The following is a 144,179-nucleotide window of genomic DNA, read 5'->3' on the forward strand; positions in this document are numbered from 1 at the left end:
ATATTCTATTGTTCAAAGTAAATTTATGAGACATAAATGTTATATTAAAATCTTTCAGTGCAATTGGTGATTAAGCTATTCTCTGAAAATAGCCTGTAAATGCCAGCCATTAGGCTAAATTTTCACCTCCAAATCATCATGTGTCTTTGGTCCAGTGACAACAGTGGCATAATTCTGACTTGATACTCAAGAACAATACCAGAATCTAACTCTAAATTGCACTGGATTTGAGGTTCATAATTTAGTTTATTCTAGGGCAGCCCACAAGAATGGTCTCAATGAATAATGTCCACAGCTTATAAACACTAACCTGTATATCTTTGGAATGTGCGAGGGATATATTGCTCCCCTTTCAGATCTTTCTATTCCAGAGTCAGTTCAGAATATTTATATTGATAAAATTAACAAGCCACTCAGTCGATAGAGGAGACTCAATTTATCAAAATCTCAATAATTAGATTTTATTAACAGTTAATATTCTAACTACTTTAAAATTATTTGATTACATATTCAATCAATCGGGCTGTTGATGCATTATATTGATTTGAAATGTGTCTCAGCTCTGTGTAATGGAACTCCCCAATCAACAACAGCAAATGGATAAATCAATGTCTCAAGATGTGCTCAATTTTATATATGCCCATTATAATTTTATATAACTATAAGAACACTCCTTTGCTTCAGGGAAAGTAAACAGGACCAAACTACCCAATGTCTTCCCATAATTAAAGTATTTTATTTCAGGCAATACCTTGGTGATTTTTTGCTGCAACCTCTCCAGTACAGCTACATCCACCCAAAGGCATTATCAACAATCTTGCAGGCTGGGAAGCTCATGAGGACATAACTGAAGGAACAGACAAATCTCATGACCACTGCAAGGCTGGATGAGTTTTTGATAACAGGGAGAGGTTACCCCTTGGAAAGATTTGGGAAAAGAAAAGGATCCAATGTAAAATTGTGATGTTGCTTACCTGGAAGCCATCATACATTGATACACTTTGAAGTGATGTGTGAAAATGAATGGAGGTGACTTAGAACATGAGCAACACATGTTTAGTGTCCCTATTTTCTGTAACATTTGAGTTTCTTCCTATTTGCCTTCCAGGCAGTCTGTCTGTCCAGCCAACTGCAGAGGTGGGAGGTCCAACTACAATAGGTTCATGAGGTCCCACTGCTAACATCAGCAAACTTTAGTGTTTGCAGCTTTACCATGTACTTGGCCCATTCTTATCCTCATTTGCTCCTTCCCACTCATAGCACTGCTACTCACCAAGATGTTCATCAGTCTTTGGATATTAGCCTAATGCAAATCTGAATCATGCTTCTGTTAATAGACGAATGCCTCATCGAAAATTCCAAAATGCACAATAAATGTTAGTGTTGTCTGCAAATAGGTTCAACGTCTGCAATGTTCATACCCTTTTCAGGAATGCACTATAATACATTTTTGACTTGCTCTATACAACAGTCTTTCAAATACTTTTATGGCATGAATGTCCTTGGCATTGTTACGTACTCATGACACATGACAGTGGTACCCTTGTCACATCACTGGGATTGAAGCTATACTAGACTTGAGGTAATGGTCTTGTGATGGTGGAGTGATGTCATTTTCCCACCAGTAGAGATCATGTGACAGGTTTTTTTTACGTTATAAAAGGAAGACCCCACCCTGTGAGAAGGGGCAGTTCGTGGCTGGATTTGCCAAGTTGACTTCATGCCACTGCGTGATTTAATGTGATGACGCAGCTTAGTTGAAAGATGAAGTTTTTATCTAATGCCTAAAGTTTAAAAGGTCATTGCCAGCAGGTTCTTTACAACACTGCTAGTTTGAGAATCAGTGGAGAGTGAAGATCGGAGTTCGCCAGTTAAAGATCAAGGAGGATCGATTTACGACGGTGAAACTGGTTATTCCTTATTCGAAAGGAATTCATGGACTGTTCTCATGTTTATCTCTGCGGGATAGCAGGAGATTGAGGACAATGTGATAAAGGAAAGCTCAGTGACTTTAAGCTGTTTTGTTTCGTTTTGTAAATTCTTCGTGGGAAGTTCGATGCCGGGGATCGAAACAAAACAATGTGAAATTGAATTTAAAATCGTCTTATAAAGTCTCCCCTTTTAAATGGACTGTGAGCATTTTTGAACTTTTGGCAATATTACTTTAAAGAACTGTTTTTGAGCTACATCGCTTTAAGAACTGTTTAAGCTGCAGCGCAGCAGCTGTTTCCGGTTACATTAGTGTTTGTTTACTTTTGGGGGGTTTGTTTTCAGTGTTTAATAAACGTGTTGTTTGTTATAAAAACCCTTGCCTAACTCATATATTTATTGTTGCCTGAATATGTAACAGGCATGCTTGAGTATAATTACTGGAATTCAGTTTAAGTTGTAACCTGAAAGTTCAGATCCCAAAACCTTGTACTAAAATAGGAATTTAACAGACTAAGTTACAATTAATGGAATTGGTAGTTCTGTTTGGGGCCATTTATTAAGATTTCACTACTTTGCTGAGTTCTCAGCTTCTCCGACATTCAGTCAGCTTTTCAGAAACTTCCTGTTAACTTAATCAGATTTTACAGTTTACCATGTGTGAATTGAAAAAGAAATACATTTGCATCCTGTGGAATTCAGGGGAAAAATAGTTAATATCAATTGGAAATGAGCACACAAGCTAAATTGTGGCAACACATGGATGAGGAAATGTCATCATTATCTACTTCCTCATTTATATTAACAGACTGTGGCAGTTTGAAATGGGAAAATAATATGTCAAGTTTCTAAATATGGAAGCAAGTGTGTAACTAGATCAAAGTTACAGAGTTCTTACCACTGTTGCAGCTTTGACACATGAATCTTAGTTGTTTAAGGAGTCAGCTCACCTGGTAGTTGACAATGACTATTGGCTTTGCCAATGATACCAGCATGCTGTGGTTAACAGAGCAACACATTTTGTCATAATTTCCAGTAGAGAATACAGAGATAGAATTATTTTGTGTTAAAGAAAAACTATGAACTCACGTTTTATTGATATAAGACCCAAAAAAAATATTATCAGTATAATATTCTGTATTGTTTTGTATGGATAAATGTTGTATGTATCTGTCTATCTTAACACATTTTTAAATATCAGCTGTTCATTCTTCAATGAAATATTCATATTTGATTGTTTTTCAAATATAAACAAGGTCAGCTTTTAAAATCAGGAACTTGTTCTTTCGTAATCTGACTTGATCGTTGTTTCATGCATTTCCAACTTTACTCAACCACTGGTTTACAACGGTTGTGTAATCTCCTGTTCTGTGGTGGGATGTTTTTCTTTTATTTGAACACTGCCTAATGCCACTCATTAGGTTTGCAGTACACTGCACCTTAAAAACAAAGCAACTGGCTTCTTTTCAACCAACACCACTGAAGTTCAAAGTACAAAGTAATTTATAATCAAAGTATGCATTCCATACACAACCTTGAAATTTATTGTCTTGTAGACACCCACAGCAAAACAAATAAATCTACAAAAAACACATATAGCAAAGAGCAATTCACATCCAATGTACAACAGAGGACAAGTTGTTCAGATAATAAAAAAGTAAAGAAATAATACATAGAATACTAACTGCAGAGTCCCTGAAAGTGAGCCCACAGGCTACACTCCCCGCTCCAAATCTTAACTGATTTTTATAGGAGTACCATTGAAAGTTTCCTGACAAGTTTCATCTCCATCTGGTATGGGAGCAGCCGAGCATCAGACTGGAAGACTTAACGAAATACAGTGAGATTCATGTGATCTCCTTAGTATCCATTGGGGACATTTATCAGGAATGCTGAGTAAACAGGGCTTTTAGTATTATCAGGGATCTCACCCACCCATACAGCATTCTCCTTGACTTTGAACCATCAGGCAAGTGACTCTAATGCAGAAAAACAAGAATGATCAGGATGGGAAACAGTTTCTTCCCTCAGGTCATCAGGCAGGTCACATTCGAAGTGTCACTGGTTAATCTGTTCTGTACCTTATAATATTTAATTTATGCACTTAACTTTGTTTACTTATGTGTAATTCGTCTGTAGGTTTTGTCTTTACTCTGCTGAAATATAATGTGTTACAGTGCCTACAAGAAATATTCATCCCTCTTTGAAGTTTTCATGTTTTATTGTTTTGCAACATTGAATCACAATGGATTTAATCTGACTTTTTTGACACTGATCAACAGAAAAAAAGTTTCTGTTAAAGTGAAAACAGATCACCACAAAGTGATCTATATCAATCACCAATATAAAACACAAAATAATTGATTGCATTATTATTCACCCTCCCTTTTAATATGACACACCAAGTCATCACTGGTGCAGCCAATTGGTTTTAGAAGTCACATAATTGCAAACGTAGTTAATTGGAGATCTGTTTTTGGAGGCCTGTGTGCAGACAAGGTGTTTCAATTTACTGTAGTAAAAATACATCTGTATCGGGAAGGTCCAGCTGCTGGTGAGTCAGTATCCTGGCAAAAACTACATCATGAAGACAAAAGAACACTCCAAGCAACTCCGCGAAAAGGTTATTGAAAAGCACAAAATCAAGAGATGGATACATGAACATTTCCGAGTCACTGAATATCCCTCGGAGTACAGTTAAGTCAATCATCAAGAAATGTGAAGAATGTTACACAGCTGCAAATCTACCTTCAGCAGGCCATCCTCAAAACCTGACTGACTATGCAAGAAGGGGACTTGTGAGGGAGGCCACCAAGAGACCTATGATAACTCTGGAGGTGTTAGAAGCCTGCGTGGCTGAGATGGATTAGAATGCCCATACAACAACTGTTCCCCAGGTGTTTTATGGGAGAGTGGCAAAGAGAAAGCCACTGTTGAAAAAAGACTCACATGAAATCTCGGCTGGACTTTGCCAGAAGGCCTGTGGGAGACTCTGAATTCAGCTGGAAGAAGGTTCTTTGGGCTGATAAACCAAAATTGTGCTTCTTGGCCATCAGAGAAAACTACATGTTTGGCATAAGCCAAACCATGCACATCATTAAAAACACACCATCCCTACTGTGAAGCATGCTGGAGGCTGCATCGTACTGTGGGGATGCTTCACTGCAGCAGGCCTTGGAAGGCTTGTGAAGGTAGAGGGTAAAATGAATGCAGCAAAATACAGGAAAATCCTGGAAGAAAACCTGATGCAGTCCGAAAGAGAACTGTGACTTGGGATAAGGTTTGTTTTTCAGCAAGACAATGACCCAAGCTCAAAGTCAAAGCTACACAGGAATGGCTTAAAAAAGACAACAAAGTTAATGTCCTACAGTGGCCAATTCAGACACCAGACCTCAATCCAATTGAGAATTTGTGGCTGAAGTTGAAAAGGGCTGTTCACTCAGGATCCCCATGCAATCTGACAGAGCTTGAGCAGTTTTGTAAAGAAGAATGGAGAAAATTTGAGAGTCCAGATGTGCAAGATCTACTGACATGAAGGGGGTGAATACATATGCTATCAATTACTTTCTGTTTTATACTTATAATTAATTTAGATCACTTTGTAGAGATTTGTTTTCATTCTGACATAAAAGAGTCTGTTTCTGTTGATTAGTGTCGAAATTAACAAAATAAATCCAATGCAAAACAATATTACGTGGGGGGGATGAATACTTTTTATAGACACTGAACGGGTGTGTTATGTGTAATACTGCATCTTGCACCTTTGTTCAGAGAAACATTGTCTTTTTTAATGGTATACATGTATATAGTTAAATATCAAACAACTTGACAGTATTTGTTCAGCACTGAGGCAAGTGAAGCCGGTTCAGAAACTCGTGGCTGCAGGGCATGAACTGTTCCAAACCTGGCAGCATGGGCACCTTTACTCCTGCACCTCCCACACAAAGGTAGTGGTGAGAAGAGAGCGAGGCAGGTAGAATGGACTTTTCAAGATGTTGCTGGATTTGTACAGAAGTGTTTTGTGGGAAGCTCAGTAAGCTAAGTGATTCATAGAGCAATGGGAGCATACTTTCCTGCCTGAACTGCTTTTTCTGTTATTTGAGATCATGTGAGCTAGAGACGGTGTTCTATTTATTTGGCGTCAATTGTTAAGAATGAAGTTATGGAGTACTTGGTGATACAGGACAAGATAGGACAAAATCAGCATGTTTTTCTTAAGGGAAAATCTTGCTTGACAAACCTGTAGGAATTCTTTGAAGAGATTACAAGGAGGATAGATAAAGGGGATACAGAGGATGTTGTATATTTCGACTATCAGAAGACCTTTGACAAAGTGCCACACATGAGACCAGTTACCAAGTTAAGACCCAATGGTATTACAAGAAATTTACTGGCATAGTTAGAGCATTGATTGATTGGTAGGAGGCAGTGAGTGGGATTAAAAGGATCCTTCGTTTCTGTTTGGCTGCCAGTAACTTGTGGTGTTGGGACCACTTATTTTTATGCTGTGTATCAATGATTTAGATGATGGAATAGATGGCTTTGTTGCCAAGTCTGCAGATGATAAAATGATTGGTGGAGGGGCAGGTATGATTGATGAAACTGGTTGGCTGCAGAAGGACTTAGACAGATTAGAAGAATAGGTAAGAAGGTGACAAATGAAATACAATCTTGGAAAATGCATGGTCATGCACTTTGGTAATAGAAGTAAATATGCAAATTATTTTCTAAACGGGGAGAAAATCTAAAAATCTGGAATGCAAAGGGACTTGGGAGTCCTTGTGCAGAAGAACTCCAAAGGATAACTTGTAGGTAGAGTTGATGGTGAGGAAGGCAAATGTAATGTTGACATTCATTTCAAAAAGTCTAGGATACAAGAGCAGGGATGTGATGCTAAGGCTTAATAAGGCACTGGTGAGATCTCATCTTGAATATTGTGAACAGGTTTGGGCTCCTCATTGAAGAAAAGATGTGCTGGCATTGTAGAAGGTTCAGAGGAGGTTCACAAGGATGATTCCGCGAATTAAAGGATTAGAAGATTGGAAACGTTTGGTGGTTCTATATCTGTATTCACTGAAATTTAGAAGGATGAAGGGGGGGGGGGATCTCATTGAAAACATTTTGAATTTTGAAAGCCCTTGACAGAGTAGATGTAGATAGCATGTTTCCCATTTTGGGAGAGTCTAGGACAAGAGGGCACAACCTCAGGATAAAGGGACATCCATTCACAACAGAGATGCAGAGAAATTTCTGGAAGTTATTACCACAGGCAGCTGCAGATGCCATCTTGTTGGGTATATTTAAGATAGAGTTTGGATGGTTATTGATTGGACATGGCGTCAGATGTTACTAGGAGAAGGCCCGGTAATGAGGTTGAGTTAAAAATGATCAGCCAAAATTGAAATATAGAAACATTGAAAACCTACAGCACAATACAGGCCCTTCAGCCCACAAAGTTGTGCCAAACATGTCCTTAGCTTAGAAACTACTAGGCTTACCTATAGTCTATTTTTCTAAGCTCCATGTACCTATCCAGAAGTCTCTTAAAAGACCCTATCATATCCGCTGCCACCACCCTTGCCGGCAGCCCATTCCACGCACTGACCACTCTCTGCATTAAAAACTTACCCCTGATATCTCCTCTGTACCCACTCCCGAGCACCTTAAACCTGTGTCCTATTGTGGCAACCATTTCCGCACTTGGGAAAAGCTTCTGACTATCCACACAATCAATGCCTCAATGGTGTAGTAGACTCTATGGGCCAAATGGCCTACTTCTGCTCCTCTATCTTCTGGTCTTATGGACTTATTTCTTTCATTTAAATTACTAATTTAGTGAACAAAAACAAAAAAAAATCTGCAGGTGCTAGAAATCAAAATGCTGGAGGAACTCAGCAGACTAGGTAGCATGTATGGATGTGAGTGAACAGTCGACATTTCAGGCTGAGACCTTCCATCCGCAATGGTGAAGGTCCGAATGAAGGGTCTGGGCCCAACACGTCAACTGTTTACTCTTTTTCATAGATGCAGCCTGACCTGCTGAGTTCTTCCAGCACTCTGTGTGTGTTACTAATATAGTGAACAGTTATGTGTACAAGAGAAGAATCCTGTGATATTTCACAGGTCACTATTTTCCACTTGTAAAAAGTGGTAAAACCACTTACTCCATCTTTTTTCTTCCTGGCTGCCAATCAGCTATCTTTGTATGACAATACGTTAACCCTAATCCCATACACTATAATTTCAAACACTAATCTGACATATAAGACCTTGTCAGAAGTAAGCCTTCTGGAAATCCAAATACACCACCTACACTGGATTTCTCCACTCACTCTACTGTTACTTCTTTAATGAGTTTTCATAAATTTGTCAAACATAATCAGCCTGCAATGCCCAATTTTCTATGTTAGTCATTTTTGTAATTATTTGACATTTTTTTCAAATTATTTGAGGGTTTGCAGGCAGGTTAGATAAAGGAGAATCAGTGGATGTTATTCATTTGGATTTTCAGAAGGCCTTTATCAAGGTGCTGCACACAGGGCTGCTGAACAACATGGTAATTAGAGGCAAGGTACCAGAATGGAGAGAAGATTGACTGTCTGGCAGACGTCAGAGAATGGTGAGAAAATGGTCCTCTTCAGGATGGTTGCCGGTGACAAATGGTGTACCAAAGTTTCATGTTGGGATTGCATCATTTCCCTTTACACATTAATGAACTTGATGAAGGAACTGATGTTAAATCTTCAGAAGATAGCAAAATAAGCAGAGAACAATAGTGTCACATGTCAGTGAATCTGCAGAATTATTTTAATAAGTTAGAAAAGTGGGCAAAGAAGTGGTGGACAGTATACCACATATGGAAGTAAAAGCTTATGCATTTTGGTAGGTAGAGTCAAGGAGTAGACTATTTTCTAAATGGGAAGAAGATCCAGAAATCAGAAGTGCAAAAGGACCTAGGTTAGGATTCCTTTACAATTAGCTTCCTGGTTCTGTCAGTAGTACAGAAGGCAAATGAAATGTTAGCCTTTATTTCTAGAGGAGTAGAATATAAAAACAAAGATGTACTGTACTCCTTGGGCTTTACAAGGTATTGTACTGTATTTGGAATATTTAAGCAATTTGGGACCCTGTATCTAAGGAAGGATGCACTGTCCTTGGAGAGAGTTCAGAGGAGGTTCACAAGAATTAACATGTGAGGGCTTTTGATATTTCTGGGACTACACTCGACAGAATTCAGGAGGCTGGGGGCCTACGAGATACTGAAAGGCCTAGAAAAAGTGGATGCAGCAAGGATATTTCTATTGGTAGGTGGGTCTTGGATTTTAGGGCAGAGCCTCATAAAGAAGAAACTTCCCTTTAAAAGGAATTTCTTCAGCCAGTGAATGGTGAATCGATAGAATACATTACCACATAGAGCTGTGCAGTCCAGTCACAGGGTGTATCTATGGTAGAAATTGATAGGTTCTTCATTGATAAAGTGTTAAGGTTACATACAGGGAGAATGCAGGGCAATGGAGCTAAAAATAATATCAGCCATGATTGATATACTCCATAGCAACTGATGCAGTATCAAAAAAAAATTGTTGGAAAATGATGGTCAATTTATCCGCTGCTTCTGGTCATTTCCTGAAGTATTATGAAGTGTAGATTATCAGAACCTAGGTACACATCCAGCGGCCACTTTATTGTGTACAGGATGTTCCTAATGAAGTGGTCATTGAATATATGTTTGTGATTTTCTGCTGGATTTTTTTTTGTTTCTTGCATTATTAACTATAAACTCTATAACAATTAGATGCACATTTGTACCTAATAAAGTGGCTACTGAGTGTATATTGGCTTCCCATGAATATCCCTAATTCTTATTTCTTTCTATTCCTCCCTCTTTCTAGATCCTCAATTCCAAACATTTTTCTTGGCTCTGGTTATGGATTTCAAACTTGAACTTTTCTGAAAGGTTGAAAGGATTGTCTCTATTGGTTTATTGAAGTGAGCATTAATTGACCGATAACAGGAAGGTAAATTACTAAATTACATATGTCTTCTTCACATATCCATATGTAGTTCAGTTTTGAACATTCTCATCTATGTCAATAATTCTATTCAATATGCAAGGGCTATGTCAAAGCCACTAGGTTTTCCTCCAGTTTAGGACTGACCTGCTCTACTGGATTATGTACACTAGGACAATCACCAGATTTGTCTCTAACTACAATTAATTTTGCACACAGTGCATTTTTTCTCCCCCTTTCTTCCCTCTTAAGTCCATTGCTTAGACCTGATTTATTGTGATCTTCACTGACTCACTGTCAATATGGCCAAATGTTCAAAAGATAACCAGATATTGCTGCTTTGTCACTTGTGTTTGTAATCATTCTTTGTCAGGCTATATAACTTGACAGTGCCACTGCAGATTATAAAGTTATCAAGTCGTAGAGCAGTACAGCACAGAAAAAGGCCCTTTAACCCATATAGTCTGCCTAGTGACATCAAACAAACCTGGATCATAGCTCTCGGTAACCCTCCCATCCATTTACCTATCCAAATTTTACTTTAGTGCTGAAATCAACCTTGCATCCATTATTTGCATGTGAAGCATGTTTCACATCTTCAGCACCGTTTGAGTGAAGAAGTTCCCATTCATGTTCCCCTTAAATACTTCACCTTTCACCTTTAAGCGATGGCCTCTTGTTGCAGTCCCATCCAAACTCAGTGGGACTGCTTGTATTTACCCTATCTATACTCCTCAGAATTTTGTATACCACTATCAAATCTCCACTCATTCTTGTATGTTCTAGGGAATAAAGCCCTAACCTATTCAGCCTTTCCCTATAACTCTGGTCCTCAAGTACCAGCAGCAGCCTTGTAAATTTTCTCTTCATTCTTTCAATTTTATTTACATCTTTCCTGTAGGCAGGTGACCAAAACTGTGCACAATTTTTAAAATTATGCCTCATCAACTTCTTATACAATTTGAACTCAACCCCCTGTACTTAACACATTGATTTTTGAAGGCCAATATGCAAATTTTCTTTTTTATGATCCTATCTGACGCCACTTTCAAAAAATTATAGATCTCTTTTCTCAGATCCTTTTGTTCTACCACACTCCTCAGTGCCCTACAACTCACTATGTAAGACCTACCTTGGTTGGTCCTCCCAAAGTGCAACATCTAATGCTTGTCTACATTAAATTCCATTGACCATTTTTTAGCTGGTCCAAATCCCACTGCAAGCTTTGATAGTCTTCTTTGCTATTCACCATACCCCCAATCTTGGTGTCTTCAGCAAATTTGCTGATCTAGTTTACCAGAAAACACCTACTCATCAGACCCGTCAGAAGATCAATTTTGTCCCTTGCTGTCTATTTACTCTGGATATATCCATAGAAGCCCTTGGAATTTCTTGCATCTTGTGTGCTAGAGCAATCTCATGACCTCTTTTAAACTTCTTGATTTCCTTCTTAAGTTTTCTCTTGCATGTATTATACTCCTGAACTACCTCATTTGTTTCTACTTGCTATAACTGTTATCTACTTCCTCTTTTTCATAACCAAGCCCACAACAGCTCTTGAAAGACAATTTTACATTAAACTGTTATCCTTGCCTTTTATTCGGACAGGAACATACAAGCTCTGACTCTCAAAATTTCAATTTTGTAGCCTTCTATTTATCATGGACACCTTTGACACATCCTTTCTGATACCATCAAAACTGGCCTTTTGCCAATTTACAATCTCAGTCCAAGGACCAGACCCATCTTTTCCAGAATTAACTTGAAACCAATGACATTATGATCACTAGGTGCAATGTATTCCTCTACACAAGTGCCTGACACCTGCCCTGTGTCATTCCCTAATAGGAGATCTAGTATCACACTCTCTAGTGGAACTTGTGTACTGATTAAGGAAACTTTCTTGAACACATGACAAACTCCTTCCCATCCATTGCAGTTTTGGAGTCTCAGTCAATATGTGGAAAGATAAAGTCACCTACAGTCATAACATTGTGTTTTTTGCAACAGTCTGTGATCTCTCTGCAAATTTATTTCTTTAAATCCCGTGGACTGTGGGTGGTCTATAATATAATCCCATTAATGTGATCATTTCCTTTTTATTCCTCAGTTCTACCCATAAAGCCTCACTAGGAGTGGTCTCCAGTCTGTCCTGACTGAGCACTACCATGATGTATATTCCCTAACTATTAATGCCATCCCTGCCCCCTTAATCCCTTCAACTCTTATCGCGTCTAAAATAATGGTACCCCAGAACACAGAGCTGCCAGTCCTCACTACACCAAGTCTCACTAATGGCTTCAATGTCATAATTCCACATTTTGATCCATACTCTAAGCTCATCTGCCTTTCCTAAAATATTCCTTGCATTGACATTAGTCAACTCTCTGAACTGACCTTGCATGCGGGCTTAACGTCATCTTTCTCCTCAGTCACTCAACCACTCCACTACCTGTTCTGGTGTTCTGGTTTCCTTCCCCCTGAAATCTAGTTTAGCAACTTCCACCCTCCATACCTCAACAGCAAACCTTTGCACAAATTTGATACATGCGGAGACACAAGGAACACAAATACATTTATTAAAGGTTTAATTCCTTTAAAATTTTACATACATTTTGTTGCAACCCAAAGAGCACTCTGTCCTATGACTCCCACAGGGGTAAGAGTCTTAAAGAAACAAATACTGTTCACATCTAATAATGCTTTTACCATATTACATGCAACACCCCTCGAATGTTTATGAGAAACCTTGAATTCACATCAACTTCTGCATTCTGTTTTTTTTTATTTTAACATATACTCCCTACATTTGGAATAATCTGATTGTACAGCATGCAAACAAAATGTTTTTCAGCATCTTGGTATATGTGACAATAAAAAAAACAATCACCAACCCTGATGCTTGATATTTCCTCATTTCCCTTTAATTTTCTCTTGTCCCTCTCTAGCAGATATTCTGTTGTAGTCAAGCCTTTGAGCATCTCCTACTTATAAATTTCCTTTATAATTTCACTATTTTATAATTATCAAAAACATGGTAACTGACAGTATGTTTTGCAGCTTCAAAAATGTGAAAAAGCACCCATTCAAAGTTATTACCTTGTAAAGTAAAAAAGAAAATGCATCATTCTTTTAGTGAGGTAATATTTTAGAAACTTTATTTTCTCTCTTTAATTTCTCTCTTTCTCTCTTAAACAGAAAAGAAACTCCTTTCTCTCCAAGAAATTAAATGGAAATTGCCTTATTCACATTTAAATAGTGCCAATATGTGATTATTTTTATTTCAGCGACTGACACTTAAATATCTGGTTGCCTTTCACCTGCTGCCAGTTGCCCTTTTGAGTTGGTATCCATGGAAATCTAGAAATTGCTCTGACATTTTAGGTAGCAACAACCCTGTGCTGTTCAAATAGTTGATAATTCTTGGCAGCTGTGCTATTTCTTTGTTTTTTACCTTGCAAATTACACATCACAAGCTGACCAATTGGAACCACTTTGAAGGTAGGTCAGAGGAATAATCTGCAGGTGATTTGACATTATTGACACACCATTGTGGACAACATAAACAGTACATTGTTCCAGAATGTACCGCACTCCCTTATCACTCACAACTTGTGTTTTTCATGCAGTGTTCCACCAGCATTTTGTGTGTGTTGTTATTTGAATTTCCAGCATCTGCAGATTTCCTGGAGTGTTTTTCATGCTCATTGTAAATCATTAAATGCCGCAATTTTGAAATATTTGTTGAGTCAATTGTAAAGTCACCACAAATGTTGAATATAGTTTGCATAATGGAGTTGCATTTTAGATAGCATCTTCAGAAATTGTGAAAACATCTTCAAACTCAAAAAAACAATTCTTACTTCCAAGAAATTTTTCATAAGTTGAGGCTTTTCTTTGAATAATGTTATATCAGAACAGATTCCCATGAAAAACATGTACAGAACAGTTTCAAGGGAAAGATTTCATATCCCAAAGACATACAATTACAAAATTTTGGTTTATATTTCAAACAGTTCGCTCATATCACCATACACAAAATGTTGGATGAACTCAGCAGGTCAGGCAGCATCCATGGAAATGAACAGTAGGTGTTTTGAGCCAAGACCTTTCTTCAGGATTGGAATGAAATTGGGGGAAGATGCAGGCATAAAACAAAATGGAGGGAGGGGAAAGAGGATAGTTAGAAGGTGATAGGTGAAGCCAAGTGGGTAGGAAAAGTAAAGGGCTGGAGTTGGAAGAGTCTGATAGAAGTAAAGAGTGGTAAAAAAAAATTCCCCCTTCCCCTCTTCTTCAATTTCCCAATCTGACCTCTTATATCTCCTCACCTGTTTATCACATTCCACTGGTGCTCCTCCTCCCTTCTTTTCTCCTATGGTCCACTCTCTTCTCCTGTCCGATTCCTTCATCTCCAACCCTTTCCCTTCCCCCCCCCCCCCAACCTGGCTTCATCTATCACCTTCCAACTAGCCATCTACCCCTCCCCCACATTTTCATGTCAGCATCTTCCACCTTCTTTTCCAGTCCTGAGGAAGAGTCTTTGCTCAAAACATTGACTGTTCATTTCTGTGGATGCTGTTTGATCTGCTGAGTTCCTCCAGCATTTTGTTTACGTTGCTTTGAATTTCCAGCATCTGCGGAATTCCTTGTTTTTATGAATTTATTCATATGCTACTTGTGCTATTTGTGTATAGATGACAACATGGTCATCATCACCAACATTCTGAAAGAGAAGACAGAATAAACATTTGTAAAGTTATTTTATCTTTAGACCTTTTTCATTAAAGAACAATTTATAAATATGTAGCATCAAGTAAAAATTAGTTCAAGATTTGATCAATAGGAATTGATTTACTTACAACAATTGATGATTTGTTACTGCCCTGCATTTCATGCCTGCTACCTGTGATAATTGTAAACACCACATTAAAGATAATATTAATTAATAACATTTATGAAATACAACTATCTTTTCTTGTGTAGCTATTGCCTTATACAGACTACAAAGTCATAGTTCAACAAAGGCAAAAAATTGACAGTGACTTAGTTGCTATTTCTGAGAGTCCAATCCAAACTAACTATAGTATTTTCACAGGGAAGAAAGTGGGGGGTGGGCTGTGTGTTTTTCCAAGTGAATTCTAGGAGCAGTTAATTTTCTAGGAAATGATAATTCACAAAATATTGATGATGGAATATTTTGCAAAGGTCATCATTCTTCCCTTATTTGCATCCACTTATCTTACTCTTTATTGATCATATTCCAGATCTTAAGTACCTTTGATTTCTCCAATTATCACCTCCCACCTCCCAGCCTCTGTCTCTGCTTTTACATTTCCCAACTGGTTCCATTTGTTCATCAACCTCTCTTGATGGTGATAGTGGTAAAGCACTGGTATTTTCTGATTAAGATATTCCCATGGTTGCGGGGGGGGGGGGGGGGGCGGGGAATGGTTGCCTCTCTGATCTGAGGCCTAATACTAGTAGTGTATCATAAGGATTGGTCCTGGGTCTGTTTGTTGTTTGTCATCTATGTCAATGATCTGGAGGATAACTTGGTAAACTGGATCAGCAACTTTGCTGATGACAGCAAGGTTGGGGGTGTAGTGGTTAGCTGGGAAGACTATCAAAGCTTGCAGTAGGATCTGGACCAGCTGGAACAATAGGCTGACAAAGTGAGGTGTTGCACTTTGTGAGGAATAACTGGGTAGGTATTACACAGTGAGTGGTAGGGAACTGAGAAATGTGGTAGAACAGAGAAATATGGAAAAAAAAGATCCATAATTTCTTGAAAGTGGCACCACAGGCAGAAAGAGTTGTAAGAAGGTTTTTGGCCTGTTGGCCTTCAGACATCAATGTACTGAGTACAGGATTTGGGATGTTGTGTTGAAATTGCATAAGACTTTGTTGAGGCCCAATTTAGATTATTCTGTGCAGTTTTGGTCACCCAACTATAGGAAAGTTGTGATTGAAATTGAAAGAGTGCAGAAAAAATTTACAAGGTAGTTGCTGGGGACTTGGGGAGCTCCATTATTGGGATAGGTTAAATAGGTTAGGACTTCATTCCCTAGGACATAAAAGACTAAGGAGAGAATTGAAAAGGTAGACAAAACTATGAGAGGTATTGATAGGGTAAATGTCATATACATTAATGATCTGGATGATGGGGTGGTAAATTGGATTAGTAAGTATGCAGATGATACTAAGGTAGGTGGTGTTGTGGATAAGGAAGTAGGTTTTCAAAGCTTTCAGAGAGATTTAGGCCGGTTAGAAGAGTGGGCTGAGCGATGGCAGATGGAGTTTAATGCTGATAAGTGTGAGGTGCTACATTTTGGTAGGAATAATCCAAATAGGACATACATGGTAAATGGTAGGACATTGAAGAATGCAGTAGAATAGAGTTATCTAGGAATAATAGTGCATAGTTCCCTGAAGATGGAATCTCATGTGGATAGGGTGGTGAAGAAAGCTTTTGGTATGTTGGCCTTTATAAATCAGAGCATTGAATATAGGAGTTCGGATGTAATGCTAAAATTGTACAAGGCATTGGTGAGTCCAAATTTGGGGTATTGTATACAGTTCTGGTCACCGAATTATAGGAAAGATGTCAACAAAATTGAGAGAGTACAGAGAAAATTTACTAGAATGTTACCTGGGTTTCAGCACCTAAGTTACAAGGAAAGATTGAACAAATTGGGTCTTTATTCTTTGGAGCGTAGAAGCTTGAGGGGGACTTGATAGAGGTATTTAAAATTATGAGTGGTTAGAGTTGATGTGGATAGGCTTTTTCTATTGAGAGTAGGGGAGATTCAAACAAGAGGACATAAGTTGAGACTCAGGGGGCAAAAGTTTAAGGGTAACATGAGAGGGAATTTCTTTACTCAGAGAGTGGTGGCTGTGTGGAATGAGCTTCCAGTAGAAGTGGTAGAGGCAGGTTCGGTATTATCATTTAAAGCAAAATTGGATAGGTATATGGACAGGAAAGGAATAGTGGGTTATGGGCTGAGTGCGGGTCAATGGGATTAGGTGAGAGTAAGCATTCGGCATGGACTAGAAGGGCCGAGATGGCCTCTTTCCGTGCTGTAATTGTTATATGGTTATATGGTTAAATGCAAGCAAGCTTTTTCCACTGAGGTAGGGTCAGAATACAACTAACAGTCATGGGGGATCAGAATCAGAATCAGGTTCATCATTAGTGGTATACATAGTGATATTTGTTAACATAGCAGCAGTATATATATAATAGTTAAATTAAAAATGGTACAAAAACAGAAATGATAAAGAAGTGTGGTAGTGTTCATGGGTTCAATGTCCATTTAGATATCAGATGGCAGAGGGAAAGAAGCTGTTCCTAAATCACTCAGTGTGTGCCCTCAGGCTCCTGTATCTCCTTTCTGATTGTAACAGTGAAAAGAAGGCATGTTCTGGGTGACGGGGGTCCTTAAAATTGGATGCCATCTTTCTGAGGCACCACCCCTTGAAGTTGTCTTTTGGTAGGACCAACTAAGGTAGCTCTTACAGAGAGAACAGTAGGGCACTGAGGAGTGTGGTGGAATAAAGGGATCTGGGAATCCAGGTCTATTAATTCATTGAAAGTGGTCACAGGCAGATGGGAACACTAAGAAACCTTTTTGCACATTGGCATTCATTAGTTCATGGAATGGGCTTCCGGCGATGGTGGAGGTGGAAGCAATAGGGTATTTTACGAGACTCCTGGATGGCTACATGGGCCTTAGAAAAATAGAGGGCTATGGGTTAAGCCTAGGTAGTTCTAAGTTAGGGACATGTTCGGCATAGCTTTGTGGCCAAAGTGCCTGTATTGTGATGTAGGTTTTCGATGTTTCTATAAAACAAAATATTGAGTACAATAAATGGATGCTATGTTGAAGCTGTATAAGTCATTGGTGTGGCCTAATTTGAAGTTTTGTATGCTGCTTTTGTCACCCACCTACAGGAAAGATGGAAATAAGATTGATAAAGTAGAGAGAAAATTTGCAAGGATATTGCTGGATCTGGAGGATCTGATTTATAAGGCAAGATTGAATAGGTTAGGACTTTACTCCTTGGAAAGTAGAAGAATGAGAGGAGATTTAATGGATGTATACAAAATTATGAGGGATATCGATAAGGTTAAATGCAAACAGGCTTTTTCCACTGAGGTCAGGTGGGACTACAACCAGGGATCATGGGTCAAGGGTGAAAGGTGAACAGTTTAAGGGGCATATGAGGGGAAGATTCTTCTCTCAGAGAGTCGTGAGAGTGTGGAATGAGCTGCTAGCATAAGTACCGCATGCAAGCTTGATTTCAATGTTTAAGAAAAGTTTAGCTAGGTATATAGATGGTAGGGGTATGGGGGGTTGCTCTAATCCTGGAGCAGATCAATAGGAGAAGGCAGTTTAAATGGTTTGGCATGTACTAGATGGACCAAAGGGCCTGGTTCTGGACTATAATTTTCTATAATGCTATGAATCTATGAGTTGTGATGGAAAACTTCCTTGAAGTGTTCCTTCAAATGTGTATGGATGGCCTCTCTGTCCTTGATGAAATCAGCCCCATTCCTGGCTCTTAGTGCATTAGAGTCTTCGATATTTGATCTGTAAATTGTCTTTTAACCTGTTGACATCCACTTGTGACATGGCTGCCATTGATTTACTGATTTAAAGCATTGGCTTTAGGTTCCTGTCTTTCTGTTGGAATTCTGTTTTCAAGTGAATGCAAATCTGTTTATTTCTCCTCGAGAGTTTCCAGTTCAACTACCAACAGCATTTAGGCTTAATTATTTTTTCAATAGTCAGGTCATTCTCATCGAGTCAGTGCTAAACTTCTTGTTAGCCCCAAATGGCAGAATTTACAAATAACCTTGGTATTCCACATCTTGAGATTTTAGACCTTAAGACACAGGAATAGATTTGGCCTTTTGTCCCAAGAACCTACCCACCTCCAATTTAAATATACTTAAAGACTTGGCCTTCTCAGCTGCCTGTGGCAATGGATTCCACAGATTAACTACCCTTTGGCTAAAGGAATTCCTCCTCATCTCTGTTCTAAATTGACATCCCTCTCATCTGAGGCTGCATCTTCTGGTTCTAGACTCACCCACTATAGGAAACACATCGACTGGGCTCATCCACTCTATCCAAACCTGTCAATATTCCACAGGATTCAATGAGATCTCCACTCATTTTTCTAAACCGCAGGGAGTACAGGCCTAGTGCCATCAAATGCTCCTCTTCTTTTCACCCTTTCATTCCCAGAATCATTCTCATGAACTTCTTCTAGACATTCCCCAATGCCAATACATCTTTTCTTAGATAAGGAGTTCAAAATTGCTCAAAATGCTCTACATGTGATTTGACCAATACCTTATAAAGTCTCACTATTACATCTTTGCTCTTACATTCTCATCCTTTCAAAATGAATGGGAATATTGCAGTCATCTTCCTTACTACCCACTTACTCCACAAGTTAATCTTTACGGAATCCTGCACAAGGACTCCCAAATCCCTTTTCACCTGGAATTTGTAAACTTTTGCACAGTTTAGAAAATAGGCTACACCCTTATTCCTTCTACCAAAGTTCATGAGCATACGTTTCCCAACACTATTCCATTGGCCACGTCTTTGCCTATTATCTCAATCAGACTCAGTCCTTCTGTAGACTCCCTGCTTCTCAACTCTACTTGTCCCTCCACCTCTCCTCATATAGTCCACAAACTTTGCCATGAAGCCATCAATTCTGTCATCCAAATCATTCACATATAACGTGAAAAGAAGCTGTTTCCTGTGAAACACCACTAGTCTTCGGCAGCCAGCTGTAAAAGACCCCTTTTTTTCTCACTGTTTTCCTCTTGCCAGTCAAGGACCAGCTTGTATCTTTCCTGTAATAATGTAGGGATCTAGCTTGTTAAGTGACCTTAAATACAGAACCTTGTCAAAGACCTTCTGAAAATCTGGGTAACTTACACTGACTCTTCGTTCTCTTCCCAACCACTGAAGTCAAGTTAACTGGTCTATAATTTCCTTTCTTCTGCCTTTTTCCATTCTTAAACAATGGAGTGGCATTGCAATTCTCCAGTCCTCCAGAACAATTCTGGAATCTAGTGAAACTTGAAAGATTGTTATTAATGCCTTCACAATCTCTTCACCCACTGCTTTCAGAATGCTGGGATTTAGTCCATCTGGTCCAGATGATTTATCCACCTTCAGACTTTTCATCTTCCCAAGAAGCTGCTCCTTAGTAAAAGCAATAACACTCACTTCTGCCCCCTAACACTCTTGAATTTCTGGCAAATTGCTAGTGGCTTCCATAGTGAAGGCTGATGAAAAGTACTTTTTAAGTCCTCTCCTATTTCTTTGTCCCCTATTATGACATCTCCATTGTTATTTTTAAGCGGTTGGATATGTACTCTCATCTATCTTTTACTCCTTATGCAGTGCATTTGAAAAAAATGATATGGTATACTTTTTTGATATTATTAGCTTACTTCCATTCATATTTCATCTTTTTTCTTCTTATGGCTTTTTTAAATGCCTTCTGTTTGTTTTTAAAAGCTTCACAATTCTCTGATTTCCTGTATATACGTTTGCATATATTCAATGCCCTCTCTTTTGCTTTTATGCTGTCCCTTCTCAGCCACTGTTGCCTCATACTTCCTTTCCGAATGCTTCTCATCTTTGGGAAGTATCTGTCCTACACCTTCTGAATTGCTCAGAGAAACTCCACCCATTGCGGATCTGCTGTCATCTGTGCTAGAGTCCCCTTCCAATCAACATTGGCCAGCTCTGGCATGAGAGACGTACCGCTGTAATTCCATTTATTCCACTGTAACACTGATTCATTTGATTTTAGCTTCTCACTTTCAAATTGCAGAGTGAATTCTGTTGTATTATGATCACTGTCTCCTAAGGTTTCTTTTACATTAAGCTCTCTAATCAACTCCAGTTCATTATCCAACTTCCACTCCAGAATAGCTGATCCCCTAGTGGGATCAATCATAAACTGCTGTGAAAAGCAAACTTGTAGGAATTCTACAAATTCCATCTCTAGGGATCCAGCGTCAACTTTTTTCAATCTGTCTGCATCTTGCAATCCCCTATTATTATCATAACATTGCCTTTTTTACATTCTTTATCTATCTCCCATTGCAATTTGAATCCCATATCCTGTCCACTATTTGGAAGCCTACTCATAACTCCCATCAGGATCTTTTTACCCTTGCAGTTTCATAACTCCACCCAGAAGGATCCTGCATCTTCCAATCTGATGTCACCTCTTTCGAAGGATTTGATTTTATTTTTTACGAACAGAGCATTCTCACTCCCTCTTCTTACCTGCCTGTCCTTTAGATACAAGATGTATTCTTGGATGTTCAGCTCCTAACTATAAGCTTTCAGCCAGGATTCAGTGATGTCCACAACATCATACCTACTAATCTCCAATTGTGGTACAACTTGGTCTAACTTATTCTGTATACAGTTTGTATTCAAATATAACACCTTCAATCTGGCCTTCATCACCTTTTTCACTTTTGCCCCCATGATAATTTGGTTATTGAGGTACTGCAATATTGTAGAGTCATAGGGCAGCACCAAACAGAAACAGGCCCTTCTGCCCATCCAGTCCATGTCAAGCTGATATTGATCCTAGTCCATAGCCCTCTAATTTTCTCACCGGCAGGTTTGTTAGAGTACAAACACAATTCTGGAAGAACACAGCAGGTTGTTGGGAAGGGTTCAAACTCATATGCCAGGGGTCTGAGAACTGTAGTGAAGGCACTCAGGAGAGGGTGGATAGTAAAAGAACAAAGACAGTGTGCAGTTAAAATTTCAGGAAGGGCAGGCAGATGACAGGTCAATTGCAGCCAGCAGGGTGAATATCATTGCATTAGGGAAACAAAAAAAAAGGATAGAAAATGCACTTCTCAAAGTGTCATATCTCAATACATGGAGTATAGGAAAAAAGGTGGTTGATCTTGTTGCGCTTTTACAGATTGTCGAGTATCAAATTGTGATCATCACTGAACCATGGCTGAAGGATGATTGTAGCTGAGAGTTGAATGTCCAAGGTTACACACTGTATCGGAGGTATAGGAAAGTGTGGCTCTTCTGGTAAAGAATGGCATCAAATCATCAGAAAGATGTGATATAGAATCAGAAGATGTGGAATCCTTGTGGGTTGAGTTAAGAAACTACAATGGTAAAAGGACTCTGATAGCAGTTATATACAGGCCTCCAAACAGTAGCTGGGATGTGGACAACAGATGGCAACAGGAAATAGAAAGGGTGAGTAAAAAGGGAAACGTAATGAATGTCATGGGAGATTTTAACATGCAGGTCAATTGGGGAAATAAGATTGTTAATGGATCTTAAGATGAGTGAATTTGTTGAATGCTTATGAAATGGCTTTTAGAGCAGTTTGTCAATGAGCCTACTATACTGGCTTGGATGTTATGTAATGAACTGGAGGCGATTGTGGAGCTTGAAGTAAAAGAACCCTTAGGAGCAGTGATCACAATATGATTGAGGTCAACTTGAAATGTGACTGGGAGAAAGTAAAATCTGACATAGCAGTATTTCGCTGGAGTATAGGAAACTGCACTCTTAGGAAAGAGATGTTGTCTGAAGTAATTTGGAAGGAGAAGCTGGCAGAGATGACAGCAGAACTGAAATGGCTTGAGTTTCTGGGAAAAATGAGGAAGGTGCAAGATAGGTGTAATCCAAAAAAAAAATCAAATGACAAAATAGTTCAACCATGGCTGACAAGGGACGTCAATGTCAATGTAAAACAATGGAGAGGGCATGCAACAAAGCAAAAATTAGCCAGAAGATAGAGGATTGGAAAGCTTTTAAAAACCTACAGAAAGCAACTGAAAGAATTATTAAGAGGGAAAAAAATGAAGCCAGCAAATAATATCACGATGGTTAGAAAAATCATTTTCAAGTATATAAAAATAAAAGAGAGATGAGAGTAGATATAGGGCTACAAGAAAATAAGGCCAGAAAAATGATACAGGGGAACAAAGAGATGACAGATGAATTAAGTAAGTATTTTGTATCAGCCCTCACTGTGGAAGACACTAGGAGTGTGACATGTGTTAAAGGATATGAGGGGAGAAGGGTGAGTGCAATTACTATTTCAAGAGAGGTGCTCAAAAATCTGAAAGACCTAAGGTACTTAAGTCACCGGGATCAGATGAACTGCATCTTAGGGCTCTGACAGAGGTAGCAGTAGAGATTGTGAAAGCATGAGTTATGATCTTCCAAGAATCATTGGACTTTGGCATGATTCTGGAAGACTAGAAAATAGCACATGTCACTCCACACTTTAAGAAAGGAGGGAAGCAGCAGATAAGAAATTATAGACCAGTTTGCTTGACTTCAGTGGTTGGGAAGATGTTGGAGTCAATGTTAAGGATGGAGTACTTCGTGACACAGGACAAGATAGTACAAGGTCAATATGGACAAGATAGTACAAAGTCAACATGGTTTCCTTCAGGGAAACTCTAGCCTGATGAACCTGTAGGAATTTATGAGGAGACTACAAGTAGTATAGATAAAGGGGATGCAGTGGATGTTGTATATTTGGATATTCAGGCTTTTGACAAAGATGCTACACATGAAGCTCCTTTCTAAGTTATAACCCCATGGTATTACAGGAATGCAACTAGCATGGTTAGAACATTGACTGATTGGTAGGAGGCAGTGAGTGGGAGTAAAAGGATCCTTTTCTGGTTCACTGCCAGTGACTAGTGGTGTTCCACAAGTGTCAGTATTGGGACTGCATCTTTTTATGCTTATGCTGTACATCAATGATTAGATTATGGAATAGGTGGCTTTGTTACCAAGTTTGCAGATGATATGAAGATTGGTGGAGGGGCAGTTAGTGTTGAGGAAGCAAGAAGACTAGAGAAGGATTTAGACAGATTAGGAGAATGGGCAAGAAAGTAGCAAACAAAATATAGTGCTGGAAAGTGCATGGTTATGCACCTTGGTAGAAAAAATAAATGTACAAATGATCTTCTAAATGGGGAGAAAATCCAAAATATATGCGATGCAAAGGGACTTGGGAGTTCAAGTGCAGAACACATGAACTTGCGGGTAGAGTCACTCGCGAGGAAGGTAAATGCAATGTTAGCATTCATTTCAAGAGGTCTAGGATATATAGAGCAAAGAAGTGATGCTGAGACTTTATAAGGCACTGGTGAGACCTTACCTTGATTATTGTGAACAGATGTGGGCTCCTCATCCAGGAAAGTATGTGCTGGCATTGGAGAAGCTCCAGAGGAGTTTCACAAAGACAATTCTGGGACTCAAAGTTTTATCATATGAGGTACTTTTGATTGCTCTGGGCCTGAACTCATTGGAATTTAGAAGAATGAGGGGGATTTCATTGAAACTGTTCAAATGTTGAAAGGCCTAGAGAGAGTAGATGTAGAAAGGATGTTTCCCATGGTGGGGTGTCCAGGACAAGAGGGCACAGCCTTAGGATGGAGGGGTATCCATTTAAAACAGAGATGTGGAGAAATTTCTTTAGCCAGAGGGTGATGAATTTATGGAATTTGTTACCATAGGCAGCTGTGAAGGTCTTAATTGCCACAGGATCAAAGGATATGGGGAGTAGGCCAGGGAGTGGGGCTGAGGAGGGGAGAAAAAAAGGTTCAGCCATGATTGAACGGCACAGGAGACTGGATGGGCAAATAGCCTAATTCTGCTGCTATATCTTATTGTCTAAACCCCTTGCATAAATGTACTTGCCCAAGCTTATTTTAAATTTTGCAATGGGAACTGCAAGTACCACTTCTGCAGGCAGGTCATTCCATATTTGTGTCACTCTCTGTGTAAAGAGCTTTCCCCTTAGCTTCCCCTTTAATATTTAACTTTCCAACCAGAACTTATGACATCCATTTCTAGTCTCACAGAAGCTCAATGGTAAAAGCATACATTAACCTATTCTGTACTCCTCATAATCTTTTATACCTCTATCTAATCTCCCCTTATTTTCCTACTTTCCAGGGAATAGAGAACTAACCTTTCAACTTTTCCCTATAATTCATGTCCTTAAGTCCCAGCAGCTTTCATGTAAATTGCCCCGTGAAGCCCTTGGCATTATCATGGTAGGGAAAAACAAATTCAATTTAGCTTTGTCGTATTCAATATCAATTGAATGCTTGGTCTGGCCTTTATGTTTTCATGTTATTTGTTTCAAGTTCTGCAAACTCAATAAAATTTCTAATAATTTGGGACCACATGTAGAATTTTTTTTTTCAAAATTCCATATAGTGTTCCTATTTGATATGTAAATGAATGTACTTATCAAAAGGAACATTGAACTAAAGAGTTTTGTGATCACCTGTGTACGCAAACAATGCATTGGTGTAACATTTTATCTGAAAAGCAGCACTTTTAGCCATTATTATAGTTTCCTGCATTTTAAAAGTCTTACAATACTGGTGTCAAATTCGTTGTTGTGATAGGCCTAGTGTGGTGGTGTAGCGGGTAGCGCTTGTTGCTCTCACTTCAGCTTACATCCCTGGCGAGCAGTTTCGCAAAAAAGTGAGCTGAATGTGTAAGTCTCTGCTGCCAGTACATAACCTCTCCAGCAGCAAGCCTCATGTAAAGCCCCCTTGCTAACGACATATGAAATTGAACTTATTTGGACTCAGGCTGAAATATAGAGAATGGGGAGGAGGTCTGGCCCCTGCAGATGTAGCATATAAGCCCACCGGTGTGTGGACACACCCTGGTGCTCATGAACCAGATACCCAGCTATGAGTAAATAGCCCCACTGCCTTGTGGGGCAGCCTCAGAAAAGACATAGGCTATGAAAGTAAATCTAGACAGGCAAATCTAGACTGGAGCCCCTAAGGTGGCTGGATGTCATTGAACATCTTCCTGGCAGCTCTTGCAACAAAGTTGATGCCAAACATATTGCTTCATATGCTTTCCTTTGGACTACACTGGTTAAGCCAAGAGAGGGATCTTGACAACCAGGCATCTCAGGATCTTCATACCTGCCACCCAAGCCCGGAATGATGATCATCCTCACACATTGTCCTTTGAGACAGATGGATACCAGTCAACCAATATTCTTAAAACGATTAAACCACTGATCTGACTCAGAGATGCATGTGAAACTGATTGTGACTCTGCTGCTAATTTCCTGATAAGGTACATAGTGAGGAATTTTACACCAACATCTTCTGAGCTGTTCAAAGGAGACTAACAGCAATGAATTTTATTACCCAGTACTAACTGCCTGAAAAGATAAAGCAAAATTGAAAAAGAAAATTGAAGAAGTGTTTTCATTACCTGATGATTCATTTTTAAAGTATATATCCCCATAATGAATAGATTCCTTTGTGTCTGCAGAAACAAGTAACGTAAAACTTACATAATGCATACATTGGACTTAAAAATGGAAATGTTAAATGTCAGATAAACAACAGTATTCATGCTTTTAAAAATAGAAAAATAAAAAAAATGAATAAATAGTTAATCTGTAGTTGTCTTAACAGTTTAGGGAAGAGTTTTCACCTGTCTACTCCTCTGGTTTCCCTCAATCAATACAATCATAGCATTAATTTGAACATTAATTTTATTGTGTTCCATTCTGGTCACCTCACTATGGAAGGGATGTGGATATTATAGGGAGAGTGCAGAGGAGATTTACAAGGATGTTGGAGGGCCTGTAATGTGCTATAAATTTCTATGTTATACATTCTTTAGGAAGGTCTCATCTGAAAGGAGGCACTTTTCCAAATTTAGTTCTCCAACTGTTTTGTTAATAGAAAGAACACAATGAAGGCCAAAGTGGGCCTTGAACCCAGAGTTCTCTTTTCAAAATTATACTAACTTAGAATAAAAAAATCCTATTAATCACATTTTCTTTTCCAACGTATTTATCTTTACTTCCATCTCTGCAATGTGTCATTATGCTGTATTTCTACAAATAACAAGAGTTTTCTGGCTTGCAAACCAATGTGCTTTATTCCTTCAGCCTGAATAGTGATAGGAAGCTAAATGATTATGTGAAGTCTCAAAATCAAGTGTGCTCCTGACATCCATGTTTACTTCTTCAGGTATACTTTATTCATTTTCACATCTACAAATGACTGGAGAATGTGAAATATCAAGATTGTGAAGTATCAAGGATTTTTCACTGTTGCAGCAGAGTAGCAGCAGTTTGACAATGTAGAGTAAAACAAACATGGAATAAATTTACAACAATCTGACCTTGGGAGAGTAGAGGAACATCTGAAAGGCCATCTAATTCAGGCCTTTGATGCAGGTGAATGAACTGTCATGACAGAGGAAGTTAGCAGGAAGTTTCAAGAAACTTCAGAATAGAATTATCAGTGTTAGCATTTAGCTGTCAATTATAAAGATAATTTTTTACTGTTTGGTAAGAAAAAATATGTGATGGATTAAAAAATAATCAAACTTAAGCAAAGGAGTCCAGGAACTAAATACGTAACTCATTAAAGGTAGGGTCACAACCTAATAAGGACAATGAAAATATTGTTGAGAGGAAGTGAACTTTCATCAAATGTTAGTTTGACCACATTGAGGAATTGTACTAGAAAAGCAAATGGAGAAAGTACAACATTTCATCAGGATGATTTCAGAAATATGGGGTGATATTTTTTAATAAATGATGCAAATACTGGAATGTGTAAAGTGAACAATAAGTAGTGAGAGGCCAATAAAGATTACTAACATTCTGTGAGGTTTGCTTGAATAATATACTTCTGAAAAAAAATCAAAACTCAGGACCATCATTATAACAGCTTTACAAAATCAAACATTACCTAAGATTGTTCAGATTTCTGATAAATATATAGGGCTTCCAGTACGAAACATGAAATTACCTACAAAAACTTTAGGTCTGTGAAATCTGGCAGTGTCTTTATTTAAAGAATGCTGAGATACATCCTAGGAAGACCTGGGACACATCATCTGTTATGTAACCTAGGGTCATCGGGTGTTCCAGGTCTTTCAACATCAGACACTCTCACCCAGGCAACCTGGCCAGGGTTGATCAGGCCGTGGCTTGATTCCTAGCAGCATTAGTCCACGAGTTACACCTCTTGATCCAGAGCAATCTTGAGGCTTCTTTAGCAGCCTCTGTTATAGTCTTGATAGCTCTTTGCAACCCCTGTAATGCCAAGGAGAGAGTAGATTCGACACAGTGAACAGCCAGCAAAACCTCAACACTCCACCTCTATAAGCTTGTATTGTGTGCTCCACCATGTCTTTGGCACAGCTCTACCTGCTGTTGCTGGTGTGTGATTTTCTTACACTCAAACTCATCCTCAATCCATTCTTCCTAAGGAACTTTCAGTTCTATCGTGACAACCTGCTTTGAAGTTTCTGACAGAATGCCTCCGGAATAATGATGCATGAAGTCCAGGAACTTTAACCGCTTGCCAAGAACAATTTTTTGCCAGTCAGAAACAGTAACATGCAAGCAAAAAAAAAAAACTTGTATTGAGAGGTGTATAACTGGGTTCATCCCCTTACCTTCTTGCTTTGACTGGTTATCGACAGACATATATTCAGCAACATGACTGGTCTCAGTTACAGGTGTCAGATCTCCTGGAAAATATACATATTTTTCTAATTCAGATTAACTTTAAAACATTTTTCCCAGATATATATACACAAAAAGTACTCAATTGCTATAGAGAGCAACAAGAATGAGTAGGAATGTGTACCACCCATCAGATAAAGCTATCCTATGTAAAAGCAATACTCATTGTAGAGAGAATCTATAACTTAATCTCTGAAGATAATTTGTGAAATACATTCAATGGCCACTTTATTCGGTATCTCCAGTACCTAATAAAATGGCCACTGAGTGTATGTTCATGGTCTTCTACAGCTGTAGCCCATCCATTTCAAGGTTTAATGTGTTGTTTATTCAGAGATGCTCTTCTGCACACCACCACTGTAATGTATGGTTATTTGAGTTACTGTTACCTTTCTGTTAGCTTAAACCACTGTGACCATTCTCTTCTGAGCTCTCTCATTAACAAGGCATTTTCAGAACTGCTGCTCACTGGGTGTTCTTTGTTTTTCACGATGGGTGTGCGTGAAAATCCCAGTAGTTTCTAAGATACACAAACCACCCCATCTGGCACCAACAATCGTTCCACAGTCAAACTTACTTAGATTGCATTTTTTTCCCATTCCGATGTTTGGATTGAACAACAATTGAATCTCTTGATCATGCCTGCATGTGTTTATGCATTGAGTTTCTGACACATGATTGGCTGATTAGATATTTTCTTTAATGAGCAGGTATGTAGGTATACCTAATAAAGTACACTGGGTGTATGTTGGATTAATTTAATGGCAGAAAGATGATTTCACAAGAAATGCAGGATCACTCCTGGAAGTAAACGATTATCCAGTCAGTATGGCATTGTTATTTTCAGGATTAATCAAGGTGCAAGTTAATCATCAGTAAGATTTAATTTTATGCAAGTGATTGTTGCATGCTATGTTTTCCCAGTGTTTACAGGGAATGAAGAATAAAATTAGAATATGATACATTGTCTTGCATGTAAAATTTGACAATTATTGGTATCCAGATCACATCATTAATTAATAATGTACTCAACTGTAAATATTCCAGATCATTTCCACTGCTTTGAATGAATGAACTTCATTGGGTTTTGGGTGGCTGATTGTAGCAACTTGAACAATTGTTCAGGATCTTTATAGAGAAAATGTATTATGCAGAATCTGTAAATCATAAATGTGAGAAAGTCTGCAGATGCTGGAAGAAGTTGTCTGTCTATTCATTTCCATAGATGCTGCCTGGACATGCTGAGCTGTTTATGTGTGTCTTGTGTATGTGTGAGACAAAGCAACAAGTGAGACTGTGAAGAATTATCAAATTCTCTCAAGTCCTCTGAGGTTTTGAGTGAAGCTAAATAAATACACAGCTTGTGCCATGAAGAGTTCCTAATCTGAAAATGGCAAAAGTGACTGAACCATTGCCAATAGCATTAGAACACTCAGTGAGTAAAAGCCCAGTTTTGGTTCAAATGTTTTCATGTTACCTTGCATTTGCTGGATTTCAACAGCATTTGAATAAAGATGAGATGTTTCTTCTTTATTTCCACCTGTTTGCAGAGGCTTTTGATTTTGATTTCCTGAATCTGTTTACATAGATGACACCGATTAAAATGCATTCATTTTTTTCTTATGATTTCCTTGTATTCCCCCAAACAAACTCTATAAAATGCTTGATTTGCTGCAATGCTTCATTATATGAAATATAATAACATATAATGAAACTGGATGCAGATATGAAGATACAGTACAATGCAGTTTGTTTCCAAGTGTTTTGGGATCAGGACCTCTTCAGGGGCACATGATAAGGTCTCGTCATCCATATAATACTAAGGGAGAGCTCTGTTGTCAGTTTGTGAACACCGAAATAAATAGTCAAATGCATACTATAACCACAACTCACAACCCTATCAATGTAAGTAGTCGTAGCAAGAACAGTCACTTGACCACTTGAACTTGCAGTGCCAGTCAGTTTAATCGTGATTGAATAACACCACTTCCCCCTCTCTCTACACCCTTTAACTCCACTATAATTTAGACAAATGTCAATTTCTGCCTTTGATGGTCCTCACCTTCACAGTGCTCTAGAATTAGAGAATTACAAAGCATCAGGAGCTCATAGAAGAAATTCCATTTTAAAAGAACAATCCCTTGTTCCGAACCATTTCCCCACACTCCAATTCTAAATATCTGCACATGGGACACTTTACCATAAATTCTAAAGCCCTTCATTTCAGAAATCAATGTTATCCACGTATCCTTCCTTATGTATGCAAACCAAGACTATCACAAACACTCCAGGTATGATTTCAGCATGCCCTATAAAGTTGCATAAAAACTTCTTAACTGCCATTCTCGATAAATATTCTATCACACTTCCTAATTACCAATGGTATCTGCATGCAATTTCTTTGTATTTCACACTATAGGGCACTTATATCCTTTTTTCTCACAAAATCTAGTAGTATCACACATATCAATAATAAGTTGTTTTTTTCATTCTCCACTCAAAGTCTCTGTTTCCCTATATTATGCTCCATACGTCGATTACCTTGGTCCCTGAGGAATGTTGTTTTGTTTAGCTGTATACATGTGTATGGTTGAATGACAGTAAGTTTGAACTTAATCATTATTGCACATCAACAGAATCAAATTATCAGCAAATTGACCATTCATCACATATACTATTGTCCAAACTTTGAGTGGAGGTGATTGCTCTAACTATTGGTAGAACTGCAGCTACCTTATTTCTCACCACAATTGAATACTAAACCCTTCTAAACCCTTACCAGAACCCTCACTACCAATGCTAAGTTTTAAAGCAAAATCAATTACTTAAAGAATCAGGCATTGGCATGCACTCAATATTTAACAGATTGCATGTAAATGCATCTAAGATAAAATCCTCAACGGTAATCTTGTTTTGGATTTGTGATTTAATTTAGATTTCTGTCATGCCTCTCACCTTTTCTTTTGTACTTCTTGAAGCACAACACCAGTCCCAGGATAACAATGAGCAGAAGAACCAGACTTCCAATAATAGCAATTTTACTAGTGTTGTTATCTGGGAGAAGAGTAAGCACAAATTTCACCTTCAGATTTTGCATGTACAGTAATTAATCACTATTTAAAAGGTCTCTGAAAAACCAAATGCTTTTGCATTAGATTCCTAATCCAAATTAATCAATCAAGAAGACTGGAGTATTACAAATGACCCTTCTGACGAAGATAGAGCAAAAGAACACACAGGGATTTCATTTGTGGTATCAACTCAGAGATTCCATCTGGTAATATTTTTAGAGTTGACTGATCAATAAAGGATCTGATTCAGCTTTACCTTTTGATGTACAACAGCCATAAGTTCAGTGGAGTCTTTACTGTACCAAATAAATTGGTCACTGAGAGTATGCTTGTGATCTTCCACTGCTTGAAAGTTCAAGTTGTTATGTGTTTGAGGTGCTCTTCTGCACATCACTGCTGTAATGTGTGGTTATTTGAGTTCTTTCGCCTTTCTGTCAGCTTGAACATTTCTGCCCATTCTCTTCTGACTTATCTCATTAACAAGGCATTTTCAGAACTGATTCTCACTGGATTTTTTCCTCTCTCACACAATTCTCTGTAAACTCTAGAGACCGTTCTGTGTGAATATCACAGATCAGCTGCTTCTGAAATACTAAAACTACTCCATCTGCCACTAACAATTAATCCATGATCAAAGTCACTTAGATTTCATTTCTTCCCCATTCAGATGTTTGATCTCAACAACAAATGAACACTTGGCCGTATCAAATTTTATATACATAATATTCCTGCTATAGGATGGGCTAATTATATATTTTCATTAAGGAGCAGGTGCATATAATAAAAGGACTCTAGGTGTATATTACTCATTGTCCAGACCAGGGGCTCCCAACATATGGTCCATGGACCCCTCTGTTAATGGTAGGGGTCAATGTCATAAAAAAAAATGTTGGGAACACCTGTTCCTAGACTGACACTGAGATAATTAATATTTCAGAGGAAAACTAAACAATGTAAGGAAGATATTACCTTTGTGTAATATTATGTATTTCATGGGCTGATATAAAATTTGCTACACAGGAGGGCATTGAGCCATTGTGCTTGTGCTTGTTGAAAGAAGTTACCTACTTCACACACATTCCATCACTTGACCACATCCTAAAGATGCACATATCTAATTTTAAAAATATATATTTTGCAGAATGTGGTGTCATTGCAAGGCAAACATTCATTGTTCCTTGCTTATTGTCCATGACAAAGTGGTGGGAGTCCTCACACTGACATTCTGGTAAAGTACTCCCACGGTGCTGTTGGGTGGGGAGGTCCAGGTTTTGGATCTTATAATTAATAAGCATTAAAAGATACATTCCAAAATAAGGACAACATGCAACTTAGAGGAGAAACATGCTGGTGGAGCTGCTCCCATGCACCCTTGTCATTCCTAGTGATACAGACATTGCTGGAGTAATCTGGCTGAATAAATGAAAGGGGGAAAAAAGCTTATCATCTAAATGGTAAAAAATAGTAGAGCCTTGAGATCCAGAGGAATCTGGAGATCCTAAGACATGAAGTACTGCCAGAGCATATAAATGGGGAAGTTAATATGTTTCATTTACTGCAAAGATAGTTGTACACAAAAGTAGGCTCTCGTACTTTAATGATACTTATACTTCAATGATATTGAGTAGTGGTATGGTAGCATAGTGGTTAGCACAATGCTTTACAGTACAGGTGACCCAAGTTGAATTCCCACTGCTGCCTCTAAGGAGCTGTGACCATGTGGATTTCCCTCCCACAGTCCAAAGACCTATCGGTTGGTGGGCTAATTGGTCATTGTAAATTATCCTGTGGTTAATTAAGGATGAACTTGGGATTGCTAGCCTGCATGGCTTAAAGGGATGGAAGGGTTGAATCTGCACTATATCCCAATAAATAAATACATACATACATGCATACATAGAAGTACTTATGACACCATATCTGGAGTATTGTGAGGACTATTGATCTCATTGACTTAGATCTGGCTGATATCTGTATACTGTATTTGCACCAATGAGGGAAAACTGGGTAGGTTAGACATGTATCTGCTAGAGTTTTGAAGATAGGTTGTGTCACACATACACAAACCTGGTTTCAATACCAACCAGAGTACTGTGCAAAAGTCTTAGGCACATATATGCAGCTGAAGTGTCCAAGACTTTGGAAGAATGTAGTAATTTTATATATTGCACTGTACTGCTGCTGCAAAAAATAACTTATTTCATGACAAATGTGAGTAAAGATTAATCAGATTCTGATAAAGTTTTCTATTGTGGACTGAGACTGGGAAAGAGCAGGGAGAGGGAAATCATTTTTTGGGAAAAGGAACAGGGAGAGAGGAAGGAGCATGAAGCAACAGAAGAACATTTCATAATGATCAAGAAACCAATTGTTAGGAAGCAAATGCCCTTGCCTGGTGTCTCATGCACCCACACATTCCCCCACCTCAGCACCCCCCTGTCACATGACCCACACCTCTGCTGCGGCACCCAACCAAATGCATTCCCAAAATCCTTTGCTCCACACCAGGTTTACAAACTCGATCTCCTCTCACATCGACAGTACTGTGCAAAGGTCTGAGGCATCCGAGCTGTATGTGCCTAAGATTTTTGCACAGTACTGTAACTCTAAGCTCATATCCATGGGATTCTTTCACATGGCATGGAAATAAAAAAAATCACTGAGGAGTATTGATCTCATTAACTTTCACGGGGCTGATATCTGGATACCTAGTTTGCATCAATGAGGAAAGACTGGGTAGGTTAGACATGTATCCACTAGAGTTTAGAAGATAGGGTGATGATGAATTGATGACATAGGACATGCAGAATGACACAGATGAAGAAGCAGGTAATTTATTTGGAGTCAATACAATATGTTATGTTTTCTCGGAACACAGGGTTTGAATTAATGGAATTTTCTGGGATGTCTGGAAGAATATGGAACATATTGAAGCAGGCGTATGGGAGAATATAACAGTGATAATAAAACTGATTCTGATTCTGAATCGATAACTTGGATTGGTTAAGAGATGTTCCACATCTCTCACAACAGGAAGGAAGTCATTTAATCCCATGAATGTGTGGTAACTCTCAGAGCAATCCCATTCCCCACTTATTCCCCAGTACCCGATCCTACCTCACCTGCCCACAAGCATGTCCTGATAATACGCCCAACAGTCATCAATAAAAATTGTCACTTCCAGAGGCAAATCAGCCTGACGTCTCGCATACCATTGAGATGCCAAAAGCCCTCACAGTCACAGGGAGAACTGTAGGATTGACCCACAGCATGGAAATAGACGGTCACTGCTGCAGAAAGAATGCAGCCTCATTGTGAAATTCAGTACATTGGGAAAAACTCGAGATGCTTACCTCTGACTTCCAGGTTATATGGTACTGAAAGTTGAAGCGTTTTCTGATCAAAAACACCACATGTCCATTTCCCTCTGCCTCTGTCAGCTTTTTGTATGATCAGACTCAGTGATTTATCTTCCCCACTCAGTGTCTTTTCTCCAAAAGTTTCACCATCACCATTGATCCAAACCAGTCTCATTGATGCAGTGACGTCAGACACAGAGCAGTTCAGGGTAACGGTGTCTCCCTCAGTCACTGTATCAGACGGTTCAGCTGTGACTGTGGAAGCAAGAAAAACATTATTGATCTCCTTAAAAACAGGAGTGACATTTTGCACAAAAGAAAAATGCAGTGAATTTGGGAAATCTGTTGTCACACGTTCTCTCTCCTACCTTTAACCGTGCTTAGTGTGATAGTCATAAATGTAATAGTTTCCAGTCTACAGGTGTACTCTCCTGCATCCTCAAACACCACAGGAAAAACCCTCATACTGAAATTCCAGCCGTTAAAAGGTGTCTTTGTGAGCATCAGTCGATTCACAAAGTGACTCTCACTGACATTCATGGGCTGAGATTTAAATGCTGTTGCAATTGTTTTCCATGAACTTTGATGAAGATCTGACAGCCAAGTCCAGGCAGCATTGTTGTAATTTTCAGTATTGCTGTAACACATGAGGTGAAATTCACTGTGATCCATAACTGAGCGATACAGTGTGTAATGTTTATTATGTGGACCTGCATGAAAGAGAGGAGAACTCATTAAAATGTTATAATGCCATTCGGGAGTGAGTAATGAGAAGCCACCATCAAACCATCAGATATAGCAGCAATGTTAGGCCATTCAGCCCATCGAGTCTGCTCTGTTACTACACCATGGCTGATTCATTATCCATCTCAACTCCATTCTTCTGCCTTCCCCTGTTAACCTTGGATGCCCTGACTAACTGTGAACCCATCAAACACCACTTTAAATTAACTTTACAGATCCCTCACCCTCTGGCTAAGGATTCATCACACTCTTCATCTCTAAATGGATGACCTTCTATTCTGAGCTGTGCTCTCTGATATTAGACTCTCCCACTATTAGAAACATCCTCTCTGCATCCACTTTGTTCAGCCCTTACAAACTTCAATAGGCTTCAATGAGACCTCCCTCATTGTTCTAAACTCCAGAGAGGAAAGGCCTCGAGCCATCAGTTATGCCTCATTCTTAACCCTTTCATTCCCAGAGTCATTCTCATGACATTCCTCTGGACCCGCTCCAAAGCCAGAACATTCTTTCTGAGATAAGAAGCCCAAAGCTGCTCACCATTCTCCAAATCCAGTCTGAATAATGTCTTATAAAGCCTTGACATCCTTGCATTTATACTCCTTTCAAAATGATTACTAACATTGCATTTATTTTCCTTACCACTTAATCAACCTGAAAGCTAACCTTTAGGGAATCCTGCACGAGGAATACTGAGCCTCTTTTTACTGATAATTTTTGAATTTTGTCCCTATTTAGAAAATAGCCCATTCTCCAAATTTGTTTAAGACACATATTCAGCTGCAGCTTCTGAATGGACCTCACGTGCTTTCAACATCTTATTAGTCCACCCATGGGATTTGATTCCTGCTGCAGCCGAGTCTGCGGCGAAAGCTGGATTCACATCAAATATGATAGAGCCTTGGTGGGAAGGGTCACTGAAAGAGAGAATGGTTTGCTGTTCAATGTTGCTCTGTGAACTGGGACCCAGTGCTGAGAGTGTGTAGGAAGTACTGGTGGATGTCATGTGGACTCCTCCTTCTCTGTAACACTTTGACATGAGTAACACTTTAATATCCACCACTGCAGTTGAACAATTACAGTACCTAATCATGATTAAGATTGGTCTTAGTCGCAGGGTTGGAGAATGTAGTGCTGACATATTAATTGACCTGCTGGAATGAACTGTATAATCCCATCAAAACTACTGAAGTGAGAATGCTGTACTTGGACTACAGTTCAGCATTCAATACCATAATTCCCTCAAGACTCTGCCTCGTGTAACTGGATCCAGGAGTTCCTGTCAGATCGCCAGCAGGTGGTAAGAGTGGACTCCCTCACCTCTGCCACAAAACGAGTGCCCCTCAAGACTGTGTCCTAAGCCCGTTCTTTACTCACTGTATACCCGTGACTGTATTACTGTTGATTAATCTGCTAATTAAATTTGCTGATGACCCTACACTGAGTGGGTGTAATCTCAAATAATAGCGAAGCAGCGTACAGAGAAGTCATCACCCTGACACAGTAGTGTCAAGAAAATGACCTCTCCCTCAATGTGGCAGAAACAAAGGAGCTGGTTGTGGACTACAGGAGGAATGGAGACAGGCTAACCCCTATTGATATCAATAGACCTGGGCTTGAGAGGGGCAACAGCTTTAAGTTCCTGGACATAAACATCACCGAGGATCTCACATGTTCTGTACAAACTGGCTGTTTGGTGAAAAACACATAAAGCAAATCCCAAGAACTTCCTATAGGGGCACAATTGAGAGCACCCTGACTGGCTGCATTACTGCCTGGTATGGGAACAGTACTTCCCACAATTGTAGGATTCTGCAGAGAGTGGTGTGGACAGCCCAGCACATCTGTAGATGTGAACTTCCACCTATTGAGGACATTCACAAAAATAGGAATGTAAAAGGGCCTGAATGACTATTGAGGACTCAAGTCACCCCAACCACCAACAGTTCAGGCTACTACCATCCAGGAAATAGTACCGCAGTATAAAAGCCAGAACCAACAGTCTCTGGTACAGCTTCTTCCAAAAGGCCATCAGAATGGCTAATTCATTCTGATACAATTCTATTTCAATGTTCTATTGACTGCTCTGTTGTATATACTATGTACTATAAACTACTATAAATTGCAAATTGTACATTTAGACAGAAATGTAACGTAAAGACTTTAACTCCTCAAGTACATCAAGGACATAAGAAACAAAGTCAATTCAATTCAATTCAACTTGTAATGATGTAATTTGAAATTGTTCCCACCACAGATTTGCCTCTCTTGATCTATGTATTATTTTCCTCAATGTCCTCTCATTGTGTGATCTCAGTCACAGGGTTAAATGGTGGGGAATCAGATCCTTCGGTTCAACTCTTCCACACGGAACAAGTTATTACACAAATGAGATGATCTTAGATTGGCATGGACTAGATGGTGCTTAAGAGCTGGTTTCCATGATCTACGACTCCGTGGTTTTCAGACTGCCGATGTCTCCTCCTTCATACTGTTGATACCGCTGTTCTCTGGCCTGAATTCACTAATTTTCATGTCCTCTGCATGGTAAATACTGCTGAGTATCCATAAAGACCTGGCCATGATCTCTTCCTGTGCTACTTTTAACAATCTTCTACCAGACAGATACATTCCAGACCAAAACCTACAGTCAGGTAACAGCACTTACCCATGTCTACAGTAAAATCTGCTTTGCTTGTACCAACAACGTTTCCATTTTCCCACACTTCACACTGATACAACTCCATATCCTCCACTGTAACGTGTCGGACCATCAGATAGATGGTGTTATTCAGCCGGAACTGATCAGTGTTTCTCCTGCTCTGCTGGGATGAGCCCACTGGTCTCCAGTGGAGACTGACGGTATCTGGGAGTCTGGAGATGGTACAGCTGAGGGTGACGTCACTGTCCTTCAGAGGTGATCGTGGATTTGCTACAACTGTGAGAAATAAGACCATAAGACAAAGTGACACAGGAGCAGAATTAGACCAAGTTGCCGTTTGTATCTGCTCTGCCATTCCAACATGGTTGATTTATTTCCTTTTGTGAGGCCTTTTACCTCTCTTGTCCCTGTAACCTTTCACACCAACTAATCATGAACCTATTACCCTTTAAATATATCCATTAACATGACCTCCACAGCCACCTGTGCCAATGAATTCCATAGATTCTGCACCCTCTGGCTAAAGAAATTCCTCCTCATCTCTGTTCCACGGGACATTCTTGTCATCTGAGGCTGTGCCCTCTGGTCCTATACTCTCCCACTATCAGAAACATCATCTGCATATCCAATCTATCTCAAATTTTCAATCTTTGGTGCGTATACTGAATGAGCGGAGTGAGTAGTAGCATGCCCAATGATTGGGTTCAAACTGACCTTAGGATGTGACAATGATCAATACTTGTGTCCTCCTGCAGGACAGAGAGAGGATTAAACACTTTACCCCCCTCCTGAATCTGATGGAATGTCAGGGTTCAGTTCAGGGTCACACAGTTGGGCCACTATCTGTGGATGCCAACCATGGGGTGGTGCCCTGACACAGAGACTGGTGTTGATGTCTCACAGCTCCAGTGACCCTGAATCAATCTTGACCCATGGTCTGTCCTGAAATGGCATCTTCTTCCTGAAATCCTGTGGCTTTCATTCAGGTGACCTTCCCTTATCCCAAACACAGGAAGGTTGGTTGTATGAGTAATGGACTAGTCCAGTCTGATTCTATCTTTGGATTACTGGCATACTTCATTAAGACCCCCCGTTGTGTAAAATGATACAGTATGCACAAAACAAACATCAAATTGGTGACAAGCTCAGAAATAGTTTAAATCTCTGAAGTCCCAAAATGCACCTTATCAGAGTTCCTTTTACTGAGCCTCCATGAGGAACAGCTCTTTCGGAGAGAATGGGTCTCCAAATGCCCGCCCGGACGTTCATTTCCTCCTGAAGATGATGTAATCAGACCATCAGAGGGTTTTTAAATTGCCCCCATACAAGGGTGAGTCACCTGTCAGTTTATTTTGTTGAGTGGCACCTAAATAGACAGAACTTAGTCCATTTAGGAGAAATAAGCTGTGCAAATAAGCAGAGAATACAAATCTCACATGATCCCTATAAAACTTTCAGTACTGGAAAGTGAATTATTCATGAAGAAAATTTTTTTTTCACACTTTTCAAATCGTTGTCCCATTTACCTTCGATCCCAAAAATTTCATATTGTTCCAAGGTTTCATAACTGGGCTCTCTTTGCACCAAGATAATAGATCCTGCAAATTTAAATGTGGGACGAGTAATTATCAGATCAACGGTACCAGCTATATCGATCATAGCATGAAAGATGCCAGTGTATACGAAGTTACTTTCCCAACGTGGGGTCCACCCTCTGGATCCTTCTTTATAAAATGTCACAAGTCGCTGTGTGCCTTGAATGTGGCTTGGTTTCCAATCCCAGCCAACGGGACCATTTCCAGGAATGTCTGGTCCAGTGAACACAATTTGATCTATCTCCTTAAAAATATAAAAATATTTTGGATTTTCTGTTCAAAAAAGAGAAACAATAAAAATGTTACAGCATGAAATCACAAATACTTCATTCTACTTCACTTCATATTAGAGTTCCATTAATGCAGTGTTAGTATTTTATCAGTTGATACAACATAGCCACCAACACAATTAAAATCCAAGCTGTCGGAGGGCTGATGATGGAGTTCTGTGCTGTAGGATGGGTGGTGAGGGAACTCCACACAGTGTGATGGGTGGTGAGGGAAATCCACACTGTGGGATGGGTGGTGAGGAAACTCCACACAGTGGGATGGGTGGTGAGGGAACTCCACACAGTGGGATGGGTGGTGAGGGAACTCCACACTGTGGGATGGGTGGTGAGGGAACTCCACACAGTGGGATGGGTAGTGAGGGAACTCCACACTGTGGGATGGGTGGTGAGGGAACTCCACACAGTGGGATGGGTAGTGAGGGAACTCCACACTTTGGGATGGGTGGAGAGGGAACTCTACACTGTGGGATGCGTTGTGAGGGAACTCCACACTGTGTGTAGGGTGGAGAGGGCTGTCCATGCTGTGGGAGGGGTGTTGACAGAACCAAGTTATGTGAGGGGTGGTGAAGGGATTCTGCATGTGGGAGGGTTGGTGAGGGAATTCCATGTTGTGGGGGGTTGTGGAGGACCTGCATGCTGTGGGATATGGTAGTAAAAGAACTCTGTACTATGGGAGGGGTGGTGAGAGAACTCCATGCTATGGGATGGGTGGGGAGGAAGCTCCACACTGTGTTAGGAGTGGTGAGAAAACTCCACACTGTGGAAGATGTGGTGAGGGAAATCAATGCTGTGGGATGTGTGCTGAGGGAGTTCACACTGTGGGAGGTGGTTAGGGAGCGATGGAGCTTTGTTAAGCTCCCTTCCACACAGTTCATGCAAATGTTTCAGCACTACGAGGCAGTACATGAAAAAGCAATAACAGAATGCAGAATTAAGTGTTACAGTAACAAAGAAAGTGTAGTGTAGGCAAAGCCATGATGAGGTGGATTGTGAGGTCAAGAATCTATCTTATTGTACAAGAAATCCATTGAATTGTTATCAGCAGCAGAACAGAAGCTTTCATTCAGCCTGGTGATAAATGCTTTCAGACTTTGGTATCTTCTGCCCAATGGGATTGGAGAGAAAAGTGAATGTTCAGGATGGGAGGAGTCTTTGATTATATTGCCCACTTTACCAAGGTAGCATCTATTACAAATACAAATGGGCAATTATACTGTATGTTCAATGTTGTCCTGACTACAGTCACATATCATTGAAAAAAAAACAATTGAAATTGAAAAGGGATGATACACAAAATTTACTTTGATTGCTCATCTACAGGGCTCAGTATTACTGTGGAGAGGAGGGTAAGAGAAATTGGCAGTGGATATGCTGGTGACACGAGCTGTGTGATCTTGCTGCTCAACTGAGTGTACTGCTGGCATCGTCCGCAAGGTGGAGAGCAATGGATCCTCAATGGAGGCCGCCAGTGGCAGCAGCAACATGTCATGTGACGCTCTGCTTCAGTGGACAATGCTACCTATGGGACTTTCTCTTGGCTAAATTTGCTAGACCTCTGCTTGGTGCAGATTTCCTGTGCACCAAAGGAGTGCTTGTAGATCTATAGAACTGGTGGTCTGTGGACAGAAAGGACTTTGAGTTATTAACCTGAACCCCAGAACGTTCTCCAAGACAATTCTGTCTAGAACATGCACAGAGAGGGCACAGTTTTAAGGTGCTTGGAAGTAGGTACTGAGGAGATGTCAGGGGTAAGTTTTTTTATGCAGAGATTGGTGAGTCCGTGAAATGGGCTGCCAGCAATGTTGGTGGAGGCAGATACGACATGGTCTTTTAAGAGACAACTGGATAGGTACATGAAGCTTAGAAAATTAGAGGACTATCGTTAACCCTAGATAATTTCTATAATTAGGACATGTTCAGTACAGCTTTGAGTGCCGAAGGGCCTGTATTGTGATGTAGGCTTTCTATGTTTCTATGCACCACCATATGTGAATTCACTCTCTTGCTGAGCAAATTTGGAAACTTCTACAAACCCACAATTTCCACTACCGTCACAAAGCATGGGATTAGGCAGCACATTTCCACAACTGCCTCATCAGTCCATGCCCGTCCATGTTGACAGGCTCTGAAAAGCTGGCCAGCATAAAAGCTGAGACAGTTAACATGAGAATTCTTAGCATTGTACATGGGTCGAATAGCCCTCGGGCTTCACCTCCCAACATGGTCCCTAAGCCCGATGGTAGTTGCCATCCATGTCGTCATGACCACCATCATAATGAAGCCACCACCCCCAATTATTAACCAGACCCACATATTCAAGATTTTTCAGCATGTTTAGTCATTAAGATGAAATTCTCTAAAGAGGACTTAGTCAGGAGCTACCATCCAGTGCCTATATGTGGAGAGAATATTCGCCAAACTGCATGTTTATAACCCCTCTGGCCTATTTGTCTTTCTGTGCTTGCCACTGGGGCTGAACATGCCACGCCTAATGAAGTTCATGTTAAAATTTTCAGATGTTCTTCTTCTTTACTGAGATGACATTCTTGTCGGCAGCTTCAGCCAACATTGTATGATTATTAATTCTGCCAAATGCCAGTTCTTGTTGTCTACTATCAACTTTCTTGGCCACCACATAAACACAGAAGTTGCGACCCCAGCTATGAAAAGACACCACTATTATAGACTTCCTCTTCTCCACACTACTGAAGCATAGAAAGAATTCATATTATGACGAATTTCTATCACCATTGAATTCCATGATCTGCAGAATTTTAACTCCCCTTGAAAAGTACCCTTGAAGGCAGTGCCCTGATTGCGTTCTTGATTGAACGATGGACTTGATCAAAGCTTTTGACGATACCAAACAAGCTCTTTCGAGCATGACTCAACTGGCGCATCTGCTCGCCAATGACCTACAGCCATCACTGCTGATGCTTCAGTCTCTGCTGTATGTGCTGTGCATGAACAGTTGGTTCGAGGAGTGTAGTAGACGTTTGTGTTCTTCAGCTGGATTCTCCGTCCCTCTGAGGGACGTTTGTCAGTGAGCTCCATGGCTGACATCTGACCATCTGTCAATTTTGTTTTCCACTGGAGGGTCGGCAGTTTAAGGTGTTCAATGAGCTCAGATGCTTTATGTACGCAATGGCCAAAACATCAGACCACTGGTCAGCATGGCAGCAATGCTACCTGGTCTGCATTCTGGACATTATGATTGACATACAGCACACTGAGGTGAAAAGTAATGCTGTGGCTGATTGCCTCTCATGACCCGCCGTTGATGCTATACACATCAGGATTGACTGAGCTGGCATGGCATTCAACCAAGCTTAGAGACTTAGGTCCTGACGAAAGGTCTCAGCCTGAAACATCAGCTGTATTTCTACCTATAGATGCTGCCTGGGCTGCTGTGTTCCACCAGCATTTTGTGTGTGTTGCTTGATTCAGAGGCTTACAGGATAGGGGTCAGGTGCTGAAGCGACACCAGAGTTTCTCTCCTGTGTGATGTCTCAACTGGTTGCCCTCACCCAATAGTGCCTGCAAACTGGAGGCAGACTGTTTATAACTCCATTCACAGCCTCTCCCAACTTGGAGAGAAGGCTTTACAGAAACTGGTTGCTATAAACTTTGTGTGGCATGGCCTTAGGAAGGATGTGCGAGACTGGAGTGCAGCCTATATTTTGTGCCATTGGGTAAAGATTACATGTCATGTGTAGGCAAAATCAAAGTCTTTTGACATCCCAGAGAGACACTTGGGCAACATTAACGTGGGCCTGGTTAGTCCTCTCACCACCCACTATTGTAGTTCCACACATCTCCTTACCATGGCAGACAGCACCACCAGTTGGTTACAGGTTGTCTCTGGAGCATCAGTGATGGCAACTGACATGGCTCAGGCATTCAACAATACCTCGGTCATGCAGCTCAGGGCCCCATCCTATACTTCTTCTGACCACAGTCCCCAAATCACGCCCAACCTCTGAGCTGCAGTGGTCCAGAAGCTCAATGTTAAATTACATCACAACATAACGTAGCACTCGCAACCCAATGGCCCGTGTGAGCAGCTTCAGTATTCCTTAAAGACAGCCGCAGTAGATCAGCCAACATCATCAACAAGCCCACCCTCTCCAGGCATTGTCCATTTTCCCTTTCCCATTGGACAGAGGATCCATTGTACTGAAAGCACGTATCAACAGGCTCTGGGACTGCTTCTATCTCACTGTTATAAGAATGTTCAACGGCTTCCTAGTGTGATATTCTGGACTCTCTACCTGAGTTCAACTCGTTCAGATATTGCACCTGATTGACACCTGCACTGAACTTTCTCTGCTGCTGTACACTTTACTCTGCAATTTGTTTCTGTTTCTCCAGGTACCACCTCGACACACAGTATAATGAATTGGTCTGTATGAATAGCATGTAAAATAAGATTACCACTCCACATATGATAAGCCAACACTGATAAAAACACTTTTGACTGAAGAGTATCTTCAGTAATTAACACCGATTCTGAAAAAAAGTAACTGCAAACATTCCATATCTTTGACACTTTCAGATATGTGTTACATGTCAAGTATTCAGTCGTTGAAATAGATGAACCATTAAAGTTATGGAATACAGACAGGGAACAAGACTGGAAAACAAATTCGACAACTGTACAATTCCTGGTAAAGTTGCTGAGATGCTGTTTGTGTTGTGGAAGCTGAAAGCATTTTTACACAAATTGTAAGGTGTGGTGTTGTGGACATAAAAAACACATTCCAGAATAACCAGTGTAAGACTTCAAGAAATTCAAAATTCAAAGTGAAATATATTATCAGAGTACATACATGTCAGCACAAACAACCCAGAGATTTTTTTTCTGTGTGCATTCATAGCAAATCTATAGAACAGTAACTGTAAACAGGATCAATGGACAACACACTGTGCAAATGCAGTTATAAATAAATAGTAATAAATAATCAGCATGAAATAGAAAGAAATAGAGCCTTTTTGTTCAATATGTAATAATAAAAAGAATTGAAGCTGCAGTAGGCCATTCAGCCCATCATTCCTGCTCTATCATTCAACAAGATCATGTCTGACCTGATCCTCAGCACCACTTTCTTTTACTGACCCCATGTTCCATAATTCCTTGAACATCCAGAATGTTATTGATCTCTGTACTTGTTCTGAAACAGTGTACACAGCTCCATACAACTGAAAATCCTGAACAATTACTAGTATACGAAAAAGATCTTTATTTTTTCACATTTCTTGATCTGACTCCAGACACCCCAGAATTTTGTATGTTTTGGTAAGATCGTCTTGCACTCTTTTAACCACTGAATAATTCATTTCTAGTCCACTTCACCTGTTTTGTTGAACAATATCTTCAGCACCTCAATTAAAACCATAGAACATTACAGCACAGAAACAGGCCTTTTGGCCCTTCTTGGCTGTGCCGAACCATTTTTCGGCCTAATCCCATTGACCTGCACCTGGACCATATCCCACCAAAGCCCTCTAATCCATGTAACTGTCCAAGTTTTTCTTAAACGTTGAATGTGAGCTCTCATTTACATCTTCTGGCAGCTCATTCCACACTCCCATCACTCTCGGTGTGAAGAAGCCCCCTCTAATGTTCCCTTTAAACTTTTCCCCTTTCATCCTTAACCTATGTCCTCTGGTTTTTTTCTCCCCTAGCCTCAGTGGAAAAAGCCTGCTTGCATTCACTCTATCTATACCCATCATAATTTTATATACCTCTATCAAATCTCCCCTCATTCTTCTACGCTCTAAGGAATAAAGTCCTATCCTATTCAACCTTTCTCTGTAACTCAGTTTCTCAAATCCCAGCAACATCCTTGTAAACCTTCTCTGCAGTTTTTCAACCTTATTAATATCCTTCCTGTAATTCGGTAACCGAAACTGCACACAATACTCCAAATTCAGTCTCACCAATGCCTTATACAACCTCACCATAACATTCCAACTCTTATATTCCATACTTTGATTTATAAAGGCCAATGTACCAAAAGCTCACTTTACTACTCTACCTAACTGTGACACTACTTTTAGGGAATTTTGGATCTGTATTCCCAGATCCCTCTGTTGTACTGCACTCCTCAGTGCCCTGCCATTTACCTTGTATGTTCTCCCTCGGTTTGTCCTTCCAAAGTGCAATTTTTGGAATATCCTTGGTGCACATCTCCATGTTACACCCAGTAGCATCTGAATCATTTTCTTTTAACTTGTTGTATACATATTTACTGAAGAAACAGCTAAAAGTCCAGAAAAAGCAGATCCACAATTGCATCTGATAAGTATACGCACTGAAAATGCAGAAAACAATGGTGACTAATCGGTGAGCTAAAGTACTTACTTTGGGTGAAACCAGACTGAAGAAGCGAAACAAATAAACTGAACATCAGAAGAGAAGACATTTTGCTGCAGGCAATTTGAAACTTCATTTCACAGATTCCATCCCTTTCCCTGTCAGAGTGAAACAAATTCTGAAACATGTCGATCCAGACTCCTGAAATGACCTGAAGTAAATCTGGAGCGTATTTAGTCAATGTTTTAACACCTCTGAGTCTGAAGGAAAGAAAAACTGAGTATTTTGCTCATTCCAGTTGTAAACAGTAACTGATCACAGACACATCCTCTGTCACAATACAGATGATGATTACATTTTTCATTTCCAAAGAAAATGACAACATTGTTTTGGTTCCTCTTTCAGTTCTTTCTTTTCTTTTTCAATCTTTTTATTAATTTTTATAAAAGAAAACATAACATAATATTATATTAAATGGGTTATGAATACATTAGATTTAGAATTAAATTAGTAACAAGATAACAATATTTATTAAGCTATCAGCAAAAAAAAAGATCGTGCAATAATCAATCTAATCTATATTGATTATACATGAAAAAGATTAAAAATAATCATCAAAAGAAAAAAATATATATAAAATACAAGAAAAAATGTATATTTAAAGAAATAAAAAAATAAACCTAAACTAACATGGGCAGTAATAATAGTTTATATGTATATGATAGTGTCAAAAACTCCGGAACTCCATACCAGAACAAGAATAAAGAGAGTAAAGTTCTGGAAGAAGCCAAATTAATTCATATGAATGTGTCAAATGAACGGTCCCCAAATTTCTTCAAATTTAATTGATGAATCAAAAATAGTACTTCTAATTTTTTCTAAACTTAAACAAGAAATAGTTTGAGAGAACCACTGAAATGTGGTAGGAGGATTTACTTCTTTCCAATTTTGTAATATAGATCTCCTGGCCATTAATGTTACAAAGGCAATCATTCGTCTAATTGAAGGGGAGCATCGACTATCATCTTCATTTGGTATACCAAAAATTGCAGTAATAAAATGAGGTTGTAAATCAATATTCCAAATTGAGGAAATGGTGGCAAATATGTCCTTCCAATAATTATGTAAAGTAGGACATGACCAAAACATGTGGGTCAATGAAGCCACATCTAAATGACATCTGTCACACTGAGGATTAACATGAGAAAAAAACCGAGCAAGCTTATCTTTAGACATATGAGCTCTATGTACAACCTTAAATTGTATTAGAGGATGTTTAGGACATATAGAAGAAGAATTAACCATTTGTAAAATTTTTTCCCATTTTTCCGTTGAAATATTGTATTGAAGTTCTTTTGCCCATTCCTGTTTAATTCTGCCCGATACCTCTGGTTGTATCTTCATAATCATATTATAAATAAGAGCCACTAATCCCTTCTGACAGGGATTTAAAGTAAAAATCATATCTGAAAAATCTATCAAAGTTGAATTAGGAAAGGATGGTAAAACTTTATACAGAAAATTTCTAATTTGTAAATATCTAAAAAAATTAGATTTAGGTAACTTAAATTTGTTAGAAAGTTGTTCAAAAGACATCAAACTACCTTCAGAAAAAAGATCGCGAAAACATATTATACCTTTCCTTTTCCATATGCTAAAAGCTTGATCTGTTAAAGAAGGTTTAAAGAAAAAATTAAGTAAGATAGGGCTATCAAGAACAAAGTTTTTTAGAGTAAAAAATTTACGAAATTGAAACCAAATTCGTAATGTATGTTTGACAATAGGGTTAGATATCTGTTAATTAGGTTTAACTAAATCAACAGGAAGAGAGGAAACAAGAACAGAAAATAAAGAATATCCTTGTGCATCATTACATTCTAAATTTACCCACTGTGGGCACAATGGTAAATCTAAATCTAGTTTCCAGTATATTAAATTTCGAATATTATTCGCCCAATAGTAAAATCTAAAATTAGGTAAAGCTAAACCACCATCTTTTTTAGATTTCTGTACCTGTCTTTTACTTAATCTGGGGTTTTTATTTTGCCACACAAATGAGGAAATTTTTGAATCAATGCTATCAAAAAAAGACTTAGGAATAAAAATTGGTAAAGCTTGAAATAAATATAAAAATTTCGGTAAAATCAACATTTTAACAGCATTGATCCGACCAACCAATGATAAGGATAAAGGAGACCATCTAGTAGTAAGTTGTTGAATTTGATGAAGCATAGGTAAAAAATTCAATCTGAATAAATCTTTATATTTCTTGGTAATTTTTATACCGAAATAAATAAAATTGTCAGTAACAACTTTAAATGGTATCCTGTCATTCAGTAAAGTTTGTGCATTTAAAGGGAAGAGTTCACTCTTATCCAAATTTAATTTGTAACCAGAAAAACTACCAAATTGAACCAACAAGGATAGAATAGCAGTAATAGAATTATCAGGATCAGAAATATATAACAACAAGTCATCAGCATAGAGCGATAACTTGTATAGTTTCTCATTACGGGTAATACCAAAAATATTAGGAGATTCACGAATAGCAATGGCTAAAGGTTCTAATGCAATATTAAATAATAAAGGACTTAAGGGACAACCTTGTCTCGTACCACGAGATAATTGGAAAAAAGAGGATCTATAATTATTCGTAAGAACAGAAGCAACAGGTTTATAATATATTAATTTAATCCATGATATAAAATTAGAACTAAAATTAAAATTTTTCAAGGCATTAAATAAGTATGTCCATTCAACTCTATCAAAAGCTTTTTCAGCATCTAATGAAATAACAGATTCTGGGGTTGTGGGTGAGGAAGTGTAAATTATATTAATCAATTTTCTAACATTAAAGAAGGAGTATTGGTTCCTAATGAAACCAGTTTGATCTCCTGAAATAATCTGTGATAGTACCTTTTCTAACCTAATAGCTAAAATTTTTGTAAGAATCTTAGAGTCTACATTTAGTACCAATATAGGGCAATAAGATTCACATAAAGTAGGATCTTTATCTTTTTTAAGAATTAAAGAAATAGTAGCTTCATAAAAAGACTGGGTAGTCTCTTCTTAATAAATGCATTATTAAAGATCTCACATAGCCAAGGGGAAAGCAAAGAAGAAAAAGTTTTAAAAAATCCTATAATATTGCCATCGGGGCCAGGAACTTTCCCTGAATTCATGGATGAAATAGCCTCTCCTACTTCAGCCATAGAAATAGGAGCATCAAATAAACTTCGATCTTCATCTGTCAGTTTGGGAATATTTAAATTGTTAAAAAAATTATCAATCATAGACAGATCACCATCAAATTCTGATTGATATAAAGATTTATAAAAATCTTGGGAAGTATTATTAATTTCTTTATGATCAGTAGTCAGATTACCGTCTTGTTTACGAATTTTAATAATTTGTCGCTGAGTCGAAATGGCTTTTAATTGATTAGCTAACAATTTACCAGTTCGATCACTTTGAATGTAAAATTGAGCCCTGGTCTTAATTAATTGATTCTCAGTTGAAGAAGATAATAGTAAGCTATGTTCCATTTGCAGCTCAACTCTCTTCTTATAAAGTTCCTTGGTAGGAGTAACGGAATAAATCTTATCAATTTCTTTAATTTTATCCACCAATAAAGCTATATCTAAATATCTTTGTTTTCTTTTACCAGCAGAATATGAGATAATTTGTCCACGAATAAAATCCTTAAAAGAGTCCCAAAGTATTCCTCTGTCAATCTCTTCGGTATAGTTTGTTGAAAAAAAAAGTCAATTTGCTGTTTTATGAAGGAAATAAATTATGGATCTTGAAGCAAAGTAGCGTTAAGTCTCCAAGATCTAGTATTAATGAAAGAGTCCGAAATCTTGATAGATAACTTCAAAGGTGCATGATCCGAAATAGCAATAGAATCATATTTACAATCAGTAACATCTGCTAATAAATGATGATCAATAAGGAAATAATCAATTGTAGAATAACTATGATATACATGTGAAAAAAAACGAGAATTCTTTATGTTTAGGGTTCAAAAACCACCATATTTCAGTAATTCCCAAATCAACCATAGAAGAGTTAATAAGTAAAGCTGATCTATTCGGAAGAGTTCGAATAGGTTTAGATCTATCCATCAAAGGAATCAAACAACAATTGAAATCTCCACCCATTATCAACATATATTCATTTAGATTAGGAAGGGCAGTAATTAAACATTTAAAAAATTCAGGGCAGTCAAAATTTGGAGCATAAATATTAACTAGAGCCACTTTTCGGTTAAAAAGTGAACCAGTAATCAACAAAAATCTGCCCTGTGGATCAGATATAATTTCATGATGTATAAATGAAATTGAGGGGTCTATAAAAATAGACACACCCCTAATTTTAGCAGTACAATTCGAATGAACTTGTTGACCCTACCAGAACCTAAAGAAGCATTGATTATCCTCCTTCCTAATATGGGTCTCCTGTACAAAGATAATATTAGCATTTAGTCTATGGAATACTTTAAATATTTCTTAATGTTTAATCGGATGAATTAAACTATTAGTATTCCAAGAAATAAAATTAATAGACTTATTCATCATGCCAATATTAATTGTATATATCATAAAAGGTTAAAAAAAACACATAACCCATAATTCAGGAAGAAGGAAACATGATACAGGAGCAACCGGAGAACATGACACCTCAACAATATTAATAATTTGAAGTCGGCCCATGAACTAAAAGCAAAAAAATAAAAAGCAAAAGCATGAAAAAAGATCCCTACCCACTCCCCCAACCCCTTGAAAAAAAGCCAAGCGGCAGGCGCATAAACTAATACTAATATTACCTCCATTTCAAGATGGCAGCTCCATAAAAAGATTTTAAAAAACTATATAACACTCATATTTAAATATAGGGTTGCAAAAAGAGAATATATATCAGTCAGAATGAAAAAAAATAATATAATAAAACAAATGATCATTAATAAAAAAGTATAAACATTAAAATTTGAAAGTGTAATATACCTTTAAAAAAATTCCATGTTCAAATACAAGAAAAATGACGTTTCAAAAGCGAAGACTTATGGGAAGGAGAAACGACATTATGAAAAAACCATATTACAAAATATAAATGTAAGTTCAACAATCTATTAAAAAATTTAATAAAAAAGTTATCAAAATAGGATTAAAAAAAGATTTAATAGACACTACAATATATAAAAAAAAGTCCAAAAAATCCAAAACATTCGTCCCATTTCCAAGTACAGGCAAACAAATAAATGCTTACAGAAAGCAAAGTCTTATGGGAAGAAGAAACGACATCTTAAAAAATGTAAATCCTTATTACAAAATATAAATGTGTATATCCAAAACTGAAAAAAGAATTAAAAAAAAGACATTATAAAAAATTAAAAGAGCATCTATAAACGATGATAATAATAATAAAAAAGACCAGATCCGTAGATCAGGGTAAGAAGTTATAACCCAGCTTCATAGGTTAAAACTCAAAATGAAATGGTATCTTCTTTCCAAGAAATCTTCAGCATAACACAACTTGCACTAGAAGATCGATATTCTTCGACAAATTTCTTCGCTTCTTCCGGAGTGTTAAAAAATTGCTGACTGTTGTCGTTCAACGTAATTCTAAGATTCGCTGGGTATCTTAAAGCTTGTTTAAGTCCAATCGAATGAATCTCTGCCATCACTGGTTTAAAAGTGATTCTCACTCTCATTACTTCGAATGAATAATCTGCAACAATACGAAATGTGTTGCTTTTGTGAGAAATCATACTTTTTTGACGAGCTTATCGAATTAAAAGCTCTTTCTTCCGAGGATAATGAAGGCGAACAATCACAGCTCGTGGTTTGCCTCTCGCAGCTGAAAATCTCGCAACTCTGTGAGCACGGTGGATAACAGGTTTAGCATGCAAACCTTCATCACCAAAAATTTCCCACAATAAGTTAGAGAAAAATTCAGTTAAATCACCGGACTCAACTTTTTCGGGGAGCCCGATGATTCGGAAATTCTGTCTGCGAGATCGGTTTTCAAGATTGGTAATTTTAAACTTATACTGATCTCTTGTTTTAACAGTCGAATGTACCTTCTTCTCCAACACTTCAATTGTACGTATTTTTTCACAAATTAATTTTTCAAGAGTCGTGATCTTATCTTCATGTCGCTGAATATCTGATGCCTGCGATTGAAGCTTAGTATCAAGCGATCTAACAACTCCTTCAAGTTCAGACATTTTCGTGGTAAGCTTATTTTCCAAACTTGCCAGTTTACTTTCCAAACTTATTGCTTTACTTTCCATTTTACTTTCTAGCTTGCTTTCCAAACTTGCAAGTTTAGTATCCAGTTTAACATCCAGAAGATTAGAAATTGTGTCGATGGATAAAGGATCCTTAGACGATTTCTTGCTTGTAGCCATTTTAAGTTTGACAAGATTAGATCAAATATTGTTTTAGGAAAAAAAAAGTTAGTCGTAAGTATCAACCCATATGATTAAGTTCGAAAAGATTTGATTAAAGGGTGATTATAGTTGAAAAAATGAAGAGCGCCTAAAAGGCAGATGCTTACATTGCCATCTAGAAACTCCACCCCTCTTTCAGTTCTGAGAGTAGTAAATAATAGCACAATTGTAAAAATGTTCACGAAATGTTATAATTTGCATTGGTCAGGAATTAATCAAATTGATATAACTAAGGATATGAAGTCAGAGAAATTATTATATTCTTATGTCTGCTCTTGTGTTGATCACATCTACATGGTAATATCATGGAGTGGAATGAACAGCAGAAAATCCCAACAAAAACCTGCTGACAGTCGACATGATCAGAAAATCTAATGAACCAGCCAAATGGCAAATGGAGCAGATCAGAGCAGGATGTTGTGAGGAGGTGGACAGTGGGGTTTCATCCTTCTCTTATTGTCTGACATTGATAGTTAAGTGAGAGATATAAAGTAATTTTCTTTAATTGAATGGAAATGTGAGGCTCTAACAACAAGACGCTCACCGATTCCAGAATAGATTGACTGCTGTGAAGAGATGCCTGTCGCTGCTCTCAGATACTGATTCCATTCTCTGCTGGTTCACTGTAGACTCATGGTCCTGTAGCGGTGTGCTACACGCAGCGCTAAAATTACGACACGGAGTCAGTAACTGCAGTCGAAGGAAAAAACTTTATTCGAAAACTTCAGCCTCACTTTTAAGCCTCTGTCAACCGGCCCCCCATGGCGCAGAGGCTCCAAAGCTCTGTGCTCGCAAACCCCCGTAGGCTATCTAATTGTGAGTCGGTTCGGATACGCTAGGAAATGGGTCGCCACATAACCCCCCCCCCCCCAGAACCGGCAATACACCCCCCAATGTCCACAGTCTGGGCCAGAACCTGCTTGGGAGGTCGGCCTCTGCGCCGAGGCGCCGGAAACTCGGCCGGTTGCGCCAGGTCCACATGGGCCGGCTTGAGGTGGTCCACCGTGAAAACCTCCTCCTTCCCCCCAAAGTCCAGCACGAACGTGGACCCATTGTTCCGGAGCACCATAAACGGCCCCTCGTATGGCCGCTGCAGCAGTGGCCGATGCCCGCCCCTTCGTACAATCACAAACTTACAGTTCTGTAGGTCTTTGGGTACGCAGGTCGGGTGCCGCTCATGCTGTGAAGTGGGTATGGGGGCCAGGTTACCGAGCTTCTCGCGAAGTCTGCCCAAGACTGCTGCGGGTTCTTCCTCTTGCCCCCTTGGGGCTGGTAGGAACTCCCCGGGGACGACCAGGGGCGCGCCGTATACCAACTCGGCCGACGAGGTGTGCAGGTCGTCCTTGGGTGCTGTGTGGATGCCGAGTAGGACCCAGGGAAGCTCGTCCGCCCAGTTGGCTCCTCGCAGGCGGGCCATGAGGGCCGACTTCAGGTGACGGTGGAAACGCTCCACTAGCCCGTTCGACTGTGGGTGGTAGGCAGTTGTGTGGTGCAGCTGAGTCCCCAAAAGGCTGGCCATAGCTGACCACAGGCTGGAGGTGAACTGGGCGCCTCTGTCGGAGGTAATGTGGGCTGGTACACCAAAGCGAGATATCCAGGTGGCGATCAGGGCTCGGGCGCAAGATTCGGAGGTGATGTCGGTGAGCAGGATCGCCTCCGGCCATCTTGTGAACCGGTCCACGATAGTCAGGAGGTAACGCGCTCCGCGCGACACTGGCAGGGGGCCCACGATATCCACATGAATGTGGTCAAAACGCCGGTGGGCGGGATGGAACTGCTGCGGTGGGGCTTTGGTGTGCCGCTGCACCTTGGCCGTCTGGCAGTGCATGCACGTTCTGGCCCATTCACTGACCTGTTTGCGGAGTCCGTGCCAAACGAACCTGCTGGAAACCATCCAGACAGTTGTCCGGATGGAGGGATGTGCCAAGTTATGAATGGAGTCGAAAACGCGGCGCCGCCAGGCTGTCAGGACGACGGGACGGGGCTGGCCGGTGGCGACGTCACAGAGTAGGGTCCTCTCACCCGGGCCCACGGGGAGGTCCTGGAGCTGCAGACCGGAGACTGCGGTCCTGTAACTCGGAATCTCCTCATCCACCTGCTGTGCCTCTGCCAGCGCCTCAAAGTCTACCCCTTGGGAAAGGGCATGAACGGTAGGGCGAGAGAGCGCATCCGCCACGACATTGTCCTTACCCGAGACGTGCCGGACATCCGTCGTATATTCAGAGATGTAGGACAGGTGGCGTTGCTGGCGGGATGACCAGGGGTCGGATGCTTTCGTAAACGCAAAGGTAAGCGGTTTGTGGTCCGTGAACGCGGTGAAGGGCCGACCTTCTAGGAAGTACCTGAAATGCCGGATTGCCAGGTAGAGCACCAACAGTTCCCGGTCGAAAGCACTGTACTTGAGCTCGGGTGGCCGCAGGTGTTTGCTGAAAAACGCCAGGGGTTGCCAGCGACCTGCGATGAGCTGCTCCAGCACCCCACCGACTGCCGTGTTGGATGCGTCCACTGTGATGGCGGTAGGGGTGTCCATTCTGGGATGTACTAGCATTGCGGCGTCCGCCAAAGCTTCCTTCGTTTGAACGAAAGCGGCGGCGGACTCCTCGTCCCAGGTAATGTCCTTGCTCGGACCCGACATCAGGGCGAACAGGGGGCGCATGATCCGGGCAGCTGAAGGGAGGAAGCGGCGGTAGAAATTGACCATACCTATGAATTCCTGAAGGCCTTTGATCGTGGTGGGTCGGGGGAAGTGGCGGACCGCATCTACCTTAGCGGGCAGAGGGGTTGCCCCGTCTGTAGTAATTCTGTGGCCCAGGAAGCCAATGGTATCGAGTCCGAACTGGCATTTGGCAGGGTTGATTGTAAGACCATACTCACTCAGTCAGGCGCAGAGTTGACGGAGGTGGGACAGATGCTCCTGATGACTGCTGCTGGCTATGAGGATGTCATCCAAATAGATGAACGCGAAGTCCAGGTCCCGTCCCACCGCGTCCATTAACCGCTGGAACGTCTGTGCGGCATTCTTCAGGCCGAACGGCATGCGGAGGAACTCGAAAAGGCCGAATGGGGTGATGAGAGCCGTTTTGGGGACGTCGTCAGGATGCATCGGGATTTAATGGTATCCCCGGACGAGATCTACCTTGGAGAAGATCCGTGCGCTGTGCAGGTTTGCTGCAAAGTCCTGAATGTGCGGCACAGGGTAGCGGTCCGGTGTGGTAGCCTCGTTCAGCCTGCGGTAGTCGCCGCACGGTCTCCAGCCCCCCGTCGCTTTGGGCACCATGTGCAGGGGGGAAGCCCATGGGCTGTCGGACCGCCGGATGATCCCCAATTCCTCCATCCTCTGGAACTCCTCCTTCACCAGTCGGAGCTTGTCCGGGGGAAGCCGCCGAGCACGGGCATGGAGGGGTGGTCCCTGGGTCGGGATGTGGTGCTGTACGCCGTGCCTGGGCATGGCTGCTGTGAACTGCGGTGCCAGAACCGATGGGAACTCCGCCAGGACCCTGGTGAAGTCATTGTCAGACAGCGTGATGGAGCCGAGGTGAGGGGCCGGCAACTGGGCTGCACCCAGGGAGAACGTCTGAAAGGTCTCGGCGTGTACCAGTCTCTTCCTGGGCAGGTCAACCAGTAGGCTGTGAGCCTGCAAAAAATCCACACCCAGAAGCGGTTGGGCTACGGCGGCTAGTGTGAAGTCCCACGTGAACTGGCTGGCGCCGAACTGTAGCTGCACCTGGCGGGTGCCATAGGTCCTTACGGTGCTGCCATTCACGGCCCTCAGGGGGGAGACCCGGTGCCCTGCTGCGGGTGTCGTAACTCGTCGGAGGTAAAACGCTGATCTCAGCCCCAGTATCGACCAAAAACTGGCGTCCCGACCTTCTATCCCACACATACAGGAGGCTATCCCGATGGCCAGCCACCGTAGCCATCAGCGGTGGCTGGCCCTGGCGTTTCCCGGGAACTCACAGGGCGGGCGACAACGGCGGGCTTCTGCACCCCACCGCTGGTGGTAGAAGCACCAGTGTTCATTGGGCCGGGGGTTAGCGGGCTCTGCGGCCGGGCCTGGACTGGTTTGCTGCTGGGAGCGGGGCTGGGAGATCCGTGCGATGGACGCCCCGCTCACCTTTTTGGCATTCCACAGCAAGTCCGCCCGGGCTGCCACCTTCCGGGGGTCACTGAAATCCGCGTCGGACAGCAGCAGGCGGATGTCCTCGGGCAGCTGCTCCAGGAATGCCTGCTCAAACATGAGGCAGGGTGTGTGTTCGTCGGCGAGAGACAACATCTCATTCATTAAAGCCGATGGAGGTCTGTCGCCCAAGCAATCCAGGTGCAGTAAACGGGCAGCCCGCTCGCGCCGTGAGAGTCCGAAAGTCCTGAGGAGCAGGGCTTTGAATTCCGTGTACTTGCCGTCTGCCGGGGGCGACTGTACGAACTCCGCGACCTGGGCCGCTGTGTCCTGGTCAAGGGAGCTCACCACGTAATAGTAGCAGGTGTCTTCTGAGGTGATCTGGCGAACGTGGAATTGGGCTTCGGCTTGCTGGAACCATAGGTCCGGGCGCTGTGTCCAGAAACCTGGCAGTTTGAACAGAGGCGCATGAACAGAGGCGGCATCGGTCATTTCTGGTCCAAAAATCGTTTGGACCGTCGGGGTCACCAATTGTAGCGGTGTGCTACACGCAGCGCTAAAATTACGACACGGAGTCGGTAACTGCAGTCGAAGGAAAAAACTTTATTCGAAAACTTCAGCCTCACTTTTAAGCCTCTGTCAACCGGCCCCCCATGGCGCAGAGGCTCCAAAGCTCTGTGCTCGCAAACCATGGCGCAGAGGCTCCAAAGCTCTGTGCTCGCAAACCCCCGTAGGCTATCTAATTGTGAGTCAGTTCAGATACGCTAGGAAATGGGTCGCCACAGTCCCACCATAAATAAGATGTTATGGCAACAGTGTCACCTGGTTTCTGCAACAGCAGCCTGGAATCCTGCATTCTCCATTGACATGAATGTTGCAAGGAGTGAAGGAAGCAAACCCAAGTACAGGACACAGGCACAGAGATTGAGTTTGGATGCTTACACCGGCGTAAACACCAAACAGCAAACAGGAGGGATCTTGACACAGAGCCCTGATATGTAACCTTGACACGGAGCCTTGACTCAGAGAAATAGAGACTCATAGGTAATCCTTGAAACTGGAGCTAAACTTAGAACAAATGATTCTAAGTGGTCGGGATATGTAGTTATCTCACAGGACAAAGTCCAACGATCTGGTGACTAATGGTTGCAACACCAGGGTTCTTATGCTGCAGGTCTTGAATGGAACCAGGTGTGCTGTCATCAAAGAGACTTAGCAGAAAATGGGAAATTAATGTTTGGAAACAAGTCATAATCAAAGGAAATTAGGGGCAAGATAGGGAATTAACAATCGGGACCATGACAGTTCCCCCTCTCCACAACAGAAGACTCCTGGCAATCCACCAATCTTGTCCGGATATTCCGATGGAAATCACGGATGAAGGAAGGGTCCAAGATGAAGGAGCGGGGAATCCAGGTGTGCTCCTCAGGACCGTATCCCTCCCAATCGACCAGGTATTGGAGACCCCTGCACACATCCAGTAATCGCCGGACCGTGTACGCTGGGTGTCAGCAATGATCCGGGCGGGTGGAGTGGGTTTGGCAGGAGGGCACAGATGGCTGACAGATACTGGTTTCAATTGGGAAACATGGAATGAAGGATGGATGTGCATAGATTTGGACAGTTTGAGTTTGACTGCTGAGGTGTTGATAATACTCTCAATCTTGAGTGCTGCCAGATACCAATGGGTGAATTTCTTGGGTCCATTCTTGAGGGGGATGTCTTAAGTTTAACCTTCTGCCCCAGCCGATAACAGGTGCAGGAATCCGATGGCAAACAACAATCCTCCGTTTGCTGTCCGTTGAGTGAAGTAGGGCTGCATGTGTGTCTTTGCAGATCTTGTGGCACCAAAGGAGATGGGCCTGAACAGAAGGCACAACAATGTCATCGTCTTGAGCGAAGAACAGAGGGAGTTGGTAACTGAGGGAGCATTCAAAGGGAAACATTCCATGGCTGTGCTGACCAGGGAGTTGTGGGCATTCTCTACCCAAGAGAGATGAGTGTTCTTGCAGATGGGTTGTTGGCGGTTATGCAGCACAGTGCTGCTTCCAAATCCTTTCTTTCTTTCTTTTTCAATCTTTTTATTAAGTTTCATATATATATAAGAAAAAACATAACATAATAATGAATAGGTTATAAGTACAATAGACTTGAAATTACATTAGTAATAGGATAATAATATCCTATTGAACATCAACAAACAGAAGTACATTAATCAATCAAGTCTATATAATTATATATGAAAAAAAACAAAAATAATCATCAAAAGAAAAGGAAAAAAAATTTGAAAATATATAAAAGAAAATATATATTGAAAAAAAACACTAAACTAAACTAACGTGGGCAATAATAACAGTTTATAAGTATGTGATAGTGTCAAAAAAAAACTCCGGAACTCCATACCTGAACAAGAATAAGCGGAGAGAAGGTCTGAAAAAGGCCAAATTAATTCATATGAAAATGTCGAATGAATGGTCCCCAGGTTTCTTCAAATTTAATTGATGAGTCAAAAATAGTGCTTCTAATTTTTTCCAAACTCAGATAAGAAATAGTTTGAGAAAACCACTGAGATGTGGTAGGAGGATTTACTTCTTTCCAGTTTTGTAATATAGACCTTCTGGCAATTAATGTTACAAAAGCAATCATTCGTCTGATTGGAGGGGAAAACTGATTACCATCCTCATTTGGTATACCAAAAATTGCAGTAATAAAATGAGGTTGTAAATCGATATTCCAAATTGAGGAAATGGCACCAAATATGTCCTTCCAATAGTTATGTAAAGTGGGACATGACCAAAACATGTGGGTCAATGAAGCCACTTCTAAGTGACATTTGTCACATTGAGGGTTAATATGAGAATAGAATCGAGCAAGCTTATCTTTAGACATATAAGCTCTATGTACAATTTTAAATTGTATTAAAGCATGGTTTAGCACATATAGAAGAGGAATTAACCACTTGCAAATTTTTTTCCCATTTATCTGTTGATATATTGTATCAAACTTATTTTTCCCATTCTTGTTTAATTCTATCTGATATTTCTGGTTGTATCTTCATAATCATGTTATAAATAAAAGCTACTAATCTCTTCTGACAAGGATTAAAGGTGAAAATCAAATCTGAAAAATCCAATGGAGTTGAATTGGGAAAAGATGGAAGAACTTTATGTAAGAAATTTCTAATTTGTAAGTATCTAAAAAAATTAGATTTAGGTAATTTAAATTTGTTAGAAAGTTGGTCAAAAGACATCAAAGTACCTTCAAAAAAAAGATCACAAAAACATTTTATACCTTTCCTTTTCCATATGTTAAAAGCTTGATCTGTCAATGAAGGTTTGAAAAAAAAATTAAGTAAAATAGGGCTATCAAGAACAAAGTTTTTCAGAGTAAAAAACTTATGAAATTGAAACCAAATTCGTAGTGTATGTTTGATAACAGGATTAGATATCTGTTTATTGAATTTAACTAAATCAGCAGGAAGAAAAGAGCCAAGAACGGAGAATATAGAATATCCCTTTACCTCACCACATTCCGAATTTACCCACTGTGGACACAATGGTGAGTCCAAATCTAGTTTCCAATACGTTAGGTTACAAATATTATTCGCCCAATAGTAAAATCTAAAGTTAGGTAAAGCTAAACCACCATCTTTTTTAGATTTTTGTAATTGCCTTTTACCTAACCTGGGGTTTTTATTTTGCCACACAAATGAGGAAATTTTTGAATCAATGTTGTCAAAGAAAGATTTAGGAATAAAAATTGGTAAGGCTTGAAATAAATATAAAAATTTTGGTAAAATCATCATTTTAATAGCATTAATCCGACCAACTAATGATAAGAATAAGGGAGACCATCTTGTAGTAAGTTGTTGAATTTGATGAAGCATAGGTAAAAAATTCAGTCTAAATAAATCTTTATATTTCTTGGTGATTTTTATACCTAAATAGATAAAGTTATCAATAACAACTTTAAATGGTATCCTGTCATTCAATAAGGTTTGCGCGTTTAAGGGGAATAATTCACTCTTATCTAAGTTTAATTTATAACCAGAAAAACTACCAAATTGAGCCAACAAGGATAAAATAGCGGGAATAGATCTATCAGGATCAGAAATATATAACAGCAAGTCATCAGCATAAAGTGATAATTTGTATAACTTCTCATTATGGGTGATACCAAAATTATTAGGAGATTCACGAATAGCAATGGCTAAAGGTTCTAATGCAATATTAAATAATAAAGGACTTAAAGGACAACCTTGTCTCGTACCACGAGATAATTGAAAAAAAGAGGATCTATAATTATTTGTAAGAACAGAAGCAACAGGTTTATAATATATTAATTTAATCCATGATATAAAATTAGGACTAAAATTAAAGTTTCTCAGTGCATTAAATAAGTATGTCCATTCAACTCTATCAAAAGCTTTTTCAGCATCTAATGAGATAACACATTCTGGGGTTGTGGGTGATGAAGTATAAATTATATTAATCAATTTTCTAATATTAAAAAAGGAATACCGATTCCTAATAAAACCAGTTTGATCTTCTGAAATAATCTGTGATAGTACCTTTTCTAATCTAATGGCTAAAATTTTTGTAAGAATCTTAGAGTCTACATTTAATAATGATATAGGGCGATAAGATGCACATAAAGTAGGATCTTTACCTTTTTTGAGAATTAGAGAGATAGTAGCTTCATAAAAAGATTGAGGTAATCTCTTCTTAACAAACGCATCATTAAAGATTTCACATAGCCAAGGAGAAAGCAACGAAGAAAAAGTTTTAAAAAATTCTGCAATAAAACCATCAGGACCAGGAGCTTTCCCTGAATTCATTGATGAGATAGCCTCTCTTATTTCGACCATAGAGATAGGAGCATCAAGCAAGCTACGATCTTCATCTATCAGTTTAGGAATATTCAAATTGTTAAAAAAATTATCCATCATGAACAGGTCACCATCAAATTCTGATTGATATAAAGATTTATAAAAATCTTGAAAAGTGTTATTGATTTCTTTATGATCAGTAGTCAGATTACCGTCTTGTTTACGAATTTTAATAATTTGTCGCTTAGTCGAAATGGCTTTTAATTGATTAGCTAACAATTTACCAGTTCGATCACTTTGAATGTAAAATTGAGCCCTGGTCTTAATTAATTGATTCTCAATTGAAGAAGATAACAATAAGCTATGTTCCATTTGCAGCTCAACTCTCTTCTTATAAAGTTCCTTGGTAGAAGTTACAGAATAAATCTTATCAATTTCTTTAATTTTATCCACCAATAAAGCTATATCTAAATATCTTTGTTTTCTTTTACCAATGGAATATGAGATAATTTGTCCACGGATAAAAGCCTTGAAAGAGTCCCAAAGTATTCCTCTGTCAATCTCTTCGGTATAGTTTGTTGAAAAAAATAAGTCAATTTGTTGTTTTATGAAGGTAATAAATTCTGGATCTTGAAGCAAATTAGCGTTAAGTCTCCAAGATCTAGTATTAATGGAAGAGTCCAAGATCTTGATAGATAACTTCAAAGGTGCATGATCCGAAATAGCAATAGAATCGTATTTACAATCAGTAACATCTGTTAATAAATGATGATCAATAAGGAAATAATCAATTGTAGAATAACTATGATATACATGTGAAAAAAATGAAAATTCTTCATCTTTAGGGTTCAGAAACTGCCATATTTCAGTAATTCCCGAATCGACCATAAAAGAATTAATAAGTAAAGCTGACCTATTCGGAAGAGTTCGAATCGTTTTAGATCTATCCATCGAAGGATTCAAACAACAATTAAAATCTCCACCCATTATCAACATATATTCATTCAAATTAGGAAGGGAAGTAAATAAACGTTTAAAAAATTCAGGGCAGTCAAAATTTGGAGCATAAATATTAACTAGAATGACTTTTCAATTAAAAAGTGAACCAGTTATCAACAAAAATCTGCCCTGTGGATCAGAAATAATTTCATGATGTGTAAACAAAATTGAGGGGTCTATAAAAATAGACACACCCCTAATTTTGGCAGTACAATTCGAGTGAAATTGTTGAGCCTTCCAGAACCTAAAAAAACGTTGATTATCCTCCCTCCTAATATGGGTCTCCTGTGCAAAAATAATATTAGCGTTCAATCTATGGAATACTTTAAATATTTTTTTACGTTTAATCAGATGATTTAAACCATTAGTATTCCAAGAGATAAAGTTAATAGATTTATCCATCATACCAATATTAGTTGTGTGTATCATAAAAGGTTAAAAAGACACATAACCCATAATTCAGGAAGAAGGAAAATTGATTCAGGAGCAACTGGAGATCATGACACCTCAACAATATTAATAATTTAAAGTTGGCCCATAAACTAAAAGCAAAAAAATAAAAAGCAAAAGCGTGAAAAAAGATCCCTACCCCCTACCCCCACCCTTCGAAAGAAAGCCAAGCGGCAGGCGCTAAACTAATACTAATATTACCCCCATTTCAAGATGGCAGCTCCATAAAAAGATTAAAAAAAACTATATAACACCCAGATTAAGATATAGGGTTGCAAAAAGAAAATACATATCAGTCAGAATAAAAAAACTAATATAGTAAAACAAACAATCATTAATAAAAAAAAGTATGAACATTAAAATTTGAAAGTGTAATATACCTTTAAAAAAATTCCATGTTCAAATACAAGAAAGATGACGTTTCAAAAGCAAAGACTTATGGGAAGAAGAAACGACATTTTGAAAAAGCCCTATTACAAAATATAAATAGAAGTTCAGCAATCTATTAAAAAATTAGTAAAAAAAGAGTTATCAAAATAGAATTAAAAAAGGATTTAATAGACACTACAATATATATAAAAAAAGACTAAAAAAATTCAAAACATTCGTCCCATTTCTAAGTACAGGCAAACAAATAAACGCTTACAAAAAGCAAAGTCTTATGGGAAGAAGAAACGACATTTTGAAAAAAAAGTAATTCATTATTACAAAATACAAACGTGTATAAAAAAGGATATTATAAAAATTAAAACAGCATCTATAAACAATGATAATAGTAGTAAAAAAAAACCAGACCCGTAGATCAGGATAAGAAGTTGTAACCCAGATTCATGGGTTAAAACTCAAAATAAGATGGCATCCTCTCTCCGAAAAATCTTCAATGTAACACATAGTTCAAGTTGCACTAGAAGATCGATATTCTTCAACAAATTTCTTCGCTTCTTCCGGAGTGTTGAAAAATTGTTGACTGTTGTCATTCAGCACAATTCTAAGCTTCGCTGGATACATTAAAGCTTGTTTAAGTCAAATCAAGTGAATCTCTGCCATCACTGGTTTAAAAGCGATTCTCGCTCTCATTATTTCGTATGAATAATCCTCAACAATTCAAAATGTGTTGTCGTTGTGAGAAATCATACCTTTTTTACGGGCTAATCGAATTAGAAGCTCTTTCTCACGAGGATAATGAAGGCGAACAATCACCGCTCGTGGTTTACCAGTCGTAGACGAAAACCTCGCAACTCTATGAGCACGGTCGATAACAGGTTTAGCTTGCAAACCTTCATCACTGAAAATTTCCCACAGTAATTTAGAGAAAAATTCAGTTAAATCACCGGACTCAACTTTTTCGGGAAATCCGATGATACGCAAATTCTGTCTGCGAGATCAGTTTTCGAGATCAGTAATTTTAAACTTATACTGATCCATAGTTTTAGCAGTCGACTCTATCTTCTTCTCCAATGCTTCAATTGTACGTGCTTTTTCACAAATTGATTTTTCAAGAGTCGTAATCTTATCTTCATGCCGCTGAATATCTGATACCTGCGATTGAAACTTAGTTTCAAGTGATCTAACAACTTCTTCAAGTTCAGATATTTTCGTGGTAAGCCTATTTTCCAAACTTGACAATTTACTTTCCAATTTACCTTCTAACCTGCCTGCCAAACTCGTAAGTTTAGCATCCAGAAGGATAGCAATTATGTCGATAGATAAAGGATCCTTAGACGATTTCTTGCTTGTAGCCACTTTAAGTTTGACAAGATTAGATCAAATATTATTTTAGGAAAAAAAGTTAATCAGAAGTAGCAACTCATATGATTAAGTTCGAAAAGATTTGATTAAAGGGTGATTATAGTTGAAAAAATGAAGTGCGCCTAAAAGGCAGATGCTTACGTCGCCATCTTGAAACTCCACCCCCCTTCCAAATCCTGGTTAGCTCACTCTGTTTGCCCGTTTGTCTGCAGATGAAAGCTGGACGACAGGCTTACAGTAGCTCCAAGGGCATGACAAAAAGATCTCCAGACTTGAGACACGAATTGGGGACCCCAGTCAGAAATAATGTCAGAGGGAATCCCGCGAATGTGGAAGGCGTGATGGATGAGAAGGTCGGCTGTTTCCTGAGCTGTAGGGAGTTTGGGAATGGCTAGGAAGTGCACTGCTTTGGAGAAGCGGTCCACCATGGTGAGAAAGGCAGTGAAAGGGGTAGTTCAGTAACCAAATCCAGTGCAATATGAGATCATGGGCTGTTAGGGACAGGTAGGCGAACAAAGCAATCCAGCAGGTGGTCGGTGGGAAGCTTTTCCGCGGGCACAAACAGAACAGGCAGAGACGAAGGAACAGGTGTCAGTGTCCATGGAGGGCCACTGGAAATGTCTCTTCAGAAGGGATAGAGACTGATCGATCCCAAAATGGCAGGCAAAAAAAGTATGCCCCCACTGGAGAACCTGAGACTGAACAGAAACAGGCACAAAGAGGCAATTGGAGGGTCCGTTTCCTGGGTCAGGTTGAGTCCGTTGGGTCTCTGACTATGGCCTCGATCTCCCAGTGAAGGCAGCCACCACACAGAATAGCGGAAGGTTTGTCTCGGGATTGGGAATGCTCTCCTCGGAAATTATTGACGGGAGAGAGCATTGGGCTTCCCGTACTTGGACCCCAGATGGTAGGTGAGTGTAAATCTGAATCGGCCAAAAAATAATGCTGAACAGGATTGGCGGGAATTCAGGCGTCTGGCGGTTTGGATATATGCGAGGTTCTTGTGATCGGTCCGGACAATAAACAGATGTTCCACTCCCTCCAGCCAGTGCCTCCACTCCTCCAAAGCAAATTTGACCGCCAGTAAGTCCCAGTTCCCTACGTCATAATTTTGTTCAGAGGGGGAACAGTTTATGAGAAAAGAAGCAACAGGGATGAAGTTTTTGGTCAGGGCCTGAATGTTGGGAGAGGACGGCTCCCACCCCAGATTCACCACAATGAATTGACAAGAGGGGTCTGGTTGGACCAGGATGGGAGCAGAGGTGAAACACCTCTTCAGATCTGAGAAGGCAGCATCTGCTTCGGAACCCAGATAGTTTTTTTCCATTGAGAGTAGGGGAGATTCAAACAAGAGGACATGAGTTGAGAATTAAGGGGCAAAAGTTTTGGGTAACACGAGAGGGAACTTCTTTACTCAGAGAGTGGTAGCTGTGTAGAATGAGCTTCCTGTAGAAGTGGTAGAGGCAGGTTCGATTTTGTCATTTAAAAAAAATATTGGGTAGGTATATGGACAGAAAAGGAATGGAGGGTTATGGGCTGAGTGCAGGTAGGTGGGACTAGGTGAGAGAAGCGTTCAGCATGGACTCGAATGGCTAAGATGGCCTGTTTCTGTGCTGTAATTGTTACATGGTTATAAGAGATAGTAAGAGATTTGAAAGTGGTAGGGGGAGGGGGAGATCCAAAATGAGAGGACAGGAGTGGGAGGGATCAAGCTAAGAGCTGGGAAGTTGATTGGCAAAAGGGATACACAGCTGAAGAAGGGAAAAGGTCATGGCACGAGAGGTCTAGGTAGAATGAAAGTGGGAGGGGAGCACCAGAGCGAAATGGAGAGCAGGCAAAGAGTGATTGTGAGAGAGACAGAGAGAGTAAAAAGATTGAGAGAAAAGAAGAAAAAAAAGGGATAACTAAATAAGTAAATATATTGATCAATCAATCAATCAGTAAGGGATGGGTTAAGAATGGGAGGGAGGCATAAACGGAAGTTAGAGAAATCAATGTTCATGCTATCAGGATCGAGGCTGCCTAGATGGAATATAAGGTGTTGTTCCTCGAACCTGAGTGTGGTTTCATCTTGACAGTGGAGGAGTCCATGGATAGACATATCAGAATGGGAATGGGACGTGGAATTAAAATATGTGGCCACTGGGATAACCTGCATTCTCTGGTGGACAGCGCATAGGTGTTCAGCAAAACCATCTCCTGGTCTGCGTCAGGTCTCGCCAGTGTACAGAAGGCCGCACTGGGAGCACTGGATGCAGAGTATCACACCAGCAGACTCACAGGTGAAGTGTTGCCTCACCTGGACGGACTGTCTGGGGCCCTGAATGGTAGTGTGGGAGGAACCTTGGTGTTCAAGAGATGTTGAGGCCCTGGTTAAGAGTGAAAGAAGGCGTATTGTAGGTGCAGGCAAGCAGTAACAAATGAGGTGCTAATACAGTACTAGAAATGCCAGAGAAAACTTAAGAAATAAATCAGGAAGGCTTAAAGAAAGCATAAGATTCCTCTAGTAGACAAGGTGAAGGAGAATCCAAAGGGATTCTACAGGTTCGTTGGAGCAAAATGTTTGCAACGGATGAAATTGGTCCTCTGGAAATCCAGATTAGTGATCCATGTGTGCTGCCGAAACAGATGGGGGTGATTTTAAATGAATTCTTTGCATCTCAAGTGTGTCTACAAAAATGAGGCAAAGGTGCATCAACTCTCTAGACCCTGTGCAGGTTACCGAGGAGGAGTAGTTTGCTACCCTGAGGTGGTCTCTCAATCTTCATCAGGTCTCAGCGATCTACAGGAGGCCAGTCTTGCAAACTGTGTGACTCCCTCATCCTACCTCTGTACATACCACCACATTTTGTCATCAATGTTTCACACATGAAATAAAATTCAAAGCAGGAACTTTTAATAATAACAGATTGTTGTAAGTTTGACTTTTAATTGCAGGCAAATACAATATAAGCTGCTTCTAGATTCAGAATGACATATTATGCAGGCAACAGAGAATTCAGTCTATGTTCAGAGTCTTATCATTATTGTTGTGATAGCTGTGTTGTACCGGCACTTGCCCTCTGATAGGAAATAGATTCTGGGTGGTGAGAATGGACACAGTGAGCTTCTGTGTTCTACAATCGTATGAGTCTAATTCACAAACTACAGACTTATTATTTCATAAAACTTCCAAAGTCTTTCAGATTAGAGGTATTCATGACAGATAGTGCCACTAATTGTTACATTATAGACATTGACTATATTGAAGAAGCATATATTATCTATTTTTTTATTTAGATGAAGGGCACAGTAAAAGGTAATATTGGCCCAATAAGCTTCTGCTCCCAAATTACGCCATGTGATCAATTAACATATTAGCCCCTATGTCATTGGATTATGGGAGGAAACCAGAGCAAACAGAGGAAACCCATGCAGTCACAGGGAGAACGTGCATACTCCTTACAGACAGTAGCAGTATTGAAGCTGGTTTGCTGGCACTATAATGATGTTACAATTACCAAAATGCTACGATGCTACACCGAGTTATGGCCATAAAAGCTGAAGGAAATATAATGTGAATGATAATAGAATGGGTAAATGGAAGTTGCAACTAAATCTTGGTGTCTTTGTACTTCAAATACAGAAAGCAAGAAGTGGGTTCTGGAGCAGTAAGCTATTAACAAGGCAAACAGTATATTGTTGGCACTGAATACAAGAGGAATTACAAAGCAAGAATGCTTTGCTGCAGCTGTGCAGTAGTTGATGAAATGCTAGACAGAAATTTCTGTGCAAATTTCATCTCTTGACAAAGTTCTCACTGTGAACGAAGTGCGGCAAATTTTGTCCAAAATGACGCTGTGCTCTCCAGTCTGCCTGTGTTTGAGATGCTTACAAAGGTACATTCTCGAGTTTGGAAATTTATACAGTTCCCTGGAAAGAATATTCTTGCCAAGCACAGTTACCAGTACTGAGGTGAAAATTGCTTGCAATATTTTCTTTGGGGAATTAAGTTTTCATGTTACAGGCAATAAATTGAGAGTAAAATCAGAAGTCAGGTTCCAAAGTTTCCAGGCTCTATCAATCTGGATTCTTGAACCTGTGCATCTCTCTGGGGAATGGACATGATGGGCCGAGTAGGCACCTGCGGGCTGCAATGTTCATTCACGAATCTCAGATCAGTATCAGATTTCGAGGCCTGAAATGTGGCATCTTCCTGTGAATCATCTGTTGCTCTTCCTCTCACTTCATCTGAATTCTGTCTGCGATGAATCAGACATGAAACATGAAATATGCACTGAAAATGATTGATATAAATCAATTAAAGAGAAGTGTGAGTTTACAGAATAAGGAACAGATCTCCACATGATCCAAACATCATTGGCGCAACATTAATCTGATATTGCCAAACATTAAAGACTGTAACGAATGGACCCATTTAACACAGTAAACCAAGTCAACTTCCTGAGAGAAAATAGTGTGAAGATCTCCTTTGATTATACTTACCACCTTGTAACTCTGATGCGACATTCCTCTCCTTCTCTGGCCTCTGGCTCGTCCCCTTCTGTTACATCCCTGAGGCATGATCTGCTGGGATAGATTGTTATTCTTTAACTGATAGAATGTACGTTCATGTCTTCAGTAAATTGTACTCTGTAATTCATCACACATCTGTCCCCTGATAAGACCTGACCATGTTTACATTACTAACCAACGAAGCAGATATGCTCTATTGGAAAATGTTCAGCATTCAATGTTTCAAGGATTTGAAGATTTAAAGTACATTTATTATTAACGTATGTATGCAATGTACAACCCAGAGATTTGTCTTCCCACAGACAGTCAGAAAACAAAGAAAATCATGGAACCTGTTCAAAGAATAACATCAAACCACACACCACCCCCGCACCCAATGCACCCTGATGGCTGAGGGGTTCTAAATGCTGTTGAAGATGTTGATGAGTCCTGTCACACTTGTACCTTCTACCTGATGGCAGTAGCGAGACGAGAACTTGACATGGGTGGTGGGAATCCCTGACGATGGATGCTCGCATTCCATGTAGATGTGCTCAATGGCTGGTAGCACTTTACCGTGATATACTGGGCCATACGCGTTACTTTTTGGAGGATTTTCTGTTCAAAGGCACTGGTGTTTTCATACCAGGCTGTGATGCAGCCACTAAATATACTCTTAAATACACATCTATAGATGTGTGTCAAGGTTTTAGGTGTCATGCCGAATCTCAGCAAACTGCTCAAGAAGTAGAGACGCTGCTGTACGTTCACAATTGCCCTTACGTGTTGGGCCCACAACATGTCCTCTGAAATAGGAATACTGAGGAATTAAAAGCTGCTGACCCTCTGCAACTCTGATCCTCGGAAGAGTACTGTCTCATGCGGCACTGGGTTCCCTCTCTTGAAGCCTATAATCAGTAACTTGGTCTTGCAGATGTTATGTTAGGGGGTGTTGTGACTCCACACAGGAAGATTTTCAATCCACCTCCTTAATGCTGAATCACCCCACGACAGTGATGACACCAACAAACTTGAATATGGTATTGGAGCTGTGCTTAGCCACGCTTACAAATTGTAAAGCGAGTAGAGCAGGGGACTATGCACACAGCCTTGTGGTGCAACTGTGTTGATGCAGATCATGGAGAAGTTGTTGCCAATTTGAACTGATTGGGTTCTGCATGTGAGAAAATCCAGAATCCAATTGCACAAGGAGGTATTGATGCCAAGGTCTTGGAGCTTATTGATTAGCTTTCAGGGGATGATAGTTTTTCAAATGCTGCACTGTAGTCGATAAACGGAATCCTAATGTATGCATCTTTGCTGTCCAGCTGTTCTAGGATTGAGTGAAGAGCCAATGAGATGGCATCTACTGTGGACTTCTTGCTCCGGTCAGCCAAATGTAGGTAATGCAAGTTGCCTGTCAGGCAGGAGCTGATATGTTTCAACACCAACCTCTCAAAACTCAAAACGAAAACAGAACGTATTCATCAACCCCCCAAAGCCCTACCCTCCACACAAAAAAATCTAACGAAACACAACAAGGTGTAGAGGTCTACCCTTCAACACAACAAACAATGGAACCCATAGACTCCTTCTCTGGCATCAGGGAATTCCATCGCATTGGTGATTCAATTAGACAGTCAGTCGGCACTGAATCATCTCCTGCCTTCTGCATTCCCCTAGATGTTTCAATCTCCCTTGACATCTTAATACTGGATATATATTGGCCAGGATTACACAGGAGAACTCCAGAGGTAAGTAGAATGGACATCATTTGACTGCTAGGTGTCCTCAGTCAGGGAGACAGGAGTTTGACAGAAACACCACATCAGAGTACCAGTGACAGTTAACTATAAAACACACACCTTCTCCTTCTGCCTTCCCTGAGTCAGCAGTTCGGTCCATTCTGTGAATAGTGAATCCAGAATCCATCTGGTCTGACTGCTACATCCGGCATTACCAAAAGGAGATGATTGGCAGGGGAGGAGACGAGAAGGGGTAGGAGGGGATCCAGACTGGGGAATGTAAGAAGAGAGAAGGGGGATGGGAGAAAAAACACAAGGTAGATATATCAATGTTCATGCTGTCAGGCTGGAGGCTACCTAGACGGATTATGAGGTTCTGCTTCTGCACACTGAGAGTGGCCTCCTTGAGGGAGTAGCAAACACCATTGACCAACACGTCAGAATGGGAATGGGGAGAGAAATGAAAAGAGTTTGTCTCCAGAAAATCCTGTGTGGTGCAGATGGAGCAAACATGCTCAACAAAGAATTGTTCCATTTGGCATGGGACTCACTGCTGTAGAGGAGGCCATACTGGGAGCATTGGAATCAGTAGCTGACCCAACTGACTTGCAGATGAAGTGTTGTCTCAACTAGAAGGGGTGTTTGTAGCCCAGAATGGGGGTGAGGAAGAAGGTGAAGCCAGGATGGTTTGTGGCCTTGACATTGGATGCTGCTTTCTTGTTGCAGGACTCCTTAAGACTATAGGATATAGGAGCAGAAGTAGGCCATTTGGCCCATCGTGTGATCTGCCTTTCAATCATGGCTGATGTAATTCTTCCAGTCATCCCCACTCCCCTGTCTTCTCACCATAACCTTTCATGCCCTGGCTATTCAAGATCCTACCTATCTCTGCCTTAAATGCACCCAATGACTTGGCCTCCAAAGCCGCGAGTGGCAACAAATTCCACAGATTTACCACCCTCTTTCTAAAGTAATTTCTGCACATCTCTGTTTTAAATGGACGTCCTTCAATCCTGAAGTCATGCCCTCTTGTCCTAGACTCCCCTACCATGGGAAATCACTTTGCCACATCTCATCTGTTCAGGCCTTTTCACATTCTGAATGTTTCTATGAGATCCCCCTCATTCTCCCGAACTCCAGGGAATACTGCTCAAGATCTGCCAGGCATTCCTCATACAGTAAACCTACCATTCCTGGAAACATTCTCATGAATCTTCTCTGAACCCTCTCCATTGTCAATATATCACTTCTATAATAAGGAGCCCAAAACTGAACACTATACTCCAAGCGTGGTCTCTCGAGTGCCTTATAGAGCTTCAACATCACATCCCTGCTCTTACAGTCTATACCTCTAGAAATGAATGCAAACATTGCATTTGCCTTCTTCACAACTGACTCAACCTGGAGGTTAACCTCTAGGGTATCCTGCACAAGGACTCCCAAGTCCCTTTGCATCTCTGCGTTTTGAATTCTCCGTGCTCTGAATAATAATTTGCCTGTTCAAAAACTTACTTCCAGATTCGTAACATTGACGTATGATCCATTTCAATAATATAGCACTAGCTAATTTATGCACTGCAAATAAACATTACAAATAAAAAGGAGCAATATCATAAAAAAATTAATACAAATTAATAATCAAGAAATAATCTATCCGTGAGAAAATATGAAAAAATGAAAGAGAAAAAAAAGTAAATTTGAGAATAAAAAGGGAAAAAAAAGAAAGAGTATTTTATATATATATATATAAAGTACATATCCGCCATTTAAAAAAAAAATCTAATAGAATAAATGGGCAGGGAGACCTTCAATAAAACTCAAAGCCACCCAAATTGACTGAAACCATTTGTGGTTCTTAGCAGTTAAAGTTACTCAAAAGTAAACTAAATTACGCAAATAAAATCTGAGTCCACAAGAAGGCTTTTTTTTAAAAAATGGAAGTACTTATTGGCCATTTTAGAAAGTCACACCAGGTCTGGAGAGAAACCGACTAAAGCCATTAATGGTTCTCAATAGTTAAGAATATTCAAAAGTGGACTAGATCACTCAAACAAAATCTGAGTCTGCAAAAAGACTTTTAGTTTAGAAAGTGCTTATCGGCCATTTTAGAAAGTCAAACTAAGTCCAAAGACGTCGAAACGGCTGGGAGACCTTCAATGAACTTCTGGGACTCCTTGACCGACGTAAACCATTTATAGTCCCCAGTAGAAAGTGTAATTCGGACATCAATGGGATTATGGAGGGAAGGCTTGAGTCCACGATAAAATAACTCTTTCGGAACGCCTTTGAACTCAGCGTGCATCTTCAAAACCTGAGGGGCGTAGTCTTCAACGATATTAATGGTATTACCTCAGTAATCCAAATTACCTCTCCAGTGTGCCTCCATGATCATACGGTTTTTCCCCTGGTATCGATGAAAACAGAGAATAATTGGACGTGATCTAGAACCCAAAACAGCTTGAGGAACAAATATCCTGTAGGCTCTCTCTAACTCAGGTGGGATCGGAAGAATTTCTTTCCCGAAAATCTCACAAAGTAAAGAAGAGAAAAATTCAATGGGAGAACCCGTTTTGATGGCCTCTGGCAAACTGAGAATTCGTACGTTATAACGTCTGCTCCGAATTTCAAGATCCGTAATTTTGAGCGAAAGTTTGCTGTTTTGCTCTGTCAGGTTGGAGCAGACTGCTTCCAGCTGCTGAACACGATGTTTTATTTCTTCGGAAGTTAAGTTGATGCAAGATAAATGTTCAGCATGTTCATCCACTCTAGCGTTAATCTGATCCAATGTTGACTCCAACTGACTGATAGAAGCTCTAAATTCAGTCTGAGAAACAGTTAGAATTTCTTGTCGATGCTGTTCCAGGACAGAGAGAATCTCGGCAGACAGAGGTGTGGAGGCTTCATTTTCCCAGATTTAGGAATCTTTGTAGCCATTGTGAGATAGGAGTATTCGCAGGCAGATGAGAAAGACAAAAAAATTAACAAACTGAAATAAAAAAAGGGAGATACATAGTGCGGAGGTAACAAATGTAACGGAGCAAAAGATTAAAGCGACTAAACAATCGCCATCTTACCGGAAGTCCCCACTGATTCTTTCCACAACCAATCACCTAATGAGGACGGGCTCATTGGTCTCCAGCTTCTTTCTCCAGCAGGAATGAGGTACTGAAGCAGATGATAAGTTGTGATTGGTTTGAAGGGAGCAACAGGCCAGGAGGGCCAATGAAACAGCTATTGTGGCTGTTTTCTGTAATCTGACAGGAGCCAGGAGCAACGTCAGTAAGAGTTTAAAGTTCAAAGTAAATTTACTAACCAAGGAGGTATACAGTATGCCATTATATACTACCCAAGATGCATTCTCTTGGAGGCATTCACGACAAAATTAAGAAAAAATCTTACTCTGTTTTTCCTCGTCAAACTGTAGATGAGTCCAAGACCAACGACCAGTTTAACGAACAGGTATCCAGCAATTGTGATGATCCAACGGTCCGGAAGAGATCTCACTGTAAAGAAGAAAGTTACAATTCTGCATCACATTTAATGCCCAAGTAGTTCTGTCAGACATTCAGCAGAAGACGTGACTGCAAAAACAATCTGCAATAAAATAATGACAAATATTCATGGACGGACACTTTGAGAATTACTTTTAATTGTTTATGATTTTGTGTTTTATGATTTTTATCTGATCTTTGTAGATGCAGCAACTGTAACAAGATCAAGATGACTGGAAGAAATAGACCTGTTCATCATAATATTGATCATTTTCAAAGTGTATTCTGTTCTAGAAGTTTCAATGCAAATATCAATATAAACATTTGGACTGTTTTAAGTAGCACCGTGTTTCAAGAAGTAATTCAACTGTTTTACCAGGATTTTCACAATCCAGATTTACCCACTTCATTTGCATGTCAGGTGTGCAACAATAATTGTGAACAGCTTTGGACCCGTTGTCTCTGAGAGGACGTGCTGGCATTGGGGAGGGTCCAGGGGAAGCTCACAAGAATGATCCCGGAATGAAACACTTAATGTATGAGGAAAAGGTGACATCTCTCAGCCTATTCTTGCCAGAGTTTTAAAGAACGAGAGGGGAACTCATTAAGATCTACTGAATATTGAATTCCTCAGACAGAGTGAACATGGAGTAGATATTTGCAACAGTGGGAGAGAATAGAGCCAGAAAGCAGAGCCTCAGAATAGGGCACCTCTTTAGAACAATTTGAAGAGAAAGTTATTTTGCCACAGATGAACCTGAGGATTTTGTTGCCACAGATGTCTACGGAGGCATCAACGTTTACGGGCAGGAAGCAGGGTAAGGGGTTTGAGAGGGATCACATCTCAGCCAATGTCGAATGGCAGTGCAGACTCAAATGGCCAAGTGGCCCACTTCTGCTCCAATGTCTTATGGTTTTATACACAGACTCCTTTGCTCAGACACAGGAAAGCAAACCATGCTGAGTTATAGATCTGAGCAGGAAAATTCCGATTTTCTGCACATGATCTAAAACCCTCTGTACCCTGCATTTCTCCTGTCTGTCTGGTTGCCTCTTCAACAATGTTGCTACCAAATTTCCATCAGTGGATTCCAGGCGAATTCGTCTCTGTGACCATGAACTTTCCACCCAACTCACTTTGAACACTATTTTAATGAGCTCCAGCCAAACAGCCCCCCACCCATTCAACCCAGCCTTGATGAACAGCACCCCACAAATTTAACCCTTGTCTCGATGCACAGCACCCCACCCACTTAACCCTCATCTCGATGCACAGCACCCCACCCATTTAACCCAGAATTGATACACAGCACCCCACCCACTTAACCCTAGTCTCGATGAGCAGCACCCCACAAATTTAACCCTTGTCTCGACGCACAGCTCCCCACACACTTAACCCAGCCTTGATAAACAGCACCCCACAAATCTAACCCTTATCTCGATGCACTGCACCCCACCCATTTAACCCAGCTTCGATACACTGCACCCTACCCATTTAACCCAGAATTGCTGCACAGCACCCCACCCACTTAACCCTAGTCTCGATGCACAGCACCCCACCCACTTAACCCTAGTCTCGATGTGCAGCAACCCACAAATTTAACGCTTGTCTCGACGCACAGCTCCCCACCTATTTAACCCAAGCCCAATCTCAGGGCAACTTATGATGACCAATAAACCTATTAACCAATATGTCTTTGGATAGTGGATGAAAATACATCACTCAGGAAACCCATGTGGTCATGGGGAGCTCGTATAAACTCCTTCTGTCGGTGCTGGAATTGAATTCCACTCCGGCTCTGAGTAGTAATACTGTTACACTATCTACCACACCATCAGTATCTGTAATATCTATCCTGGAAAAAAATCTATGACAGTCTGCGATTCTCATAATTTTTATACATTTCTATCAGTTCATCCTAGAAGCTTAGGGATCTTGCATCACTCCCTCCTCCCCTTTCCTCCCAACACCTCAGGAACTCTGACGTATCTGTGCTTCCCTCAGACTCATTTGGTGGTTTCAGGAGCCAAATTGTCTATAAACCCGTATACCTTTGTGCTTAAAATGCTAGAAGGGTCTATTCTGCACTGTATCACAATAAATAAATAAAAGTATTTATGACACCATTCCTGGAGTATTGTGAGGAGTGGAGTTCCCACTAACTGACCAAAAGGAGCCATCATCACCCTATGGGATGGATTGCAAAAGAGAGAGAGATTGTGAGGAGTATTGATCTCATTAACTTTCACGGGGCTGATATCCGAATACCTAGTTTGCATCAATGAGGAAAGACTGGGTAGTTTAGATATGTATCCACCAGAGTTTAGAAGACAGGGTGGTGATGAATTGATGACATAGGAGATGCAGAATGACACAGATGAAGAAGCAGATAATTTATTTGGAGTCAATACAATATGTTATGTTTTCTCAGAACACATAGGGTTTGAATTAATGGAATTTTCTGGAATAGATGTCTGGGAGAATGTGGAACTTATTGAAACAGACCTATGGGAGAATATAACAGTGATAATAAAACTGATTCTGATTCTGAATCGTTAACTTGGATTGGTTAAGAGATGTTCCACATCTCTCTCAACAGGAAGGAAGTCATTTAATCCCATGAATGTGTGGCAGCTCTCAGAACAATCCCATTCCCCACTTATTCCCCAGTATCCGATCCTACCTTACCTGCCCACAAGCATGACCTGACAATACTCCCAATGGTCATCAGTAAAAATCGTCACTTCCAGAGGCAAATCAGCCTGACGTCTCGCATACCATTGTGATGCCAAAAGCCCTCACAGTCACAGGGAGAACTTTAGGATTGATCCACAGCATGGAAATAGACGGTCACTGCTGCCTCATCGTGAAATTCAGAACACTGGGAAAAACTCGAGATGCTTACCTCTGAATTCCAGATTATATGGTACTGAAAGTTGGAGTGTTTTCTGATCAAAAACACCACATGTCCATTTCCCTCTGCCTCTGTCAGCTTTTTGTATGATCAGACTCAGTGATTTCTCTTCCCCACTCAGTGCCTTTTCTCCAACAGTTTCACCGTCTCCATTGATCCAAACCAGTCTCGTTGATGCAGTGACGTCAGACACAGAGCAGCTCAGGGTAACGGTGTCTCCCTCAGTCACTGTATCAGACGGTTCAGCTGTGACTGTGGAAGCAAGAAAAACATTATGGGTCTCCTTAAAAACAGGAGTGACATTTTGCACAAAAGAAAAATGCAGTGAATTTGGGAAATCTGTTGTCACACGTTCTCTCTCCTACCTTTAACCGTGCTTAGTGTGATAGTCATAAATGTAATAGTTTCCAGTCTACAGGTGTACTCTCCTGCATCCTCAAACACCACAGGAAAAACCCTCATTCTGAAATTCCAGCCGTTAAAAGGTGTCTTTGTGAGCATCAGTCGATTCACAAAGTGACTCTCACTGACATTCATGGGCTGAGATTTAAATGCTGTTGCAATTGTTTTCCATGAACTTTGATGAAGATCTGACAGCCAAGTCCAGGCAGCATTGTTGTAATTTTCAGTATTGCTGTAACACATGAGGTGAAATTCACTGTGATCCATAACTGAGCGATACAGTGTGTAATGTTTATTATGTGGACCTGCATGAAAGAGAGGAGAACTCATTAAAATGTTATAATGCCATTCGGGAGTGAGTAATGAGAAGCCACCATCAAACCATCAGATATAGCAGCAATGTTAGGCCATTCAGCCCATCGAGTCTGCTCTGTTACTACACCATGGCTGATTCATTATCCATCTCAACTCCATTCTTCTGCCTTCCCCTGTTAACCTTGGATGCCCTGACTAACTGTGAACCCATCAAACACCACTTTAAATTAACTTTACAGATCCCTCACCCTCTGGCTAAGGATTCATCACACTCTTCATCTCTAAATGGATGACCTTCTATTCTGAGCTGTGCTCTCTGATATTAGACTCTCCCACTATTAGAAACATCCTCTCTGCATCCACTTTGTTCAGCCCTTACAAACTTCAATAGGCTTCAATGAGACCTCCCTCATTGTTCTAAACTCCAGAGAGGAAAGGCCTCGAGCCATCAGTTATGCCTCATTCTTAACCCTTTCATTCCCAGAGTCATTCTCATGACATTCCTCTGGACCCGCTCCAAAGCCAGAACATTCTTTCTGAGATAAGAAGCCCAAAGCTGCTCACCATTCTCCAAATCCAGTCTGAATAATGTCTTATAAAGCCTTGACATCCTTGCATTTATACTCCTTTCAAAATGATTACTAACATTGCATTTATTTTCCTTACCACTTAATCAACCTGAAAGCTAACCTTTAGGGAATCCTGCACGAGGAATACTGAGCCTCTTTTTACTGATAATTTTTGAATTTTGTCCCTATTTAGAAAATAGCCCATTCTCCAAATTTGTTTAAGACACATATTCAGCTGCAGCTTCTGAATGGACCTCACGTGCTTTCAACATCTTATTAGTCCACACATGGGATTTGATTCCTGCTGCAGCCGAGTCTGCGGCGAAAGCTGGATTCACATCAAATATGATAGAGCTTTGGTGGGAAGGGTCACTGAAAGAGAGAATGGTTTGCTGTTCAATGTTGCTCTGTGAACTGGGACCCAGTGCTGAGAGTGTGTAGGAAGTACTGGTGGATGTCATGTGGACTCCTCCTTCTCTGTAACACTTTGACATGAGTAACACTTTAATATCCACCACTGCAGTTGAACAATTACAGTACCTAATCATGATTAAGATTGGTCTTAGTCGCAGGGTTGGAGAATGTAGTGCTGACATATTAATTGACCTGCTGGAATGAACTGTATAATCCCATCAAAACTACTGAAGTGAGAATGCTGTACTTGGACTACAGTTCAGCATTCAATACCATAATTCCCTCAAGTCTCTGCCTCATGTAACTGGATCCAGGAGTTCCTGTCAGATCGCCAGCAGGTGGTAAGAGTGGACTCCCTCACCTCTGCCACTCTGAGCCACAAAACGAGTGCCCCTCAAGACTGTGTCCTAAGCCCGTTCCTTTACTCACTGTATACCCGTGACTGTATTACTGTTGATTAATCTGCTAATTAAATTTGCTGATGACACTACACTGAGTGGGTGTAATCTCAAATAATAGCGAAGCAGCGTACAGAGAAGTCATTACCCTGACACAGTAGTGTCAAGAAAATGACCTCTCCCTCAATGTGGCAGAAACAAAGGAGCTGGTTGTGGACTACAGGAGGAATGGAGACAGGCTAACCCCTATTGATATCAATAGACCTGGGCTTGAGAGGGGCAACAGCTTTAAGTTCCTGGACATAAACATCACCGAGGATCTCACATGTTCTGTACAAACTGGCTGTTTGGTGAAAAACACATAACAGCAAATCCCAAGAACTTCCTATAGGGGCACAATTGAGAGCACCCTGACTGGCTGCATCACTGCCTGGTATGGGAACAGTACTTCCCACAATCGTAGGATTCTGCAGAGAGTGGTGTGGACAGCCCAGCACATCTGTAGATGTGAACTTCCACCTGTTGAGGACATTCACAAAAATAGGAATGTAAAAGGGCCTGAATGACTATTGAGGACTCAAGTCACCCCAACCACCAACAGTTCAGGCTACTACCATCCAGGAAATAGTACCGCAGTATAAAAGCCAGAACCAACAGTCTCTGGTACAGCTTCTTCCAAAAGGCCATCAGAATGGCTAGTTCATTCTGATACAATTCTATTTCAATGTTCTATTGACTGCTCTGTTGTATATACTATGTACTATAAACTACTATAAATTGCAAATTGTACATTTAGACAGAAATGTAACGTAAAGACTTTAACTCCTCAAGTACATGAAGGACATAAGAAATAAAGTCAATTCAATTCAATTCAACTTGTAATGATGTAATTTGAAATTGTTCCCACCACAGATTTGCCTCTCTTGATCTATGTATTATTTTCCTCAATGTCCTCTCATTGCGTGATCTCAGTCACAGGGTTAAATGGTGGGGAATCAAATCCTTCGGTTCAACTCTTCCACACGGAACAAGTTATTACACAAATGAGATGATCTTAGATTGGCATGGACTAGATGGTGCTTAAGAGCCGGTTTCCATGATCTACGACTCCGTGGTTTTCAGACTGCCGATGTCTCCTCCTTCATACTGTTGATACCACTGTTCTCTGGCCTGAATTCACTAATTTTCATGTCCTCTGCATGGTAAATACTGCTGAGTATCCACAAAGACCTGGCCATGATCTCTTCCTGTGCTACTTTTAACAATCTTCTACCAGACAGATACATTCCAGACCAAAACCTACAGTCAGGTAACAGCACTTACCCATGTCTACAGTAAAATCTGCTTTGCTTGTACCAACAACGTTTCCATTTTCCCGCACTTCACACTGATACAACTCCACATCCTCCACTGTAACGTGTCGGACCATCAGATAGATGGTGTTATTCAGCCGGATCTGATCAGTGTTTCTCCTGCTCTGCTGTGATGAGCCCACTGGTCTCCAGTGGAGACTGACGGTATCTGGGAGTCTGGAGATGGTACAGCTGAGGGTGACGTCACTGTCCTTCAGAGGTGATCGTGGATTTGCTACAACTGTGAGAAATAAGACCATAAGACAAAGTGACACAGGAGCAGAATTAGACCAAGTTGCCGTTTGTATCTGCTCTGCCATTCCAACATGGTTGATTTATTTCCTTTTGTGAGGCCTTTTACCTCTCTTGTCCCTGTAACCTTTCACACCAACTAATCATGAACCTATTACCCTTTAAATATATCCATTAACATGATCTCCACAGCCACCTGTGCCAATGAATTCCATAGATTCTGCACCCTCTGGCTAAAGAAATTCCTCCTCATCTCTGTTCCACGGGACATTCTTGTCATCTGAGGCTGTGCCCTCTGGTCCTATACTCACCCATTATCAGAAACATCATCTGCATATCCAATCTATCTCAAATTTTCAATCTTTGGTGCGTATACTGAATGAGCGGAGTGAGTAGTAGCATGCCCAATGATTGTGTTCAAACTGACCTTAGGATGTGACTATGATCAATTCTTGTGTCCTGCTGCAGGACAGAGAGAGGATTAAACACTTTACCCCCCCCCCACCTCCTGAATCTGATGGAATGTCAGGGTTCAGTTTAGGGTCACACAGTTGGGCCACTATCTGTTGATGCCAACCATGGGGTGGTGCCCTGACACAGAGACTGGTGTTGATGTCTCACAGCTCCAGTGACCCTGAATCAATCTTGACCCATGGTTTGTCCTGAAATGGCATCTTCTCCCTGAAATCCTGTGGCTTTCATTCAGGTGACCTTCCCTTATCCCAAACACAGGATGGTTGGTTGTATGAGTAATGGACTAGTCCAGTCGGACTCCATCTTTGGATTACTGGCATACTTCATTAAGACCCCCCATTGTGTAAAATGATACAGTATGCACAAAACAAGCATCAAATTGGTGACAAGCTCAGAAATAGTTTAAATCTCTGAAGTCCCAAAATGCACCTTATCAGAGTTCCATTTACTGAGCCTCCATGAGGAACAGCTCTTTCGGAGAGAATGGGTCTCCAAATGCCCGCCCGGACGTTCATTTCCTCCTGAAGATGATGTAATCAGACCATCAGAGGGTTTTTAAATTGCCCCCATACAAGGGTGAGTCACCTGTCAGTTTATTTTGTTGAGTGGCACCTAAATAGACAGAACTTAGTCCATTTAGGAGAAATAAGCTGTGCAAATAAGCAGAGAATACAAATCTCACATGATCCCTATAAAACTTTCAGTACTGGAAAGTGAATTATTCATGAAGAAAATTTTTTTTTCACACTTTTCAAATCGTTGTCCCATTTACCTTCGATCCCAAAAATTTCATATTGTTCCAAGGTTTCATAACTGGGCTCTCTTTGCACCAAGATAATAGATCCTGCAAATTTAAATGTGGGACGAGTAATTATCAGATCAACGGTACCAGCTATATCGATCATAGCATGAAAGATGCCAATGTATACGAAGTTACTTTCCCAACGTGGGGTCCACCCTCTGGATCCTTCTTTATAAAATGTCACAAGTCGATGTGTGCCTTGAATGTGGCTTGGTTTCCAATCCCAGCCAACAGGACCATTTCCAGGAATGTCTGGTCCAGTGAACACAATTTGATCTATCTCCTTAAAAATATAAAAATATTTTGGATTTTCTGTTCAAAAAAGAGAAACAATAAAATTGTTACAGCATGAAATCACAAATGCTTCATTCTACTTCACTTCATATTAGAGTTCCATTAATGCAGTGTTAGTATTTTATCAGTTGATACAACATAGCCACCAACACAATTAAAATCCAAGCTGTCGGAGGGCTGATGATGGAGTTCTGTGCTGTAGGATGGGTGGTGAGGGAACTCCACACAGTGGGATGGGTGGTGAGGGAACTCCACACAGTGGGATGGGTGGTGAGGGAACTCCACACCGTGGGATGGGTGGTGAGGGAACTCCACACAGTAGGATGGGTGGTGAGGGAACTCCACACAGTGGGATGGGTAGTGAGGGAACTCCACACTGTGGGATGGGTGGAGAGGGAACTCTACACTGTGGGATGCATTGTGAGGGAACTCCACACAGTGGGATGGGTGGTGAGGGAACTCCACACTGTGGGATGGGTGGTGAGGGAACTCCACACAGTGGGATGGGTGGTCAGGGAACTCCACACTGTGGGATGGGTGGTGAGGGAACTCCACACTGTGGGATGGGTGGAGAGGGAACTCCACACTGGGTTGGGTAGTGAGGGAACTCCACACTGTGGGATGGGTGGTGAGGGAACTCCACACAGTGGGATGGGTGGTGAGGGAATTCCACACAGTGGGATGGGTGGTGAGGGATCTCCACACTGTGGGATGGGTGGAGAGGGAACTCTACACTGTGGGATGGGTGGTGAGGGAACTCCACACCGTGGGATAGGTGGTGAGGGAACTCCACACTGTGGGATGGGTAGTGAGGGAATTCCACACAGTGGGATGGGTGGTGAGGGATCTCCACACTGTGGGATGGGTGGAGAGGGAACTCTACACTGTGGGATGGGTGGTGAGGGAACTCCACACTGTGGGATAGGTGGTGAGGGAACTCCACACTGTGGGATGGGTAGTGAGGGAACTCCACACCGTGGGATGGGTGGTGAGGGAACTCCACACCGTGGGATGGGTGGTGAGGGAACTCCACACAGTGGGATGGGTGGTGAGGGAACTCCACACTGTGGGTAGGGTGGAGAGGGCTGTCCATGCTGTGGGAGGGGTGTTGACAGAACCAAGTTATGTGAGGGGTGGTGAAGGGATTCTGCATGTGGGAGGGTTGGTGAGGGAATTCCATGTTGTGGGAGGGGTTGTGGAGGACCTGCATGCTGTGGGATATGGTGGTAAAAGAACTCTGTACTATGGGAGGGGTGGTGAGAGAACTCCATGCTATGGGATGGGTGGGGAGGAAGCTCCACACTGTGTTAGGAGTGGTGAGAAAACTCCACACTGTGGAAGATGTGGTGAGGGAAATCAATGCTGTGGGATGTGTGCTGAGGGAGTTCACACTGTGGGAGGTGGTTAGGGAGCGATGGAGCTTTGTTAAGCTCCCTTCCACACAGTTCATGCAAATGTTTCAGCACTACGAGGCAGTACATGAAAAAGCAATAACAGAATGCAGAATTAAGTGTTACAGTAACAAAGAAAGTGTAGTGTAGGCAAAGCCATGATGAGGTGGATTGTGAGGTCAAGAATCTATCTTATTGTACAAGAAATCCATTGAATTGTTATCAGCAGCAGAACAGAAGCTTTCATTCAGCCTGGTGATAAATGCTTTCAGACTTTGGTATCTTCTGCCCAATGGGATTGGAGAGAAAAGTGAATGTTCAGGATGGGAGGAGTCTTTGATTATATTGCCCACTTTACCAAGGTAGCATCTATTACAAATACAAATGGGCAATTATACTGTATGTTCAATGTTGTCCTGACTACAGTCACATATCATTGAAAAAAAAACAATTGAAATTGAAAAGGGATGATACACAAAATTTACTTTGATTGCTCATCTACAGGGCTCAGTATTACTGTGGAGAGGAGGGTAAGAGAAATTGGCAGTGGATATGCTGGTGACACGAGCTGTGTGATCTTGCTGCTCAACTGAGTGTGCTGCTGGCATCGTCCGCAAGGTGGAGAGCAATGGATCCTCAATGGAGGCCGCCAGTGGCAGCAGCGACATGTCATGTGACGCTCTGCTTCAGTGGACAATGCTACCTATGGGACTTTCTCTTGGCTAAATTTGCTAGACCTCTGCTTGGTGCAGATTTCCTGTGCACCAAAGGAGTGTTTGTAGATCTATAGAACTGGTGGTCTGTGGACAGAAAGGACTTTGAGTTATTAACCTGAACCCCAGAACGTTCTCCAAGACAATTCTGTCTAGAACATGCACAGAGAGGGCACAGTTTTAAGGTGCTTGGAAGTAGGTACTGAGGAGATGTCGGGGGTAAGTTTTTTTATGCAGAGATTGGTGAGTCCGTGAAATGGGCTGCCAGCAATGTTGGTGGAGGCAGATACGACATGGTCTTTTAAGAGACAACTGGATAGGTACATGGAGCTTAGAAAATTAGAGGACTATCATTAACCCTAGATAATTTCTATAATTAGGACATGTTCAGTACAGCTTTGAGTGCCAAAGGGCCTGTATTGTGAAGTAGGCTTTCTGTGTTTCTATGCACCACCATATGTGAATTCACTCTCTTGCTGAGCAAATTTGGAAACTTCTACAAACCCACAATTTCCACTACCGTCACAAAGCATGGGATTAGGCAGCACATTTCCACAAATGCCTCATCAGTCCATGCCCGTCCATGTTGACAGGCTCTGAAAAGCTGGCCAGCATAAAAGCTGAGACAGTTAACATGAGAATTCTTAGCATTGTACATGGGTCGAATAGCCCTCGGGCTTCACCTCCCGACATGGTCCCTAAGCCCGATGGTAGTTGCCATCCATGTCGTCATGACCACCATCATAATGAAGCCACCACCCCCAATTATTAACCAGACCCACATATTCAAGATTTTTCAGCATGTTTAGTCATTAAGATGAAATTCTCTAAAGAGGACTTAGTCAGGAGCTACCATCCAGTGCCTATATGTGGAGAGAATATTCGCCAAACTGCATGTTTATAACCCCTCTGGCCTATTTGTCTTTCTGTGCTTGCCACTGGGGCTGAACATGCCACGCCTAATGAAGTTCATGTTAAAATTTTCAGATGTTCTTCTTCTTTACTGAGATGACATTCTTGTCGGCAGCTTCAGCCAACATTGTATGATTATTAATTCTGCCAAATGCCAGTTCTTGTTGTCTACTATCAACTTTCTTGGCCACCACATAAACACAGAAGTTGCGACCCCAGCTATGAAAAGACACCACTATTATAGACTTCCTCTTCTCCACACTACTGAAGCATAGAAAGAATTCTTATTATGATGAATTTCTATCACCATTGAATTCCATGAGCTGCAGAATTTTAACTCCCCTTGAAAAGTACCATTGAAGGCAGTGCCCTGATCGCGTTCTTGATTGAACGATGGACTTGATCAAAGCTTTTGACGATACCAAACAAGCTCTTTCGAGCATGACTCAACTGGTGCATCTGCTAGCCAATGACCTACAGCCATCACTGCTGACGCTTCAGTCTCTGCTGTGTGTGCTGTGCATGAACAGTTGGTTCGAGGAGTGTAGTAGACGTTTGCGTTCTTCAGCTGGATTCTCCGTCCCTCTGAGGGACGTTTGTCAGTGAGCTCCATGGCCGACATCTGACCATCTGTCAATTTTGTTTTCCACTGGAGGGTCGGCAGTTTAAGGTGTTCAATGAGCTCCGATGCTTTATGTACGCAATGGCCAAAACATCAGACCACTGGTCAGCATGGCAGCAATGCTACCTGGTCTGCATTCTGGACATTATGATTGACATACAGCACACTGAGGTGAAAAGTAATGCTGTGGCTGAATGCCTCTCATGACCCGCCGTTGATGCTATACACATCAGGATTGACTGAGCTGGCATGGCATTCAACCAAGCTTAGAGACTTAGGTCCTGACGAAAGGTCTCAGCCTGAAACATCAGCTGTATTTCTACCTATAGATGCTGCCTGGGCTGCTGTGTTCCACCAGCATTTTGTGTGTGTTGCTTGATTCAGAGGCTTACAGGATAGGGGTCAGGTGCTGAAGCGACACCAGAGTTTCTCTCCTGTGTGATGTCTCAACTGGTTGCCCTCACCCCATAGTGCCTGCAAACTGGAGGCAGACTGTTTATAACTCCATTCACAGCCTCTCCCAACTTGGAGAGAAGGCTTCACAGAAACTGGTTGCTATAAACTTTGTGTGGCATGGCCTTAGGAAGGATGTGCGAGACTGGAGTGCAGCCTATATTGTGTGCCATTGGGTAAAGATTACATGTCATGTGTAGGCAAAATCAAAGTCTTTTGACATCCCAGAGAGACACTTGGGCAACATTAACGTGGGCCTGGTTAGTCCTCTCACCACCCACTATTGTAGTTCCACACATCTCCTTACCATGGTGGACCACACCACCAGTTGGCTACAGGTTTTCTCTGGAGCATCAGTGATGGCAGCAGACATGGCTCAGGCATTCAACAATACCTCGGTCATGCAGATCAGGGCCCCATCCTATACTTCTTCTGACCACAGTCCCCAAATCACGCCCAACCTCTGAGCTGCAGTGGTCCAGAAGCTCGATGTTAAATTACATCACAACATAACGCAGCACTCGCAACCCAATGGCCCGTGTGAGCAGTTTCAGTATTCCTTAAAGACAGCCGCAGTAGATCAGCCAACATCATCAACAAGCCCACCCTCTCCAGGCATTGTCCATTTTCCCTTTCCCATTGGACAGAGGATCCATTGTACTGAAAGCACGTATCAACAGGCTCTGGGACTGCTTCTATCTCACTGTTATAAGAATGTTCAATTGCTTCCAAGTGTGATTAGCTGGACTCTCTATGTGAGTTCAACTCGTTCAAGTATTGCACCTGATTGACACCTGCACTGAACTTTCTCTGCTGCTGTACACTTTACTCTGCAATTTGTTTCTGTTTCTCCAGGTACCACCTCGACACACAGTATAATGAATTGGTCTGTATGAATAGCATGTAAAATAAGATTACCACTCCACATATGATAAGCCAACACTGATAAAAACACTTTTGACTGAAGAGTATCTTCAGTAATTAACACCGATTCTGAAAAAAGTAACTGCAAACATTCCATATCTTTTACACTTTCAGATATGTGTCACATGTCAAGTATTCAGTCGTTGAAATAGATGAACCATTAAAGTTATGGAATACAGACAGGGAACAAGACTGGAAAACAAATTCGACAACTGTACAATTCCTGGTAAAGTTGCTGAGATGCTGTTTGTGTTGTGGAAGCTGAAAGCATTTTTACACAAATTGTAAAGTGTGGTGTTGTGGACATAAAGAACACATTCCAGAATAACCAGTGTATGACTTCAAGAAATTCAAAGTTCAAAGTGAAATATATTATCAGAGTACATACATGTCAGCACAAACAACCCAGAGATTTTTTTTTTCTGTGTGCATTCATAGCAAATCTATAGAACAGTAACTGTAAACAGGATCAATGGACAACACACTGTGTAAATGCAGTTATAAATAAATAGCAATAAATAATGAGCATGAAATAGAAAGAAATAGAGCCTTTTTGTTCAATATGTAATAATAAAAAGAATTGAAGCTGCAGTAGGCCATTCAGCCCATCATTCCTGCTCTATCATTCAACAAGATCATGTCTGACCTGATCCTCAGCACCAATTTCTTTTACTGACCCCATTTTCCATAATTCCTTGAACATCCAGAATGCTATTGATCTCTGTACTTGTTCTGACACAGTGTACACAGCTCCATACAACTGAAAATCCTGAACAATTACTAGTATACGAAAAAGATCTTTATTTTTTCACTTTTCTTGACCTGACTCGAGTCACCCCAGAATTTTGTATGTTTTGGTAAGATTGTCTTGCACTCTTTTAACCGCTGAATAATTCAGTTCTATTCCACTTCACCTGTTTTGTTGAACAATATCCGTAGCACCTCAATTAGAACCATAGAACATTACAGCACAGAAACAGGCCTTTTGGCCCTTCTTGGCTGTGCCGAACCATTTTTCTGCCTAATCCCACTGACCTGCACCTGGACCATATCCCTCCAAACCCCTCTGATCCATATAACTGTCCAAGTTTTTCTTAAATGTTAAACGTGAGCTCTCATTTACATCTTCTGGCAGCTTATTCCACTCTCCCATCACTCTCGGTGTGAAGAAGCCCCCTCTAATGTTCCCTTTAAACTTTTCCCCCTTCACCCTTAACCTATGTCCTCTGTTTTTTTTTCTCCCCTAACCTCAGTGGAAAAAGCCTGCTTGCATTCATTCTATCTATACCCATCATAATTTTATATACTTCAATCAAATCTCCCCTCATTCTTCTACGCTCTAAGGAATAAAGTCCTATCCTATTCAACCCTTCTCTGTAACTCAGTTTATCAAATCCCGGCAACATCCTTGTAAACCTTCTCTGCAGTCTTTCAACCTCATTAATATCCTTCCTGTAATTTGGTGACCAAAACTGCACACAATACTCCAAATTCAGTCTCACCAATGCCTTATACAACCTCACCATAACATTCCAACTCTTGTATTCCATACTTTGATTTATAAAGGCCAATGTACCAAAAGCTCACTTTACTACTCTACCTACCTGTGACACTACTTTTAGGGAATTTTGGATCTGTATTCCCAGATCCCTCTGTTGTACTGCACTCCTCAGTGCCCTGCCATTTACCTTGTATGTTCTCCCTTGGTTTGTCCTTCCAAAGTGCAATTGTTGGAATATCCTTGGTGCACATCTCCATGTTACACCCAGTACCATCTGAATCATTTTCCTTTAACTTGTTGTATACATATTTACTGAAGAAACAGCTAAAAGTCCAGACAAAGCAGATCCAGAGTTGCATCTGATAAGTATATGCACTGAAAATGCAGAAAACAACGGTGACGAATCGGTGAACTAAAGTACTTACTTTGGGTGAAACCAGACTGAAGAAGCGAAACAAATAAACTGAACATCAGAAGAGAAGACATTTTGCTGCAGCCAGTTTGAAACTTCATTTCACAAATTCCATCCCTTTCCCTGTCAGAGTGAAACAAATTCTGAAACATGTCGATCCAGACTCCTGAAATGACCTGAAGTAAATCTGGAGCGTATTTAATCAATGTTTTATCACCTCTGAGTCTGAAGGAAAGAAAAACTGAGTATTTTCCTCATTCCGGTTGTAAACAGTAACTGATCACAGACACATCCTCTTCCTGTCACAATACAGATGATGATTACGCTTTTCATTTCCAAAGAAAATGATAACATTGTTTTGGTTCCTCTTTCAGTTCTGAGAGTAGTAAATAATAGCACAGTTGTAAAAATGTTCACGAAATGTTATAATTTGCATTGGTCAGGAATTAATCAAATTGATATAACTAAGGTTATGAAGTCAGAGAAATTATTATATTCTTATGTCTGCTCATGTGTTGATCACATCTACACGGTAGCATCATGTACTGGAATGAGCAGCAGAAAATTCCAACAAAACCTGCTGACAGTCGACATGATCAGAAAATCTAATGAACCAGCCAAATGGCAAATGGAGCAGATCAGAGCAGGATGTTGTGAGACGGTGAACAGTGGGGTCTCATGCTTCTCTTATTGTCTGACATTGATAGTTATGTGAGAGATATAAAGTAATTTTCTTTAATTGAATGGAAATGTGAGGCTCTAACAACAAGACGCTCACTGATATCCAGAATAGATTGACTGCAGCGAAGAGATGCCTGTTGCTGCTCTCAGATACTGATTCCATTCTCTGCTGGTTCACTGTAGACTCATGGTCCCACCATAAATAAGATGATATGGCAACAGTGTCACCTGGTTTCTGCAACAGCAGCCTGGAATCCTGCATTCTCCATTGACATGAATGTTGCAAGGAGTGAAGGAAGCAAACCCAAGTACAGGACACAGGCACAGAGATTGAGTTTGGATGCTTACACCGGTGTAAGCACCAAACAGCAAACAGGAGGGATCTTGACACAGAGCCCTGATATGGAACCTTGACACGGAGCCTTGACTCAGAGAAATGGAGACTCATAGGTAATCATTGAAACTGGAGCTAAACTTAGAACAAATGATTCTAAGTGGTCGGGATATGTAGTTATCTCACAGGACAAAGTCCAATGATCTGGTGACTAATGGTTGTATCACCAGGGTTCTTATGCTGCAGGTCTTGAATGGAACCAGGTGTGCCGTCATCAAAGAGACTTAGCAGTAAATGGGAAATTAATGTTTGGAAACAAGTCAAAATCAAAGGAAATTAGGAGCAAGATAGGGAATTAACGATCGGGACCATGACAGTAACCCTCTCCACAATGGAAGACTCCTGGCAATCCACCAGTCTTGTCCGTTTATCCCGATGGAAATCACGGATGAAGGAAGGGTCCAGGATAAAGGAGCGGGGAATCCAGGTGTGCTCCTCAGGACCGTATCCCTCCCAATCAACCAGGTATTGGAGACCCCTGCCATGGCAGCACACATCCAGTAATCGCCGGACCGTGTACGCTGGGTGTCAGTAATGATCCGGGCGGGTGGAGTGGGTTTGGCAGGAGGGCACAGATGGCTGACAGATACTGGTTTCAATTGGGAAACGTGGAATGTAGGATGGATGTGCATAGATTTGGACAGTTTGAGTTTGACTGCTGAGGTGTTGATAATACTCTCAATCTCGAGTGGTGCCAGATACCAAGGGGTGAATTCCGTGGGTCCATTCCTGAGGGGGATGTCTTTAGAAGAAAGTTTAACCTTCTGCCCCAGCCGATAACAGGTGCAGGAATCCGATGGCAAACAACAATCCTCTGTTTGCTGTCCGTTGAGTGAAGTAGGGCTGCATGTGTGTCTTTGCAGATCTTGTGGCACCAATGGAGATGGGCATGAACAGAAGGCACAACAATGTCATCGTCTTGAGCGAAGAACAGAGGGAGTTGGTAACTGAGGGAGCATTCAAAGGGAAACATTCCATGGCTGTGCTGACCAGGGAGTTGTGGGCATTCTCTACCCAAGAGAGATGAGTGCTCCAGGCAGACGGGTTGTTGGCGGTTATGTAGCACAGTGCTGCTTCCAAATCCTGGTTAGCTCACTCGGTTTGCCCGTTTGTCTGCAGATGAAAGCTGGACGACAGGCTTACAGTAGCTCCAAGGGCATGACAAAAAGATCTCCAGACTTGAGACACGAATTGGGGACCCCAGTCAGAAATAATGTCAGAGGGAATCCCGCGAATGTGGAAGGCGTGATGGATGAGAAGGTCGGCTGTTTCCTGAGCTGTAGGGAGTTTGGGAATGGCTAGGAAGTGCACTGCTTTGGAGAAGCGGTCCACCATGGTGAGAAAGGCAGTGAAAGGGGTAGTTCAGTAACCAAATCCAGTGCAATATGAGATCATGGGCTGTTAGGACAGGTAGGCGAACAAAGCAATCCAGCAGGTGGTCGGTGGGAAGCTTTTCCGCGGGCACAAACAGAACAGGCAGAGATGAAGGAACAGGTGTCAGTGTCCATGGAGGGCCACTGGAAATGTCTCTTCAGAAGGGATAGAGACTGATCGATCCCAAAATAGCAGGCGAAAAAAGAAGTATGCCCCCACTGGAGAACCTGAGACTGAACAGAAACAGGCACAAAGAGGCAATTGGAGGGTCCGTTTCCTGGGTCAGGTTGAGTCCGTTGGGCCTCTGACTATGGCCTCGATCTCCCAGTGAAGGCAGCCACCACACAGAATAGCGGAAGGATTGTCTCGGGATTGGGAACGCTCTCCTTGGAAATTATTGACGGGAGAGAGCATTGGGCTTCCCGTACTTGGATCCCAGATGATAGGTGAGCATCAATCTGAATCAGCCAAAAAATAATGCTGAACAGGATTGGCAGGAATTCAGGCGTCTGGCGGTTTGGATATATGCGAGGTTCTTGTGATCGGTCCGGACAATAAACAGATGTTCCACTCCCTCCAGCCAGTGCCTCCACTCCTCCAAAGCAAGTTTGACCACCAGTAACTCCCTGTTCCCTACGTCATTATTTTGTTCAGCAGGGGGACAGTTTATGAGAAAAGAAGCAACAGGGATGAAGTTTTTGGTCAGGGCCTGAATGTTGGGAGAGGACGGCTCCCACCCCATATTCACCACAATGAATTGACAAGAGGGGTCTGGTTGGACCAGGATGGGAGCAGAGGTGAAACACCTCTTCATCTCTGAGAAGGCAGCATCTGCTTCAGAGACCCAGATAGGCTTTTTCCATTGAGAGTAGGGGAGATTCAAACAAGAGGACATGAGTTGTGAGTTAAGGGGCAAAAGTTTAGGGGTAACACGAGAGGGAACTTCTTTACTCAGAGAGTGGTAGCTCTGTAGAACGAGCTTCCTGTAGAAGTGGTACAGGCAGGTTTGATTTTGTCATTAAAAAAAAAAATTGGATAGGTATATGGACAGACAAGGAATGGAGGGTTATGGGCTGAGTGCAGATAGGTGGGACTAGATGAGAGAAGCGTTCAGCATGGACTCAAATGGCCAAGATGGCCTGTTTCTGTGCTGTAATTGTTACATGGTTATAAGAGATAATAAGAGATTTGAAAGTGGGAGGGGGAGGGGGAGATTTGAAATGAGAGGACAGGAGGGGGAGGGATCAAGCTAAGAGCTGGGAAGTTGATTGGCAAAAGGGATACACAGCTGAAGAAGGGAAAAGGTCATGGCACGAGAGGTCTAGGCAGAAAGAAAGTGGGAGGGGAGCACCAGAGTGAGATGGAGAGCAAACAAAGAGCGATTGTGAGAGAGACAGAGAGAGTAAAAAGACTGAGAGAAAAGAAGAAAAAAAAGGATAAATAAATAAATATATAGATCAATCAATCAGTAAGGGATGGGTTAAGAATGGGAGGGAGGCGTAAACGGAAGTTAGAGAAATCAATGTTCATGCTATCAGGATCGAGGCTGCCTAGATGGAATATAAGGTGTTGTCCTCAAACCTGTATGTGGCTTCATCTTGACAGTGGAGGAGTCCACTGACATATCAGAATGGGACAGGGACGTGGAATTAAAATATGTGGCCACTGGGATAACCTGCATTCTCTGGTGGACAGCACATAGGTGTTCAGCAAAACCATCTCCTGGTCTGTGTCAGGTCTCGCCAGTGTACAGAAGGCCGCACTGGGAGCGCTGGATGCAGAGTATCACACCAGCAGACTCACAGGTGAAGTGTTGCCTCACCTGGACGGACTGTCTGGGGCCCTGAATGGTGGTGAGGGAGGAACCTTGGTGTTCAAGAGATGTTGAGGCCCAGGTTAAGAGTGAAAGAAGGCGTATTGTAGGTGCAGGCAAGCAGTAACAAATGAGGTGCTAATGCAGTACTAGAAATGCCAGAGAAAACTTAAGAAATAAATCAGGAAGGCTTAAAGAAAGCATAAGATTCCTCTAGTAGACAAGGTGAAGGAAAATCCAAAGGGATTCTACAGATTCGTTGGAGCAAAATGTTTGCAACGGATGAAATTGGTCCTCTGGAAATCCAGATTAGTAATCCATGTGTGCTGCCGAAACAGACGGGGGTGACCTTAAATGAATTCTTTGCATCTCGAGTGTGTCTACAAAAATGAGGCAAAGGTGCATCAACTCTCTAGACCCTGTGCAGGTTACCGAGGAGGAGTAGTTTGCCACCCTGAGGTGGTCTCTCAATCTTCATCAGGTCTCAGCGATCTACAGGAGGTCAGTCTTGTAAACTGTGTGACTCTCACATCCTACCTATGTACAAACCACCACATTTTGTCATCAATGTTTCACACATGAAATAAAATTCAAAGCAGGAACTTTTAATGACAACAGATTGTTGTAAGTTTGACTTTTAATTGCAGGCAAGTACAATATAAGCTGCTTCTAGATTCAGAATGACATATTATGCAGGCAACAGAGAATTCAGTCTATGTTCAGAGTCTTATCATTATTGTTGTGATAGCTGTGTTGTACCGGCACTTGCCCTCTGATAGGAAATGGATTCTGGGTGGTGAGAATGGACACGGTGAGCTTCTGTGTTCTACAATCATATGAGTCTAATTCACAAACTCCAGACTTATTATTTCATAAACCTTCCAAAGTCTTTCAGATTAGAGGTATTCATGACAGATAGTGCCACTAATTGTTACATTATAGACATTGACTATATTGAAGAAGCATATATTATCTATTTTTTTAATTAGATGAAGGGCACAGTAAAAGGTAATATTGGCCCAATAAGCTTGTGCTTACACCATGTGGTCAATTAACATATTAGCCCCTATGTCATTGGATTATGGGAGGAAACCAGAGCAAACAGAGGAAACCCACGCAGTCACAGGGAGAACGTGCGTACTCCTTACAGACAGTAGCAGTATTGAAGCTGGTTTGCTGGCACTATAATGATGTTACAATTACCAAAATGCCACGATGCTACACTGAGTTATGGCCATAAAAGCTGAAAGAAATAGAATGTGAATGATAATAGAATGGGTAAATGGAAGTTGCAACTAAATCTTGGTGTCTTTGTACTTCAAATACAGAAAGCAAGAAGTGGGTTCTGGAGCAGTAAGCTATTAACAAGGCAAACAGTATATTGTTGGCACTGATTACAAGAGCAATTAAATATTCAAGCAAGAATGCTTTGCTGCAGCTGTGCAATAGTTGATAAAATGCTAGACAGAGATTTGTGTGCAAATTTCATCTCTTGACAAAGTTCTCACTGTAAAGGAAGTGCAACAAATTTTGTCCAAAATGTTGCTGTGCTCTCCAGTCTGCCTGTGTTTGAGCTGCTTACAAAGGTACCTTCTCGAGTTTGGAAATTTATACAGTTGCCTGGAAAGAATATTCTTGCCAAGCACAGTTACCAGTACTGAGGTGAAAATTGCTTGCAATATTTTCTTTGGGGAATTAAGTTTTCATGTTACAGGCAATAAATTGAGAGTAAAATCAGAAGTCAGGTTCCAAAGTTTCCAAGCTGTATCAATCTGGATTCTTGAACCTGTGCATCTCTCTGGGGAATGGACATGATGGGCCGAGTAGACACCTGCGGGCTGCAATGTTCATTCACAAATCTCAGATCAGTATCAGATTTCGAAGCCTGAAATGTGGCATCTTCCTGTGAAGCATCTGTTGCTCTTCCTCTCACTTCATCTGAATTCTGTCTGCGATGAATCAGACATGAAACATGAAATATGCACTGAAAATGATTGATATAAATAAATTAAAGAGAAGTGTGAGTTTACAGAATAAGGAACAGATCTCCACATGATCCAAACATCATTGGCGCAACATTAATCTGATATTGCCAAACATTAAAGACTGTAACGAATGGACCCATTTAACACTGTAAACCAACTCAACTTCCTGAGAGAAAATAGTGTGAAGATCTCCTTTGATTATACTTACCACCTTGTAACTCTGATGCGACATTCCTCTCCTTCTCTGGCCTCTGGCTCGTCCCCTTCTGTTACATCCCTGAGGCATGATCTGCTGGAATAGATTTTTATTCTTTAACTGATAGAATGTACATTCATGTCTTCTGTAAATTGTACTCTGTGATTCATCACACATCTGTCCCCTGATAAGACCTGACCATGTTTACATTACTAACCAACGAAGCAGATATGCTCTATTGGAAAATGTTCTGCATTCAAATTTCAAGGATTTGAAGATTCAAAGTACATTTATTATTAAAGTATGTATGCAATGTACAACCCAGAGATTTGTCTTCCCACAGACAGCCACAAAACAAAGAAAATCATGTAACCTGTTCAAAGAATAACATCAAACCACACACCACTCCCGCACCCAATGCACCCTGATGGCTGAGGGGTTGTAAATGCTGTTGAAGATGTTGATGAGTCCTGACAGACATGCACCTTCTACCTGATGGCAGTAGCCAGACGAGAGCTCAACATGGGTGGTGGGAATCCCTGATGATGGAAGCTCGCATTCCATGTAGATGTGATCAATGTCTGGCAGCACTTTACCGTGATATACTGGGCCATACGCGTTACTTTTTGGAGGATTTTCTGTTTGAAAGCACTGGTGTTTCCATACCAGGCTGTGATGCAGCCACTAAATATACTTTCAAATACACATCTATAGATGTGTCTCAAGGTTTTAGATGTCATGCCGAATCTCAGCAAACTGCTCAAGAAGTAGAGACACTGCTGTACGTTAACAATTGCCCTTACGTGTTGGGCCCTCAACATGTCCTCTGAAATAGGAATACTGAGGAATTAAAAGCTGCTGACCCTCTGCAACTCTGATCCTCGGAAGAGTACTGTCTCATGCGGCACTGGGTTCCCTCTCTTGAAGCCTATAATCAGTAACTTGGTCTTGCAGATGTTATGTTAGGGGGTGTTGTGACTCCACACAGGAAGATTTTCAATCCACCTCCTTTATGCTGAATCACCCCATGACAGTGATGACACCAGCAAACTTGAATATGGTATTGGAGCTGTGCTTAGCCACACTTTCAAATTGTAAAATGAGTAGAGCAGGGGACTATGCACACAGCCTTGTGGTGCAACTGTGTTGATGCAGATCATGGAGAAGTTGTTGCCAATTTGAACTGATTGGGTTCTACATGTGAGAAAATCCAGAATCCAATTGCACAAGGAGGTATTGATGCCAAGGTCTTGGAGCTTATTGATTAGCTTTCAGGGGATGATAGTTTTTCAAATGCTGCACTGTAGTCGATAAACGGAATCCTAATGTATGCATCTTTTCTGTCCAGCTGTTCTAGGATTGAGTGAAGAGCCAATGAGATGGCATCTACTGTGGACTTCTTGCTCCGGTCAGCCAAATGGAGTTAATACAAGTTGCCTGTCAGGCAGGAGCTGATATGTTTCAACTCCAACTTCTCAAAACTCAAAACGAAAACAGAACGTGTTCATCAACCCCCCAAAGCCCTACCCTCCACACAAAAAAAATCTAACGAAACACAACAAGGTGTAGAGGTCTACCCTTCAACACAACAAGCAATGGATCCCACAGACTCCTTCTCTGGCATCAGGGAATTCCATCGCATTGGTGATTCAATTAGACAGTCAGTCGGCACTGAATCATCTCCTGCCTTCTGCATTCCCCTAGATGTTTCAATCTCCCTTGACATCTTAATACTGGATATATATTGGCCAGGATTACACAGGAGAACTCCAGAGGTAAGTAGAATGGACATCATTTGACTGCTAGGTGTCCTCAGTCAGGGAGACAGGAGTTTGACAGAAACACCACATCAGAGTACCAGTGACAGTTAACTATAAAACACACACCTTCTCCTTCTGCCTTCCCTGAGTCAGCAGTTCGGTCCATTCTGTGAATAGTGAATCCAGAATCCATCTGGTCTGACTGCTACATCCGGCATTACCAAAAGGAGATGATTGGCAGGGGAGGAGACGAGAAGGGGTAGGAGGGGATCCAGAATGGGGAATGTAAGAAGAGAGAAGGGGGATGGGAGAAAAAACACAAGGTAGATATATCAATGTTCATGCTGTCAGGCTGGAGGCTACCTAGACGGATTATGAGGTTCTGCTTCTGCACACTGAGAGTGGCCTCCTTGAGGGAGTAGCAAACACCATTGACCAACACGTCAGAATGGGAATGGGGAGAGAAATGAAAAGAGTTTGTCTCCAGAAAATCCTGTGTGGTGCAGATGGAGCAAACATGCTCAACAAAGAATTGTTCCATTTGGCATGGGACTCACTGCTGTAGAGGAGGCCATACTGGGAGCATTGGAATCAGTAGCTGACCCAACTGACTTGCAGATGAAGTGTTGTCTCAACTAGAAGGGGTGTTTGTAGCCCAGAATGGGGGTGAGGAAGAAGGTGAAGCCAGGATGGTTTGTGGCCTTGACATTGGATGCTGCTTTCTTGTTGCAGGACTCCTTAAGACTATAGGATATAGGAGCAGAAGTAGGCCATTTGGCCCATCGTGTGATCTGCCTTTCAATCATGGCTGATGTAATTCTTCCAGTCATCCCCACTCCCCTGCCTTCTCACCATACTCTTTCATGCCCTGGCTAGTCAAGATCCTATCTATCTCTGCCATAAATGCACCCAATGACTTGGCCTCCAAAGCCACTAGTGACAACAAATTCCACAGATTTTCCATCCTCTGAATAAAGTAATTTCTGCACATCTCTGTTTTAAATGGACGTCCTTCAATCCTGAAGTCATGCCCTCTTGTCCTAGACTCCCCTACCATGGGAAATCACTTTGTCACATCTCATCTGTTCAGGCCTTTTCACATTCCGAATGTTTCCATGAGATCCCCTCATTCTCCTGAACTCCAGGGAATACTGTTCAAGATCTGCCAGGCATTCCTCATACAGTAAACTTCCCATTCCTGGAATCATTCTCATGAATCTTCTCTGAACCCTCTGCAATGTCAGTTTATCACTTCTATGATAAGGAGCACAAAACTGAACACAATATTCCAAGTTTGGTCTCTCGAGTGCCTTATAGAGCTTAAACATCACATCCCTGCTGTTTCAGTCTATACCTCCAGAAATGAATGCAAACATTGCATTTGCCTTCTTCACAACTGACTCAACCTGGAGGTTAACCTCTAGGGTATCCTGCACAAGGACTCCCAAGTCCCTTTGCATCTCTGCGTTTTGAATTCTCCGTGCTCTGAATAATAATTTGCCTGTTCAAAAACCAACTTCCAGATTCGTAACATTGACGTAGGATCCACTTCAATAATATAGCACTAGCTAATTTATGCACTGCAAATAAACATTACAAATAAAACGAAACAATATCATAAAAAAACTTAATATGAATGAATAATCAAGAAATAATCTATCCGTGAGAAAATATGAAAAAATGAAATAGAGAAAAAAAAGTAAATTTGAGAATAAAAAGGGAAAAAAAAGAAAAGAGAAATTTAATATATATATATAAAGTACATATCCGCCATTTAAAAAAAAAACAAATCTAATAGAATAAATGGGCAGGGAGACCTTCAATAAAACTCAAAGCCACCCAAATTGACTGAAACCATTTGTGGTTCTTAGTAGTTAAAGTTACTCAAGAGTAAACTAAATTACGTCAATAAAATCTGAGTCCACAAGAAGGCTTTTTTTTAAAATGGAAGTACCTATTGGCCATTTTATAAAGTCACACCAAGTCCGGAGAGAAACCGACTAAAGCCATTAACGGTTCTCAATAGTTAAGGATATTCAAAAGTGGACTAGATCACTCAAATAAAATCTGAGTCTGCAAAAGACTTTTACTTTAGAAAGTACTTATCGGCCATTTTAGAAAGTCGAACTGAGTCCAAAGAAGTCGAAATGGCTGGGAGATCTTCACTGAACCTCTGGGACTCCTTGACCGACGTAAACCATTTATAGTCCCCAGTAGAAAGTGTAATTCGGACATCAATGGGATTATGGAGGGAAGACTTGAGTCTAAAATAAAATAACTCTTTCGGAACGCCTTTGAACTCGGCGTGCATCTTCAAAACCTGAGGGGCATAGTATTCAACGATACGAATGGTATTACCTTGGTAATCCAAATTACCTCTCCAGCGTGCCTCCATGATCAGATGGTTTTTCACCTGGTATCCATGAAAACAGGGAATAATTGGATGTGATCTAGAACCCAAAACAGCTTGAGGAACAAATATCCTCTGGGCTCTCTCTAACTCAGGTGGGGTCGGAAGAATTTCTTTCTCGAAAATCTCACAAAGTAAAGAAAAGAAAAATTCAGTGGGAGAAACCGTTTCGATGGCCTCTGGCAAACTGAGAATTTGTAGGTTATAACGTCTGCTCCGAATTTCAAGATCCATAATTTTGAGAGAAAGTTTGCTGTTTTGCTCTGTCAGGTTGGAGCAGATGGCTTCCAGCTGCTGAACACGATGTTTTATTTCTTTGGAAGTTAAGTTGATGCAAGATAAATGTTCAGCATGTTCATCCACACTAGCGTTAATCTGATCCAATGTTGACTCCAACTGACTGATAGAAGATCTAAATTCAGTCTTAGAATCAGTTAGAATTTCTTGTCGATGCTGTTCCAGGACAGAGAGAATCTCGGCAGACAGAGACGTGGAGGCTTCTGTTTTCCCAGAATTAGGAATCTTTGTAGCCATTGTGAGATAGGCATATTCACAGGCAGATGAGAAAGACAAAAAAGTTAACAAACTGAAATAAGAAAAGGGAGATACATAGTGCGGAGGTAACAAATGTAACGGAGCAAAAAGTTTAAAGCGACTAAACAATCGCCACCTTACCGGAACCGGAAGTCCCCACTGATTCTTTCCACAACCAATCACCTAATGAGGATGGGCTCATTGGTCTCCAGCTTCTCTCTCCAGCAGGAATGAGGTACTGAAGCTGATGATAGGTCGTGATTGGTTTGAAGGGAGCAACAGGCCAGGAGGGCCAATGAAACAGCTATTGTGGCTGTTTTCTGTAATCTGACGGGAGCCAGGAGCAACGTCAGTAAGAGTTTAAAGTTCAAAGTAAATTTACGAACCAAGGAGGTATACAGTATGCCATCATAAACTACCCAAGATTCATTCTCTTGCAGGCATTCACAACAAAATTAAGAAAAAATCTTACTCTGTTTTTCTTCATCAAACTGTAGATGAGTCCAAGACCAACGACCAGTTTAACAAACAGGTATCCAGCATTTGTGGTGAACCAACGGTCCGGAAGTGATTTCACTGTAAAGGAGAAAGTTACAATTTTACATCACATTTAATGCCCAAGTAGTTCTGTCAGACATTCAGCAGAAGACATGATTGCGAAAACAGTCTGCAATAAAATAATGACAAATATTCATGGTTGGGAACTTCGAGAATTACTTTTAAATATTTATGATTTTGTGTTTTATGATTTTTATCTGATCTTCGTGGACGCAGCAACTGTAACAAGATTAAGATGACTGGAAGAAATAGACCTGTTCATCATAATATTGATCATTTTCAAAGTGTATTCTGCTCTAGAAATTTCAATGCAAATATCAACATAAACATTTGGACTGTTTTAAGTAACACGATGTTTCAAGAAGTAATACAACTGTTTTACCGGTATTTTCACAATCCAGGTTTACCCACTTCATTCCGCATGTCAGGTGTGCGACAATAATTGTGAACAGCTTTGGACCCGTTGTCTCTGAGAGGACGTGCTGGCATTGGGGAGGGTCCAGGGGAAGCTCACAAGAATGATCCCGGAATGAAATGCTTAATGTATGAGGAAAAGGTGACATCTCTCAGCCTATTCTTGCCAGAGTTTCAAAGAACAAGACGGAAACTCATTAAGATCTACTGAATATTGAATTCCTCAGACAGAGTGAACATGGAGTAGGTATTTGCAACAGTGGGAGAGACTAGAGCCAGAAAGCAGAGCCTCAGAATAGGGCACCTCTTTAGAACAATTTGAAGAGAAATTTATTTTGCCAGATGATGGTGAACCTGAGGATTTTGTTGCCACAGATGTCTATGGAGGCATCAAAGTTTAAGGGCTGGAAGCAGGGTAAGGGGTTTGAGAGGGATCACATCTCAGCCAATGTCGAATGGCAGTGCAGACTCAAATGGCCAAGTGGCCCATTTCTGCTCCAATGTCTTATGGTCTTATACACAGACTCCTTTGCTCAGACACAGGAAAGCAAACCATGCTGAGTTATAGATCTGAGCAGGAAAATTCCGATTTTCTTCACATGATCTAAAACCCTCTGTACCCTGCCTTTCTCCTGTCTGTCTGGTTGCCTCTTCAACAATGTTGCTACCAAATCTCCATCAGCGGATTCCAGGTGAATTCCTCTCTGTGACCATGAACTTTCCACCCAACTCACTTTGAACTTTATTTTAATGAGCTCCAGCCAAACAGCCCCCCACCCATTCAACCCAGCCTTGATGAACAGCACCCCACAAATCTAACCTTAGTCTCGAGGCACAGCAGCCCACCCACTTAACCCAGCCTTGATGCACAGCACCCCACCTACTTAACCCAGAATTGATGCACAGCACCTCACAAATTTAACCCTTGTCTTGACATACAGCACCCCACCTATTTAACCCAAGCCCAATCTCAGGGCAATTTACAATGACCAATAAACCTATTAACCAATATGTCTTTGGAAAGTGGATGAAAATACATCACTCAGGAAATCCATATGGTCACGGGGAGCTCGTATAAACTCCTTCTGTCGGTGCTGGAATTGAATTCCACTCTGAGGCTTTGAGTAGTAATACTGTTACACTATCTACTACACCATCAGTATCTTTAATATCTATCCTGGAAAAAAATCTATGACTGTCTGCGATTCTCATAATTTCTATCAGTTCATCCCAGAAGCTTAGGGATCTTGCATCACTCCCTCCTCCCCTTTCCTCCCAACACCTCAGGAACTCTGACGTATCTATGCTCTCCTCAGACTCATTTGGTGGTTTCAGGAGCCAAGTTGTCTCTAAACCCGTATACTTTTGTGCTCAAAATGCTAGAAGGGTCTATTCTGCACTGTATTATAATAAATAAATAAAAGTATTTATGACACCATTCCTGGAGTATTGTGAGGAGTGGAGTTCCCACTAACTGACCAAAAGGAGCCATCATCACCCTATGGGATGGATTGCAAAAGAGAGAGAGATTGTGAGGAGTATTGATCTCATTAACTTTCACGGGGCTGATATCTGGATACCTAGTTTGCATCAATGAGGAAAGACTGGGTAGGTTAGACATGTATCCACCAGAGTTTAGAAGACAGGGTGGTGATGAATTGATGACATAGGACATGCAGAATGACACAGATGAAGAAGCTGGCAACTTATTTGGAGTCAATACAATATGTTATGTTTTCTCAGAACACATAGGTTTTGAATTAACGGAATTTTCTGGAATAGATGTCTGGGAGAATGTGGAACTTATTGAAACAGACCTATGGGAGAATATAACAGTGATAATAAAACTGATTCTGATTCTGAATCATTAACTTGGATTCTTTAAGAGATGTTCCACATCTCTCACAACAGGAAGGAAGTCATTTAATCCCATGAATGTGTGGCAGCTCTCAGAACAATCCCATTCCCCACTTATTCCCCAGTATCCAATCCTACCTCACCTGCTCATTAGCATGACCTGACAATACTCCCAACAGTCATCAATAAAAATTGTCACTTCCAGAGGCAAATCAGCCTGACGCCTCGTATACCATTGTGATGTTGAAAGCCCTCACAGTCACAGGGAGAGCTTTAGGATTGATCCACAGCATGGAAATAGACAGTCACTGCTGCAGAATGAATGAAGCCCAATCGTGAAAATCAGTACACTGGGAAAAACTCGAGACACTTACCTGTGACTTCCAGATTATATGGTAGTGAAAGTTGGAGACTTTCTTGATCAAACACACCACACATCCAGTTCCCTCTGCTTCTCACAGCTTTCTGTATGACCAGACTCAGTGATTTCTCTTCCCCATTCAGTGTTTTTTCTCCAACAGTTTCACTGTCTCTGTTGATCCAAACCAGTCTCATTGATGTAGTGGTGTCAGACACAGAGCATCTCAGGGTAACTGTGTCTCCCTCAGTCACTGTATCAGACAGTTCAGCTGTGACTTTGGTGACAAGAAAAATATTATTGGTCTCCTTAAAAACAGGACCGACATTCTGCACTAAAGCAAAAAGCTGTCGTTTTTGCAAGTCTGTAGTCACACATTCTGTCTCCTACCTTTAACTGTGATTAGTCTGATACTCGTAAATACACTTCTTTCCAGAGTACAGGTGTAATATCCTGCATCTTCAAACACCACAGGAAAAACCCTCATACTTAAATTCCAACCGTTAAAAGTTGTAGCTGTGAGCATCAGTCGATTGACAAAGTGGCTCTCACTGACATTCACAGGCTGAGATTTCAATGCTGATGCAATTGTTTTTCTTGGACTTTGATGAAAATGTGACTCCCAAGTCCAAGCAGCAGTGTTGTAAAGTTCATTACTGTAACAGATGAGGTGGAATTCACTGTAATCCGTAACTAAGCGATAATGTGTGTAATGTTTATTATATAGACCTGCATGAAAGAGAGGAGAACTCATTAAAATGTTACAATGTCAATCCCTCTCAATTCCATTCATCTGACTTCTCCTGATAACCTTAGATGTCCTGACCGATCAATAACATATTAATCATAGCTTTAAATTAATTCCACAGATTCACCACTCTCCGGCTGAAGGGGTTCCTCTTCATCTCAGTCCTGAATGGATGACCCTCTCTTCTTTAAATGCCTTCTGGTCCTAGACTCCACTGTATAGGAAACATCCTCTGCACATCCACTTGTCTAGCCCTTACAATCTTCAATAGGTTTCAATGAGACCCCACTTAGGACTTGAGCCTTCAAATACTCCTCTTTCTTAACCCTTTCATTCCCAGAGTCATTCTCATGACACTCTTCTGGACCCTCTCCAATACTGGAACATCTTTGCTGAGATATGAGTTTCAAAGCTGCTCACCATTCCCCAAGTCCAGTCTGAATAATGTCTTATTAAGCCTTGACATCCTTGCTTTTATATCCTGATCCTCTCAAAATGAATGCTGATATTGCATATCTTTCTTATCACTTAATCATCCTGCAAGTTAACCTTTAGGGAATCCTGTACGAGGGCTACTAGGCCCCTTTTCACTTCTGATTTTTGAATTTTCTCCATGTTTAGAAAATAGCCCATTCTCCAGATTGGTTTAAGTCCCATACACAACTGCAGTTTCTGAATGAACCTCTTCTTGCTTGAGTTTTTATGGCAGTTGGCATCCACACTGTTGCATTACTGCCAAGATATGAATGAACCTCATTTGCTTCAACCTCTCATTGATTCACACATGGGACTTGATCTCTGCTGAAACCGAGTCTGCTATTAAAGCCAGAATTACATCAAACACAATAAAGCCTTGGTGGGGAGGGAGAGGGAGAGGGAGAGGGAGGGAGAGAGAGAGAGAGAGAGAGAGAGAGAGAGAGAGAGAGAGAGAGAGAGATAATGGTTTGTTGTTCAGTGTTGCTGTGAGAACCACCGGGACCCAGTGCTGAGTGTGTGTAGGAAGTGTTGGTGGTTGTCATGTGGACTCCTGCTTCTCTGTAACACTTTGACATGAGTAACACTTCAATATCCACCACTACAGTTGAACAATTACACTATCGAATTGTGATTATGATTGGTTTTAGTCTCTGGGTTGGTGAATGCAGCATTGATATATTGAATGACCCACAGGAATGATCTACCGTTCAGCATTCAACACTGTAATTCCCTCCAGGCTCGACAAGAAGCTCAGAGACCTCGGCCTTCAACCTTACTAGTGTAGCTGAATCCTGGACTTCCTGACAGATCACCAGCAGACTCCCTCACCAATGCCCCTCTAACTCTCAACACAGGTGCCTCTCATGACTGTTTCCTAAACCCTCTCCTTTACTCTCTGTGAAACAATGTCTGTGTTGCACCCCCACAGCTCCAATCTGCTAATTAAATTTGCTGACAACACTACACTGATTTGCCCAATCTCAAATAATAATGAGGCAACCTACAGAGAAGTCATCACCCTGACAGGATGGTGTCAAGAAAAAAAACCTCTCCCTCAATGTTGCAAATACAAAGGAGCTGGTTGTGGACGACAGTAGGAATGGAGACAGGCTAATCCCTATTGACGTCAATGGATCTGGGGTTGACAGAATGAATCGCTTTTAGTTCCCCGGCATACACATCACCGAGGATCTCACATGGTCTGTACATACTGGCTGTGTGGTGAAAAAGGCATATCAGCACCTTTTTCAACTCAGACGGTTGAAGACGTTTGCTAATAGACCTGAACTCTTAAGAACTAAGAACAACAAAAATCCAAAGAACTTCAGGGAAGTTACTAGCATGGGTGGAGCATTGGCTGGTCAGCAGAAAACAGAGACTGTGAATAAAGGGATTCTATTCTGGCTGGCTACCGGTTACCAGTGGAGTTCCACAGAGATCAGTGTTGGTACTGCTGCTTTTTATGATGTATGTCAATGATTTGGACTATGGGATTAATGGATTTGTGGCTAAATTTGCCGATGATACAAAGATAGATGGTGGAGCGGGTAGTGTTGAGGAAACAGAGAGCCTGCAGAGAGACTTAGATAGTTTTGGGGAATGGGCAAAGAAGTGGCAAATGAAATACAATGTTGGTCAATGTTGGAAGAAGTAATGGGCAGACTATTATTTAGATGGGGGAGAGAATGCAAAATGCAGAGATGCATAAGGGTCTTGGGAGTCCTTGTGCAAGATACCCTAAAGGTTAACCTCCAGGTTGAGTTGGTTGTGAAGAAGTCAAATGCAACGTTGGCATTCATTTTCGGTGGTATAGAATATAAGAGCAGGGATGTGATGTTGAGTCTCTATTGGACCACACTTGAAGTATTGTTTGCAGTTTTGGGCTCATGTTAGAAAGGATATACTGAGATTGAAGAGGGTTCAGAGATGATTCACAAGAATGATTCCAGGAATGAAAGGATTACCATATGATGAACGTCTGTCAGCTCTTGGGCTGTATTCCCTGGAGTTCAGAAGAATGAGTGGGGTATCTCATAGAAGTATTCCAATTGATAAAAGGCCTGATCAGATTAGATTTGGCAAACTTATTCCCCATGGTCAGGGATTCTAGGACAAGAGGGCACTACTTCAGGATTGAAGGATGTCCTTTTAGAACTGAAATGTGGATAAATTACTTTAGTCAGAGCATGGTTAATCTGTGGGATTTTTTGCCACGGCAGTTGTGGAGGCCAAATTATTGGGTGTATTTAAGGCAGAGATAGATATGTTCTTGATTAGACAGGGGATCAAAGGGTATGGGGTGAAGGCAGAGGAGTGGGGATGACTGTAAGAATTGGATCAGCCCATGATTGAATGGCGGAGCAGACTCTATCAGCTGAATGGCCTACTTCTGCTCCAATATCTTTTGGTCCTATGCTCTAACTTTCTACAGGGGCACAATTGAGAGCATCCTGGCTGTCAGCATCACTGCCCGGTATGGGAACTGTACTTCCCTCAATCACAGGACTCTGCAGAGAGTGGTGCAGACAGCCAGCACTTCAGTAGTTGTGAAATTCCTTTACAAAGACAGGTGTGAAAAAGGGCTCAAAGAATCATTGGGGACCCGAGTCACCCCAAGCACAAACTGTTCCAGTTGCTACCATCCGGGAAACGTTACTGCAGCATAAAAGCCAGGACCAACAGGCTCCAGGACAGCTTCCTACACCAGGCCATCAGACTGATTAATTCATGCTGATACAACTGTATTTCTATGTTCTGTTGACTCTCCTGTTGTACATGCAATTTATTATAAATTACTATAAATTGCATATTTAGACAGAGATGTAACTTATAGACTTTTAATCCTCAACTACATGAAGAACGTAAAAAATAAAGTCAATTTAATTCAATGCAATTTGTAATGCTGAAATTTGACATTGTTCCCACCACAGATTTGCCTCTCCTGATCTATGTACCATTTTCCTCAATGTCCTCTAATTGCCTGATCTCAGTCACAGGGTTAAACAGTGGGGAAGCTGATCTTACGGTTCAACTCTTCTGTTCCAAAAAAGGTTTTTCACAATGGGATGAGCTTAGATTGGCATGGACCAGTTGTGCTGAAGAGCCAGTTATCGTAATCTACGACTCCGTGGTTTTCAGACTGCTAATGCCTCTGCTTCATAATGTTGATATGGATCAGGATATCACTGTTTTCTGGCCTGAATTCACTAATTTCCATGGGCCTCTGCATTGTAAATATTGATGAGAAATATCCATTTACTCCTGGCCATGAATTCTTCCTGTACTATTTTTAACAACCTCCTACCAGACAGATATATCCAGCCCAATACCTGCAATGAGGTAACAGTACTTAAGTGTCTCTACAGTAAAATCTGTTCCCATTGTGCCAACAACATTTCTGTTTTCCTGCATTTCACACTGATACAACTTCCCATCCCCCACTGTAACATGTTGGACCATCGGATAGACAGTGTTATTCAGCCGAATTTGATCAGTATTTTTCCTGTTCTGCTGAGATGAATCTCTTGGTTTCCAGCGGAGACTGACGGTATCTGGGAGTCTGGCGATGGTACAGCTGAGGGTGACGTCACTGCCCACCATGGGTGATCGTGGATTTGCTGCAACTGTGAGAAATACAAACATAAGACAAAATGACACAGGAGCAGAATTAGTCCATTCTGACATTTGTGTCTGCTCTGCCATTCCAACATGGCCAATTTATTTTGTTTCTCAACCCCTTTCATACACTTTCTCCCTGTAACCTTTCACACTTTATTAATCAAGTGGCATCTAAATGAACAGAACTTTCTCCCTATGAGTGTAAATGAGCAGAGAATACAAATCTCACATGATCCCTATAAAACTCAGTACTGGAAAGTAAACTGTTCATGAAGAAAAGCATGTTTCAAACTTTTCAAATCTTTGTCCCACTTACCTTTGATCCCAAAATGTTGTATTTCTTCAGGATTTTATAACTGGGCTCTCTTTGCACCAAGATGATAGATCCTGCAAATTTAAATTTAAATGTGGGACGACTACCGGTAATTATCAGATCAACAGTACCAACAGTATTTTCCACAGCATGAAAGAATGTGAATTTTTTTTCCCAAACTGGGGTCCACCCTCTGGATCCTTCTTTATAAAATGTCACAATTTGCTGTGTGCCTTGCGTGTAGTTTGGCATCCAATCCCAGCCAACAGAGACATTTCCAGTAATGTTCAGTCCAGTGAACACAATTTTATCTCTCTTATCAAAAATATACAAATATTTTGGATTTTCTGTTAAAAAAGAGAAACAATAAAAACATTAAAGCATTGAATCACAAATGTTTAATTCTACTTTACTTCATATATCAGTTCCATTGATTCAGTATTACTATTTTATCAATTGATCACAACATAACCACTAGCACAAAATGGTAAGACAGTTCATTATGTTCATATGTACCAAGGGAACTTGTGTGGTAGGGACGTTGAGGGAACTCCGCAGTCTGGGAGTCATGGTGAGGGAACTCCACACTGTGGGAGGGGTGGTGAAGGAATTCTGTGCTGTAAGAGGTGTGATGTGGGAACTCCCCTTTCTGGGAGTAGTGGTTTGGGAACTCTACACTGTGGGAGGGGAGGTGAGGGAACTCTCCAAATGATGATGTGCAGTCCTCCACAGCAGATTTGGTTTATTTGCAGTGGCATTGTCTGCCGGTGATTTTATTCCTGATGTCATGACGGCTTGGTTGGCTTCTCAGCAGCGATCTGCCTTCCTCAGAGAAATCAGTTCCTCTAATCCTTTTCCTATCTCACACCATGCCATACAGCTTTATTGGGTTCCAGTTGACCTATGTTCCAGCTCGTTCCTTTTTGTCTGCAATGATGCACTTCAATCCCTCCTTAAACCCTCTTACAATCGTCTCTTCTGCATTTTTGAAAGGGACAAAAGACTTTTGTTGTAGTTCAGAAGTGTAAACCTGAATGTGTGTTTGTAGATTGCCTTAACTAGCTCACAAGACCAGGATGGTTCCACTCTCATACCCTGTGCATCACGACATGACCACGTGGGAGTCAGCGTACCCCTGGGTGAGCTAGAGACACATCTAAACTATATTTATAATTTTAAGCAATGTGATGGCTCCTCCAAATGTAACTTTGTTTAGGGAGGTTAATTTCGTTGCTGATTTTCAAACACACCAAGTCGACATCACAAGGAACTTGTGCTGATCCATCCTCAAAGATACTATGAAAGTAAATCTCACTAATGCCTCCAGTTCCACAGGAAGTAAGAGAAAATTCACGTGTCCCCATTAACCTTTGCCGATTTTACTGATGCACCTTTGGAGACATCCTATCCGGATTGTTACGAACCCACAGGTTCCGTTTATTGTGGACTGTCATTTTAAGCGCCTGAGTGAGGCGGGTCTATGACATCAGTCACATGCTGAAGCAGTTTGTTTTGAATTTTTATACAGACAGAGAGAGAGAGAGAGAGAGAGAGAGGGAGAGAGAGAGAGAGAGAGAGAGAGAGAGAGAGAGAGAGAGAGAGGGAGGGAGAGAGAGAGAGAGGGAGAGAGAGAGAGAGAGAGAGAGAGAGAGAGGAGAGAGAGAGAGAGGAGAGAGAGAGAGAGAGGGAGAGAGAGAGAGAGAGAGAGAGAGAGAGAAGAGAGAGAGAGAGAGAGAAGTTTGGGGGGGGAGGGAGAGAGATATTCAGTCATAACAGAGGAGACTGGACAGGCAAACTGAAACTTCAGCTTGTCAATTCTATGGTTTGGAACTGTTCAATGCCCAAAAGATTGAGTTAAACATTGGCATACAGGGCACAACGAATGCATGACTGTCTCTTTGTATAATCCATAGGAGTGGATTTTGCGATACCTTGTGTGGGACCGCTTGTGTAGCCCCTGCCTGGGTCTGTTGTGTGGTAACCACTTGAAGATGATAATCCTGTGACAGGTCACTTTCAGTCTTAATTCATGTGTGGATTTGGAACGTCATGACGGACAAGAGCTATGACAGCTGTTATCTCGTTTCTAGCATGGAACTTGCAGAGTAATTCATACTTACCTTCTCTCTCTGTTACAATGTGGATTACAAATATCTAGCTCCCTTCATTTATTTCATGGATTACTGAACTTTCTTACTTTACCATCTCAAGACTCTATGCCTTGTTCCCCCAAGCTCGATAGTTGGGAGTTATATCTGTACAATATACTGTGTATGTAATCAAAATAGCTTCTTTGCTTTGCTAGAGTAGGAATGCTTTTATGTCTGATAAGTGTTTTTTTCTCACAGTTGTTTAGCTTTGGACTTGCTGATATGGGGATTGTATTCATTTGTTAACCAATGGGGAATGATATTTTGTCTTGTGGGGCTGGGAGCTTGGGGGGTTTCGCAGTCTTTTGAGGGGAGGTGGGAAGGAGACGCCGAGAAAGGTGGATGTGCACTGCACTGCTCGGTCGACCACCAGCGTGGCCCTAGGTGCGAGGACGTGGAGGTCAGAGGCAAGCGACGAGGGGTCGAATCGTTCGATTGTTGAGCTCCATCGACGTGCACTAAACTGACTGAACTTTGATAAGTTGGCACCTTTTACCTAATTTTCTTTTCCTTCATATATATTGTATTGCATAGTACTCTTTTACTTTTAGTAAAATCTTTAAAGTGTATTCTGTAACGGTATCTGGTGTGAGTTTGATATTGTGTGGTATGCGCAGCATAAACTTGAATCTCACAGCACTTGCATGTACGGGAGGTGGGGTTGGTGAGTGGTTGGATCTCCTTTTCCCCTAGACATATACCAGCCTGTTGGGTAAGTGTTACATATCATATACACATATATACAAATAACATTGTCAACTTCCGTTTATTTTGGTTTAAGTTACTATATTATAAGTAGTTACTAATAAAGATAATGGTTTTAACATCAAAACCAGACTCCAGCTGTGATCTATTGCTGTTGGTTCATTTCTAAAATGTTACATATAACGGAATGTATCACACCTTAGTATGGCAACTGTTGCACACTACAAGAAAATGTCAAGCTCTATACATAGTTCAGCACAATTGTGAAAACCAGCATCACCTCCAGGAACTCCATCTATACTTCTTGCTGCTGCAGTAAATCAGCCAACGTCATCAACAAGCCCACCCTCTCCAGGCATTGTCCATTTTCCTTTCCCATTGGACAGAGGATCCATTGTACTGAAAGCACGTATCAACAGGCTCTGGGACTGCTTCTATCTCACTGTTATAAGAATGTTCAACGGCTTCCTAGTGTGATATTCTGGACCCTCTATCTGAGTTCAACTCGTTCAGATATTGCACCTGATTGACACCTGCACTGCACTTTGCTGCTGTACACTTTATTCTGCATTCTATTTCTGTTTCTCCAGGTATCACCTCGACACACAGTATAATAAATTAGTCTGTATGAATAGCATGTAAAATAAGATTACCACATCACATGTGATAAACCAACACCAATAAAAAGCACTATTAACTGAAGAGAATCTTCAGTATTTAACACCGAATCTGAAAAAAAGTAATGGCAGAAATTCCATATTTTTGACACTTTCAGATGTGTGACTTGTCAAGTCATTCAGTCTTTGAAACAGATGAACAATTAAAGTTATGGAATACAGCGATGTAACAAGTCTAAAAAACAAATTGGACAACTGTACAATTCCTAGTAAAGTTGCTAGATTCTGTTTGTGTTGTGGAAGCTGAAAGCATTTTGACACAGATTGTATGGTGTGGCATTGTGGATAACTGTAAAGAACACTTTTTTGCATTCTGAATAACCAGTGTTTGACTTCAAGAAACAAAAGGTTCAAAGTGAAATATACTATCGGAGTACATACATGTCAGCACACACAACCCAAAGATTCTTTTTCTGTGCGCATTCATATCAAATCTATAGAACAGTAACTGTAAACAGGATCAATGGACAACACACTGTGCAAATGCAGTTATAAATAAATAGAAATAAATAATGAGCATGAAATAGAAAGATAAAACAGTACTTAAATGCGTGTAGTTATCCCCTTTTGTTCAAGAGCCTTTTTGTTCAATATGTAATTATGAAAGGAATTGAAGTGGCAGTAAGCCATTCAGCTCATCATTCCTGCTCTATCATTCAACAAGATCATGTCTCTCCTGATCTTCAGCACCACTTTCTTCTACTGGCCCCATGTTCCATAATTCCTTGAACATCCAGAATGTTATTGATCCTTGCACTTGCTCTGACAGAGTGTACAAAGCTCCATACAACTGAAAATCCTGAACGATCACTAATATAAAAAAATGTTCTTTTCTTCACTTTTCTTGGCCTCACTCTAGACACCCCAGAATTTTCTATGTTTTGGTAAAAGCATCTTGCACTCTTTTAACTGCTGAATAATTCAGATCCAGTCCACTTCACCTGTTCTTGCAGAACAATATCCACAGTGCCTCAATATGTCCCAAAATGTTATAATTTACACTGATCAGGAACTAATCAAATTGTTGTAACTGAGTATCTGAAGTCAGAGAAATTATTATATTCTTATGTCTGCCCATGTGTTGAACTTATCTACACGGTAACATCATGTACTGGAATGAGCAGCAGAAAATCCCAACAAACACCCACTGACAGTCGACATGATCCGAAAATCTAATGAACCAGCCAAATGGGAAATGGAGCAGATCAGATCAGGATGTTGTGAAGAGGTGGACAGTGGGGTCTCATGCTTCTCTTATTCTCTAACACTAATAGTGTATGTGAGAGATATAAAGTAATTTTCTCTAATTGAACGGAAATGTGAGGCTCTAACAAAAAGACACTCACTGGTATCCAGAATAGATTGGCTGTAGTGAAGAGATGTCTATTGATGCTCTCAGATACTGACTCTTTTCTCTGCTGGTTCACTGTAGACTCATGGTCCCACCATAAATAAGATGATATGGCAACAGTGTCACCTGGTATCTCCAACGGCACCCCGGATTTCAGCATTCTCTACTGACATGAATGCAATAAGGAAAGCAAGGAACTGCAAGATCTTCATCTTATTCGTGGACTAGATGGGCTGAAGGGCCTTTCACTGTGGTGTACTTCTATATGACTCTGTGACTGTCCACGCTTACATGGACATTCATGTCATCATTGTTGACATGAATTTCAAAACCTATTACTCAACAACTCTGGTGCAATCCTCATTTCAAACCTCTCCGGGAGATCCGATGACGGTTAAAGCACATAAGCCTTACCAACAGTCTGCCCGGTGCCTAATGTCAGTTTTGCCTTTTGAAATGAATTTAGCAGCTGACTTACATCCAGTTAATGAATATACAAGTTTTCATCCTACAAGCTGATGACCACATGCAATAAAATGACAAGAGTAGACCTGGCAGATCAGTGCCAGCTCCAACAGTACCAGTCACATCTAACAGTTAATTGGCCCTTTCTGAAAACAATGGTAGAGTATGTGAAGAAGGAGGACATCCTTGATATCCAGAAAGGAAAGCCTCCCCCTGGGAACAGATGGAATCAAAGGAACTGAGAAAAGGGAATAGCATTTTTATAGGAGACAGGGCAGGAAGAGATGTATACAAGTAAACTGTGGGTATTGGGAGGTTTATACATGGTCGGTTGATATTTCCAGTGATGCAGACAGATTGTGAAAGGAGAGGGATGTCAGAAATGGACCAAGTTAATTTTAGGGCAGGCTGGAAGTTGGAGACAAGGTTGATGAAATTGTTGAGCTCAGCATGGGTGCATGAAGCAGCAGCATTACAGTGGTCAGTGTAGCAGAGGGGGAAGTGGGGAGCATTACAAGGGAAGGCTTGGATCGTGGACTCTTCAATTTAGTCAACAAAAAGTCTGGCATAGCTGGGCCTCATGTGTATAGCCATGGCTTTCCCTCGAGTCTGCAGAAAATGATGGAGCTGAAGGACAACTGTCATAGTAGAGGATCAGTTTTAACAGTCAGAGTAGGGTGGTGGTGGAGGAGAAATGGCTGGTTGTTTTAAGGCTGAAATAGAGAGCTTTAAGATCTTCTTGAAGGGACATAGAATTGTATAGGGACTGGACACCCATTGTGCAAATGAGGGTGTCAGGACCTGGGAATTCAAAGTTAATTAGGAATTTATAAACTCCTTATACTCAATCAGAGAATTGAACCCATGTCTCTGGTGCTGTAATTGTGTTTTGCTAATCACTATGCAAATGCGCTTCCACAAAACAAGTCTCCCTATCACTTTCTGAAATTGCCCAAATTCTTCTGAGATTTGGTGAGTGATGAGTATGCATTAAAGGCCATGGACTTCAATAATTATCCTTTGTAATTTCTTCTTTCTTTACCAAAATTCTACCAGTAGACAAGTCTTTGCCTTCACTATAAACATTCTGAAAGTACAGTCCTCCCTAGGTGGCATCATTATCTTCACCAAGTCACAGCATTTACCCAGACCACTGCAGTACATGCATCACCTGCCTTTATTCCACTTCCCTCCCATTATACTGGAACTGAAACTGACCAATTTACTGAAGCAGAGATTCACTTGCACATTTCCCAAACTAATATGCTGTACTTAATGTCTAGAAATTAGTCTTATTGACATTGGAAAAGCCAAATGCATATCAGGTGACTGCTTTGTCACTGTTGACAAACAGTGAAAAGCCATTGACTATCCATACGATCAATGCCTCTCATCATCTTATACACCTCTATCAGGTCACCTCTCATCCTCCGTCGCTCCAAGGAGAAAAGGCCAAGTTTACTCAACCTATTCTCATAAGGTATGCTCTCCAATCCCAGTAACATCCTTGTAAATGTCCTCTGCACCATCTCCTCAGTTTCCATCAATATTTTCCACCATAGTTTGGAGAGGAACTACCTGGAAGTTTCTTCTTCTCCGCTCTCCATTCCTCATCTATTGGTATGTATTTAGAACAGTGAGGATGCCCCAGCAGCTGTGTTGTGCTCTGTATGAGAAATACGGGAATTCTGGGAGACATCCATCATCCCAGATAATCACATCTGCACCAGGTACACCAAATTTCAGATCCCCAGAGAACTTGTTAAGGAACTGGACATGCAGATTGGTGATCTCTGTCCCATACAGGAAACTGAGGAGGTAATTGATAGGAGCCGCAGAGAGATAGTCACTCCTAAGTTGCAGGAGTCAGGTACCTGGGTGACAGTCAGGAAAGTAAACAGGCAGCCAATATTGCAGATGAGCCAGCAGGTTTATAAGTTGATGATGGGTGTAAAATGAATGTTAGGAAGGACAATCCAAAGATTGGGTACAAATACAGACAGTCCACAGAGTTAAATTGTCCAACAGAGGTGAAATTCAAAAGAATAAAAAATACAGGACTGAGGATTCTGTATTTAAATACATATAGCATTCAGAATAAGGTGGATGGAATCTTGGCACAATTAAAGATCGGTTGCTATGACATTGTATGACAGATTAGGAGAATGGGCTGAGAAGTGTGAGATGGAATACAGTGTCAGGAGGTCTATGATCATGCCCATGGGCGAAAGGAATAAAAAGAGAGAGTTTTCTAAATGGGGAGAAAATTCAAAAGTCTAAGATGCAAAGGGACATGGATTGGATGAATCCTGTTGTGAGGGAGTCTAGGACTAGTAGGCCCAATCTCAGAATAAAGAGATATTGATTTAGAATGGAGATGAGGAAGAATTTCTTTTGCAGGAGAATGGGGTTGACATGGAAAATACATCAGCCAAGATTATAGCAGAGCAGACCTGATGGGCCAAATGGCCTAATTCTGCTCCTACGTCTTATGAGCTTATGGTCTAAGACAGTTGCTAAAGTCAGCAAAACACCCTTTCATTGATGAACTTGAGAAAAGCAGATAGAGCAATATGCCAAACTAATGAAAAAACAGAAAATATTTGCAATATTCTGAAAGTCAAGAAAAATAAACAATTGGCATTTGAGGACAAAGGCTTACTGCCACAATCTACTATGTTTTTCTTTCCGTAGATGCTGAGTGTTTACAGAATGTTCTGCTTTTATATGTTCATTGCTTAATTAAAGCATTTCAGATTGAGCAGAAGAACTACTCTACTAAAAGATCAAATGGTACAAGTAACACATACAAAATGCTGGAGGAACACAACAGGCCAGGCAGCATCTATAGGAAGAAGCATGGTCCTGACGAAGGTTCTCGGCCCAAAACATCGACTGTGCTTCTTCCTATAGGTTCTGTCTGGCCTGCTGCATTCCACCAGCATTTTGTGTGTGTTGCCTGAATATCCAGCATCTGCAGATTTTCTCATGTTTGCATTTTCAAAAGGTACAAGTGATCAGTTTTTACATTCTATTTAAACCAATCCTTTGCCTGAACTGTGTCTGTTGTGAGGCTGCCTACATTGTGGAAGAGGGATGTGACACAGCACAGAGATTCAGGAGCAAAGGTCCAAATACAGAGACACACAACAAACTTTGGTCCCCAGTCTCACTCAGCACAGGCACTGATGCAATCTCTTCTGAAGCAATGTGGCAGCAAACTTCCTCGATCAGGATGTAGATATCATTGTTGCTCAATGTTGCTGAGCCTAGATAGAAAAGGAAAACAGAGCAGGATTCAAAAATGCAAAGTTAAAGAGCGCAAAGTCATTTTAGATGATATTGGTCTCAAAACCCCACCAACTAGACCATGCTCTCTACTCACTGCTGCCAGTGAGTAGTAGCTGAGTTTACTATCTCTAGTGAGATAGTAGTCTTAGGTTATACACATCAAATTTAGGAACATTTAAATTCCCATAAACATCATGTTCTTGAACAGCGAATGATGAATTCTCTCACCTCAACTCTGAATTAATTCCACAACCTCTGGAATCGTGTTCTAGGCCTCCACAACTCATGTATTCAATATTATTTACTTATTGATTTGTTGTTACTGTTTTTTTTGTTTTCGCTTTGTATTGACACAGTTGTCACCTTTTGCACTTTGGTCATTTACCATTCTGTGCTTGTGTGTAGTTCATCATTGATTCTGTTGTGTTTCTTGTGTCTACGGTGAATAGTCACAAGGAATAGAATGTCAGTTAATATATAGGGACATATACAGTACATACATTGGTTATCAATTTGCTTGGAACTTTGACCCTTGCTACATTAAATTTTGGGAGAGATATCAAATGAGTGAGTAGGTAAATCAGAGAAAATGTTTCCTCATGAAATGCGTGATTCCGTAAAGGAATGGAATCAATATTTGTGAGTTTAGATTTCTCTCTCCCCTGAATTATTCACAATTGAGAAACAAAAGATGTATTCATTAGTATTTTTATTCACTTTAATGATTACTTCTATTATTCCCAATCCATCCTGAGACTGAGTTTTGGGAGGCAACTGGTCCTGACAAGAAATCTGAGAGATAACAAAGTGGGAAGCAATATAACTAGATGTGTTTGGATTGCAACCTATCTGGAGCAGTCTGTGGACAACTGGGTCAAATTCCTCTTGCATTGTTAAGATCAGAGCATTTAGGGGAACAAGTTTGCTGTGAAAAATCATATTTGTGTTGTCTCTAGCCCCCTACCACATGACCCACCTCCCACAGGTTCTCCTCAGTCAGGAACATGCCTCCCCTTCACTTTCTGAAATTGCCCAAGTTCCTCTCACATTTGGTGAGTGGTGAGTATGCATTAAAGGCCATGGACTTCAATAATCATCCTTTGTAATTTCTGCTTTCTTTACCAAAATTCTACCAGTAGACAAGTCTTTGCCTTCACTATAAACATTCTGAAAGTACAGTCCTCCCTGGGTGGCATCATTACCTTCACCAAATCACAGCATTTACCCAGACCACTGCAGTACATGCATCATTCCACCTTATTCCACTTCCCTCCCATTATCCTGGAACTGAAACTGTCCAATCTACTGAAGCAGAGATTCACTTGCACATTTCCCAAACTAATTTGCTGCATTTAATGTCTAGAAGTTAGTCTTATTGACAATGGAAAATCATTATAAGTTGATGATGGGTGTAAAATGGATGTTAGGAAGGACAAGCCAAAGATTGGGTACAAATACAGACAGACCAAATAGTTAAGTTGTACAACAGAGGTGAAATTCAAAAGAATAAAGAATACAGGAATGAAGATAACTGTATTTAAATGCATATAGCATTCAGAATAAGGTGGATGAAATCTTGGCACAATTAAAGATCGGTCGCTATGACATTGTATGACAGATTAGGAGAATGGGCTAAGAAGTTTGAGATGGAATATAGTGTAAGGAGGTCTATGATCATGCACGTGGGCGAAAGGAATAAAAAGAGAGTGTTTTCTGAATGGGGAGAAAATTCAAAAGTCTGAGATGCAAAGGGACTTGGGAGTTTTCTTGTCGGACTCCCTGAAAGTTAACTTGCAGTTTGAGTTGGTGGTGGAGAAGACAAATTGAAAGTTAGCATTAGTTTTGAGAAGACTAGAATATATACACAATGATGTAATGCTGAATCTAGATAAGGCACTGATGAGGCCTCACTTACAGTATTGTGAGCAGCTATGGATCCTGTATCCATGAAAGGTTGTGGGACTTCAGAGAATGTTCAAAAGAGGTTCACAAAAATGATTCTGGAGTGTTGGAGAGTGCTGGGCTTGCACCTGCTTGAAATTTGAAGGCTGAGGAGTATCTCATTGAAACCTATCAAATGGTAAAAGGTCTAGATAGAGTGGACATGGATTGGATGAATCCTGTTGTGAGGGAGTCTAGGACTAGTAGGCCCAATCTCAGAATAAAGAGATTGATTTAGAATGGAGATGAGGAAGAATTTCTTTTGCAGGAGAATGGGGTTGACATGGAAAATACATCAGCCAAGATTATAGCAGAGCAGACCTGATGGGCCAACTGGCCTATTTCTGCTCCTATGTCTTATGAGCTTATGGTCTAAAACAGTTTCATTGTAAGTGGCAGTTGCTAAAGTCAGCAAAACACCCTTTCATTGATGAACTTGAGAAAAGCAGATAGAGCAATATGCCAAACTAACGAAAAAACAGAAAATATTTGCAATATTCTGAAAGTCAAGAAAAATAAACAATTGGCATTTGAGGACAAAAGCTTACTGCCACAATTTACTATGTCTTTCTTTCCGTAGATGCTGAGTGTTTACAGAATGTTCTGCTTTTATATGTTCATTGTCCAATTAAAGCATTTCAGATTGAGCAGAAGAACTACTCTACTGAAAGATCAAAAGGTACAAGTAACACATACAAAATGCTGGTGGAATGCAGGCAGCAAGAAGCACAGTCCTGACGAAGGTTCTCGGCCCAAAACATCGACTGTGCTTCTTCCTATAGATGCTGTCTGGCCTGCTGCGTTCCACCAGCATTTTGTGTGTGTTGCTTGAATATCCACCATCTGCAGATTTTCTCGTGTTTGCATTTTCAAAAGGTACAAGTGATCAGTTTTTACATTCTATTTAAACCAATCCTTTGCCTGAAGTGTGTCTGTAGTGAGGCTGCCTACATTGTGGGAAGAGAGTTGTGACACACAACAGAGATTCAGGAGCAAAGGTCCAAGTACAGAGACACACAATAAGCTGTGGTCCCCAGTCTCACTCTGCACAGGCACTGATGCAATCTCTTGTGAAACAACGTAGCAGCAAACTTCCTCTTCCTTTCTAGTTCAGGATGTAGATATCATTGTTGTTCAATGTTGCTGAGCCTAGATAGAAAAGGAAAACAGAGCAGGGTTCAAAAATGCAAAGTTAAAGAGCGCAAAGTCATTTTAGATGCTATTGGTCTCAAAACCCCACCATCTAGACCATGCTCTCTACTCACTGCTGCCAGTGAGTAGTAGCTGAGTTTACTATCTCTAGTGAGATAGTAGTCTTAGGTTATACACATCAAATTTAGGAACATTTAAATTCCCATAAACATCATGTTCTTGAACAGCGAATGATGAATTCTCTCACCTCAACTCTGAATTAATTCCACAACCTATGGAATCGTGTTCTAGGCCTCCACAACTCATGTATTCAATATTATTTACTTATTGATTTGTTGTTACTGTTTTTTTGTTTTCTCTTTGTATTGACACACCTTTTGCACTTTGGTTGTTTGCCATTCTGTGCTTGTGTGTAGTTCATCATTGATTCTGTTGTGTTTCTTGTGTCTATGGTAAATGGTCACAAGGAATTGAATGTCAGTTAATATATAGGGACATATACAGTACATACATTGGTTATCAATTTGCTTTGAACTTTGACCCTTGCTACATTAAATTTTGGGAGAGATATCAAATGAGTGAGTAGATAAATCAGAGAAAGTGTTTCCTCATGAAATGCGTGATTCCGTAAAGGAATGGAATCAATATTTGTGAGTTTAGGTTTCTCTCCCCTGAATTATTCACAATTGAGAAACAAAAGATGTATTCATTAGTATTTTTATTCACTTTAATGAAAACTTCTGATATCCTCAATCCATCCTGAGACTGAGTTTTGGGAGGCAACTGGTCCTGACAAGAAAACTGAGAGAGAACAAAGTGGGAAGCAATATAACCAGATGTGTTTGGATTGCAACCTATCTGGAGCAGTCTGTGGAAAACTGGGTCAAATCCCTCTTGCATTGTTAAGATCAGAGCATTTAGGGGAAGGAGTTTGCTGTGAAAAATCATATTTGTGTTGTCTCTAGCCCCCTACCACATGGCCCACCTCCCACAGGTACTCCTCAGTCAGGAACAGGAATGGACATGAAGCAAATGGCAGTGCAGACTCGAAGGGATGAACGGCCTAATTATGCTGTTTTGTCTTATGGTTTCATTAGATCATACGTTCCTTCATTGGAGAATATCTTCTGAATCAATTTCCATTCCCTGATACAGGTCTGCATGTTTTGATGGTTAAAAGATTAATGACCAGGAATCAGACTGGGCTTGATCCAACAAAAATGGTGCAAATGCTCTCACTGCCTTGCGCAGGCCAGGGGATTTGTCGGTAATGGGAGGCAATTGACCTGTTTCTCCTGTTTGGATCAGAATCTGTTTCCTCTTTCTGCCATTAGCCCAAAGTTCATCATAGGCAGAAGGTGTTGATTTACATTTCCCAATCGCCAAGATAATAATGAGGGAAGGAAGTGATTCATCCACATTCAGGGAGATTGCAACTACGCAACCATGTAAGTACAAAGAAAACCATTATGCCTCTATGCTGTACACATTTCAGGGACCATACAATACAGTACAATTGTTTGTTTGTTCATTTATTTATTTATCTATCTATTTCTTTATTTTTGTTGGAAGGTGCATGGTCATGCACTTTGGTACATCTATATAAGTTTTTGAGTTTATTTGCTGACATACTAAAACTCTTCAAACTCCTAATAAAGTGTAGTCACTGTCTTGCCTTCTTTATAATAGCATCGATATGTTTGGACAGGTTAGATCCTCAGAGATCTTGACACCCAAGAACTTGACTCTGCTCACTCTCTCCTCTCCTGATCCCTCTATGAGGATTGGCATGTGTTCCTTCGTCTTACCCTTCTTGAAGTCCACAATCAACTCTTTCATCTTACTGACGTTCAGAGCCAGGTTGTTGCTGTGACACCACTCCACTAGTTGCCATATCTCACTCCTGTATGCCCTCTCATCACCACCTCAGATTCTACCAACAATGGTCGTATCACCAACAAATTTATAGATGGTATTTGAGCTATGCCTAGCCACACAGTCATGGGTATAGAAAATGTAGAGCAGTGGGCTAAGCACAAACCCCTGAGGAGTGACAGTGTTGATCGTTAGCGAGGAGGAGGTGTTATCACTAATCTGCATAGATTGTAGTCTTCAGTTAGGAAGTCAAGGATAAAATCGTATCTGGAGCTACAGAGGCCCAGGTTTTGTAACTTCTCATCAGTATTGTGGGAATGATGGTATTAAAGGCTGAGCTATAGTCGATGAACTGCTTCCTGACATAGGTGTTTGTGTTATCCAGGTGGTCTCAGGCCATGTGAAGAGCCATTAAGATTGTGTCTGCAGTTGACCTATTGTGGCCATAAGCAAATTGCAGAGGGTCCACGTCCTTTCTGAGGTGAAAGGTCAGGTTAGGCATGACTAATTTCTCTTTTCTTTCTTTCTAAATCTTTTTATTATTATTAATAATATGGACAGAATACAAATGATATATTAATAAAGAAATTACAAACATACAAATTCCATTACAGATGAAAAAAGTCATAAACAATAGTTACAGTATAAATGAGTTTACCAAGACATAAACCATACAGTATATGTATGAACATGGTAAGTCTAAATATTTCATAATATATGATATAAAAAAACAGAAAAAAGAAAAAAATATAATGCAAAATTAGCTAATCTACTAATCTAATAACTAATAACTAATAAAGAAGAAAAAAGAAGCAAAAAAAAGAAGAAAAAAAAGAAAAAAGAAACATTGGAAAAAGAAAGAAAAAAAAGGGGCTGTTTATAATATCTCACAAGATTAAATATTCATCAATGCCGTCACATCCGGTCCTCTCAACATACATAAGCTAAAAGCTAGGAAATCAAATGAACTTGGAACAGGGTCATATTACATCATATGAAAATGTTGAATAAATGGTCTCCATAACTTTTCAACTTTAATAGAAGTATCAAAAACACCACTTATATTTTTTTTCTAAATTTAAACATAACATAGTTTGAGAGAACCAATTAAATACTGTGGGAGGGTTAATTTCCTTCCAATTCAACAATATAGATCTTCTAGCCATCAGAGTTAGAAATGCAATCATTCGACGGGCAGAAGAAGATAAATGCAATGAGTCTAACATTGGTAAACCAAATATTGTGGTATTAGGATGAGGTTGTAAATCAATATTCAAAACCGCAGAAATAATATCAAAAATATCTTTCCAATATTTTTTTCAAAAATGAACAAGACCAAAACATATGAGTTAAAGATGCAATTTCAGAATGACATCTATCACAGATAGGATTAATATAAGAGTGAAAATGAGCTAATTTATCCTTGGATGTATGGGCCCTATGTACGACCTTAAATTGTATTAATGAATGTTTGGCACATATCAATGATATATTAACTAATTGAAGAATTCTATCCCAATTCTCACTAGAAATAATAAGGTTAAGCTCTCTTTCCCAATCCTTTTTGGTCTTATAAAGGGGCTCTGAACATATCTTCATAATTATATTATAAAGTTTTGAAATAAGCCCTTTTTGAAAAAGGTCTAATTCAAACAAACTCTCCAAAATATCTGAAGGCACAAAATTGGAAATGTAGAGAGTACAGAACTTAAAAAATGTCTAATCTGTAAATATCTAAAAAAATGAAATCTAGGCAAATTATATTTGTTGGATAATTGCTCAAAAGACATAAAACAATTGTCCAAAAATAAATCAGAAAATCTTAGTAATCCCTTAGTTTTCCAAGCCAAATAAGCTTGATCTATAATGGAAAGCTGGAAAAAACAATTAGATACAATAGGACTATTTAAAACGAATTGAGTCAACCCGAAAAATTTCCGAAATTGAAACCATATACGTAAAGTATGTTTAACTATCGGGTTGTCAGTTCGTTTCGGCAATTTAGAAAGAGCAAAAGGGAGAGAAGTCCCTAAAATAGAACCCAGAGCATAAGCTGATACAGTTTTAATTTCTAAACTCACCCAATGAGGGCCGAAAGATCCACCCCAATCTTTCAACCAACATAACAAGTATCTAATATTAACTGCCCAATAATGAAATCTGAAATTAGGTAATGCTAACCCGCCTTCCTTCTTTGTCTTCTGTAAATATATTTTACCTAACCTGGGATTTTTATTCTGCCATATATATGAGGAAATCTTTGAATCAACATTAGTAAAAAAAGATTTCGGAATAAAAATTGGTATCGCTTGAAAAATATATAAAAACTTAGGTAAAATAACGATCTTAATTGCATTAATCCTACCTATTAGAGATAAAGATAATGGTGACCACTTAGTAAACAAACCTTTAATCTGATCAATTAAGGGTAAAAAATTAAATCTAAATAAATCTTTATGGTTTTTTTGTGATTTTGATCCCTAAATAAATAAAATAATCATTAACTAATTTAAAAGGTAAATTTCCATAAATTGGGACCTGTCTATTCAAAGGAAACAATTCACTTTTATTAAGATTTAACTTATACCCAGAAAACTCACTAAATTGAGCCAATAATGATAAAACTGCTGGGATAGATTTCTCAGGGTTAGAAATGAATAGTAATAAATCATCTGCATACAAAGATAACTTATGAATGTCTGTCCCACGATTAATACCCAAAATATCCTGTGATTGTCTGATGGCAATTGCCAAAGGTTCTAAGGCAATGTTAAATAGTAATGGACTAAGAGGACATCCTTGACTAGTGCCTTGAAATAGGTGAAAAAAGGGAGATCTTTGATTATTGGTAAACACTGAGGCTACAGGAGTATGATAAATCAATTTAATCCACGATATGAATATCGGACTAAAATTAAACTTCTCCAACACATTAAATAAGTAAGGCCATTCAACTCTATCAAATGCTTTCTCCGCATCTAATGAAATCACACATTCTGAAGTGTCATGTGAGGGAGTATAAAAAATATTCAATAATCTCCTAATGTTGAAAAAAGAATAGCAAATTTTAGTAAAACCGATTTGATCTTCTGAAATAATTTTGGGTAATACCTTCTCCAATCAGGATGCCAGTAACTTGGAAAAAATCTTGGAGTCTACATTCAATAAAGATATTGGTCTATAGGATGCACAGTTAGTAGGGTCATCTTTCTTCAATATTAGAGAAATGGAAGCTCTATAAAAAGATTGTGGCAAATTCCCCAATCTAATTGCTTCCTCAAAAACCTTACATAACCAAGGGGAAAGAGTAGCGGAAAAAAAATTTAAAAATTCAACTGTATAACCATCTGGACCCGGTGCTTTCCCAGAATTCATTGAGGAAATAGCCCCTTTAATTTCTACGTCCATAATAGGAGTATCCAATATTGAAAGATCATCAGATGATAATCTTGGAAAATTTAATTTCCCAAGAAAATCACACATGGTATTACGATCCTGAGGAAATTCAGATTGATACAGGGAGGTATAGAAGACTTGAAATGCCTTATTTATCTCATCATGATTAACAGTCAAATTCCCATTCTGCTGACAAATCTTAGTGATTTGACATTTAACCAAAGCATTCTTCAATTGACTAGCTAACAGTTTACCAGATTTATCACTATGTATATAAAAATCAGATCTGGTTTTCATTAATTGATTTTCAATCGATGATGTAAGTAATAAACTATGTTCCATTTGAACTTCAAACCTTTGTTTGTAAAGCTCCTTACTAGGAGCAATTGAATATTTCTTATCAATCTCTTTAATTTTATCGACCAATAAAAGAGTTTCCGTCTTAGTACGTTTTCTCAAACCGACAGAGTAAGAGATAATTTGTCCACGTATATACACTTTAAAAGTGTCCCAAAGTGTTCCGCAGGAGATATCATCTGTGGAATTAGTTGAAAAGAAGAAGTTGATCTGCTCCTTCATAAATTTTATAAAGTCCGAGTCTTGCAATAAAGTAGAGTCAAATCACCATTGTCTGGCATTAGAAGCTGTATCCGTAAATTTCATAGAAAGTAATAATGGAGCATGGTCAGAGATAGCTATAATATCATAGTTACATCCAATTACCAATGGAATAAAACAAGAGTCTACAAAAAATAATGAATTCTCGAATAAAAGTGATAAGCATGTGAGAAAAAAGAAAACTCTTTGTCGTTAGGATGCTGAAATCTCCAAACATCAAAAACTCCATTGTCAGTCAAAAAAGAGTTATTACAAGTGGCCGACTTATTAGGTAAAGTCTGAATAGATAAAGATTTAACCCTAATGATTTAAACAACAATTAAAGTCACCACCCATTATTAACTTATATTCATTTAGATTGGGTAAAAAAGTAAATAAGGACTTAAAAAAGTAAGGACAATCCACATTTGGAGTATAAACATTAACCAAAGCAACCTTTTTATTACAAAGTAAACCCATAATTAACAAAAATCTACCATTCGGATCTGAAAAAATATCATGTTGAACAAATGGAATAGAGGAGTCAATAAAAATTGAAACTCCTTTTACTTTAGCGTTCGAATTTGCATGATACTGTTGTCCCCGCCAAAATCTAAAAAAAAAATTTGTCCTCCTTCCTCACATGAGTTTCTTGTACAAAAATGATATGAGCATTAAGTCTTTGGAATACTTTGAAAATCTTCTTTCGTTTAATTGGATGATTTAAACCATTAGTATTCCAAGACACAAAATTAATGGTCTGAGCAATAATTCTAAAATCAACCCTTTGGTATAGAAAGGGTTAACCAACTTGTAAACTCATGCACCTGGAAGAGGAACAAAAGTAAAGAGAGGACCCAGAAGTGACGACAATGCAGACATATTTGAAGTTCAAAAACAGCCCAAATGAAAAAACTAACACAAACTGATGCAAAAAAAAATAGAATTAGGAAACAGACCATTCCCCCCCACCCCCCAAGAAAAAGCGAAAAAGCCAAAATATGACTTAAAAAAGGAAAGAATGAGACTAATTCTACCCCTATGTCAGTGAAAGAACACTCCGTATATAAAGGATATATAAAAAAAATCACCCCAACTTTAAAAATTAAAATCACTATAATAAAAACCATATTTCTAAGTATAGTTAGTTGTAAAAAATAAGAATATAGTCACTAAAAAAAACTTATAAATCGGGCTCTAGCCCAGACAAAACAAAAAATATTTAAGCTGTGATAAGCGATGCATTGTAGGAAGAAGACGAAAGAAAGAAAAAAAATAACGCCATCTTAAGCAAAACCAAAAATCTTTTTCAAAAAACCACCATCTTAATCAAAAAAAAATTCACTTTCAAAGGGTTAAAAATATACCTTCGAAGGAACAAAGTTAATAGACAAGAATGTAGTATAATGGGTAAAGTGTATAAGACAAAGCAATTGATATGACGAAAACACACTTTAACTGAAGTATAAAGTATAGGATAAACCTACACCAATAACCAGAGGTTAATTCTGGTTTAAGAAATCGAGAACCATCTTACACGATCAGAATCATTCATTTATTAGAGAGTGGTGTCTATAGCAGTAGGGAAGTTCTTCTCCAGATAATTTCTCGCTTTTGAAGTTGAAAGGAAAACTGGCATGGAGCATTCAACGGAGAAACTCGAAGCTTCGCAGGGTATAGAAGCGCAGGTTTCAGATTTTTCTCATAACATTCAGCCAACAATGGTTTAAAAAGAAGCCTTTTTTTTAAAAGATCAGGACTAAAGTCTTCAACCAGACGGAAGCAGTTGTCTTGAAATTTAACCATTCCTGCCCAACGAGCTGCACCTATAAGTTGTTCTTTGTTGTGTACATAATGGAACCGGACAATTACAACTGAAGGTTTGTCTGTAGCACTCGGTGCTCGACGCCAAATTCTATGTGCCCAATCCAATAAAGGAGGATTATTCGGGAAAATCGTCGGAAATGCTTCTTTTAATAGTTGAGCAAAATATTTCGAAGGGTCATCTTTTTCTATGCCATCTGGAAGACCAAGTATACGTAGGTTCTGTCTTCTGGACCGATTCTCAAAATTGTCACTCTTGGCTTTAAGGGCTTCCATCAGCTTAATGGTCGAAATTAAATCCTGTTGCAGTTTTTCAATAGTCAAATCTCGCTTCCGAGCATCTTCTTGCAGAGATGCGATAAGTGCTTGTTGCTGGTTAATTATTGAATCCGTCTTAACCATGTACTCTTGAAAAGCCTTTATATCTTGTTTAAAAAATTGTTGTAGATCATCAAATTTTTTGTCCAAAACCTCTATAAACAATTCATAAGTTAATTGAGTGTGTTGTGGCGGAGCCTGCTTCTTTCTGTTACCGTTTGGATTGCGTCCGGGTTCTCGTCCTTTAGACCTGAGAGACATTTCTGTTTGCATATCTTCAAAAGTTCATGACAAACTCTTAACAGTAAGTTCAAAAAAAAATTAACAAAGAAACTTTCGGTATAGGTAAAAATAAGCTGAATAAGGGTGATCAAAGGTTAAAAAAAAAGTAAAGGTTGTGGAGCGAATCCAAAACAGTACTCACTCCATGAGCGTCTTCCGCTGACCTCCATGACTAACCTCTCAAAGCATTTCATCACTGTAGATATGAGTGCTACTGGATGATAGTCATTAAGGTAGTTCACATTATTCTTTTTAGGCACTGGTATAATTGTTGCCTTTTTGAAGCAAGTGGAAACTGTCGCCTGTAGCAGTGGAAGGCTGAAAATGTCCTTGAATACTCCTGCTAGTTGGTTGGCAGAGTTTTTCAGAGCCTTACTAGGAACTCCATCAGGACCTTTCACCTTGCGAGGGTTCACTCTCTTTAAAGACATCGGCGTTTGCAACAGTGATCATAGGGTCATAAGCTGCAGCACCTTTCTCCACAACTGTTCTTATATTTTCCCTTTCAAAGCGGGTAGAGAAGGCCTTGAGTTCATCTGGTAGTGACGCATTGCTGCCATTCATGCTACTGGCTTTTGCTTTGTAGGAAATAATGTCCTGCACAACCCGCCAGAGTTGTCGTATAGCCGATGTCACATTCAACCTTGTTCGAAATTGTATCTTCATCCTTGAAATAGCCCTTTGCAAGTCACACCTGGTTTTTTGTTACAGACCCGGGTCGAGATCCTTGAATGCCACAGATCTAGCCTTCAGCAGACGACATACCTCCTGATTCATCCACAGATCCTGGATTGGGAATGTACAGCAAGTCTTTGTAGGCACACACATACTCATCCACACAGGTTTTAATGAAGTTGGTAACAACTAGAGCATACTCATCCAGATTCGAAGGTGAATCCCTGTGTATGGTCCAGGCCATTGATTCCGAGCAGTCCTGTAAGCGCTCCTGTGCTTCTCTTGTCCATACCTTCTTGGTCCTCGCTACTGGTGCTGGAGTCTTCAGTCTCTCCCTTTACTCAGAGAGCAGAAGTACAACCAGGTGATCAGACTTTCCAAAGTGAGTGCATGGAATAGTGTGGTAGGCATTCTTGATGGTAGTGAATCAAAGGTCCAGTGTGTTGTTTCCTCTGGTATTGCAAATGATATTTTGATGGTGATGGCTTAGTGATTTTTTTTCAGACTGGACTAGTTAAGATCCCCTAAAATGACGGTGAACACGTTAGGGTTTGCTGTTTTATGTGTGTTGATCCCATTGCTCAGATCATCTAAAGCTTGATTGACATTGACCCGAGGTGGAATGAATGTCGCTGCTAAAATGATCCTGGAAGTTCCTACCATTGGCAAAATGAACAGCACTTAGCTGTAAGATATTCCAGGTCTGCTGAGCAGAATTGGGACAGCACTGATATATTTGTGCACCAAGAGGAGTTGATCATAAGACCATGACATAGGAGCATATTTAGGCCATATGGCCCATCAAGCCTGCTCTGCCATTCAATCATGGCTGAATCTTTTTTCTATCTCCTCCTCAATGCCAGTTCCCAGCCTTCTGCCCATAACCTTTGATATCATGTCCAATCAAGAACCTATCAATCTCTGCCTTAAATGCACCCAACCTGTAAGGATATTGTGTACAGTTCTGGTCACCGAATTATAGGAAAGATATCAACAAAATAGAGAGAGTACAGAGAAGATTTGCTAGAATGTTACCTGGGTTTCAGCACCTAAGTTACAGGAAAAGGTTGAACAAGTTAGGTCTTTATTCTCTGGAGCGTAGAAGATTGAGGGGGGACTTGATAAAGGTATTTAAAATAATGAGGGGGATAGATCGAGTTGATGTGGATAGGCTTTTTCCATTGAGAGTAGGGGAGATTCAAACAAGAGGACATGATTTGAGAGTTAGGGGGCAAAAGTTTAAGGGTAACATGAGGGGGAATTTCTTTACTCAGAGAGTGGTAGCTGTATGAGCTTCCAGTAGAAGTGGTAGAGGCAGGTTCAGTATTGTCATTTAAAGTAAAATTAGATAGGTTTATGGATTAGAAAGGAATGGAGGGTTATGGGCTGAGTGCGGGCGAGTGGGACTAGGTGAGTGTAAGCGTCGGCATGGACTAGAAGAGCCAAGATGGCCTGTTTCTGTGCTGTAATTGTTATATGATTATTTGGTTAACCACCTGGCCTCCACAGCTGCATGTGGCAGTTTTGAGTTCTAAGTATCTGCTTTGAAAGGGCGCCCTTCTATCCTGAGGCTGTGCTCTCTTGTCCTGGAACCTCCGACCATGGGAAACATCCTTACCACATCTACTCTGTCTAGGCCTTTTAACGTTCGAAAGGTTTCAATGAAATCCCCTTCATTTGTCTGAATTCCAGCAAGTACAGACCCAGAGCCGTGAAATGTTCCTCATATGATAACCCTGTCATTCCTGGAATCATCCTTGTGAACCCCCTCTGGACCCTCGCCAATGCCAGCACATCTTTTCTAAGATGAGGGGTCCAAACAGTTCACAATACTCAAGGTGAGGCCTCACTAGTGCCGTATAAAGCCTCTGCATTACATCCTTGTGTTCTATCATCATTATTATGTTGTATTGCATTCTTGTATACTCTTTTATTTTAGACCTCCTGAAATGAATGCTAAAATGACATTTGCCTTCCTCACTACCGACTGAACCTGCAAGTGAATCTTAAGGGTATTCTACACCAGGACTTCCAAGTCCCTCTAATCTCAGATTCCTGAATTTTCTTCCCATTTAGACAATAGTCCGCACCTTTATTTCTCCTACCAAAGTGCCTGAACATGCATTTTCAAACATTTTATTTCATTTGCCACTTTCTTGCCCATTCTCCTAATCAGTCCTACCTGTTTCCTTAACAAGACCTGCCCCTCCAACAACCTTCATATCATTGACAACAATATGAACAATATGAATATACTTGACAACAAAGCCAACTATTCCATCATCTAAATCATTTATAAATAGCATAAAAGACAGTGGTCCCAACACTGTCACTATGCATATTCCTCCGCCTCTGCTTTTGAGAGACTCTATAGGTTAGTGGTCGACAACCCATCGATCGCGATCGACTAGTCGATCTTTGAGACTTTCCCAATAGATCCCGATAAAAGAAAGAGAAATAAATACAGAAATACTGTTGAGAGATTGTTTCCGGGTTGTGGGGTTTTAGTTCCGTTCTTTCTGCCCAGTGTGCATGCGCATAGCTTCCCCCTACTACACAGGGTACTTCAGTGGTCCCCACCACCGGGCCGGGAGGAAACAATATGAGTCCGTTGCACCTTTCCTCATTCCCTGGCACGGCCACTTTTGAACCTGAACCCATGCGAGGTCATCAGTCGCCTAAACACAGTGATACCCTCGTGGCAGGGATCACTGGCTGGCCTCATGCAGCCGGCGAGAAGTGCCGTTGCTATCAGCTCGAAGCGCAGACAGATGGGCACCACAGCTAAACCTGTTCAGCACACCCAATGTTCGTGGGGAACCTGGTGCTAAAATATTTGCAGATGGCCTCATTCGGGTTCAGCATTTCGTAAGCAGCAGAGCAGCTACCACGCTGCGATCTACTGAAAGAAAGTTTTGTCAGTTGATAGATCCTACAGGGAGTCGGGAGAGCCTGCTCCCTGTCACCACCTCGTTCGCTCAGTCACTCTCTTCGGACTGCGACCGCTGCCCCCCCCCCCCCCCGGTATGGGGATCTCCGGCCCTGACCTTGTCCTCTCACACGACCTACGACCAACCGCACCTGGCCAAGGCGTCTGGAACTGGGCGGGCGGGCAGAGGCTGGAGTTCGGGCCCAGAGGCTGTCTAATGAGGCAATAAAGCCCTCAAAACTGCTTCGGTACCTTTAGTCCAAGCACCCTGCACTTAAAGACAAATGTGTTGATTTTTGTGAGCAGTGAGGGACAGAAGCAAAGTGCTGAGAGCCGCGAAAGCTAAACTGCAGAATAGACTGGACATGAGGAACCTGCTTCGAGTATCGCTGTATTCCCGTCGTGATAACATCCCACCAACCCCCCACCCCTCCCCACCATCGGCTGGTCAGCAAGAATATTGTCAATATTAAACCGGTTCGCAGTGCATAAAAGTGTGGGTATCCTTGTTGTTCATACATTATTTCTACTTCCAGGTTACGGGGTTTTACATCCGGTCTTTTTCTGCCCTGGTGTGCTTGCGTATAACTAATTGCTCTTGCCTTGATCTCGCCTTGAATGAAGGCCCAGGTAGGGGATCTTGGGCTTAAAAAGGTTGGTGACCACTACTATAGATCTATCCTGATGGTTTGTCGTAAACCTGTCGATCTGAATTGCTGCATCCGGCATGGAAGGGTTCATCAGGATTCCGTGAAGTAAAAGACACACTCGGTCCAGATGCCCCTCTGATTCAGCAGCCAGTCTCTGAGATGATTGATTTTATTCACCAGAAACTGTACGCTTGCCAGCAAGAGAGTCGGTTTTGGGAGTTTAAAACCCACTTCCCTTAAACACACTTGTATCCCTGACTGCAGCCACGATACAAAGTGAAATTCGTGAGGAGTACGTCCACAATCGGCATTGTTTCCATCAGTTTTAAGTAGCGATAATATATTTAATCACGTGAAGACATCTTTGTTAACTGCACTGTTATTTGAAGCATTTGTGTATTTAGCTGTATTTGGCTGAAACGAGAATATTTAATCGTGTCCAGTGAGAGTACTGCTGCTACACAAGTTGTCACTTGAGGTGCCCCGGAATTATCTACATTCTGCATTTATCGTCTGGAATTTGTTCGACCATATTTATGCATTGCTGGAATTTTTTGTGTTAACCACCTGGTCCTGGATTGCCACAAGGAGACCCTCGGTTTCTGGGAACGTGTCTGTAACACTGAACTGGCATTCGACGTTTCCTTGTCAACATCTAGTCCGCTCAGATCGTGAGGATGTCTTCCCTGGGGTGGGGGAGGGGGCTGTCATGCTCTTTGTTTGTTTAACTTCTTCTGTCACGATAATTTCTTAATTTTTCGGGGTTGTCCTCTCACTTAAGTTGAGTGGTGTGTACTTCTTATCAGATTTGCATATTCTTACCTGTAGTGCCAAATCTTGTTTTCGTTGCTGAAAAGGCACCTTTAAAAGATTTGTTGGACCGTTGTGTAAAATTTTCATGCTGTTAATCCTATTCTTACTTCTGTCCTAGATAGTGTTAATCTAAGCATGTTCCTGTATACATAGTGTTTTCTAACATTTGTAATTTCAGTTCTTATTTCTCTTTGCAAATTTTCCAGTGCACTTTCAGACCAAAAGAATTTAATACCAATGGAATAAGTGAATACAAGTCTAACAAAATTGTTTAATGCCTTTGTTATATTTTTCCTATTGAGCCCTGTTTCGCAGCTTTTCTTTATCCTTGAAGTACATTAATTGGAAGTTTTTCCATTGTCACACTATAATCTATTTTATTTGTTTGTTAATCTCCCAGATAGTTAAGTATGTGTTTCATGTTCATCCATTGGTTGTATTGTGCCCTGACGCTCTGTTTTGTTTCTGTCAGTTCTATTGCACATTTCTTTATGTTTAGTATGCTGCACTTATCTAGTCCAAAGTTCATGTGTACATCTTTTGAAAATAGTTCGGGGGGAAGTCACGCATGACGTAGGATCGAGACGCTGGAACTCAGCCCTCCCGTAAAAAAGTTAATAAATTAATGTTTAAGTGAAGAAAAGTCAATCAATACTTTTTTAAGGTTACTCATAAACTACTCTGGATTGTTTTAAGCTATGCCTCATAAACAGAGGATGAAGAAAACTACTTCCGCGAAGACCGCTCAAGTTGGAACAGAATCAAGGCCTACTTCTACCGAAAAACCGCGGACTCAGGTACAGCACACCAGCGGTGAAACAGAACAGGAGACCGCGGCAGCATCGGCCATTTCTAAAGGAAAGGATCAACGAGAACGGCGCATGCGTAAAGGAACGAGCATGCGCAAACGAGTGCAACCAGAACTACAAAACCCAGCAACAACTGAAACTGACAGTGAAAGTGAGTCTGAAAGAGAGACGGACTCTCTGGAAAAATCAGACGAAGATGGAGATGAAAGTTCCTCTGAAAATACAAAAAAGACTTTGAGGCAAATAATGCATAAATTAGAAAAATTAAATGCATTTAATTAAAGAAAAAATAACAAAAATGGAGGCTATGTTTGATAAAATGACAAAGAAACAGGAAAAAATGGAAAAGAAAATTACAGATTTGGAAGTCAAGGTGGAAGAAATGGATGGAAGAATGAAGAAGATGGAAGATGATAATGATGCCTGGACATCAGAAAGAAAACAACTCGTGGGAAAAATTGATAAGCTCGAAAATTTTAGTAGACGCAAAAATATTAAAATTGTTGGACTTAAAGAGGGTACCGAAGGAGAAGACCCAATAATTTTTTTTCAAAAATGGATTCCTGAAAAATTGGAAATGGGAGAAGAAACTTCAATTGAGATTGAAAGGGTGCACAGAGCCTTAAGACCAAGATCTCAAGATGATCAAAATCCGCGATCAATATTGATAAGATGTTTAAGATACCAGGATAAAGAAAAGATTTTGAAGGCGGCTGCCCAAGGTGCTAAAAGAAGAAAAGGTCCATTGATGATAGCAGAGAAACCAGTTCTTTTTTATTCTGATATAAGTTATAACCTTTTGAAGAGAAAGAAAGAATTCAATCCAGCTAAAAATGTTTTATGGAAAAAAGGTTATAAGTTTTTAATGCGTCACCCAGCAACACTGATAATTTTTTTGGAGGAGGGAAAAAGACTTTTTCCTGATTATCGAGAAGCGGAGGTGTTCGCACAAAAACTCCCATCTCTTCGCTAATTAAACGTAGAGACTTCTAAATGTAATGGTTAAAGATGAAGACAGAGATAGTGAATGGAACTGATGGACATTTAAGGATGATATAAGGGAGAAAAGTAAAATTTTAGAAATAATAACTGAGAATAGTATGTTTTTTTAATATATATACTTTTTATATTGCGGGGGGGCTGGGGAGCTTTGAATCAGTTACTGCGGGATTCACGTGTGTAATCATGGCGATTGCCATGACCCGTACAATAGAGGGGGGTAATGTTGTGTTTTTTTTCTTTCACAACATTAGTAGGGGGGTATTTTGTTTTTTTTTCTTTATTTTCTATTTTTCTTCTATTCTTTTGCCTGGATGATTGGTGGGGACACACAAAGCAACATGGAGACTTCTAAAAAGATTTCCCAGGATACAATGAAAGTTGAAAGATTAGGTATTATTATAGATTGGAGTAAGATAATTAAAAATAATGACTAATCTATTGATTTTTTTTAAGTTTTAATGTTAATGGGCTTAATGGACCAATAAAAAGAAAAAGAATTTTAACATATATTTAAAAAATGAAAATAGATATAGCTTTCTTACAAGAAACTCATTTAACGGATATAGAACATCAGAAATTCAAAAGAGACTGGGTTGGAAATGTTATTGCAGCTTCATTTAACTCAAAGGCGAGAGGAGTTGCAATTTTGGTTAATAAAAATTTACCAATTAAAATACAAAATGTATTAACTGATTCGGCAGGAAGATATTTAATTATACATTGTCAAATTTTTTCAGAACTATGGACTCTTATGAATATTTATGCACCAAATGAAAATTATGTAAAATTTATACAGGAGGTCTTTTTGAATTTGGCTAACGCACATGATAAAATATTAATAGGTGGAGATTTTAATTTTTGTTTAGATCCAGTTTTAGATAGATCAACAAAGGCTATTACAAAATCAAAAGTAGCAAAATTAACTCTATCATTGATGAAAGATTTAAATTTGATTGATATATGGAGAAGAATCAATCCAAAAGAGAGGGATTATTCATTCTATTCAAATAGACATAAAACATACTCAAGGATAGATTTTTTCCTATTATCAACAAATACTCAAGATGGAGTGAAAAATGTGGAATATAAAGCAAGAATATTGTCTGATCACTCTCCTTTAATAATGTCAATGATAATGATAGATAAAGAGGGATCAATTTATAGATGGAGATTTAATTCAATTCTACTAAAACGTCAAGATTTTTGTGATTTTATGAAAAAGCAGATTCAGTTCTTTTTAGATACAAATTTACATTCAGTTGATGATAAATTTATATTGTGGGAAGCAATGAAGGCATATTTGAGAGGCCAGATAATAAGTTATACTTCTAAAATTAAGAAGGAATATAGGATAGAAATAGATCAATTGGAAAAAGTGATTATAAAATTAGAAAAAGAATCTCAAAGAAATAGGACAGAAGAAAAACAAAGACAACTTATTAATAAGAAGTTAAAATATAATACACTCCAGACATATCGAACAGAAAAAGCAATTATGAGAACTAAACAGAGATATTATGAACTAGGTGAAAGATCATATAAAGTTCTTGCATGGCAGTTAAAAACAGATTAGATTTCCAAAACAATAAATGCAATTCGAATAAAAGTGAATGAAATTACTTATAAGCCTCTAGAAATTAATGAGGCTTTTAAGAATTTTTATTCTGAGTTGTATAAATCAGAATCAAAGAATGATGATGTTAAGATAGAAGAATTTTTATCACAAATAACTCTTCCAAAATTAAATACAGAAGAACAGAAGGGATTAGATACGCCTTTTACATTGAAGGAAGTTGAAGAAGCTTTGGGATCACTTCAAAGTAATAAATCTCCAGGAGAAGATGGTTTTCCACCTAAATTTTATAAAAAGTTTAAAGATTTATTAATTCCTCCTTTTTTGGAGTTAATATATCAAGCGGAAAGAACACATAAACTTCCAGAATCTTTTTCAGCAGCTATTTTAATAGTATTTTTAATAGCCAAAAAAAGACACCTTTTAAAACCAGCATCATATAGACCTATTTCTTTATTAAACACTGATTATAAAATAATAGCAAAAATCTTATCTAATAGATTATCTAAATGCTTACCAAAATTAGTGCATATGGATCAAACAGGATTTATCAAAAATAGACAATCGGCAGATAATGTAACCGGGTTATTTAGTATAATCCATTTAGCGCAAAAGAGGGAGGAAATGAGTGTGGCAGTTGCTTTAGATGCAGAAAAAGTATTTGATAGATTGGAATGGGATTTTTTATTTAAGGTATTGGAAAAATATGGATTAGGAACATCATTTATAAAATGGATTAAAACCTTAAATACTAATCCCAAAGCTAAAGTAGTGACAAATGGTCAAATTTCAACATCATTTCAGTTAACAAGATCAACTGGGCAAGGTTGCCCATTATCACCTGCTTTGTTTGTGTTGGCAATAGAACCACTAGCTGAATTAATTAGAATGGACCCAGATATTAAGGGTTTCAGAGTTAATCAGGAAGAATACAAGATTAACTTATTTGCTGATGATGTTCTACTTTATTTAACAGATCCATTACATTCACTACGCAAATTATCTTATAGATTAGAAGAATATGGGAAAATATCGGATTATAAAATAAATTGGGATAAAAGTGAAATTTTACCTCTTACTAAAGGAGATTATAATCAATGTCGATTAATAACTCAATTTAGATGGCCAGCAAATGGTATAAAATATTTAGGTATAAGAGTTGATAATGACTTAAAAAGTTATACAAATTAAATTATTTACCACTTTTGAAAAAAAATTCAGGAAGATCTTGATAAATGGATGGCATTACCAATAACATTAGTAGGTAGAGTAAATACTATAAAAATGACTATATTCCCTAGACTACAATATTTATTTCAATCATTACCAATACAATTACCCCAGAAGTTTTTTCAAGAGTTAAACAAATATGTGCGGAAATTTCTCTGGAAAGGTAAGATGTCAAGAATATCGTTGGAAAAATTGACATGGAAATTTGATCTAGGAGGATTACAACTTCCAAATTTTAAGAATTATTATAAAGCAAATCAACTTAGATTTATTGCATCTTTTTTCGAGAAAGATAAACCGGCATGGGTTAGAATAGAACTAGATAAAATAGGAGAAAGCGTACCAGAAGATTTTATATACAAATGGGAATCTAAATGGATACGGGAAAAGAAAGAATCTCCTATATTAAAACATTTGATTGATTTATGGAATAAGATAAATGTTGATGATGAGACAAAAAAATCTTTATTAGCAAAGAGATCTTTAATTCAAAATAGACTTATTCCTTTCACAATGGACAATCAGCTTTTATATAATTGGATTCAAAAAGGGATTAGATATATAGGGAATTGTTTTGAAGGAGGTATATTAATGTCATTCGATCAATTAAAGAATAAATATAAAGTATCAAATAACACTTTATTTTGTTACTTTCAATTAAGGGCTTATTTAAGAGAAAAATTAGGTCAAACAATGTTATTGCCAAAACCTAATGAAATAGAAATTTTAATTCAAAAAAGGAAATATTAAAAAAATTATATCTTGTATGTATAATTTGATTCAAAAACAGGCAATTAAACAAGGAGTCCATAAGTCAGGACAAAAATGGGAAAGTGATTTGAATATTAAAATTGAAGAAACAAATTGGTCAAGACTATGTCTTGATAGTATGACAAATACAATAAATGTTCGGTTAAGATTAGTGCAGTATAATTTTCTACATTAATTATATATTACACCACAAAAAATAAATAAATTAAATCCAAACTTATTGGATCAGTGTTTCCGATGTAACCAGGAAACTGGTACTTTTTTACATTCTACATGGTCTTGTTCTAAAATTCAACCTTTTTGGACAAATTTAAGACTTTTACTGGAACAAATTACAGGAACACAATTTCCTCATAATCCAATATTACTCTTATTAGGTGATATTGAAGGGATAAAACCAAAACTCAAACTAAATAAATACCAGAAAGAATTTATAAAAGTTGCACTGGCAGTAGCCAAAAAAGCTATTGCAGTTACTTGGAAATCAGATACATATTTAAGTATAGACTCTTGGAAGAAAGAAATCTATGGTTGTATTCCATTAGAAAAAATTACTTATAATTTAAGAGATAAATATGAAACATTTCTGAAAATTTGGAGCCCTTATTTACAAAAGACAGGATTAAATCTATAGCTGCTCTGAAGATGAAACAATTGGTTATTTGGGGAAAGAAATAAATATACATATTAAAGTTATTATGAATTCCATGGAGCATGTGGAGATCTTCCAACAACCAGGCAATCTTTCTTTCTTTCTTTTTTTCTCTTTCTCTTTTTTTTCTATAGGGCAGTTAGGGGGGAGGGGTTAAGGGGAGGGGGAGAAGGGTTATATACATTTTTTTCATCATTTTGTAACTACTTAAAAATGCAATAAAAAAATTTTCAAAAAAAAAGAAAATAGTTCCACTATTTGAAGTATTTGATTTAGCTTTACTGATAAAGGACCATATAATTTCAAACTGTTCATGTATAGAAGGGGAGTCAAGGTATAATTTGGTTCATTGCTTCAGAATTGATATCCAATTTTCCTTTGATTCAATAATTTGGAGAGCATGTTTGATACCAAACAGAACCATAGTGGGCTAACAAAGTTGCCCTAGAAAATGCCCTGGTTTATTTTGATAATGGGAGTTGTTCTGTTTTTGGTCATTAATAGATTGGTTGTTCGGATTTTGCAAAAGCTTCATCAGATGTTGAAGGAATTTCACAAGTATTGGGTGTGTCACAAATTCAGTGACAAGTTGAAAAGGACCAGCAAAAATGGAACACATCTGGAGTGTGGTTTACTACAAAATAAGACTATATTTATTACTACTATGAATTAATATCATTAAAACTGGATAATATGATACAGGTTATAAACTATTTTATATATATATCTCTGCAAATATGTGTGTGGATACAAAGATAATAGCCCTGGAGGTAGATATCAGTCTTACGGTGTCAGGTAAGTTTAAGCAGTTCAGTTCACTTTGTGTTGCGTCGAGTTGAATTGATGGAGAGAGAGAGAGAGAGTTAATTGAGTTGTTGTTTAAGTTGGCAGCTTTAGTTGTCCTTGCTTCCGAAGTCTTTAGAGTCACTTCGTGTGAACCCCACACAGACACTGATGGACAGAGCCCCTTCTAGGGAATGGTCTACTAACAAACGGCACAGGTTCACCACCAGCAGACCCCCACAGGCTAGCTCTTACTGGTAATCATGGGTCAAAATTAATGAGTCTGTGGCCTCCACCCTCGTGGTGGTCTTAAACTCCACCAGTGGTTTCTCAGGTAGCTTCCGCAATTCTCCTGTGTCGTGTCTCCTCTGCCATTATCAGACCAAAAGCCTCAACTTTTGATATTCCATCCAGAATTCCAACCGTCCGTTCGCTCAACCGCTCTGAGCTGTTACCATAGCAACTTCCCAGCTCGAGTCTCAGCGGGCGCCGTACTCTCTCTCTCAAGGTTGCTATTAAAAATGTTATCAAAACGAAGACAGAGTCCTCTCTCTCTTTTAATTGCCTCCTTGTTCATTAGACTGCTGAATTTTCCAGCAGTTTCTCACCTGCATGACAGGTGTAGCTCATATATATTATGGACTTCTACTAACCATGAGTGCCGGGCAGAACAAATGCTTTTTGGAAGTCAATATAACAACCTACTTTTCCATAGGACTTGAGTTACAGTTGCAGAGTCTAGTTTCAGTTGTTGTTTACATCCTTTCATAGCCTTACTGTTGTAATGAGCGAAAGAAGCCAACCCAAGTGCAGGAAACGGGCACAGAGATTGAACTGGATGCTTACACGGGTGTAAACGCTGAACAACAAACAGGAGGGATCCTGACATGGAAATCTGATGTGGAGCTTTGACTCAGAAAGATGGAGTCTCATAGGTAATCTTTGAAAATGGAACTAATCTTAGAACAAACAGTTCTAAGTGGTCGGGAGAGTAGTTATCTCGCAAGGAAAAAAAATCAATGAACTGGCGACTAGTGGTTATGACGCCGGGGTTCTTATACTGCAGTTCTTGATGGAAACCAGGTGCACTGTCATCAAAGCAGATTAGAAGCAATGGGGAAATGAACGGTCGGAACTGTGGCACGATCAAAGGAAATTAGGAGCAAGATAGGGAATTAACGATCGGAACCATGACATTTACAGCATCTTTTCTGCTCTTCTGTAAGCATATTGTGGTTGTCTAATAGAGTGTTGATTAGTTGTGAGATGCAAGATATTACAATTTAATATATAGTTTATTAAGAAATACGAGGATGATATTTTTATGGATCATTTGTGGTTTGTCCTTTAAATAAGAGGTATTTATTACTTCTGTCAAAAATTCAGACACGTTTTCAGGCTTCTTAAGAAAATTGTTAATGTGTATTAAAACATACAGATGAAAGCAAGTAAATTTTTATACCAATAGATATGAATATTATCATTGCCAATACTTTTCCATTTGTTGTTTTTTTATCATATCCTCCTTTATCATATCCATGGTAACTTCAGGTATTTTCACTTCTTCATTTGTGTGTGTGTGTTTCTCTCCTTCATCCTGCTTGCTTCTTGACTGTGCATCATTATGTTTGACAAGATATTAGACCATAAGTTCATTATCTGTGCTTGTTGATAATTCTGTGCTCAGATTGATGATATTTTGGCTCATCGAATTTAGTTTCATTCTCTCTTATGAACCTTTGTTATTATTTCTGAACTGATAAATCTCTTTTCTTCATCTGGCACATTTCATTGATCTATTTAGTCTGGCATTGTATGCACCAAAGTTTTTTTTCAGTGCATTTATAAAATCTACAATGCTTTTGTTCAGTTGATTGTATCATGGATGGACCTTAAATTTTCTTAGCATTGTTTAGCTTTACGTTTAACCTTCCTGCTTGGGATATCCATTTTATACTCCATTGGGTATGCTATTACTACTCTTAAGGTTTCAATTTAGTTTCTTAATTTATTCTGCCATTTTGGTGTTCTCATTCCATTACTCTTTTTTTCAGTTTCTATGAGTGAATGCCTCTACTTTAGAGCCATTGCACTACACTGCTGTTAATGTTGTGTAGCATGTCTGTGTTTGTTAATAATTGTGTGGTAGAGTTGCTGATAGGACCCAGGGTGCCTGAACAGTCAGTGAAAAGGTTGTTGTGGAGGCAGATGTTGGTAAGACTTCTGACAAAATTAGGAATCAAAAAGTTGAGCATGGTGCAAGCAGTGTCCTGAGCTGTTTATCATTCAATGCAGGTAGTATACTGTCGGGAAGGTGGATAATGGTGCTGAAGATGAGGGAGCTTCTTTACAAACAGAAGCAGTGTGTAGTGAGGTGAGAGTGCTGATGGGTCAAACTTGCAGTCAACACGATGAGTTGCAATATAAAAGGCGAGAAAGTCAAGCCCAAACCGAGACTGTAGAAAATGAATCACCATTCAATTCGAAGAATCAGTGTGGAGTGACACTGAATGTTTAGTAAGACCCTGCTATTTTAGCCCATGGGATTCCCACACTCTTAGGTGCAAAAGAATGATCAATGTAAGACAAGTAGAGAAGTTGCATCTTATTTTGAGATGAAGGCTAACAACCAGGCCTCTGAACATTCTACTCCCAAATTGGTCAAAAATTAACACCAAATAACAAGTTCCAAAATAACATAGCCCTCAAAGTGATAGGCTTTACATTATCTTGGGCCAAGGGAAGGGAACATGCTGGGCTTGATTAAAACTTGGGT

At 40.2% G+C, this 144,179-nt stretch overlaps 3 protein-coding genes across 3 annotated transcripts; all 3 read right to left on the reverse strand.

The window, feature by feature from the left end:
- Positions 1–14,528: 14,528 nt before the first annotated feature.
- LOC132405176 (uncharacterized) lies at positions 14,529–40,615 on the reverse strand. Its single transcript, XM_059989874.1, has 10 exons — positions 39,889–40,615; positions 38,369–38,638; positions 35,325–35,666; positions 34,951–35,211; positions 31,482–31,580; positions 30,004–30,102; positions 28,457–28,531; positions 26,246–26,299; positions 14,801–14,844; positions 14,529–14,664 (listed from the first exon to the last, which is right to left on the reverse strand). The coding sequence occupies exons 1-10, from the start codon at positions 40,019–40,021 to the stop codon at positions 14,602–14,604; spliced, it is 1,440 nt and encodes a 479-aa protein (XP_059845857.1). The 5' UTR covers positions 40,022–40,615; the 3' UTR covers positions 14,529–14,601.
- Positions 40,616–68,077: 27,462 nt separating this feature from the next.
- Positions 68,078–90,112, reverse strand: LOC132405177 (uncharacterized). Its single transcript, XM_059989875.1, has 8 exons — positions 90,016–90,112; positions 82,751–83,092; positions 81,224–81,493; positions 78,168–78,509; positions 77,794–78,054; positions 74,796–74,899; positions 69,643–69,723; positions 68,078–69,398 (listed from the first exon to the last, which is right to left on the reverse strand). Exons 1-8 carry the CDS (start codon positions 90,101–90,103, stop codon positions 69,384–69,386), a joined length of 1,503 nt encoding a protein of 500 aa, XP_059845858.1. The 5' UTR covers positions 90,104–90,112; the 3' UTR covers positions 68,078–69,383.
- A 4,802-nt stretch (positions 90,113–94,914) lies between these two features.
- On the reverse strand, positions 94,915–105,605 carry LOC132405178 (uncharacterized). Its single transcript, XM_059989876.1, has 6 exons — positions 105,505–105,605; positions 104,727–105,065; positions 104,353–104,613; positions 101,622–101,725; positions 96,458–96,541; positions 94,915–96,213 (listed from the first exon to the last, which is right to left on the reverse strand). Exons 1-6 carry the CDS (start codon positions 105,548–105,550, stop codon positions 96,199–96,201), a joined length of 849 nt encoding a protein of 282 aa, XP_059845859.1. The 5' UTR covers positions 105,551–105,605; the 3' UTR covers positions 94,915–96,198.
- Positions 105,606–144,179: the final 38,574 nt, after the last annotated feature.

This window comes from Hypanus sabinus, chromosome 15, assembly GCF_030144855.1.
Source record: "Hypanus sabinus isolate sHypSab1 chromosome 15, sHypSab1.hap1, whole genome shotgun sequence".
Classification (NCBI taxonomy): domain Eukaryota; kingdom Metazoa; phylum Chordata; class Chondrichthyes; order Myliobatiformes; family Dasyatidae; genus Hypanus; species Hypanus sabinus.

Coding starts and splice junctions, on each gene's coding strand:
- LOC132405176 (XM_059989874.1), bottom strand. CDS start 40,021: ATGATCGATATAGCTGGTACCGTTGATCTGATAATTACTCGTCCCACA. Junction 31,581..34,950: donor ATATAACCTGGAAGTCAGAG/GTAAGCATCTCG, acceptor CTCTTCTCCCAG/ATAACAACACTAGTAAAATT. Junction 14,845..26,245: donor CTTTAAAAATGAATCATCAG/GTAATGAAAACA, acceptor CAATTATCACAG/GTAGCAGGCATGAAATGCAG.
- LOC132405177 (XM_059989875.1), bottom strand. CDS start 90,103: ATGAAGTTTCAAACTGGCTGCAGCAAAATGTCTTCTCTTCTGATGTTC. Junction 78,055..78,167: donor CACACTAAGCACGGTTAAAG/GTAGGAGAGAGA, acceptor TTGCTTCCACAG/TCACAGCTGAACCGTCTGAT. Junction 74,900..77,793: donor ATATAATCTGGAATTCAGAG/GTAAGCATCTCG, acceptor TCTTCTTTACAG/TGAGATCTCTTCCGGACCGT.
- LOC132405178 (XM_059989876.1), bottom strand. CDS start 105,550: ATGTCAAGGCTTAATAAGACATTATTCAGACTGGACTTGGGGAATG. Junction 105,066..105,504: donor CAGACTGGACTTGGGGAATG/GTGAGCAGCTTT, acceptor TCTTTCATGCAG/GTCTATATAATAAACATTAC. Junction 96,542..101,621: donor GTTTGATGAAGAAAAACAGA/GTAAGATTTTTT, acceptor AATCTATTCCAG/CAGATCATGCCTCAGGGATG.